The following is a 139329-nucleotide window of genomic DNA, read 5'->3' on the forward strand; positions in this document are numbered from 1 at the left end:
GAGCGTGTATAGCACACTTCTGTGTAATCGCTGACAGGCTGGGTACCATGCCCTTTTATTAACCTTGCCCAATATTTCCTATTTAAGACTCTAGTTGTCATTGTTTATAGCTTTTTGTAACTTTAAAGACATAAAATGAAACTATCCATGCCAGATGTCTTTCGTCTAAATTTTAGCTGAAGCAACCCATACATTTCCAAGAATGAGGCTAAAGAAAAACAGGCAGTTTTCTTTGGTTAAATAAAATCTGCATCCTCAATGTTTTAGAGCAGTAAGGTATACTTTGAAAAGTGCAGAGCTTAGGGGAAGAGAAAGAAGGTGAAAGAGGGATGTATTTGCTGTAGTTCTTATGCAAATTTATTGAATTTCGGCCTAACTGTAAGCCTTTGAAAAAGGTAATCTGCACCCACCCGTTAAACAATTGAACTGGAACAGGGAAAAGAACTCAGAAAGAGAGAAGCTAGAGGGACCAAATGCAAAAAGCCCTGAACATGAAGGTGATAGCCAGAGTCTGTCCTCGGTGGACCATATTCCTCTGTTGAGCTTGGAATCAGACTACATTTTTCCCAACCTTTTTCATCCCTCTCTAGGGACAGTTCACATAAATGATAACAATCCGGTCTTGCTATCTTTTACTACCTTAGCTCAAGAGGTGATGCCTGGGTGGAAGATTTCAAAACTCACCTGAGAATAAGATCTGATCTTAACGAAGTCAGTGTTTTCTCTGGTAATTACAGCTCTAGTATTAGCCATTCCTTCTGAAATACAAACTTTTTTCTTCTGAAGAAGATATGTTGCTAAGACCTGTAGGGAGAATACCTCCTGTATTCTTTGACAAAATGTCTGCAAGTGATTCCATAAAATACACAAATACATTATGCAATAAAACACTTATTGTAGTTGGTTTAAAGAGTCTGAGTGTTGGAGAATACTACCTTATCTCTGTTATCCGTTACAGTAATTATTCCTTCTTCAAAATGTGTATTCCATATTCTGCCAAAAAATGTCCAGTTTCCATTTCCAGCCACAGGCCCTTATAATGTCTTTATTTGCAAGACTAGAAAGCCCTCCAGTGCCAGGTATTTGCTCCGTTGATAGGTAACAGTTGACAGAATAGATCAGGATATTTATTTTTTTTTTCACACAGAAAACATCAAAAATTGTTTAATTTGTTTTGCTTGCTTCCTGAAGAATTTCAACTTCAGTTAACAAGCCACTGTTAATATTTCAGAGGAATGTTACATCAGTTGTCACCTGCCCTCTTCTGACTACATAAGTGAACCCCCAGCGCACTTGCACGTCTTGTTATTCAGCACTGTCTACTCCACATTGGTGAGAGAAATTTTAGTTGCAGCAACCAGTTCTGCAGATGACAAACAAATCTCAACAATGTCACCAGGTGGAACAGAAATATTATTTCAATGGCACACAATCAGAGAAAGCAAAACTACTCCATACAAAAATTAAAATTTTATTCAGGAAGACATTCAAGACTCACACCAGAAAAAGTTTTAACACCATTTCTTATCAGCCCCACTCATCGGTCATAGCCAACTCTGTCACCGCTTGCAGAAGTACTGGATTTATTGCTCACGCACATGAGAGAATCTGTATTTGCCACTTCGCCAATAGTGAGGCACTCAGAAAAATCAGAAGCCAGGAGCGCTACTGCTACCAGAGAACTTGTGTGTCACACCCCACCTCCCCCATGGGAGGGGCTCTGCAGAGCCATTTAGAAGTCAAAGAAGCAAGAGCAGGTTTCAAAACAGATGCAATTTTCTCAGCTTTTGCCATCTCAGTTGACACCTGTCACATTTTTCAATGTAAATAATACTGCTCTGTGTTCCTACTTACGTGTAAACTTCCACTAATGTGTAAAAATTGCTATCGTTACCACAGTTAGCCCTTTTTCCATGTGCCCTTGGCATGCTTACTGGCACTAACCTTTCAGTGATGACAGGCACTGAACGAGGTTACATCAAGCACAAAGAATATCTCAAGAAATAACACTAGGCGGGTGACAAGTGACCCTTCCCCCGCTCTGTCACCGGTTCGCGGGGTGACCTGGGTTCCTTCAGCCCTACCAATTCTTGTCTCTTTGATTAAAAAAAAACCCAGCTTTTCAACGTCGCTCACGCCTCACGCCCCACCCTCCAGCCCAGCCCAGCCCAGCCCAGCCCGGGGCCTCACACCGCCCAGAGCCCCTGTGTGGCCCTCGCAACCCTTCCCGCTCCCACCGTTGCCTCCGGCAGCGCCCAGGGCAGCGCGGCCCCACAGCGCAGGCGCCGCCCGTGACGCCACCACACCCCAACAGCCGCCGCGGCATGAAGTGGGGTGGGCTCTCACCGACTAATGAAAGAAGCGCGGCCCGAGACCGGAAGTGAGCGCGGGGCTGCGTCCGGCGGAAGACACTCGGCGTGCGCTGACGCGCGCCTTACCTGCCGCCCCGCGCGCCGGAAGCGCAGTAGCTTTTCTTTGCCCGCGCGCCGGAAGCGCCACGGTTTGTCCCTTCCCCGCAACCGGAAGCCCTCGTGCGCCTCCCGCTCTTCCTCTTCAGGCGGCGGGGCCGGCTGGCGGTAGGTCGCCGCCCCTCCCCCGCCCTTCTCCCTCCCCCTCCTCCGCCGGCGGCGGTGTCGGAGGGCCCCGCGGGGTGGGTGAGCAGCTGCCGCGGCCGGTGGAGGGGGGGTGGGTTGGCGGCTGCCCGCGCTCCGGTCTGTTCCCATCGCCGGGGTGTCCCGGTGGGCCTCGGCGGCCTCCGCGGCTCCTGCGTCGCGCTGTCCCTGGGTGGGGAGCAGCGAAGCGGGCCGGGGTGCGGCCAGGGGGCCCTGCCCCCCTCTCCCCGGAGCGCGTAGGAGCCGGGCTGGGGGATAACCAGCAGGCAGACGAAGGAGGCCCGGGAGAAGTAAATAACGCTCCCGTTTCATGCTTCCCAGTCTTGTATGTCCCTTCTTCAATTATAGATATGATCTATGGGGTCTTTTTCTTTCTATGACGGCACAGATAATGGTTCTGAGCATACAGTTGTTAAAAACAGGTATTGGCAGGTATGTAAACCGACGTATGCTGCTAGGTCAAATAGAAATGAAGGCATGGTAATGTTGGGGCAGAAGGTGTGATTAGGAGCAGTAGAATAAGATGAGAAGTGGAAAGTTGTATTTCTGTAGAAATCTTCAAAGATGGCAGGCCTTTCTGGGCAATGGAACAGACCTCAAGCAGACTCTAATTTTTGTCAATTAGTGCACTTCAGTTAGGTGGAGAAATTTTCTTCTACATGCTACATGTTTTAGGAGGTGGCTCTTTACTAGGAGCACACCCACATACCATGCCATATCACATCGCACTTAATGCTTTCTTCCCTAATACTGGTGTGGATTTGTAAACATGGCAAATCCTGTTGACAGTTTGTAGGTGGCTATGTTGGTCTTGTCTCTGTAGGAGACAAAGCAAAAATAAAGTGTACTGTGGGGACAGTGATCTAATGCAGAGAATGCTTAAGGTCTTGGCCTGAAATGTATGTGTTAAACCCTTGGGCTAAAAGTCATTCAGAACCATGTTTTTGTTTGTTTAAAAATGAACTCTGTTTACAAAGGAATTTGGGTTTTGATAACATTCCTTCAAATTATTTTCTCAACAGTTTCCATATGCATGGATATCACCTGACTCTTGCAAGAGCTTAAATTGTGTGTAAACTTCCCCTAAACATGAGTGGCTCCAAACCTGATATTCTGTGGGCCCCACACCATGTTGACAGATTTGTTGTCTGCGATTCAGAATTGAGCCTTTATCACATTGACTCTGCTGTAAGTTCAGAACTCAAGGCAGGGTCCTTGCGGTTATCGGAAGAAACTACAGCTACGTTATTGTCAATAAATTCAGATACACCGTATATGAAATGTGTGGCTTGGTATCCCAAGTATGATCCTGAATGTCTCCTTGCTGTTGGACAGGCCAATGGTCGAGTGGTACTTACTAGCCTCGGTCAAGATCACAACTCAAAATCTAAAGATTTGATAGGCAAAGAGTTTGTTCCCAAACATGCACGGCAATGCAATACCCTTGCGTGGAACCCACTAGATAGCAATTGGCTTGCTGCCGGGTTAGATAAACATCGGGCTGACTTTTCAGTATTAATCTGGGATATCAGTAGCAAATATGCCCCAGAGACTGCAGTTGCTACAGAGAAAGTAAGACTTTCAGCAGGAGATCCAGAAGCAGGACTGGTAGTAACAAAGCCACTGTATGAATTAGGACAGAACGATGCTTGTCTCTCTCTCTGTTGGCTTCCACGGGATCAGAAGCTTCTTTTAGCTGGAATGCATCGAAATCTGGCTATCTTTGATCTGAGGAACACCAGCCAAAAAATATTTGTAAACACCAAGGCTGTCCAAGGAGTGACTGTTGATCCCTATTTCCATGATCGTGTAGCTTCCTTCTATGAAGGTCAGGTTGCCATATGGGATTTAAGAAAGTTTGAAAAGCCAGTTTTGACCTTGACGGAGCAACCAAAACCCTTAACAAAAGTTGCATGGTGTCCAACAAGAACCGGACTGTTAGCTACTTTAACAAGGGATAGTAATATCATTAGACTGTATGACATGCAGCATACTCCCACCCCTATTGGAGATGAAACTGAGCCAACGATAATTGAAAGAAGTGTCCAACCGTGTGAAAACTACATTGCTTCATTTGCCTGGCATCCCACAAGTCAAAATCGAATGGTAGTAGTGACTCCCAATAGGACTATGTCTGACTTCACAGTTTTTGAAAGAATTTCTCTTGCATGGAGCCCAGTGACATCCTTAATGTGGGCTTGTGGACGACATTTATATGAGTGTACAGAAGAGGGAAAAGCTAGTTCCTTGGAAAAAGACATAGCAACCAAAATGCGGCTTAGAGCTTTGTCAAGGTATGGTCTTGATACTGAACAGGTTTGGAGAAATCACCTCCTAGCTGGAAATGAAGATCCTCAGCTGAAATCGCTTTGGTACACTCTGCATTATATCCTTTATTTTACTGTAGTTTATATCCTAAAGAAGTAGTGTGCCTTTATATGTTAACCAGTTACATGAAATGCATGAATGTCTTTAAATATAATGCAACATCCTGTAAATACTTTGCACATGTTAATAGGATATGACTTTTAAATTAAAAAAAAAAGTTTTTCCAACACTTGGGAAAAATTAAGCTTCCTATACATGAAAATACTTATGAAGCAGTATACTGAAGATATGGATCAAAAACTTACAGGAAACAAAGGTCCCTTAGTTTATGCTGGCATTAAATCAATTGTGAAGTCATCTTTGGGTAAGAGTGTTCCAACTTTGATAAGTTCTATTGTATGTTTACAGAATGATGCACACATGGGTCTGTCTTTAAAAAATATTGAAGGAGACTATTTAAAAATACAGAAACACAGTATTTCTGTTTGTGTTTTAATATATGTAAGTTAACAGCTTATATTACAGTAATTTTGAGAATTTTCATTGCTCATTGTTGTCATTGTGGAAAGTCAGTAATCATAAAAACAAAATATCCTCAGAGGTAAAGATTTAACTGAACTATTTCAAACATTTGGGTTTTGACTATGGTGCTGAAAATTCTTGCTCCCCACATAACTTTTCTATTTTTTGAAGTTCCAAATAGAGGTGTAGTTCTAGGAAGCTGACTTTACTGTAGTAAATGTACTAAGTACATTTATATAACTATGTTTAAATATACTGTCTTGTTCTGAAGTGGTAAACACCCCTGGTGCATCTCATTATGCCTCTCATGCGCAGTGAAGTTTTTATTAGTATAATCTATTATTTGAATCTTTCTTTCTCTATTCATTATGTGTCTTACTAATATTTATGCTTCTTGGAGCAAAAAATCTCTTCAGTGTTGGGAAAGTTTCTGGCACGTTGATGCTTGCTGAGAAGAAGAGAACTGATAGAGCAGGTCCTTGACTGTGTATTATGCATTTTCAAATTGAACATACCGATCAATCCTGTCAACTGTAACAAAACCCTCCAAAATCTTAGGAGGCAGAGGAAAGAAAAAAAGACTTAGTGGGGAATATGTGTCAAGTTAGATGCGTGATTTTTAGCTGATAAAAATAATTTTGTGTATGTTGCTCCTTACCATGGAGTTTTTAGTGATGTTGATTTAAAGCACTAAAATATGCTACTCTGCTTTTGTACTCTGTTTTATGTTTGAAATCAAAGCGTTGCGATTGCAATTCAAGTTGTAATTTAAGTATAATTTAACTTATTTCCCATTTCTAGGAACAACAGAGAACCTCAGGCACAGCAGGAGTGGATCTGATAGACAGGCAGATATTATTCAGTATCTGAGTGAGGAAAGATCTTTGGCTTTGCAGCTCTGTGGGTGGATAAAAAAGGGAACTGACTTAGACGTGGAACCTTTTTTAAATTCATTGGAACAGGAAGGAGACTGGGAGCGAGCTGCTGCTGTAGCACTTTTCAACTTGGACATACGGCGAGCAATACAAATTCTAAATAAAGGTGCTTCCTCGGGAAAAGGTGCGTATTGTGTTTAGCATCTTTTATTTTTGGTGTTATATCACCTTAGTAGATTTTGTCTGTAAACAGAATTATGGAAGATAGTCTGGAAAAGATGCCTGTTGTCTTTTAAAATAGTTACTTGAAGTGGTTGTATTGGAGCCTGAGAATCTGACAAATCCTGATCTTTCACTCCTCAGACTATCATATGCCTTACTGTCTTGTTAAAATAGATTGTATGTTTCAGAATTTCCTATTGATACACTCACGACTAGTGTGATCCTTTTATTTTAATGGAATGGCATCTTGGCTAGCTGTCTGCTTCTGTCAGGCTGTATGCAGGTTTCCACCACTGCGATGGCTGTGGAGTAAATGAAATGTAATGTTCAGGGTCTGCAGAAAGCATTTTTTTTTTGAGTAATATTTGGTAAGAGTTGCAGTATATGAGAGGAAAGTTAAGATACCGGAGCCAGGAAGTTGTTTTGTTCTGTTTTCCTGCCGATATTTCTCCTACAACTCTGATTTGCATCTGTGTTCTCTTATTAAATTTAAAATGCTCTCTTGCCAATAAAGTGGGTGGGTAAGACATGAAGGGAACTGTTAAGGTTCTTTTCTATTTTATATTGTCCCTTTTTGGTGGGGGGAAGTGTGTGAGTGCTTTCCATAGAGAAGGCTCAGAGTGGAGACTCGCTATCTTCAAATTAAAAAATAAAATCAAACTTTCTGACAGAATAAATATTTAGATGAAATAGATTTAATGTTTTTAGGAAACTTGCTAACTTGAAGCTGCTATATGCAATGGTCATCCTCCAACTAGGTCCATTAAGTGATGGCTATATATACAGTCCTATCTTTTCATTCCTTGTGGATATGAATTATGGTAATGACAATCTTTTATGATAGCGATAGGAATATATTTAGCAGTTCAAAACTACTTCAAAATACTTGAACCAGTGTGATGTTGCCTAAAGTGTAACTGAGACTGTCACGCATGTGGGCTTGTGACTTTTAGAGCTGTTAGCTTACCTGGATGGAGGGATTTAAAGTATAAACTAAAAAATGCTGGTGTACGCACATTTATTTTAGCTAGTGTTAATTCATTTTGTCTTGCATCCTGACAAAACGTTCTGTTTTAAACTGACGCTTTCAATTATAGTTTTAATAGGATTTTTTTTTTAAGTACTTAACTTGAATATTGTTTCACTTATTATTTTTAATAAATCAGGTGATCTGAACCTTAATGTAGTAGCAATGGCTCTATCCGGCTACACAGATGAGAAGAACTCACTTTGGAGAGAAATGTGCAGTACTCTAAGACTGCAGTTGAACAATCCCTACTTGTGTGCAATGTTTGCCTTCCTGACAAGTGAGTCTGGTTCATATGATGGTGTTTTGGTGAGTAAATTTCTCTTACGTTAAAATTCTTTTAAGTAATAGGTGCGTATATACATACACACACCTATGTAGGGGAAGTGCTATATACCCCATGAATTAACTGAATTAGAATGTATTATTTTCTTCTGATGCTGGCAGATAACATTTTTTTCTGCTAAACAGACATCTCACAGTAGTGAATGTTACTTTAGTGAACAAAATATGCATAAGCAGCCAAAATATCCAATGTAGTTCACGCATTTTTTCGAGGAAATTTTTTTTAGCATGGAGTTATTAAACCACTAGAAATACATTATCAAAATAATTTAAGCAGGGGGAAGAAAAGGGGAGAGAGGTTAATAATGGAAATGCACAAAACGGAATAAATGCAGGGAAGTTTGCAGAACTTTCATCAAGCTATATTTGCATTCAATTGTATTTTAATTTTTCCTGTTTACTTGTTACAATAATTTCACCGTGTTGAAACATTAAACAGAACAGTTTCACATCTTCTGAAATTGGTATAAAATTGCCTTGTGAAGAGCAAACTAAATCTAGAATTATGAGATACTTTGAGCCTTTGGAGAAGTAACATACTTGATCCTTGGTTAGAGAAAAACAGAAATACTTGATTCAGTAGAAATTATTTAGCTGAAGGGAGGACTGCTGTAATGCAACAGGGTAATTTGCCTAAACCTGTTGAAAACAAAGTTGTCATAATATGATGCTTTTAGGGTATTAAAAAAATAAGAATCCCAGAGGAGAGAAACCTGAGTCTTTTTTTTTCCTTTCTTCAAGAGAGAATGTTCTTGTTCTGTGGATGTTAGGTAATAATTTTATAGTTGTTTTTTATTGATGAATTGGAAACTGACAGATCGTAAGTTTTTTTTTTAATTTTTACTTCAGTGAGACCTGTTGAAGTTTGCATAGCTTTCTTCAGATGTGATGTTTTCTTTGTACACAATCAATATAGTATTAGTTATACGGTAGTGCAAATGTTGTGACTTTTACAAACAACGTATTGAAAAAGTGGAAACTTGCATGTGATGGTAGTATTCCCATTTTTCTCTCCAAAGTATGAAAATAATGTAGCTGTACGAGACAGAGTGGCATTTGCCTGCAAGTTTCTCAATGATGCTCAGGTAAGTTTGTGGCTGCACATTTAAACAAACTGTTAACTGGGCTTTATTTAGAAGTGGAAGAAACTCGGGGGTGGAGTGGTGAACAGTGCAAACAATGAATCATGAATGATTTGTTTTTTCTGATCACAGTAGGATATAAGGTATGGTATAATCTGGTCTTCAGTTTGTACCTTCAGCTTGATTTTTGTTTATTTTTCTTGTTTGTGTGTTTTCTTGATTAGTACTCATGACATGCTAGTTTATTAAAGCTACTGCATTACCTGTATGTCTGTTTTAGTGGGGAGTATTTGTACTTATTCAGTATTTATTTCCAGATATTTATGTTCTCTTGAATCGAGGCTTGGTTTTACTGCATTAATGTTTTCTTTTAAATTCACTGAAGTATTTAAAGAATACATAACCTCCATCTTTGCACTTCCTGTCAAGAGGCTTAAAGTTTGCCGATAAATATTTGAATTCTTGCAATATAGCGGATATAGCCGTATAACTTTTTCTGCGTAACATCCGGCACATGGCATATTCAGTTAGCAGCAGACAGTCTTAAAGAAAGCTATTCAAATTGTGAAAAGTTTTGTCATATGCCAACATAAATGAGTTAGGAAGGGATGAACAGATTGTAAAAGTTGAGTAGGTAAGTAACTTTTTTTTTTTTTTAATAGCTGAACAGGTTTATTGAAAAGCTAACGAATGAAATGAAAGATGCTGGGAATTTGGAGGGAATACTGTTAACAGGGCTGACAAAAGATGGAGTTGACTTGATGGAAAGTTATGTTGACAGAACCGGAGATGTCCAAACAGCAAGCTATTGCATGCTACAGGTTAGTGTTTCACTCGAAAATAAATCTTTATAGAAGAGAACTAAACATAGTTTCTTTAGCAATATAATACTGAATGTTGTGAACTAAAATGTATTTTCTATAATAAATTGGGACAATATATAGCATGCCTGTTTTGCGGAATCATTTGAAACACTCAATGTTAACTGTAAACATGTATCTTCAGTCCCTCTGGTTGAGATAGCTTGAGGAGATAGTAGGGGAAAGAGGCAAAAAGAAAATATAGTCCTTGTCACTAGCTGAACTGGGAATACCCGTTCCCCTGCTTATTGCTGGTGTGTTTCCTGAGAGGGTCAGTATTTTTTTTGCTTCCACAATTTTGAGAAAACTGAGGTGAGGTTTTTTGTTTGTCTGTAGGCTTGGGGTTTGTTTTTATGATGGATTTGTCTGGGCCTTTACACAGTTGCAGCTGTTGCCAGCACTGTGTTTAACTGCATGTGTAATCATAACGATACAGACTGTGATCTGAGGCAGAATTTTATAATCCTTGATATGACAGACACAATTTTTTAGGAGGATATGGCAGCACAAGTATTTTCAACCAGAGAGGCAGACAGAGGAAAAATTTTATCAAATTTGCATTACAGTTTAACAGAAAATTAATCTTTTTCTAGACAAATGACACTGTATTATTTCTCATATCTTCTAGTATGCTTTGTAAAGCCTTTTGAAAAAGTGAATAGTATGTATTGTGTATCTTCAGCGTGTGTGACATTTTTTCCTGCCTGCTTTAGGGTTCCCCATCAGACGTACTTAAGGATGAGAGGGTTCAGTACTGGATTGAGAACTACAGGAATCTTTTAGACGCTTGGAGATTTTGGCATAAACGTGCAGAATTTGATATCCATAGGAGTAAGCTGGATCCCAGTTCAAAACCTTTAGCCCAGGTAAAAGTAATTCTGATAGGAAGTATGACCAGTCCAGAAAGGAAGGTGGCATGGTACTTCTATAGAAAAAAGCTGCTGGCTGCACCCTGGCTTTTATGAGGTTTCACGTGCAAAAGAAAGATTTCAACTAAGGCTGCCCTTAAAAAAGTAGCTGTGTTTTTTTCAAAATACTTTTTTAGAAAGGACTTGATAACTGTTTGGATGAGAGAGTGCAGAAATATGGTTAACAAATCTACATTCCTTCATATCTAATCTAGGAAATAAGTTCCCTAACATTTAATTCATGGGTTGTTTTTTTTTTTTTTTTCTTTTCTTAAAGCTCTCTCTTTCAAATAACAGGTTCTCTTTCAGAAACTGTAACTTTTCAACACTTTTTCTGGGGAAACTGTTTTTTTTTCCTCCTATGTTGAAAAACAAAATCAGAGATGTATCATCCAGCTGAATTCAGCATCAGGGTGAGGATGATGCTGAAACCAGGGAATTAAATCAAGAACCAGTTCAAACTGGCTCTGTTTTAATTGAAGTGAACCTCAAAAGCTGTTTTGAAGCCCTTGAACCTTAAACTAAAAGTGAACAGCAGCAACTTTTATTATCAGTTCTTGAACATAAGCTAAACCAAAAACTAATGCCCTGTCCAAATGCTACCTAGGTAACATCTGGTGGCATTTTCAGCCAACGTGGCCTTACCACAGCACCTTCCACTCTCTCATGTCTGCCAAGTATGTGAATTATGAGCCTTAGGGCCCAAGGGGTTCTGAGGAAAGCTATTTTTTAATTTGTGTGTCTGTCACAGATGTTTAAAGAGAGTTGCATCTGTACTGCTCCGAGTGGGAGGGAGCTGAGTTTACTGCTTATTTCTTATGTGACCAACGTAAATAGCCCCAAAAGAGTTTAAAATATGTGCTCCTTGGTATCAAGTCACAACTTATGGCATAAGGTATGCAGATAAAGATTGTTAGGAAGATCCTCCTGTTGGGGACTCTAGAGTGGGTCACCTGACTATAAGGAGGGAGAGACCAGATTTAATTATACAGTAAGTAGAATAAACTTAATTTATTTCATTACTGCAGATACAGCTTTTTATTATCTTAAATAATACCATTCCGAGTTTTAGCAATTGTGCATGTTTTTATGTGCTTTTGAGGTAAGTGAGCATCATTAAGGTGTACTTCTTAGGACTGTGTGCCACATCTATAAAGCCAAGATGTTAGCAACTCCTTCACAAGTAGCCTTGGCTTTCCAGGGCACTCTCTAGAATATATAGTAAATAAGTGCTAGCTTGAATGAATTCACTTACAGGTGTAGCAAAAGCAGACCCAAACAAAAAAAATAATGGGCTTTTGTTCTCTTTAGGTGTTTGTGAGTTGCAATTTCTGTGGAAAATCAATATCCTACAGCTGTTCAGCTATTCCTCATCAGGGGCGAGGTTTTAGCCAATATGGCGTAAGTGGCTCACCAACTAAGTCAAAAGTTACAAGCTGTCCCGGTTGCCGTAAACCCCTTCCTCGCTGTGCACTTTGCTTGATAAATATGGGAACACCAGTTTCCAGCTGTCCAGGTATGACATAGTGGGTTTTAGTTATTCAGCTAGAGTACTAGTGAGAGGCCCAATTAGCGGTTCCTGTTGGAAGATCTTCTATTGCACCTTTTTCCTTCTCTTTGTACTCATACTGTAAATATTCATACTCATAGTTTTGAGGGAGGAAGACCATAATTGAAAACTTGTTTACATCCCATCTGATTTTATGATGAAACCTATGCCTCAGTTCTTTGGTGTCAGACAGTATGCACAGTTACTTAGTTCTGACAGTTTTCCCAGTGAGATTGTCAGTGAAATTCCATGGTTAGACAGATGAAAAGATTCAAGTATTGTGGTGGTCAATATTGTGAGCTTTAAAACTGTAAAAATGGGAAGTGTGTTTTCTTAGGATGAATTGTAGGGACACTACGGAATTCTTGGAAAGTAAATTAATTGATTTTTAGCTGGAAGAGGAAGGGAGAAATTTAATGTGGTATACTGTCTGTCACTAAGCGTGAAAGAATGTGGGGGTCATGCTGTCACAGCTAAGAAATGTTATGACTAGAATCTTTTGGTTCTAAATGTCTTGGCCTCAGCATTATACAAGGTCTAAATGAAACTGATTTTGTCCATATTTTTAGGTCAGTCTTGCTATAAAGCCACGAGCAGGTGTGCAGTTGTCATCTACTTACGTATCTCTTCTCATTCTTTCACTGATCTGTGTTATGACTTCTGTATTGTAATTGTTCCAATTCCTAACTTAGATTTTGTTGATTTTTCTAAAGCAGAACATTTCATGTGCAGTAAAACAGGCCCATAATTCACTGGAACATAAATCAATCACTGAAACATAAATCACCGTTGAAAGAGATTATGTCTGTAAAATTTGCTTAATAGGCAAGTTTAGCATGTCCGTAAGATATGAAACGACAGCTCAGCAATAGAATTCTTGTTCTGGCATTTCACCAGTTCTTGTAATAATTTTATTGACTTCTCTTTTAAAATCAGGCCACTTCTTCACATAGTGTTCTTAATTTCAGATTTATTCTAATACTGTTACTGGGACTGAAATATAAATGAAGCATAATGATTTACAAGCATATTTGTGGGGTTGGGTTTGCCTCTGCACAGGAGGATCCAAGTCAGACGAAAAAGTGGATCTTAGCAAAGACAAGAAGTTAGCCCAGTTCAACAACTGGTTTACTTGGTGTCACAACTGTAGGCACGGCGGACATGCTGGGCACATGCTTAGCTGGTTCAGGTAAGTTGATGTTAAAATCTTTCTTATTTTGCTTGTGTATTCTGCACCGAGTAGGACATGCCTCCTTTGCTGTATCTATCATTATAATGTTTTGTTGGCTTAGAACATATGCAAAACTTTACTATGACATTGAGTTTTTCTGAGATACTATGTCCCTTCACATACTTAAATGTATATATCACAAAAATCTTGCTAGTTTTATTTTACCTGTTTTTTCTTTTTTTCTGCTATTGCTATCTAGGGACCATACTGAGTGCCCAGTTTCTGCCTGCTCTTGTAAGTGTATGCAGCTGGATACAACAGGGAATCTCATTCCAGCAGAGACTGTCCAGGCATAAATATCCTTTGAAAATGTGGGGCTCTCTTAATGGATGTCCATCATAGTCCAAGCATATATTTTAGACAAAGGTCATTTGTGACTTACTGACTGTGAAAAAATAAATTGCTATCAGATTAGTAAAATGACGTGTGTATGACTGTGCTTGGTAGAAACAGGTATTCCTGAAATGAGCCTCTGGGTATAGTATGTGGTCCTTGTTCAGAGGATTGAAGCACTTTCATTCACAAGCACTCCTCGAACTGTGGACTCTTTGGATTGGCTAAAATTCAAAGAACTTTATTAAAAAGTTTTCAGGGTAATGTTGATCAGCCCTTGTATTTGTTTTCTAAAGAAAGCAGTGTTTATATGCTGTGAAAGTGAGCCTTCAAAATAAACACCTGGAAAGTGTTCTTCAGAAGATCACAAAATGATGCTGTGGATTCCTCTGTTCATTGTTTGATCACACCTTCTTGTATGCAAATGACCGTTTCCTTCTAAGTTCATTCAAAGTGCCACTGTTAATTGTGTTCTAAAAATTTTTATTTTAAAGAAAAATCCATTTCTTTTTGTTCCCAGGTTTTGTTAATAGTAAAGCAATATCTTTGCAATTCAAGGTCTTATTTAATTTACCTACATACCTAGCTGATGTGAATTTTAATGCTAAAGAATTTGGGGGTTTTGCCTCCTAGCGACGTCTATATTCTAGAGAAGATCTCCCTGACAAGTCATATGTCTGTTTCAGTGCAGAGTGCAGGCGAACTATAGGAGGCTTCATTTGATAGATTAATTTCTAACATAGTACTGTGAGGATCTGAAATCTCAAGGACCGGAGACTTGTAAATATTTAAGTTTTTAAACTACATGCTGAGTTTTGACTACAAAAATATTTGAAGACTTTTGGATAATCGGCATTTCCCTCTATGTCTGAAGTATGCTGGGAGGTGTGAAAACCTATGTTAAGTCCTGCTTCTGGTCACTAGTGGACACCAGCCTGCTCCCAAAAAGCTCCACAATGTTAGGTCATTGACTAGAAGTAGTTCTGGGTATGTTATCAGCTGGAATTAAGATTATTTATTAACTTAAGAGAGAGTCAATGATATTTTGCTAGTACTGTGCTAGGAGCTAATCAGTATTGTTGTCCTTGATTTTGTAGGCAACAAAATTCACTCAAATTAGGGAAAAAAACCCAAACCTGTTTTAAGGTATTTGATAATAACATCAGTTTACTTGGTGTGTGTTTATTTACAAGTAGAAACAGTATATGAGTTACTTAACACTTGTGTGCTATGAAATACTAAATGGAATGCTAGCAATAAACTGGTACCGTATTGCCAGGACTGTGAAAATCGGTGTTTTAAAAGAGAATATATTGTAATACACCACTAGTTCAAAGTGCTCCAGTGTAGTTGCAACAAGATAAAATGTAGAAACATTTTCTGTAGATGTACATGATTACAATTCAGGACTTTCGGTTATATTTTCTGATTTAGCATTAGTGTTATTATTACATCTGCTACATTTGTTCTGATCTAAAATTCTTGCCTAATTGACAAAGATCTTTTTTAAAGTTAAAAATCCAAGAGGTACTTGATATTTGTAGGCATGGGAGAGTGGTTACTTTTTTTTCTTGCTAGAATATTTATTTCTCTTTCCAGTATTTTTGCACACTTTATGTTGCTGTTGAAGAGTTCTTCAAAATTTATAAACTGGGGTTTAATGTATGATACTCTATTTATATAAATACAGGCAATAAAACTTCTGCTTTATGGAAATGAGGATTTGTAAGTGTCAAGGATATGTTTTTATTCCTCTGTAGTAACAATGTTTAGTAAATTTTCCTGATAAATTCCATGTCCAGGTGAATGCAACTACTAACTTGCAATGTCTCATTTTCTTATGTAAAGAAAACTCAATTTATAACATTTTTGACTTGACTATACATGTTTGTGTCAAATTTTATCACTTCATTAAATTAGATGCTTTCTTTGATACTCAGCATGTCTTTGAAATGTTTTGTATTATGAATGTGTGCATATTCTGGGAACAGTATAACTACCAGTTTTGGGTGTTGTGATTGCTGATCAAGCTTTCACGCCAGTAATTACACTATTTGCAAAAAAGAGGTGTATGTTTTTTAATGATCAGATTTTTTCCTTGTTTTGCTTTTAAATTAATAAAGCTGTGGTTTTGGGGGTGATCTGTTGTCGTCTAACAAAAAGTATAGCTACAGGTACTTTATTAGCTGCAGTTACTTTTACATTTACTGTCCTCTGATATCTGCTCGACCCTGATAGTGTTAACTAGATGAAGGTGGCCTTGCATGCGAAAATGTTTTGACCCTATGGTTCATGCTGATTACATTTCATTATCGTAATTTCATTATATGCTCCAGCCTTGCCTCCCTTCCCTGATTAAGCACAAGCACTTTCTCATTGTATGCACAGGCTGCTTGCACACGAGCACATAAGTTGTGCATGAGTCCATGCCCGAGCAAGGACAGCAGAGCACGTCTGATGCAGCCCAAGCATCCTGCACGGTACTTCACTGCACAGCTGCATTCTGGTGGCCTCCCTCATGATCCCCACCAGAACTGAGAATTCCCCAAGAGAATTTGCCTTGTGACTCCACACAAGGGCTGGTGGGATGCAGCTCTGCCATTGCCCTCCCAGAGTGCAGATTCGTCCAACCCATGCGTAGGTTCCCTAAATAAAACTCTCCATCACCTCTGTTTCCTAATTTTTATTTGCAGTTTAGCATGCTGGACAGCTAAAACAGACTGATGGCTTAAGAATTATTTTTCAAAACATAGCTCTCCAAAACTTATTTAATGAAGACTGGACCACCTAGCAGGCAGGCAGCCTAAAGCTGCCTCTTGTTTTTGAAGCAATTAGTAACCAGCTTTTGCTAAAGCCTAACCTCCACTGCAGCCAAGGGAGCCCAGTTTGAGACCTGCTCAATCTCCTCTCTTTTCCAACAGCTGTCTTGCCCAATCTGTGCTTCCCTGTGTCTCTGGCAGACACCCCTTCTATACAAGATTCATTTTTTTCCAGTTATGCTTACTTACATCAGGATCCTGCCAACTATGCCAGATGTTACAGGAGAAGGCAACATGATGGTTTCCCCCATGTTGATGTTAGGAGGGGTGCTCCAAACGTTCCCTTAACAAGGGCAGGGAAAAAGGTGCCAGGTCCCAGAAGTCAGTCACAAGTGTTGTGGGAGCAGTAGGCTTGTTGTCCTGCTCCAAGAGACAGGAACCTCTCCCAGTCAGCTGCAATTACATTATTCACTTCATACCCCCCTTTTCTCTTCCAGGGTCCCACCCTTTACTGCCCTCGTGTCCTCCCAAAGAAGCCACCAGCTCCTACTCACACCTTCCATTACTCGCCCTGGTTTTGGTATAGTTGCGCTGGTGACTCTCCTTCTGCCAGCCATCCACAAAGCCACTATTTCCCATTTTATTCCCTACAAGGTCTAGCAGTTTCTGACACCTTCATCTGTTAGCACAGTCCTGAGGGTTAGCAGTCCCCTGGTTATTCCTTTCCCTTTGGTATCTGGAATGGCCAGCAGTTTTCCACATTGCTATCCTGATAAATGCGTATATGACCCAAGTCTTGCTTTAACATCAAGAATATCAAGTTCCTCACATCGCTGTCTCATTAGTATAGCCAGGGCACGCCCTTTATTCACAAACCTTGATACTGTCTAGAGGAGCAGACGAATGAAAAGCATGTAGCAGAAACTTTTAGCTGTGTCCTGCTTGCCCAGCTCTGTATCATTGCTGCGGGACTAAATGAACAAGAAGAGTCTTCACTAAAAAAAGGGAAACTCTAGTTTTTACCACTCAGGTGATGTGTTCAAATATTTACACACAAGACCACATATCCAAGGATAGTCTCTGTATGCGGGTAAAGTGCTATAGCCATCTAGTGGTAGACTATTTTAGGCTGGGTAGTCTTGGTAACCAAGAACTATTTGCAAGTAACATTTTACATAATACATATACATGCATAAAATACCAATTTCCCAAAGTGCAATAATGCAAGACTTTTAAATGCTAGGAAAACAAGCATGTCATTATTAACAATGCCATTTAATTTACCATTTACTGAATACCGTTAAGCACAAAAATACAGCAGTGATAGCACTACAGGACAAAGCATGGTATGCCATGTTGACATCATGTTCTTGTTTGCTGTATGAGATTGACTCATACTTCAGAAGTCCTCCCCCTTCCCAGTGACAGTAACTGTGTCACTGTGTCTTCTAAGTAGAGGGGGAAAAAAATAGATCACCTGTTAACTTGTTCGTTCACTCACTTTGTAGTAACTTTGAGCAATAAGAAGTCTTTAAAACAAAGAAATTCCTTGACTTAAAATGGAGATGCCTATAAGTATGCACAAAGCTAGCAATCCTAATAAGGCCCTAAATCTAGCTATTAAACCTGAAACCTGTTTGTATGAAACACATACGTAACTAAGGTTTATTTAAAGTGCTTAAATATTTTATTTATTAATTCACAAAGAATACTTTCAAAGTTAAGATTTTACTTTGATTGTGTTACCTTAAGAGATATAAGAATTCTGCTACGTGCTGTAAGTAGCCTGGGTAGTAACAAAATTGGGAATTGTGCAGAACTTTATACAGTTGAAGTCATGACATGCTGGCTGTATCCTGGTACTTCTGCATAGACTCCCACCAAGAATGAAGGTGGTGGGAACTCAACAGTGGCTGAAATCCCCGAGCCTAACTAGACGTCCTCCAAGTGTTTAATATCAGAGCAAAAGTCAAGTACCTTGTACTCCACTTTGTTAAAATTACATCATTGCTGGTAAAACAGAACAGGAGTCACCATATATCACTGAAAACAGCAGTGTAACATACAATACTGACACACATAGTTAAATGTAGTCAGGTATTTTTTATTTGAGAAAAGAACATTTTCAAGATGCAAAATACCCTCCCCATGTTCAATACATTTGTATTAAAGCAAATTAAATTAAAAAAAATATATATTTACATTAAAACCCCACCAAATGTCTTCAATACGTATTTCCTGTGAAGTATCCTAGAACCTCTACCAAAACCAGTAAAAAATATACCTACAAAACTTCAGTTTCTAGCAAGTCCAATCCTGTAACTGAACACTCCTCGTGGATGCAAAACGGCTGCATATATACAGCGAGATACCCACAGAAGTGTTCTCCTTGCTGCATAAATTAATTTTCAAAGAAAACATTCTTCACTGGCCATACATGGCACGTGTAACAGCATCTTTTCAGTGTATTTGTTAGAAATAAATGCACTGTAAACATGCTGTCAGGCAAGAAAGCTATGGTACTGTTGTCCCCTCTGAAACTCTATACGCTAAGAAAAATCAGTTGTTCCTCCCAGTATCAAACGGGAAGTATTCAGGGAATTCATGAATAATTTTTAGTGCTTCGTTGTAGATTTCCAGATCTGAAACAGGGCAAAGAAAATGGTTATGATGCATAAGCTAAATTCCCCACAAGCAAATGACAGCATTAAAGCACTGCTTATTTTAAAGCAGTATAGCTGAGCATTCCCAGTCCCTCTCATTCTCCCCAGTTTTCCCAAGGCAGTCATGCTCTCATTGCTTCCTTTCTGGAGGGTTATTTTTAGGCCTGCTAGGTGCACAATCACACTAGGGCCACTGCATGGCAAGAACCACGCAGTCAGGAGTGGGAGAATGATCAGACCGTGGCAGTGATCTAGACTAGCTCCAGCTTCAAGTCAGTCCCTACAGTTTGACAGTAAACCAGTATATTTTGTACATAATTTTTGCCATGACACTCTCTTTTTCTACGTTCTACTCCATATCTGGCAGCTTGAAGACCTTATCTGGCTCTCCCTTCTTACTTATCAAAGAAGAGTTTAGAACACAAAATTAATTTGTCATAATGTATATTCTTACTTACCAAATGGACTTTTATCTTCTCTGAACTGGACGTATGACACACACATGATGGTTGCCTGATTTGTTACTCTTCCCACTACTTCAACAACTCCTGAGATCTCTTCCTCTAGCTAGAACACATACCAAAAATGAAATCAGTATTACCAAATTAGCTGCTATCTCTACTGCAGGGCACTTGAGCTAGGAACTCTTCACAATCGAAGGTTAAGGTTTGTTCATGACAACAGATTTTGTTCCATGTCAAACAATACAGTACTACTGAACACCTTCAACCCCTCCCCCAAAAAAACCACAAAAGCCTCGAGCCACTTACATATCTACAGTTTTTGCAACAGGCAATTCAGTACCAACTCAAAAAAACTAGGAAAAAGCATGAGATGGAAAATACTACTTTGTAAGTATATAAAACTGTGTCATTAAATCACTGAACAGAGACTAATCTAGGACAGAGAGCAGAAGAATCTGTACTTTAATGCACTGCATTCAAACCTGAGTTAATTATTGAACTCTGTAAGAGCTAAGGAGGTTATCACGCATGCCAGAGAGCAGTTCCAGTATTCCAGATTCAGGAGGTATAATCGGAAATGATTTTGTAAGTAACCAGTCAGTAAGTGTTCAGAATACAAAGACATTGACAGTAACAAGCCTTTGACTGAATAAGAAAGAAAAAAAAAAAAAAAGGCTAAAAATAGTATCTTACTCCAAAATCATATAGCTTGAATATGTTTTCTGTCCTTTTTAAGATACCCGTTTTAAGACTGTGGTACTATTTCAGTAACGTTCTTCCAATATCTAACTCTTACTTTTAAATTTCTAGTAAGTTTCCTGGAACACACCAATAGATTCCCTCCCCATAATTCTGGGGTTCCTTGTTGAAAGAAGGAACTAAACACACACAAACAAAAGAATCTATTAAAGAGGGGAAAAAAGTGAGAAAGCATTTTGATTAGTAAATTCTGAAGTTCCTCCATGTATATCAGGCAAACCAGAGAGATGAACCCTGCGTGTTTATTCTGCACACAGCACTTTCTCGTCCTTTACATACTGACACAGCAGTGGAACGCAGACTGTGATGTGCCCAAAACTGCAGTTATGCATTTATGAAATTCGCTCATTTACTCTGTCATGGCGAGTTGTGGAATCACTGGTCAGATTCTGACATCTGAAGTTTTGACTGCCCAAGGCAAGAAACCTTTTCACGAGCATAAGAAAAGAGTTAAGAACTTGTAAAAAATAAGTTTTCTTGCAGATGAAGTTAGCAAGCTTCATATATATAAGACAAAACTCTTTGCCAGATCAAACTGCATTTTTCATTAACAAGGAGAGACTCCTGTCTTGAAAGTTAGACTACCACATGCACTTACTTCACATGGAAATGGCGGGATTTCTCATTGTTTAACAATTTGTCCAGAGAAAAAGATGTAGACTACACACGTGCTCTGATAAGCTAGAGCGTTTGCCATCACAAAGAAAATAATCCTTTAATTACAACATTTGCTAGAGAAAAAAAAATACTTAAAGACAGAAGAGAATGCCAAGTTGTTATTCCTTTAGTGATACATGATAACAAAGGAAGCAATATTTTTGTGCAGTATTTAGAAGCATATATTACTGCGTTAATTGCTTGATTTTTTATTTTTTTAAGAATGAATGCTTAAAGCCAACTGAAGTTTACTGGAATGCTATGACAAGAGCTCTAAGAGAACATAGAGACATCAACTCAAAGCACTCTTGAGAATACCATATTCTTGGGTTTTTTTAATTATCTTCACAAAATATTCCGTTTGGCACATGAAGATAAAGGCAGTAAGAAAAAGGCAGAAAAAAGTAGAATCAAAATAAAGCTAATACCTGTGGTGGAATATATTACACTGTAAACAACAAACACCTAAGACAAAGTAGCTAGACGGGGATGTGTCCGACAGGGAATGAGTTCTCTCTCTTAACACCAGTTGAAAAATGATGAAGACCGAGGCAGTTCATTAATACGAAGACTGCAAATTAGCTGGAAGGTGTAAGAAGCAGAGGCAATGAAACACAGGCCGAAAAGGGAGAAACCAGGGATTTTTTTTTTTTTTTTTTTTTCCTTGACTGAAAACTCAATACATGCCGAGGCACGCACAGGTTTCAGAAGGGACAAAACCTCCGGTATCCACAAGAGGCAACATCAAGTATTTCCAAAGCATTCCTGAACTTACGGGTTCGCTCAGCTCCACAGTCGTATGTTTTCCTTCTCCATCCGAAAGCACGAAAAACTTCCCAGTGGGATGAATCTACAACAGACATTAAGCCTGCGGGCTCAAAAGGCGGCCGTAAGCGTTACAGCTTTAACCGCCCCAACCACAACAGCGCAACGGGCCTTTCCCCCTAAGATACGACCGTTACGGCCTGACTGGAGCCGCCGGCCTCCTTTCAGGCCAGGCCGCGACGAGCCGCGCCAGGTAAGGCGACAGCCACCCCACACAGGCTGTCCCCTCTCCTCCCCACAGGGCCCCAGCCCGGGGCAAGGCCCTACCCAGGGTGACAGGACAGCCATAATTCTCCATAATCCCCCCCTCCCCCCGCCAAAAGGACAGCAGCCGACCGCGCTGAGATCACGAACCTTCTCGACGCGGCCCACGAAGCAGACGGGCCGCCCGATGTGCTGCGCCAGGTGGCCGGTAGCGATGCGCGGCCGCGGCACCTCATGGAGGTCCCCCATCTCGGCGCGATTTCCCGCCCTTGGCGGAGGGGAGGGGCGCCGTTACCCGTGGCAACAGAGGGGAGAGCGAGCGGGCGGGCGGGAGAGGAAGCGTCGGGGCGGGACTTCCCTTTCGCTTGACGCGACCCGGAAGCGGAGGCGGCGGTTGGTGAGCGGCAGCGGTGGCGGCGGTAGCGGGCGGTCGGGCCGGTGGGTGACAGCGGGGCGGGTGTCGCCGCGGCGGGGAGGCCGGCGGGGGGGCTGAGCCGGCCTCCCCGCCGCGGCCCCTTCCAGCCCTATCCCATGTATATTTTGCCATTTAATCCTTTTTTCCTAAACTACCCCTTATTTTCCCTCCCCTACCGGCGCCGTTTTGCCTCACCTTTTAGCTACTCGCTCTCCTCAGGTCGCCGCTGTCCAAGCCAAGCACTGGCATCACCGGTGTCTGTTAACCGTCGCTTGTTTTACAGGCCGGAGTTGACATTCAGTACGTTGCGCGTTACGGCTGCGATACTCAGGCGTTTCCACAGACGCCAGTATAAACTGGGAGAGGAGTGGCCGGAGAGCAGGCCTGCAGGAAGGGGCCTGGGGGTGCAGGTTGCTCAATGTAAGTCCCCAGTGTGTCCTAGTAGCCAAGAGGGCAAACGGCATCCTGGGTATAACCAGCTGGTCAACAGCAGTGGTTGTCCCGCTGTATTTAGTGTTGGTGTTGTCTGAGCTTGAGTATTGCGTGTAGCTCTGTGCACTGCAATTTAAGAAGGATGTTTATGTCCTTGAATGTGTCCAGAGGAGGGCAACAAAGCTGGTGAAAGGGCTGGAAGGAATGTCCTGTGCGGAGCAGCTGAGGACTTTGGGTTTATCTTGTTTGGAGAGAAGGAGGCTGAGGGGTGACTTTGTTGCTCTCTACAGCTTCCTGAGGAGGGGACGTCGAGAGGGAGGTGCTGATCTCTGCTCCCTGGTATCCAGTGACAGGGCGCCCGGGAATGGTTCAAAGCTATACCAGGGGAAGTTTAGACTGGACATTAGGAAGCATTTCTTTACAAAGAGGGTGGTCAAACACTATAACAGGCATCCTAGGGAGGTGGTCAATGCCCCAAGCCTGTCAGTATTTAAGAGGTATTTGGACAATGCCCTTACTAACATGCATTAGCTTTTGGTCAGCCCTGAAGTAGTCAGGCAGTTGGACTAGGTGATTGTTGTAGGTCCCTTCCAACTGAACTATTCTGTTCCATTCTATTCTATTCTACTAATTATATTTAATTTCACTATTAAAGAGCTTATACTTGATCCCCATGGTCAGAGAGACTGATGGACTTAAGGCAGAGCTAGCATCTGGATGTGGCACTCTCACCATGCATCTTGCCTTTTTCCATGTGTTTTCCGTGACTGCCCCTTGCATGGAGAGGTTCCTCCCAATTTCCCTTGTGGCAAAGGCGGCTAATGGTATCCTGGGCTGCATTACATGTAGTGTTGCCAGTGGCTTGGGGGAGGTGATCCTTCCCCTTTGCTCAGCACTGGCGAGGCCACATCTGGAGTGCTGGGTCCAAGTTCTGGGTATGAGAGAGACATGGACATACTGAAGAGAGTCCAGTGAAGGGCCACAACAATGATTACGGGACTGGAGCATCTTACATATGAGGAAAAGCTGAAGGAGCTGGGACTGTTTAGCCTAGAGAAGGCTCAGGGGATCTTATTAATGCATATAAATACCTGAAAAGGATGGTGCAAAGAGGACAGAGCTAGGCTTTATTCAGTGGTGCCCAGTAACAGGACCAGAGGCGATGGGCACAAACTGAAACACAGGAAGTTCCCTCTGAACATCAGGGAACACTTTTTTTTTTGTTGTGAGAGTGACTGAGTACTGGCACAGGTTGCCCAGGGAGCTTGTGGAGTCTCCATCCTTGGAGATACTCAAAAGCTGTCTGGAAACGGTCCTGGGCAACCAGCTCCAGGAGGCCCTGTTTAAGCAGGGGATGGGACAAGACAACCTCCGGAGGTCCCTTCCAACCTAGGCCATTCTGTGGTTTTGTGATTTCCTTTCCGTTTCCAGGACTGGTGTTTCAGGAAATACTGGAGAAAATCTAACTCTGCCCTGGCTTAAAAGGGTGATCTCAACACCGTCAATGTGCTGGCTGTCTCTTCTAATCAGCCGTGGGTTAGTTCAGCTTGCTAACCAGAAAAAGGTGTTTTTTGTTGCTTGGCTGGGTTAGTGTTGTGATGGCTCAGCAAGCTGAACCAGCTTGCCATGGGAGCAAGCTACTGCCAGAAGCTGTGCAGAACAAGTATGTGGCTGGGAAAGGGTGTGCTGTAGGGTTATGTCTTCAGTGGGGTGTAGCTGGTTGTCATTATGGTGTCACTAGGCCATTCACACTTTCAGTAGTTTATTTGGAAGAGAACATCCTCATGTCCTTAGCATATCTTCAGAGATTTTAAAGGACAGATCTCATAAATGTAACAGCTGGAGCGGGATGCAGCAGACTGCTGCAAAGTAGCTCTTCTAAGGCTATTTGTCTGCAATGTTTGAAGGGTCAGATGTTAGAAAAACACGTGGAAGTTCTTACAAAAATGTTTCTGTATCGTGCTTAGCAGCTGTTGAAGGTCTGCAGTCAAAAGAGAATTGTTTGCAGGGAAACAAGTAGGTTTCACCCTATTGGATATTGTATATAATAAACACCTAGCTTCCTATTTTAGCATTTTCTTTCTTCTTCAGGATTTTGAATGTTGATATCAGTTTGAGTACTCCTATTTCACTCCTGGCTTTGCCTTTGTCACCTGTGCTTTTAATGTCTGACTTGATTGTGGTTGATTTTTTATGATTCAGCATCTTTGAGTGTTTTTATACTATGGTAATGTGGTTTGCATAGTTCTTGGTATTTCTGCTTCCCTTAAATTTTGTGAAAACTTTAAATATTCCCATCTTCTGTAAGTAAAAACGTCTTTGTTAGTGTTTTGTTATATCTATATCCCTTTTTTGTATTTGTGTTTCTCTTGACACTTTCTGTTCTGTTTTCAAGAAGCACAAACTAAAAGAATATGACTAATGTTAATGCTAGATAAAAGAAACAATATGTCGTATTTTTTCCTTCACATAGTAACTTACACTAGGCCAAAAGCTTTTAAACTGTTCTTTTGGTGTCACTGAGAAATCTTTTCGACATGCATATTCTTTACTCTTAAATTGGTTGTTTTCGTGTCATAAGCAGGCTTGTACAGGGCTGTAAACATCTTGCTCTCTTTCTGATTGCTACTTTATTCGTGAATCACAGCAGATGCTAATATGGTCTCTGTTTCTCCTTCCATAGATTATATAGCTTATACTGCTAGATGTGAAATTATTCTGGTTCTTTCTTTAAGGTCAGTTATGTATCTTGTTTTGACCTCATTGCATCATTTACATAATTACTGGCAGTGCCACTGCAGTTCTGCTTTGCTGTACTCCTGGGCATCCTCTCTTTATCTTAGTCTGCATCTTCGGTGTTTTTAATATTAAATTACCTTTCTCCTCCTGTCACTTGTGAACATGCAGGAAAAAAGCTTAAAAGTAATGCTAAATAAGCTAGTATCTTCATTGTACAGAAAAATTTTATGGGATTTAAGGTATTGGTTTGGCTCAAAGGTCACCCATACTTCTTGTCAAAGGAAACTGACAAAATGCAGGAGGAATAAATTAACCCCTTTGTGTAGCTCTGTAACTCATCTTTGTCCAATCCCAAGTATGTTCTCAGAGCCTCACAGAAAGACAAAGTATTTTTTGCAGCCTTACAGTTCACAGTTTGTTACTTGCTAATGACTGAAGTGGTGCCAAAAACATTATTCTTAACTATCAGCAATTGAGATTGGAGAAAGAAAAAATTGTGTTCACTTTTTGGTGAGGGGGGAAACATGAGGAGAAGGGAATTGCATATTCCTACCAAGGGAGATTTTTATCTTTAGGCAGTGAATTCAATTTCAGGTCTCCTATAGAAATAAAATTAATCCCATCTGGAAGGGAAAAGTGCTGTGCTATATGGGAGAAATTACTGGAGGAACGTGGTACTATCTCTGAATGGTGGGTGTATTTTCTGTGATTTTGTGCTGACAGCTTTAAAAAAAAAAACAAACCAACCAACCACAACTAAGTGCTTTTTTCTCTAGTCTGTGTGACCATGCATCCAGGTCCACAAACTTCAAATTTAATTTTTACTCTGAAATTAAAATTGGGTGGAAACCATTTTTTCTCAGCTTTTGTTAAATGAAACCTCATCTTATCTACAAGTAGTAAAACTCCAGCCTGATTCTGCAAGTGCTTAAACTGTGTTCTTATCTTCAAGAGCACGAGTGTTTCCATTCAACTCTGCGTTTCTTTGTTGGACAGGGGCTTTGTTCTGTTTTTAACATGTAATTCAAGAAATTTAGTGGTTGCATTTCCCGTTGCTGGAGAGATTTATGTTCACTTTTGAAGTAGCACAGTTGATAAAATTCTTCAGAGCAAATATCACAAATGTCCCAGAATTGCTTGTCTACAGCTTTTCCTTCACCTGTGCCATACTGTATACAGCTCTACTTTTTATTTGTGCCTCCTTTCTATTTTGTTAGTTGTTCTTTTTTCTTTACCTTAAACTTAATATTGTGTTCCGCAAATGTACTGAAATACTGCACGTAGTAGTTGGCAAGCTCCTTCTTCCATGTTGGTTACACAGACCTGTGAGATCTACAACCACAAGTTTTGTTTTTAAGTAGTGAAAACCTAGAGAAGGAAACAGCCTCACTAAAGATGTTAGTCTTTTTAATATGTGGATTCCTTATGACCTCCAAAACATTCACGATCACAAAATACAACAAATACTATTTTCTTACTGCTGGACCAGTGGTTTTAACAGTGTAAGAACTTGAGGCTTGAGCTTAGGGGATACTTTTGTTTGCTTTGTTTGTTTTTCTGCTTCAAGCAAAAGGATGTGTGGGGTTTTTTGGTTTGTTTTCTGTTTGAGAAATACTGCTGGCAGTTGAATTAAGCTAAAGCTACTTCAACTGAAAACTATGAAGTAAAGATCAAGCCTCGTGCATGTAGATAAAATGAATTTTGTGGGTTTTAGAAAAAAATGGGACACTCAGGCTGCCTTCTGTCAACAAAAGGAAAAAATCTAGTATGTGAAAGTGCTTGTAACATGAATTTGGCTAGGTCAAATTGTACTGATTGTTAATATTCTGAATTGAAATGTCTGTTGTCCTTTAAGCAGTGAAGTTTAGGTATGTTAAATATGCAGGATTTAAAAGGTGACATATGTGGTTTCCTGTACAACTCTTTTGTGCCATGTATATACTGATTAAGATGCTTTTCTTTGTGCGAGAAAAGGAAGGGGGACGCTATGTGATAGAGCTGAAGACTGTACAATAAGGCGTATCTCAAAGAGAAAAAACCGTGATTGGAGCAACTGCAGTTCTGGCACCTGAAGTGGCTAACTGGAACCTGAGCCTTTACCAAAGCTATCTGTAAGATTTTACACATCAAGTTGATTTTGCTTCTTGTTGTTGCACACTTAGGATGAAGGTTAAATTGCATTTTAAACTGTTCCACAACTGCCTCTCCTTCATACATCATCGGAGCAGAAACCTGACTCTTGAGCATTACAGCACAGTTTTTTACCACTTGAGCTATGGGACTGACAACCCTAATTGGTAGCAGGAGAAGACTTATTCCCTGAGGGCTGAAAAAGGAACATGCTGCTGGCGCCATGTGTTGAGCCTGGGTGTGGGGGAAGGTAACGAATAAATGTGGTAATTAGGAGTTTCTACTGTGTGATCTCCACAGAACTGGAAATATCAGTATTTCACGTGGTAAGGTAGGAAAACAAGCAAAAAGGAATAAGGTGCAGATAAGTAACATTTTTTTAATTACTGCATACCTGGGAACTGGATGGTTTGTTCTATTCTTGTGTACATGAGTGTAGTTTATTTGATTGCTAGATAAGGCACTTCGTCAGGGTAAGCAAGCAGTAGCAGGCCAGCCTGCAGGGTATTCAGTCTAAGTCTCAGGTATCAGGCCACAGTTTGATCATTGCTGCTTTTGCCATGTTCTATTTATATGCTGTTTCTGAAAGCCAGTGCTTACACTTCATACTGGACTTTCTGTGATCTGGAGTATGGAAGTGGTTGCTATCCCTTGTAACAGCAGAGTATGAGGCCGTTCATATCTAGTGAATAGTCAGTGTTCATTGTGCAGTTAGTTGCTATGTGTCACTGGTTAGGGCAAAAAAAGTCTTGCTTATGGTACCATGAATATTTGGGTGGGAAGTGAGGAATTATGGCAAAGAATTAATCCAAGATTTTTATCTTTCTTTCTCTATAATTTTTTTTTTTTAATCCAAACACTATATGGTAACACTCCTCTCTTTCCCACCTTCTAAAGATTCTTCTTTCTTAAATTTAGTGTGAAATAATGTTATTGAAACTTGACACGGTACCCCCCTTTTCATTAGACTGGATTCCTTTTGGAATCCAGTTGGGGGTGTATATTAAACATTTCTATTGGTTTGTCAGTCCCTTCTCCTTTAAATGTTGATGCCTGCAAAGTAAATCAGGATTCTGCTCCTCAAACTCTACTTCAAACTTGAGATTACATTATTCCACTTTTCCCAATTTTATATGGGTATTTTAGTAGCGAAGAGCTTCACATACTTTTCTTTAAAACTTCCTCCCTGCATTTGGCACACAGTGTGTTGCAGCCAGCCCACAGGCTGCTCCATAGGTTGGCCTTGTCCAGTGGTTCGAGTTCAGCCCTCGGGGGCTGGAGCAAAGCCTACCTTCACGGGGTGACTGCTGCTGCAGTGCCTCTTTCCTTTTCTCATTGTCCCAGTGCTATGGATGGAGCTGCTGTTGCGGGTGGAGGCTGGGGAGACTCTCAGTTGCTGCCAGTGGTGCCAGTTAGGTAGAAAATAGGAAGAAGGTGGTGGTACATCAGTAGCCCTCTTAATAAGCTGAATCCGTGAATACGTGCTTTTTATAGTTCTGTTATTTGTTTTTCACAAGACCTTCCTTATAATGCTTTTCTTGTAACTTTTCATAGAATCATAGGACGGTTTGGGTTGGAAGGGACCTTAAAGATCATCTAGTTCCAACCCCCCTGCCATGGGCAGGGGCACCTCCCACTAGAACAGGTTGCTCAAAGCCCCATCCAGTCTGGCCAACACTTCCAGGGATGGGGCCTCCACAACTTCCCTGGGCAATTTATTCCAGTGCCTGACCACCATCAGAGTGAAATCTTTTTTTCTAGTATTTAATCTAAATCTACTGTCTTCCAGTATTTAGTAGCGAAGAGCTTCACATACTTTTCTTTAAACCTTCCTCCCTGCGTTTGGCACACAGTGTGTTGCAGCCAGCCCACAGGCTGCTCCATAGGTTGGCCTTGTCCAGTGGTTCGAGTTCAGCCCTCGGGGGCTGGAGCAAAGCCTACCTTCACGGGGTGACTGCTGCTGCAGTCCCCCCTCATCCTATCACTACATGCACTTGTAAAAAGTCCCTCTCCAACTTTCTTGTAGGCACCTTTCAGATACTGTAAAGCTGCTATAAGGTCTTCCCAGAGCCTTCTCTTCTCCAGGCTGAATAACCCCAATTCTCTCAGCCTGTCTTCACTGGAGAGATGCTACAGCCCTCTGATCATCTTTGTGGCCCTCCTCTGGACCTGCTGTTTTCTTGGAAGAAGAGAAACTTTCTTGAATCTACACCTTAAAGTTCAGAATAATCAGAGAATTGGCTTAGAAGAATGTTTCATGATGTGTCCATGTTTATGGACTGGCTCATAGGACTTAATTTTGTAAAAGCTGGCCCAACTGCCTATTTTTTGGCTAATGTTCATGGGGTTTTTAATATGAATTTGTCCCTTTTAAGCTATTCAGTATTGTTTCTATGTAATCTTCCAGTCTTGAGAGAGAAGAGATTATGAGCATAATCTCTTGCAGTTAATGTTTTTATCCCACTGGTTTCCTTGTTGTGTTCTAGCTGTTGTGAGCTCAGAGTTCTTAGCTGCTCTGGAAGATTCTTTTAATGAATTATCATTATGAAAAATTTGCAACATATGATTTTGTTGCAGTTTCTTTTAAGGCAATCCCTGGTAACAAGGCAATCTGTCTGACATACAAATGCCTGATATTTCAAATCTGGTAATAAAGATTAATCTGTAATATCATAGAATCATAGCTCATAGAATCATAGAATTGTCTAGGTTGGAAGAGACCCTTGGGATCATCGAGTCCAACCATCTACCCTACTCTACAAAGTGCTCCCCTATACCATATCCCCCAACACCACATCTAAATATCTCTTAAACACATCCAGGGATGGTGACTCAGCCACCTCCCTGGGCAGTCTATTCCAATGTCTGACCACTCTTTCTGTGAAAGATTCTTTCCTAATGTTCAGTCTAAATCTACCCTGTTGGAGCTTGAAGCCATTCCCTCTTGTTCTGTCATTAATTACCTGTGAGAAGAGACCAGCACCAACCTCTCTACAGTGTCCTTTCAAATAGTTGTAGGGAGTGATGGGGTCTCCCCTCAGCCTCCTCCTCCTCAAACTAAACTGTCCCAGTTCCTTCAACTGCTCTTCATATGATTTGTCTGCTAGGCCCTTCACCAGCTTTGTTGCCCTCCTCTGCACTCCCTCCAGCACCTCGATATCTCTCTTGTATTGAGGTGCCCAAAACTGGACACAATACTCGAGGTGTGACCTCACCAGTGCTGAGTACAGGGGCACAATCACCTCCCTACTTCTGCTGGCCACGCTATTTCGAATACAAGCCAGGATGCTGATCATGTGTGTGGCCTTTGGCATGGTGTCAACTTCTTATGGTAAATTCCGTTATCTTATATTTACTTTACATGTTTTGTCTTCATTTTAGATAACGACTTAGAAGAAAAAAAAAAAAAAGGCTATGTTCAGCTTCTTCCGAAAAAGTCAAGATTCAAAGAAGGTTACAGTGCCAGAGAGAGAAGCAGATGGATTTGTTATTGTGGGTAAGTGGTACTTCTTTATAAAGTGATTCTTACCGTCTTTGAAATGTAAAAATTTCTTTGAGATGCTTAGATCAAATGAAATATTAAGACAAGCCATGATAAAAATTGATCAGAATTCTTACTTTTCCTGAAGGAGTTCATAGTCCTAGTCCCATCCTTTGGACTAAATAGCTGAAGTTTTATTTACATAGGTATAAACTCTTATTCAAGAGCATTGAAAATGTAGTTTCTTGGTTTTCTCTCATATTGTGAGCAAAGAGAAGTTACGTCCTTGCAAAACAAGAAAGCTTAAAGCTGAGGCTTCTAGCTTTATGATAAGAGTTGTGGAAAGGGAGTATCTTATTGCAGTCGTTAGAGGACTGATTTTTTTTCAGGTTCCTTCCTTTTAGTGTTTCCCCCAAAGTCTTTTTATATTAGAAGCCAAGAAGCATCTGTGTATTTCTAGTCACATGGCAAACGTAGATTTTCTGTCTCAGAACCTGACTCTTGCTTAGTTTGATGAAAATTAAGCAGTATAGGGTTTTCAAAGTCTTTTTGTTATTCAAAAACTAATCTGAAGTGTACTCACCTGTGAACTGGCTAAATTTGCAGCTTTAATCAAGCTCTTTCACAGTCTTATAGGATGGCTGAAGCATGCAGAAGATAAAGAATTTATCGCTGTCCTGCTGTAACTCGTCCTTTTCTTTTTCCTCTTTTGAAAATTTGTGTTTTCCTCCGTGTAAATCTGTCATCATCAATATTCAGCTTCTACTGCTCTGGTGTACTGACTTGTTCTTAGCAGGAATCTTACAGTGGTTTTGTATTTAAGTGTTACTCCTTCTTGAGCATTTTCGAGTCATGAAAGCCTCTATGTTATCAAAATCTAACAATATGGGAGACTATTGGAACTCTTTCTGAGGAGAACTCACTTATATTCTTTGCAATAGTTCTCCATTAAAACAAATCTGGTTTCACATCTGTGACTCTGTGTTGTCATGTTTAATGGTTGTGTTCCACTAGATTTTGTTCATCTGCATTGGCTTTGATGGCTACATAAAATCACTCTAGCACTTGCATTGTGGAAGGCTCAAAGGAGACACATTGTCATCCCAGAAAAGTCTGGAGACATTTAGAGTTTCAAATTTTGTAACAGGCAGACAGAACTATGCCCAAACACTTCTTATGTTCCACAATTGCTCGTTCTGATTCTGCACTCAATTTAGCTTCATTCCTTTTTCCTGAAATGCTGTCAGTAACTATTTAAACTTTGTTCATATAAATTCACATTAAATTAATCTGTTAAATATAAACTTAAGGACTATGAATTTTTGCTTGAATCTTCCCTTATTTTATTTCTATTTATTATTATTTTTTGCTCAGACAGAAGTTAATTTAGCAACTTGCAACAAAATGGACTGTAATTTCATCATAACTAACTTCTACTAGGCAAAGGAATTGCTGTCAACCTTGTCAGCAGAGCATATCACTGTCCTGCTAGATGGATGTAGTTGCAAAATTATAGTTCATCACTTATGCAGATACTTATCTAGAAGTTTTATTTGTCTAGGAATAGTGGCAGTCCAAAAAAAAACCCCAAACCCACAATGCCTAGCAATTCTGCTAGTTACTTTTTCATTAGTCAGATGGGAGGTTCTGAAGCTTTCTTAAACTGAGGTGTAAAATATTCTAGAATACCAGCACTTTAGCAAATCTCAGTAGGATTATAGGACCATTAGTGTCAATACTGCTGTAGGCGGTGAACACTCTTAAAGGGAGTGAGAATTTAATTTCTTATATTTTGAGTTGGTTCCTAAACCCAGTCTTTCATTCAAAGCATATAAGAACCTAAAGCCTAGTTCGCTGATATTCTGTGGACATGGGAGGAAGTGCTTTGCTCTCCTTTCCTTTCCTGGAGAAAGAAGAGGAAAAATACATCCTTAAGGGACGCTTGCTCCTGATTTCCAGTGTTGTGGTCAGGTGAGCTTGTCTGTCACAAATCCCTTGCAAGATTGTTCACACCATGCACCACTGATGAGGGCAGCCAGGAGTCTTACTGGAAGTCTGAATGAGACTCATAAAGAAAGAATCAAATGCCATGTCCATTGAAGTATGAAAGATATCTATTCAGTAATGTAGTAAGAGTATTGAGCATCACAGTTAAATGTAGATGATTTTCCTAACAATACTGAATTATTTTAATATCTTTCTGTATCATCTGATATTTGAAAAAGAGAGAAGGTGGTTCAACACTTTTGAGAAAGACCCACCAGAGCTATCACCCTGTCAGATCTTGAGGATAATTTTTTTTTGTTTTCTGTTGTTTTTCTTAACTCCTCCAAGTCCTGTTATATATTGTGATACTTTAAATTTAATCTTTGCTTGTAGAATATCAACGTGTTTGGAATTTCAATATCTGAATATCTATTCTTTGGCTATTAAGATGATTCTTAAAAACACCAGAGGCAACAAAAAAAAAACTTTGCAGCATAGTAGCTGAAAGAAATGCTCTGTTTTACCTTTTGGGGCAAATACTGCATCTGTGGGAGTCAAGGAAAAAAAGTTCCGTAATTCACTTACTACAAAATAAGTATAAAATGTAATTTTATATCAGGGACTAAAGCATTTTTATGTCTAACTACCAGTTCACTTATTTTCCAGATACTGGTCATTCATGAAGCTGTAAAAGTGCTGCTTGTTCTGTAACAAGCAGAACTATTATTCTGAAAAGGAAAAAGAGGCTTATAAAATACGTGCAACACATGCAATTGGTTTTGATGACTGAATCAGTTGCAGAAATATGAAAAATGTTTCAGAGGTTTGCCTGATCATCACAAATTGTTTTTAAAGTTGACATTTGGAATACCAGAATTCAGAAAACAAGTAAGTTTTCAGTTAGCTTGGGGATTTTGAAGAGTAGTAGTTTTTAAGGAACTTCTCACGTTTTGTGGCTTTTATTAATAGAAAATAAATTCCAGGCTACCATCCATTCCTACTGTTGCTAGCCAGAGAAGACCACAGGTTAGTGCCAGCATTTTGGTTTGGCGCACAGCTCCTATCAGATCTCAAAGATGCATGCAACTGGTAGTCCTAATCTCGGTCTAAGATTAGGAATTGAAAAACTGAAACAGCAATGCTGCTTCCCATGCGTGTTTTGCAAGAAGGTCAGAAACTCTGCAAACATCCGCATGGTGCTGATGGTTTCACTGGGGAGGGTGGTGAATCTTTTTTGCTTGAAGACAACTGAAATACAGAATCACAGAATGGTTTGGGTTGGAAAGCACTTTTAACAATCATCCAGTCCAAACTCCTGCCATGGGCAGGGACGTCTTTCACTAGATCGTGTTGTTCAAAGCCCCATCCAAGCTGAGTTTGAGCACTTCCACTGATGGGGCATCCACGACTTCTCTGGGCAACCAGTTCCATTGTAACTTTGCCCTCCTTGTAAAGAAAAAAAAAAAATTTAAAAAATCACTTATCACAGAATATTGTTCTGTGTGCTGTCTTTAAAAAATACTGCTGAATGTTAGTTTTGTTTTCAGGTTTAGTTTATAATGCTGGTGTGCAGGGTCTTAGTTACTTTTGCTGAAGTTAGCTAATGTGAGGGAGCAGCAAGTGCCAGTGGGTCCGTCAGGCAGGTGAGCCTGCTGCCGAGCGAGGGTGCTGGGGGGCCAGGGGCCTGGGCAGAGACCTCGCCGACGAGGGTTGCAGTCCCATGGTGCCTAAGCAAGGACAGCAGAGCAGGTCTGGTAATGGTGATCAGGGTCAGCCAAGAGTCCAGCGATTGCCAGACAAGTCCTCAGGGATAAGGCAGATCTGAGGCCAGGCTAGGAAGTCAAGTCAGGGGGTTGGGGTCACCGAGGTGCATGGACAGGCCAGGCATCCCTGCGGGGTGGCTTGGACAAGGACCAAGGACCTGAGATGAGGCTTCTCCTGCAGCTCTTTGCCCAGATCCTGATGCAGGCTGCACCACATCACTGCTGGTTGTGAGCACGGACAGCCAAACCCCCAGGGCTGTGGAAGGGGATGCTGAGCCCGGTGGTACACTCGGGGCTGGACAACCAGTATGGTTGTGTTGTCTCTCACTAGTGTCTGGGAGGCAGCACGGTTCTCTGAGGAGCTCTTGATCTGAGCCTTTGACCCTGCCTGAGTTCAAGTCTACTTTGTGTATTTTTAAATTGTGTTTGAAAGACCAGTCTGTTTCACGGATTTAAGAGTTGTTGGGTTTTGTTTTGTTTTCTCTCAGGGATCTTTTTACATGGTAAATTGGAATGGAGTAAATGGCTTAGAGAAGCAGCTCAGTTGCTGGTGCTGATAAGCCTGATTTGTAACTTCTGTTTCTTCCTTGAACTTTGGACAGCTTCCCGTTTCATTTTTTTTTTAGATGTAAATTAACATGTATTTTCAATACTGACCAATGGCTGTTATGTGAGAGCTCTGCTCCTAGCCTCAGGTGCAGATCTCTAACAGGTGGTAGGGAGTGTTGTTATTAACTTAAGGTGAACATTTGACTGTCACCTGAAGGCTGTTTACTGAGATTCAGCAATTTTGGTGCAGAGTTTTTCAAGGTTTCAAGGGTGAGTACCCAAGGAAAAATGGACGGGCATGGGATTCTTGTCAGAGTGGAGTGACTGTCACAGATGCGGGGAGGCTATGGCCATGGTGAGAGGTGTTGACAGGAATTTTATAATGAAGATATACTCCTGCTCTGTAAACCTCCCTTTTTTTTCCTACTGTGCTTTCCTAGATGCTTGGAGGCCATCTAGAACTAGTAAGCAAATTTTGGATTAACACTTTCTTGTTATGCTTCTCATTATTGGAGCAAGCATGATTTTTGCCCATTATGTTTCCTCTCAAGAGAACATAAATAGTCACAGACATAAGAAATAAAGTGGTTTGAAATATCTTCTCAATAAGGAGGAGGACTTGTGGCATTTAAGTGATTTAAGATCCAGGGATCTGTCGAATTAACCAACGTGTACTTTCTGTTTCAATGCTGATGTCTGAAGAGAAGGAGCTCTACAGAACAAATGTGGTCAGACTTACACCAACATCTAAAACCTGATAGAAAAGGAGGTGGGAACTACTGTTTTTCATCTTGCGAGATGAAATACAGTATAAGGCAAATGTTTCTTCATTATTAAGAAAGTAGAAGAGAACTGATATTAGGTGAAAGGTGGAAAGTTCAGGAATTTTTTTGCAAGAAGCAAGATGTAGAAGTCATCAATACTACATGCCGAGACAAAGTCAGGAACATAACAGGATGCAAAAAGAGTACCTGAGTTTGATAAATTATGATGGATGATAGCAGGTATTCTTATCTCAGAATTTTGGTGGTCAGGTATGACAGTGTTTTGAGCTAATCTCTGCAAGGCACTTGAACTCTGGCTTTATCTGAAATGAGGTACATGAACCTTACTCTGCTGTATTCAGTATATGTATTACTAAATTAATTCAGTATTATAATTCCTTCATACAGGATCATCCTCATCTGTAGTCAGGAGCATCCTCACTCAGCTGTGAGGCTGTGAAAAGTATGATTTAAAGCCAACTGAATGTTTCCCTTTGTTAACTGCATTTATATTGCAAAATAAAATCCTTAACAAATCAGGAAGTCTTCTGTGCTGGAGATGTAAAAAAGTGAAATGACCAACAGTAGTCAGTCTTTAGTTCTGGAAATCTTGAATCTGTTTTCTGAAGAGCAATTTTACATATATTTGTTCCCCTTCAACTCCCTATTTCTGTTTTGGTATGAATTTATTCTTCATGCAATCCAAATAGTCTTTGGGGTACGTTTTATTGTAGAAGGAAGAACTGGATAAATTGCATATTTGAATTAAGGGACACCCCCACTGTCATACAACATGTAATAAAGACCTATTTGTTTACATATTGACCTTAGTAATACGGATCTCTACACACGTTGTTAAGGACTTAAATGTTTACTTCTGAGAGAAATGTGTGGCTTTAATATCTTCAAGAGTGAGTATGCTATGAAAGGAATATCCCAAATCAAAGGACTACCCCATACTAGATTTTTACTGCAATTCAAATAGCTTTTTGGTTTCTCCACTCTGCATACACACTTCAGAAATTAAATGCATCAAGACATTTATGAAACCTTAGTGTTGCTGCTGCTGTTTATTTTCTAGGAGCCAGTAGTAATGTGTAGTAGATTCCTGTGAATTTCTACGTTGTTTTTTCATTAATATTTAAGGAGCTTTTAGTGGTGCTAGGAAGAAAGGCTGGGCTGCTGCAGTGTTTTAAAATATACTATTACATTAAAGAAACGCATAAGGCTTTGTGCCAGTTGGAAAAATGCAGTGACTCAATGTCCTTTCACTTTCTGCATCAGTCGGCTTATATTATGTATTTTTTTATATAACAGTAAGTGCTTGTGTAGATATTTCCAACCTTGCCGTTTTCCACTAACTAAGCTACTATTTCATTATGTTGTTTAAGTTAAAAAATATTTAATACAAACTTTATAATAATATGAGATTTGGAGAAATCTTTGAATATTTTTTATCTACAGAATACTTTAGCTGTGTCAGCCTATCCACTGTAAGTGAACACTTTTGATGCATACCAAGACATTACTGTATTTAGTGACCTGTTTCTAGAAGGGCTGCTTTCTGGGTTTTATACTTAAAAATCATTAGTAGCTCATTTGGGTGTTGAATTTTAGAGTTGACTGAAAAGGGAGGAAGAGGAATTCAGACAAAAAAGTCCTCTCCTGTTACCGATCCTTAGTTGCATAAGGAGGTAATGGCTACCCTTCATTCAGTAATGAAGTCAAACTAATCCTCTTGGGTACTAATTTTGCACAAAAACAAACTGCGTTTTTCAGTAGTACCGCTAGATGGGGATTTCTCTTGTATTCAAGAGTTGAAGGGCTTTTCTCTCTCTCTCTCTCTCTCTCTCTCTCTTTCATGCACACACACAAAGTGGAGTAGTAGTAATTATCAGTACACCATTTTATTAGACTGTAGGTTTTCGGCAGATTTATAAAAAGCTTTTTAAATCCTAATATCAAATCTATAATGGCATTCCAACCTAATAAAAATAATGAAGCTTGAAATGTTGACAGCATGTATCTAGATGTTGGCTTGTAATTCCTTCCAAACAGATCTGTTGAGGCCCATGTGGGACCTAAATAACACAAAGAAGTAAATTTGCATATTTTACAGCAGGGGGAAAAACAGAATGCAAAAACATGAATAATTAGGAGCACAAGCTTCATGCTATATTAATACTGTTGAAAAGCATGTGTTGATTGTATTCTGAAAGCCAGTAGTGATTTGGTTGAGTGAACTCAGTCAGCATCTCTTATGCAGATTAAAGGAACTGGGTTACAGAACAACTGAAATTCATTGTTTTACTGTATAAGGAGGTATATTTCTTAAAGGAAATATTTTTTTCCTGGATTCTGTAGAGCACAGGGAATCTTTTTAATGCCTCATCAAAGCATGTTTTTGTTGATAAAAGACTGTTTAAGTCTTAATTTACTTGTACACCTCTAGATTTTAAAAATAGTTCTCTCGGCCACAAATCAGATGTTAGTATTTTTAGCACCTTAGTATACATGACCTACTTATTTTTCAGTTCATTACGTTTCTTTTTTTTACATTCTAAGGCTTGAGCCCCTGAAACACGTTCATGATGTTTCTTTGCTATGTATTTGATTCTGTTTTAATCTGCAAAAATGCCCTTTTTTTAAATGCTAGCATGCAGGCTATTTTTTAGTCTGAATATGAATCATTGTGTTGGCTTCTATTGATTGCAACATAAGATGTATGACATCATTTTTATGGAAAAAAAGTTACTTACTTAAAAATGGTAAATAGTATTAAAAGTGATTTATTGATTCTTTTGGCTGAATATTGTCTCGGCCCCTTAACTCACAGCTATCTCAAAAAGTTACCTGGTTTTGAACACTGACTCAAAGGACAAGAAAAGAAAGATGAAGACTTCTTGTTAAACTTCTATAGCAGTTTTAATTTGGGGGAGAAAAAAGAAATGAAAGAATGTGCTGCTGTATTAGAGAGCTTTATTTAAAACAGACAAAAATGCACAGAACCAAACATTTTCAATCTGTCTTTTAAGCACATCTTCTTAATTTGCATAACCAAAGGAGGAAAATGGTAAAATGTACCAGTCTTTTTGGAAGTTGATGTAATTGTAAGAGGTTAAAGAGGCATCTGGCAAAAGGTTGTTTTGAGGTCACACGTGCATCTGACAGTTTGCTGCCAGCCCTCTAAGAAAATATTGGTTGGAGTTGCATTCCTGTTTTTTGTATTAACTGCTTTCTGACTTGATGTATAATAGTCTCTTTCTACATGTCCAGGTCTCCAAACTGCTCCTGAGAGGTTTGGTCCTACTGATTTTAACTCTTGCAAATAGTGATGGAAGTAGGATATGCTGAAGTAAGAAAATTATTTTTTTTTTTCTAGAAATTTATCCTCAGAAAAGATGAAGACATTTCTTGAACATGACTATTCTGCAGTGATGTATTTACATAGTCGACATAGTATTCTTTAACCTTTACTTATAGTATGGTTATTACTTTGGATACCTGGATTCTGACAATTTTACTCCCATACATAGTAGTTTACTCTCTAGTAGCAGTGTCTTAGTCTAGCGGTCCATATAGCATTCTTAAAGTGATTTGCAGTTGGAATATAAGAAAGGAAAATACTGATTGCTTATTGTAAAACAGTAAAAATAGCAAAATGTAGTGTAAAAGTAGTAATTTTCAAGTGCTGTTTGTAAACTTTGTTTCCCAGAATATGCTGGTCATTATATGTCTTTTAGAATTAAAAGCTTTTTTGTTTTACCATGCAAAAAAATAGTTCAAGGTAGGATAATATATTTTTAGCCCAAGTCTGATTTTCCTATATAAGGTGAATTTACAGCTAGGGCTAACTGAAAAACAAGAGGTGGAAAATGTGTTGCAGGAGTGCAAGCTGCTATTCTGGCAAATGATAAATTCAGGTTGAAGTCCCTCTTGCAGCAATTTACAGCACAGTTAGAAGATCATTCTTTGCAAAGAAAGCCCTAGTCATTAGCCCATGCAATCACTGCCTGTCTGGTTGGAGTCCTTCAGACTTCTACAGATGTTAATTTTCTCTGAAGGAAAACTTATTTCGATTTTACACTCACCCCTCTCTATCTCTGGAAAAGAAATGTTTTTGTGCATTTTTTTCCAGTGGAAGAAGAAAAATTACTTTGCCAAAGCTACATTGTCTTGTTCATTTTTAATTAGGTAGTATAAAGAAACTCAAGAAGGTTATGCTCTGTGTTTCACAAGTGTTTCAAGTCAGTCTTGTCAGACCTCAATATGAACTAGTAATGTAAGTGTAAAGCTTTTCTTTATAAAATGAAAGATGGCTTGTCACCTTGTGCATAAAGGTGTTTTTTCTTTAACTGCTCTTACTTGATATACTAGGTTAAGTACTTTTCAGTAAGGGCCAAAGAAATTAAAGGATATAGGTGATTTATCCAGTCAATTGTTTGGAACTTCAGTGCTATTTCATCTGTTTCTGCCATAACACATCTTTGGTGGTTGCCAGAAATGTAATGTGCTTTCTGATCTCTGCTCACACAGCTGAATGATCTTCAGCTTTTTCATGCTGCTTTTCCCCCATAAATGAGGGCTGCATGGAGTCAGTTCTGAAATTATTCTCTCTTCCTTCAGTCAAAAAAAAAAAAAGCATTTGCTCAGAGCATTGACCATGGCTTGCTGGGGAAATTATACAGTAATCATTTTTTGTGACCATGATCACTTGACTTTGTAGTTTTTATATCTTCTAGTAAATTATTCTAGTGCTATTCCCATTGTCATGAGGATCTCTTTCTACGTGATAGTAAAAAATAAAGAGGAATGCAAAGACCTCCTAGAAGTAGTGGGCTGCTTTGTTTGTGCAGTTTGTTTCTTTAACAATTAGCACACTTTGCTGTTATTACAGTTAACCGTGTACATCACAGGATGTAATCACAGTCTTAATTCTGTATATTGTTTCCTCAATTTACATGGGTATTTGCTACAAAAACTGTGTATGGGGCAAAAAGGCTAATAGAAAATAATTCAGAAGCTTAAGTGAGTTTAACTCAGGAATATTCATACAGTGTGAGTGTTTCTGTCTTTCCCCCTCCCAGGGGTTCAGATAAATGTGGACTTCAAATACACACAGCAGATGCAGTCAGTCTCTTAATTTCCTTCTTGTTTTTGTCATGGTGTCTAGGTGAAGTTAGGGGAATATGGATTAGGTGAACATGGATTTTGTATTTTGTCTGTAACAATGCAGGTACAAACTGTAGAGAGAGCTCTCAAAATTGGTAGTATTAAGTTGTCAGTGGTGAAGTTTATTTGTTTTGGTGTTTTTTTTTTTTGTTTTTTTCTCTTTCAGTTACCCCCAGATTAATGATGAGGTCTTTGAGCATGTGACCACCATTAAACATGTACAATATACTCAATTTTCAGTTAAAATTGGTAAGCTTCCTTCAAATGATCCAAAGTCCGGAAAATATTTTTGCTGTTATACCGTATCATTCTAAATCTCTTTCTGCTGTGACCTGTCTAGACCAGCAATATACTGCAGTTGTTCAGGAATTTAAGCTCATAGTTTTCCTATTCCAGGGTGAATAAGGGAGAGTAACAACTTAAAACCCATAAGATTAATTTTATCCTTCTTTGAGTTTGTATGAAACTTCATTTTTTTGAGGCGGAGGGAATGAGACTTGATGGCTATTTCTTTGCCATTGTATTTTTTCATTGGGAACTTGCCTACATAATTTCTTCTGAATTATATCATCCTTAGTTCTTGCAGAAGGGGAAGGCTATGACTAAGGTAGATTTTATTTACAAAAGCATTAGCAAAGATATTATAGCAGAAAGCATCCAACATTATCTTTAAAACGTGGATATTAAATATGCACACTAATGAACATTTTATTACAAGACAAAAATAGGGGGGAGATTATTCTTTTTTTTTCTAGAACTGTTTTCTTTTCCTAACCCACAAATTATGTCAACACTGTTACAAAGACATGCACAAAGAGCTTTCCTTGGATTTAAACAAAATTTAATATACTGACCCCAGATGAATATAAACTTCAGTTGGATATACTGAAATATCAGTATATCCATATCAATATACCAACTCTTATGAAAATTTACTCCTGCTTTACCACTGAGTGAACCAGAGGTGAGACCCAGGAAAGGATCAGTAGTAGTTTCCAACTTATGTGCTGTGTTTTAAAAACGTAGGAAAGAATGAACCAAGAAGTAGAATTAAACATCTCTGAAATTCAGTTTTATGAAATGTGTTTTAAGCGTATTTGCCTAAAATGACCCACTGGCAAAAGCAGAGACCGGCAGTAAGCTTGAATTCTTGGTATGCTCTGGAGCTGAAGTGTCTGAATCAAGGTGCCGTACATCAAACACATCTGTCCACTCAATTCAAAACCAAAATCTGAAGTTACAGCATGTTCTTCTTAAAATATGTTTGGTGTGTACTTGTGCTTATTCAAGCATTCATCCGAGAAGCTGGAGACCTCAAGCCTAGTTCTGCATAGGCTTAGGGCAGTCAGATCTTCTAGCATCGAAGTAAAAAATAGTCCAGTTGGGAGGACCTTCACTCTATGTATTGGCTGTGCAGTGGTTCTACTTCAATAATGCAAGATGTAGGAGCTTCTGATACTGCATTAATCATTGAGCTGCAGTGATCTGGGAGTAAGGAGACTGGAATACTGGTCTCTACTCCCCAGTCTGTGTGTGTTGCGAGTTAGCACGTTTTTTTCTTAACCTTAAATGACTAAAGGTTGAAAAAATATCAACCAAAACCCAAAAAGCAGCGTGAAGAGACAAGAGTGTGTTGTCAACTCTTAGGCATCAGGCTCAGACGCTTTCTGATTTGTTTTACCTCTGTCCCAGGTGACCTTTCCTTTTTGGGTGAACCAGGTCCAGCTTCAAATGGAAGGGGAGAAAGGTGCCCCAGGCAAATTAAAGTGCAGCTGACCTCCCTGTGGGAGGCAGGAGCTTGAATACCTTCAGCCTACACCGCCCAGATCTCAGGTCCATTGCGTCTTGAGTGGGCCATTTAGAGGGTGAGGGGAAAAGCGGAATCTGCTTTGGTTCCCCCTGTTTTAATTTCCAGGGGAATGGTGCCTGTTATGCCTGGAGCATGCTGTGGGGGAGGCGGGAGTTAAGCTGCTTCCCGATCAGATCCAGGACGCTTGTGTTCATGTGCAGAAGCGACAGCTAATGAATTTAGATCCCTAATGCATTTTGTGGCTTCTGAGACAGCTGCTTTTTTAGATTATTGTTTCGAGTATGCCTTTCCAGGCATCATACCCATTCTAATCTTGTTGATAGCAAAATACACGTACTGTGTGAAGATAATGAGTCGTGGTTTGTTATAATATGCTTTTCATTTTAAATAGCATTAAACAGCAGTCAAATTCTATACTTGTGAGTCTTTGCTATTAGGCTAAATTACCTTTTTAGGAGTATTAAGAAACTATTAGAAGAAAGCAGGGGGAGAACTCAAAGAAAAATAATTGAGGATCATACTTTTGGTGATATTCAGCTCATCACAACCACGAACGCGTTCATTATCCATCAAAAGTTGATTAAAATAAGCCCTACTTTGTTGCTGGGAGGTGTGTTGCAAGCGCAGCTGGTGGGCGGAAGAGGGTGCGTTTTGTTTGTTCCTTGCTGCTTCTGCCGGCTTAGCCATCCGGGGGGGCACGGCCCCCGACCCCTGGGAGGTTTAGGGCTGACGACGTTGGCTGGTAAAAGAAATGGGATCTTCTTCTAGGTAAAATAATAGTAAAAGCTATCTGCTACATTCTGATATCAGGTTTGATTATAAGAAGTTATTGAGAACTTCAGGTTATAAAATGTTGTATAAATTTTATTTGCCTGCATATTGCTTTTTTAAACCTGAAGCACACAGTACAGCTGTGGAAGTTGGTTTAAGGTTGATCAGGACCATAGTGCAATAGCGTTGATCCACTCTTTAGCCTTATATCCCAAGCTAATTTATCTTGCAGTGTTTGAGGTTTTTTGCAGTCTTCTGTTTTAAAACAAAAAGGTGAAGCATTTTTTTTCTTCTTTTCTAAAGACACTTCCTCCCCCCTCCCCCCATCAATATTCTCATGGTATCTTTTACTGGGTAAGCAATACAGGCTCATACCTGCTTAATATCAGCAGGTACCTTTCAGCTGCAGATCTCACACTGACCTTCTTAACAGCTACTCTTGAGCAAGAAATGCTTGCTTTTCTAACCTCTATGTGATGAATCGGATGGGAAGCTAAGGATGTCTGTGTTGCTCTTTTGTGTTCTTATTTCAGAAGGTGCGATATGTGTAAGTGGTCTTGTCTACTACTTCCCTTCTCTCTTTTTTTCTACCCTCTCCCTTGGGGCCAGTGAAACTTCTGAATCTTCTGGGTTTATATTCCTTTAAGTCTTCGGCACATTCCTGGCAGTATAAGCCATCTGTTTGCTTACATTCTGTACCTAAAGTCAATGAACTTCTTGTGCAGGGAATGAATTATGAAGTTAAAACATTTCTGGTGAGAACATGTCTAGGCACTTTTGATCTTGACTCTGGAGGTCAGGCTTAACATGAGGTGCAAGTGAACACATTCTCAGAGGCTTTTGCTTGAAAACTTCTCTTTCCATTCTACTATTGATGACTTTCCTCATGTATACCCTCCACTACCTTTGCCACCTGGAGAGCAACCAACAATTTTATGCTACTTTAAGTGACACAGACGGACAATAAGTGCCCCGATGTGATATCTGGAGTGTTAAGGACCAGTCTATTGATGTAGTGTTTCAGGAGTCCAGTGTATTCTTACCCTTCTGTGAGGATTGAACCATGTTCTATGCTGACAGACTGCAAGCAGAAGATGATAGCTAGTTTACTCTGGGAGTGTTGTTTGACTTTTGCTTTTAGTTTTACTCTGCAAGTATGTCTGGGATGCTTTTTATTACTGTCAAACCACCCAAAAGAACAGAACTGGTGTTGAAATGAAAAGAGCAGATAGTTTTTGAGAGGTCGGGATTTTGAGTGTGTTCTTTAGGATAACTGAATAGATAAATGCCATATAAACTGCCTCCAGAAATAATTTGAAGGTCAGAACATAATGTAACATAGTCCTTGTCCTTCTTTCTACTCTCCAAAACAACAACACTTCTAACTGGGAACTCATATTCTGAATTATAAATTGAATGATGTGTATGAAACCTGGTTGTGAAGTACAATGTGCAGGTAATCAGGGTAAGTAATGTGACCCTCACTGCTTTAGAAACATGCTGAAATGCCAGTCAAGCAGAGGCAGAAATATCCTGAAGTGCATTTACTACTGCCAGTTGTTAAATCCTGTCTACTTTTACATATTCCTAGCTTCTGATGTATTTATTAACAAAAGACAAATAGAAGAGTCTCAGCTTGTACCCTTACAGACAAAAAGATATCCCAAGGAAGAGCTTTCTACATTCTTAAGCTCTTGATGTTCTGTTGGGGTGCTAACTAATACAAAGTAATTTTTTCTTCTTAAATGGAAACATCTCATTTGTACATACTACTATACACCCTGAAACTAAGCACAATGGGCTCTTCTAAGAGACGTGATGAAGAAGCTCAGGAACAGTTTGTAGATTCCCATGAAACCTTAGGGACGTGTTTGTTTGGGGTCATGCCTATGGCCTTCCTAATTTCCCAAAATGGATTTATGTACAATTATTTTTGTTGGTAAAACTGTTGAGGTTCTCTTGCCAGTGAGCATAATCCATGCTATGGTCATGGTGGAAGTGTTTGGATTTTTTAGATCTTGATGTAAACTTTGATGTAGATAGATCAAATAAATACAGTTTGAATAAACAGCATTGTGGAATGGGGAGGGGTTGTTACACTTAGTTTATTGTAAACTGAGTGTCTGGTTACCTTTTATCCCTGTTAAGTTCTGTCCCTATTTTAGTGTGGGAGGGTCAATTGTTGCCTCTTTTTTCCCCTGCTTACACAATGTAAAGGAAATACTAGACTATGGACTTGATCCTTATGGAACACTACTAAAACTTTGCTGTATGTGCACCACCTGCTTCTGAACAAAATATTTCTAGCAAGCCATATGTATATGCTTTTTTATTGCCAATGAATTCTTTTCTGAACAGGGAATTGAAGAAATAGTGTTGATAAGTGTGTGCACTGGGGATAAATTCAATATAGTATTAAAGTTGAAAAGATTCAAAGCTAAACATCAAGTTAATCAAGTGAAGCAGAGCTACATGGTTCTTGACTTGTTCCTGTGAGATCTTTCAGTGGAGATCCTCAAACAGCCAAATAACAGGTAGGCAGAGTAGCAAAAGGCTGGAAAAGGTTGAATATCTGGTCCAGTCTCGTAACACCATTTAATTCTCGTCTCCTGGTATTCTCTTCACTTCAGGTGTTTTAGTATCTTCCATGATCGCGCCCTCTTGACAAAGGGGAATTTCAGGACATTGAAGATTGTGTATGATGGAACCACTGCAACTAAATCCTCTTTTAATGCCTTAGAACATGAGAGGAAATGCGAGAGGGACCAAATATGTCTTTCATTTACCTTTGAACTAACTGATTTCAGGTGGCCTGTGCAGTAGGTTCATTTTTCCATGCAAATTAGAGTGCCCTTTTGACCCCAAAGCTAACATATTTTAAAATTAAGAGGTAAACAGATAGAAAAAGCATAACTTATCAATGACACGATGCAAAGTATTAGCTATGCCTGTTCAGAATTCAGCTTCTGTTGTTCATAAGACTTAGATCTTACAGAAACCAATAGCTCTTGGCCAGTCTCCAGACACTTGGGGGAAACTTTAGGTTATAATTACCCTGTACAGCTTCTTTTAATTAAAAAAATAAAAAACAACTTCATGTTGCCAACAATTTACTTGGGTCTAAGTGCTTTCATTAAAATAAATATTGTACCAATGTGAAAATTTAGTTCTTAAGAAAATGAGCCTAATCTTTAGCTGTTCTTATATGTGAATATATTTCACAGGGATATTTGATTATCTATACAAATTGTTGGTTTCAAGATTCGGCCACAGTAAGGTTTTATTTCCCTGTGTAAACTGAAAGCAATGTTACTCTACTTACGAGTGTGTTTACCTATTATTTTTTGCATTGGATGTAAGTTGAAAGTTGATGACATCTATTTTGTATGCAGCTGTCTGTGCGTTTGCAATATAGGAGGAAATACAATCAGTTCAGCATGACTGAATTACTATAAATAGTTCTAGAAAATACCTTCATTTCCTCTCCACATACATTTTTGTCATATGCCTTCCCGACTCTTTAAAAATCTCTATGATGTAATCAAAGTTGAGTGTTACATTTCTATTTTAAAAATCCAAAGTTATGACACAGAATGGTGCCCATACTCAAGAAAAACAATAACAAAACAGAGCCCATCTTATGCAAAATATTTAGGCATGTTTTGCTCATTGTATTTTAGGGAGGTGAAGTATTTAATTATTGCAGATAATGGTGATGAAAGCAAGAATGCAATATATTCTTGTGCTAAAAACATAAAAAGTTATTTTGGGAACTAAATAGTACATTTCTGCATTAAAAGGAAAAAAGTAGCAATTTCAATCCTCTTTTTTTTTCTTCTAGTGGAAGCTGATTAGATAAAAATAATTTTACAGTATTTCTAACTTAATATTCATTTCTAGGGGAAAAAAGTTGAAATTTTAAATAGGGTAGTTATGCTGTCTAAGTGTATCATCATCTGCTAAACTAGTGTGACTTGCCCGCTTCTAACTAGTTACAAAAATCTTGCATTTTGTGAGTCAGGTAAGTGCAGACTGCAATAATATGCAATACATAACGCAACTGAAAGGAAAAGTACCTTTCAAAAGAACTCATTGTTCCATTACGAGCAAACCGCATGCAGCCGGCTCTCCTATGGCTTAACTGCTCACTAGCCTTAGTCCTCCTCTCTTATCCTCCTTCAGTCCCATCCCTTCTCCTACAAATTTCTCCTTTAATGGCTTGGCAAGGAATGGCACTTCTGAAGCTAGCTGGCATGTTGGTCCAAAGTCATGTAGCCAGCACACAGGATGGTAGCCACCCGCAGATAAGCCAAATAGAGTACTTGGCTTTGGGCTGCTGGTGGGTAACAACTGACTCGAGAGGCTGCCCACAGCCGTGTAACTTGGTTCCGCTGGTTTAGCAGCTCTGTTTTAGGGACTTGGTTGAAGCTTAATTGACACAGGCCAATGATCACAAAAGTTGTTAATGAATAACAAAGGAAAACACACAGGCCATCCAACTGCAAAAGCCTTTTCTTTTTTTAAGAAATTGTAGCTGCTTGAAGCTTTAAAAACACTAGCGTTTTTTTGTACCCCTTACCTGTGAAAGGGTATGTGTTGTTATTCTAAACTAACTTTTTCTCTTAGAAATGTTATTCAGCCTTTAAAAAAATTTCCTTTGTTGTAACCATTACATAAAACTTTATTAAAAGCGGGAAAAGTCTTAGATTTTCATGCCAAGTCACTGTTGTTTTTGCTTTCAAAATTGGGTGGTTCAGCATTGTATTCTTTTATTGGTATAACAGTATTGTTTATGTACACAAGAGCTGGTAGATTAGTTTTACATTTACAAAAATTCAAGTAGCTGTAGCTTAGCTTGTTCAACAAACGCAATTGAGGTATTGTGATACTGGATTGATTCTAATTCTTTTGCATTTTTGATTGATAGTATTTTTAATCTTTGTTTGTAATTATTTCACATAACTGCCTAAACTCTGAGTTTTTGCCCAAAACTTAGCTTGTTGGATTTTGTGTTTTTTGGTTTTTGTTTTTGTTTTTTTTTTTTTTTTAAATAAAAGGTAGTCAAGTCTATATTTGACTTACCTCACCAAGAAATTAACTTTCAGGAAAGCTGCAAAAAGGTCATATGTTGTTCCAATTGAGAAAAACATTAGCACTGATTGTTCCCAGGGACTTGATTCTCACTGTTTGACAAAGCAAGTAAGTTTTCCATCATTTGTGCCCATGCCAAGGGAAGATGACAAGCCATCTAGCCATGTAAAAGCTGGATGTTAAGACATATGCCTTCCTGTTACGAAACTAGCTGCAATCCCCAAATTCGAAGTGGATGAGAATGTGTGCAAGACATCAAGAACAATGGAACACGGGAGTGTGTAATGAAATAAATGTGCTGGAATGTAGGTTGATCAGAGTGACTCTCCGCAGAAACAAAACTATGAACTTTACTGTCCCTAAAAGGATCTTATTAGGTGAGTTCAAAGGCTGTCACTGGTGAGCTCACTTGTTTGAGTAGAAACAACTATAGGCAACCTGTCTGAGAGCAACCATATGCCAGAAGCTGAATTAAGAGTATGATAAGCCAATGATGTTTCACGGATGCATCTTTCCATAAAAGAAAGTTGCTTGCTTTTGCAAATCTTTATGCTAGCTAGATACCTGGATGGTTTGATATCTCAAATGGGAGTCCTTTAAAAGGGAGGAAAGGAAAATATTATATAAAAGTTATATAAAAAAGTTATATAAAATTATATAAAAGAAATATTAAAAAAAAAAACAAAAAACAACCAACCACCACATGGGTTTTTAGAAGTCTCATAAATTGGGAGCAGGATGCCACTGCTTTGTTCCTGAGAACACAGGTTGCCACCCGTAATTGTAGTGAAGGTGATTGAGAATATGTGGGTGAAGTGTGACACATAGTGGAAGAAAGAAATCAAGTCTACAGAGGTATTGCTTAATAGCTTCAGAGCCACCTAACTACTAAAGCCAAGTGTCATCCAAAGAAAGTAGATTCCTAAATCGATTGATATTGTTGGAGAAAATATTGACATAATGCCTGTATGTATACAGATGCGCCTGCATAGCCATTGCAAATATGTTGTTAAGCTCCTAGATTCCAGGTTTTTTTCAACTGTAGTTCAGGTAGTTTTACTGGTATGGCTAAGGTGCTTACTATAGTACCTTGATACATTTAAGAAAACATGTTTTTTAAATTAGAACGTTTTCACAAGTGGAGTGAAAGCAGTTTTTTCCACAATTAATTCAGTGTATGTGCTATGTCCCACTGTGAATTCAGGTTGAAAAACTTATTCCAGTGCTAGTACGAAAGGTGGCTGATTATCAGCAAACTCAGGTAAAGTTAGAACATTTTATGAGGCTGCAAAAAATCCATAATTCTCAAAAAAAAGTAGTCACAATCTGTGTTTCTGTTCTGTGTGCACTTGTCTTTTGTCTCTTTCCTTCATGATGACCACAGTAGCTTTCACTAAGAATTGCAAAGTCTCGATATGATTAAGTGAAATTTTTAGAAAGTTAAATAGTTTTGTATACTTGACACATTGAGATAAGCTGTTTAATGTTGCCTATAGGTAGTACCTTCAAGTTTATTTTTAGTAAAATGTAAGTACTTACGAATTCCCAAGTGCTGAATAGAGCAGTTGTCACCCTGAAAGTTTACAGTGGCAAGTTTTAGCTTGTACTAACTCAGACTGGATAGGAGACATGTCTTTTAGTTTATCTGTTCACAATGGTGATTTGTGAGAATGAAACATAGTAGTTGGTAGAGCTGGTTTGACACTGAAGGAGTTCATCCATCTACATTGCTATATGTCCTGGTGTGTAAACATTGCTAAATTTTGGGGGCCTAGAAAATACAGCATAGAAGCATGTAGCTATTTCTGCTGTAAATTAAAATGTACCTGTCGTTGAGACTTACTCTCAAGTGTGCCACCCACACTTTGAAAGTAGATGTTTGGAAATAGCTGAGTAAGGGCAGAGCAAATGCCAAACAATTGCATATTTCCTGAAATCTTTGGATAGAATTTGGAGGCAAAGTAATATAAAGAAATGCTCAGTATAAAAGTGAGGGAGCTGCAACAATTCATGAGATGGATTGTGTTGAGTATCTCTAGAAGTTTAGTGTAGGTCTGGCATAGAGGTCTTCTGTTGGCTCTGCTTAATACTAGTATCAGCCAAGAAAGGTTCACTGACTTACCTTTCACTGTCATTTCACACTTCAGTTGATGAAGTGTTCTGTTGCATTTGGACAATGGTAGTAGGATGGTATTTTGCCATCTTTCAAAGAATGTAAGAAAGGCTGTTAGGAATTCTGGGTCTGTATACTTTCATGCGTTATTGATCCAGATTTCGTCTGATATGTCTACCGATGTTCTTTCGTACCTTGTTCCCTTCCATCCGGTCCAAGTACAATCTGAACTCTAGTTTCAGTGCCACAGCAGGCAAGTGCAGAGAAATCTGTGTCTATGTATTAAAATAATTGGTTTTTCTAAGTGTTCAGTACAGTGGGTTCCAGAGCAAGAGAGCTACACCTGCCCATTTGGTCACATGCTGGCCACCCTGGTGTCTCAGAACCCACTTACTCTAGATGGGCTTGGTTTTGCCTGTCGGTGTATCTGAGGTGAGGATTTCCTAATAACTGGAAGATGAATGGAGTGGTGTTGATTCTAGAGGCAGACTTTCTAGGTGAAGCAAAGTTCTTTCTAGGTGGAGCTGTTCTAGGTGTAGCAAAGATTCCCTCTCTACATAATCCACCAGGGGGAGATGAACACCAGAATTTGCAAGAAGAGCATACTAGCAGAGGGTTTGGCTAGGCCAGCCTTTTTGAGTTTGAGAGTACAATACCTTGTTGCCACCCCCTTGTCTGTCAAAATCAAGATGTGGAGTGGTTTCTTTTACTCTTGAACAAAGAGCAAGGCCATCACTGTATCTTTAACTTTTTGTTGCTATACCTCTGCCCTGGTAAAACCATATAGGAAATAGAATAGTAATGATACTGCGGTGAATTTTCTTAAATCTTTCTGCCTGGAGGGCCTGTGGCTTTTGTGATTGATTTAATTTTAAGTTATATCTTCAGCGTGTCTGGGCTTGTCTGTATGGATGAGTCCAGACAGATTCCACTTAATTTTGCCTGACACTCAGCAGGTTTTCTGGACATGGGACATGCAACAGTGTTGAACTGTGCCTGAGCTGAGGGGACAGTTTTGATTACCTTGATGGTGGTGACACAGTAATGGAGCTACATTGTCTGGGCTAGAGCTGCCTTCAGTCCTGCCAACGCAGAAGGGTTGGCAAAGGAGTTTGTCTGTCAGCATATAGCTATATAGGCACATCCTCGGTCTCAAGGGCAAGTGTGTTACTCATTCCTGCCTGGAAACTGATTGGTTTAAAAGACTATTGAGATGAAGTGGTTCTTTAGGTGCAAGAGAACAACAGAACTTAAAAAACCTTAATTTGTGACTAGTGGCTGCTACAGAATTTATACTATAACTTTCTTTACAGTGTTAGTCCCGTAAAATGTAACACAGGGAGGCTGTATTTGAACTAAAGGTCATAGGTCTTATAATCTTTCGAACGTGTTCAAGAAAAGGAAGTCCCATTAAATGCCTTTTTTGGGCATCAGTCTTGTTCCAAACCTGTTAGTTTAATACTAAGGTCACTTAAATCTCTTGTCTACAGGTATCATTTTCCTAGGAGTGATTATTTTTAGTTAAGCATTTTAGTTGAAATTGGGACCTTTCCTTAAAACTCAGTATTTAACTCAAACAATTTTAACAGTTTGTCATTCTTAAAGAGCATGTAATGATAAACTTTCTTCCTTCAGTTATGCGTCCTGTCTTTAGAAACTGAAAGCAAAGTTGTGCTTTTTGAGGTTTTTTATTTTATATTGCATCTTATCATTGATTAAGTGATCAGAACAGATCATTTGATTTTTAGCATGTACCATTTCTTTTTGTATGCATCAATAAGCAAAGAAATGGGAAAAAAATACTTCTATGTAGATTCTACCTCATTTTAGATCTCTGTTTTTAGTGGTAGATCCCGTACATTATCCAGGCACACTATAGTATCTTACACAGCAGTGTATCTGTGTGTCTTTTCCTGTTCTTCATATTTGCGTACCTGAAATCTGCTGGATTTAAAGTAATGATGTCAACATTTCTGGCTTACTCTTCAGATAAATAGATTGTCCAGAATAGAATGGAAATGAACATCTGAGGATGTTCAGACTTGCCAATAAAATAAATTGTTGACTTCTCCTCAAGGATATGTTTAGCACTTCCTTAAAAAAAAAAAAAAAAAAAAAAGAAAAAGTCAGATGTTTTATAGCTGAATATACTGGATATGGAAACTTTCTTGACTGAGAGAAGTTGAAAAGACTGGACTTCTCCTGCTGTGTGATTCTGATACCAGGGTACAACTGTGCTCTGTTTTTACAGATGTCTCTATGATGTTCAAAATACAAGTTGATGGCGGATACCTAGGGATATTTCACCATAGGTGCTGTCATATTCTTTAGAGAATTATTTTTAGCGCTGTTAACATTAAGACTACAGTAATTTCCATTTTATCTTGGTCTAAAAGTGTTTTATATGAGTAGCTATCAACAACAAAACCAAATTCAAGTTGGAGGGAGGACAGTGGTTTTTTCCCCCATTGTGTTTAACATAGCATAGCAAAATTAGCCAGGTTGCCAGGGCTTGATGTAGAAGCCTTTTCTATTAACTGGAAAGTCCTGTAGATGTCAACTTTAAAGGTAAAATAGTTAAAGTTGTATACAACATGTTGTAAATAGTTGTCAGGTATATTTACATTTGATTTTTGCTGTGGTATTTCTGGCCAGCTGCTGATTTTAGGAGAGCCACTAAAATTGCAGATGTGGAATATTTTGAAAGAATTGGGGGGGGGGGGTTGAATTTTTTTTTGTTTGCTCAATATTATGTTCTCTGACAAATAGCACAAATCTGCTCTAGTGAATGGTTGTACAGTTTATCTATAATAGTTAAATCTGCGTTTGCTAAAGATCTTGTCTGGTTCTTTACTGTTTGTTTGATATCAAGGACCACATTTATCAGCTTGGAAGGTATGGGGGAATCCAGGCCCTTACCACTAATTGTTTCCCTCTTAGGCTTTTATCCTGATTTTATCCTGATTAGTGAGTTTTATGCTATGTTGGGTTTTATTTTATTGTAAACTTGTATGGTAACCACTACATCCTGTGATAAGCACGTTTAGCTAGCAAAGAACCTCATCCTTGATCTTTTTCTTTCACTTTTGTGTTCAGCTGCTCCTGAATAACATACTAAAAATAAACTAACTTTACTGAGCTCTCTTGTTGACATTTCTGTTCAGTGAGTCATTGTAGTGTGTTGCTATATGATTAATATCTATTTTGGCTTTTAATCATACATCCTTGTGGTGTACTCTTGAAAACAAGTAATTGAATGTTGAAAATTCTGATTTCTGTCTTACCAATTTATTGAAGTCTAAATCTCTGTATAATATTAAACTTAGTAGCTGTCCTGTCTGAATATATCAGGACTCAGCTACAGTGCATTGTTTTTGCAGTAAAAGCTCAGCACTTATATCAGCAATAACATGGATAGTTTCAGTGACCCAGTACAGACTCTGTAATAGACTAAACAGGAATTTTCATTGAAGTGTGCCAATTAAGGACACTTTGGGTATTTTACAGGAAGAGGACTTCTAGAATCTAGACTTCAGCTAATTAATTTCAAATGAAGCAAACGAGAGAGACCTGTCGTAAGACCTATGGGTTTTTTAAGTAAGATTTTTGTGCATGCGATGTTAAACTTTCTGTAAAAGGATTGTAGGGCTGATATAGAGGATATATAAAGAAAATCTATATATCATATATCTACAACATTTGCCATCTTGCATGCTATTTTGAGATGAGCTGGCAGATAGTTTTTGTTAGTCCATGGTTGCTTTTTGCACGCCTATATGTGTATCCCCTGAAAAGTGGCAGCAACATACCTTTCATGTGCCAACATTGCTGGTGTGGCTGCACGCACGTTGGATCAGAGAACGGATCAACTAATCAGGTACACGTGGAGAGTCTGGCCTGAGGGCGATGGTGCAGTCTGGCTGGGATGGGGATGCGGGTGGAGAGAGAGGGCTTTCGGCTGCAGCTTGCACTTAATGTTGGTTAAATTGATTGTGAAACCAGCCCTCAAGGTAGACCTATTGAGCATATGTGTGCTTACTACATTTTTGTAAATAAACATACAATGAGGAAAGTCTAGTGCTTCTTACAAAATCATTTATTACAGTTGTCTGAATTTTCATAGGAAACGTTGCTGTTTTTCACAAGTGTGAATCAGAAAATAGGCGTAGGCAATGCAGGGGAGGCTTGTTTTCAATAGTAGTTCTTTTTCTGAAAACTGGTCACTTTTAAAACTCAGCGTAGAAAAAAGTAATTAGAAATATAGCTTAGAATTAAGTGGACAATGTATTTAACATAAATGAAAAATCAGTTTAAGTTAGTGTATCGTGACTGTATTGATTCCAGTAACAGTTATTCAGTAGTTAGCTCTGTTAATGGTCTGGCTTGCTGCTCATACTGAATTTCCTTGCTTTTGTATTACCCAGCTAGATACATCAGGTTAAATCAGCGAGGAGGTAAAGACCGTGATACATCTGTGTGCACATCTCTCGGGGGTTTCTGAGTCCTGTCGGAGGCTTCGTCAGAATTTTCTGTACATGCAGAATTCTGTCCTGGCACTGTTTAAGGCAAATGTGAACCTTCATGTCTTAGTAAGGAATATATTTTAAGCAGCTGCAAGATTCTTGGTATGAAACCAGGACATTTTCTTCCATAAAAAAATCATACCAGCTGAAAAGTCCTGAGTCATTCATTTGTGGTTCACTTTGTCAATTTGCTTATGACTAAGTAACAGTGTTTTTCATGCAGTATCTTTTTTTTTTTCCTTCTTGTTTTATTGTTGCAGTAGAGTATCACCAAACTGGTTTAAGATTAGTACATTCTTAACCTTCAGAACACTTTTTCTCCTAAGCTGGTTTGCTGTAAAGATTTCAAGCAGTTACACTTAACAGATTAAAATCAGGACATACTGCTTTATATAAAGTCTTGCAAAATTAGGGAGCTATATGTAGGAAAGCTCTAGTAAAACTGCTTCCTTACACCATGCTTCAGTGGTGTACAACATATTTCAAGGTAACCAATGTTAGCACAGATGTAAGATTTATGTATATATGTCCTCCCCATCTCGACTATAAGAGTTCCTGTTCTATTTTACTAGTGGAGTTACTTAATTACCATTTTAATTTTCTACTTACAAAACTTAATGGAACGGAATCAGCTTTGTGCATGTTTCTTCAAAATGTTTTTTAAATCATATATTTGTACTTTGCAGATTTGCTTAAAATCAGAGCAAATTCTTAAATGTCAATAAAGATGTATGTATTCATACACTTTTCATACACATGCTATTATCCCTCTGTTTACAGTGATAGTAGGGATGTTTTGAAGGATATAAAAATCAATATTTTGGGATATTTTCTGATTTGTCTAGTTAGTTGATTGCAACTTTCTGTTAAATGACAGATTGTTTCAAAATCTGTTTTTACCAAAAGGTTCTGTTAAACACAGAGCAAAAATAATTTATTCCTTAAAACTGAAAAAGCAGATTTCTAAAAAAACATGTTTGACACATACAGAATGTACAGTTTTAATTGACCAATATAAAGCTTTGAGCTTCGATCTAGTCCTATATATGAAGTTCCATTTACACAGCTCTTATCACAGAGCGTGGGACTAGGTGCATGGCAGATAGAATTTCTCATCTATCGTTGCTGCTCAATAACTTAAAGAAACTGTGCAGTTACTGACACCATCGTTTCAATGTTGATCAGACATGCTTTAAAAGACTGCATTAGTTTGTCAAGAATTACATCTCCCTTTGGAAATACATGTACATTAAAAATCTGTAACCAGTCAACTTTCAAACAGTGTGCAAGTAGCAAATGGAGGAAACTATAGAACGAAAGAAAAATCACCTCCACTTTACTGTATAAACAATGTTCTCATAGAGCATTGCTCAAGTAATACATCTTCATATTTACAAAACTTTCATGTAATAGAAATAGATGTCCAGCCGATAAGAGTTTGTTTTTTATGGCTTCATTTATGGCCCTATCACTATCCACAGAACTCGGAATGTAATAAATGACTCCCAGAAGTAGAACAACTAAATTATAGTTTAATGCAATAGTGCTGGAGGAGTGATTACACTGTGCCTGAACACTCCTGCTGGCTAGTCATTAGAGGAAGGGACATTGGATTATTTTCTGAGCATCTAGTTCTGAAGTCCTTGCTGAAGCAAAACACGCTTTTTTTTGGGGGGGGGGGGGGGGGGGGGAATTTTGTTTTTTTAGTATAGGGACTGTAGCTTGAAAAGAAACAGTCCATTAGAGGGAAATACAATGTAATAAACTGGCTTAATTTCTCCATTGGACATGGACATGTTAAATGCCAAAGCAAGACATTTTTCACTGTAGGGGTGGAATAAAGAAGGTTGTACATAGCTTTCAGAAAATTGCAGTTGCGGTTACTTATTCTCTTTTTCATCCCATCCCTTTAGTCTTTGTAATAAAAGCTACATTTCACCTCTGATTTAAATGAAATCGTTGCATAGTAGTAATTCCTGTTTGGTAATAACTTTGTTTTGTCTAGTAGCCAATTTTATGATGCAGTGTTACGTAAAGTGCGTGCATCTCACAAAAAGTCCCTGTCCAAGAATTTGTCATCTGAAAGATAGATAAGAGTTGCATAAATGAGGAAAAATATGAAAGATTGTGGAGGTTTTTTTCTTTTTTTAAAAATAAAGTTGAGATGGTTGTTGCTAAATGGCAACCTGTGTATGTGTTCTGGGAAGCAAAATTTTGGGAATTGTCTTGAAAACTCTTTAAGAATTTTGTTTTATAATTTTTCCCACGCGTGGCTGATAGCATCTGGGAATTCATCAGAGAAACCAGCTGATGTTATCTTCAGGGATACACTGTAAAAGAAAAATAGCAGCAATACATATGGTGAAGGCTTATTCAGAATACGAAGCTGACGTGGAAAGGGTGGCAGTGAGATGTAGTCAGAAAAGTCGCTCAGAATGATTTTGGCATCAGCAATAATTTGCTTTTTGAGTTGTCTGGAGCAAATCTTCATGGTTGTAGCTAAAATGATGCCCACGCCATGCATAGGGACAACTTGTAGACACTAGTGGTGACTACAGATTTTTGTGCACTACATAGAGACTTTTTAATTATAGAGTTACTGTATTAACTGATGCAGTGAGCTGCCAGCCATCGCAGATTTAAAATCAATTTTCTCAACCTGACTGTCACCTCAGCAGAAGGTTTGAGACCTGTCCATTGCATGGGCTTTGGTTTGTCATGCCTTAGACTAGCATATACTTGAGCTTCGAATACAGGCTTTTCAGACTGAATTGTTACCTGTGAATGTTTTTTCTAATCAGCCATTATATTAAGGTCATTACTACCTTTTAAAGTACAGGAAACTCAATTAGTTACACTAATTGTTGTTTGTTTGTTTGTTTTCCCAAGTCATAGTCAGCGTATGTTCTAGGGCAAATAGGCCAAAGAGTTTGCTTTGAAAAGAGATGAAGAGAATCAGTATGGTCTCTTCTGTTGGCTGCTCTGCCAGGTTGGTGACCCGCAGCTGTGGGCATGGGAACTGCTTGAGCTGCTCCACCTGGTGTCCGATATCCTTACCGCGATAACGTGCAAGACTGTACCTGAGATTTTGGCCAGATGGTGTCAGTTATGGAACCGAGAACCAAACTCAGGAAATGCAGAAGTTAAGGCTTGATTACACTGTGTTAACTGTTTATCCGTACACATCATATTAACGGCTCTAATTAATGACAACAGGCTATTTTAAAATAGAAATGTTTAAGATGTGACTGTACTGTGCTTTCTGTGCTTAAAAATTATCTTTGCTCGAATGTTTTTGAACTTAAAATTGCAGAAATTTAATTGAATTTGCCTTGTGTTTCAAAAGCAGATTAGTCTTTGAATTTTTAGTTCAGATTTTCTCTCCCTAAACCACAGTATATCGGAACATACTTACATGTTATATTGAAAGCTTCTGTATTTCTCCTCTGCTTCTCAAAGGAAATGTTGAACAGTTGTAACTCTGAGGTAACCTGATCTCTTGGTAATTGGCATAGCGTTTGCCTTTCAGAATTATTTTTTGATTCATTTAGGTTTTATTTTATATACTTCAGATGTTTGTTTGGTAAAATGCCCTTAGGCAGGACAACTTACATAGGCAGAGTTAGTATCTCCTATTAACCATTATATCATTAGAAAAACTAGACTAGCTTTTTGGAGATACCAGCCGCTCTTCAGGTGTGAAAATGAAAGCTGCTGCTGCTGCTGCTCCTCAGCCAGGTAGCATCCAGGACAGTTGCTCAAAATGTAGGTAAACTAAACCATCCTGGGAAGAAAAGAGAGCTGATGCTTTTGAAAGCAGAGGAAGAGCTAGTGGGGGTGGGAGGGAAAGGCGATAGGTACCCAGACTTTTATGGGAGGGAGAGGTTAGTGGGGAATGGGGATTTAGAATTGCTGTAAAACAAAGATCTTTCCTGAGGCTACAATTATTAATGTCCATCAGAGAAAGTAACAGATACTACTTACAAACTATATGCAAACCCGTAGTCAACTCCAGGCAGTCATTTTGCACTCATAATCCATTTGAAAAAGCTTAATAGCTTCTGGTTTTAGGCTTAAAGGACTTTTGTGACCCAAACCCTAATATTTCTGTCTACTCTAGTTGATCTAAGGAGATATATTACCTTTGCTTATAGACTTTGTCCTGCCTGAGTTCTTAGACCTTTACAACTACATCAAACCATAACTGCAGTTATTTTTTAAAGTCTCTTGTTATTTGTCTGTACTCTGTCAGAGATTTATTTTATTCTGGTAGTTGTCTGAGAGCACGTGTGGAAATACTAAGAGGTCGTCTTGGATATTTCCCCTGTCGCTCTTTCTTGACCACCATTTTACATTTAACACAATGTACTATTTGGGATCTCCAGCAGGTTAGGCTTGTTTTTCAGTGAGGTAAGTAGACATAATCGTTATTGTCCCAAAGACAGGTCCATTATATTGTTACTGGGTCCAAAGCAAAACATGCACTTAAACTGGCAAGTTGAGCTTATTTAAAGTGCCAGCCCAATTTAACTTTTCTTGTGTTCATACTAAATGCAACACTTGTGTTTGTGTGTTGTTTCTAAGCCAATTACTCGCATATGTTTAAAAAGCAATCAGATCTGGTCTGTTAGGTCAAGATAATATGAACATAAATGCACATTCTTACAAATAAGCTGCCCTAAAATATAAAGCAGAAAAACAAATGTAGTGTGAAATGCTATGTAAAATGCAGGCATGGCATAATTAGCAAAGGACAGTAGAAATGGTGTTTGTTAGGACTTGAATAGTAACAGTCAATTAATTTCTCACAACGGGAAACAGCAAAGCATTTAACAAAGAAACATCATCTGTCTCTACGGCATAAAGACTGTACAAAGAATCACAAAACTGAAACAATTAGTAGATTATAAGTCATGAATTAAAAAAAAACAGAAGGGACTGACTTTATATTTCTTTGCAATGAAATCTGTCTCTGTTCATTTTAATAACTGATAGATTTTAATGATTATAAATAGTATGTGAATGATGCTATTTTATACAAAACAAGCACATACACAAAGCACACCTGGGTATGTATGTTGTGGTAAATAACATGTAAAATGTAATCGTAAGCTTGATAACCTAGGCATAGCCATCATTATTCAAACTAATTGTAAGAAACTCAGATTATCAGTTCAAAGTTAGCTAGTAAGGATATGATTAATGTTTCTTCCCTTCCTTTTCCTCAGTACCAGAATGGAAGTGATCTAAGTTGGATAAACAGAGAAGCAAAGCAGCATTGTGTTAGATGCAGAAAGAAAGCAGTTATAAACAAATCAGGAACTCAAGCTTGTGTAATACAGTCAAATCTTATGATAAAGCATTTAGCACTTCTCCTTAAATACCTTGAATTGCTTCGGTGACCATGTAAACTCACTAGGCTCCAGTTTAGGTATCTTCATTGAATTCCTTGTATTGGATCATGTGGATATCTGTGACGAGCTTATTTTCAGTATATAGACAGTAGAATCTTTCTCTTTGCATAGTAGGCTTCATCTTGCATCACTAAAGTTAATTACTTTTCATAGGATCAGGGTGAAACGCCATGTGAGGATACAAGGATATTTTAAGGGTAACACAATTAAGGGAAGAAATAAGGTTATCTGGAAACGTTCTATTATCTAGAATTTCTGGCTTACTTCTCCACAGCTTTTCCAAACATCACATGTCAGGGCTGTTGGGAAAGGTGCAGCTTTCCTTTTAGTTCCCCACAGCATGTGGGGATCTGCTTAGCAAGTTTTTTGCATTGGACTTATTTTGAGAAAGGTTGATGCCAAATAGATATTCAGTAGATTTTTAATATATGTGCTGAGTTGGCTAGTAATACCATGCGTTTTGATGGTGCTGCTTTTTGCTCTTGTTTACTTAGTATTTTGAAAGCCCTGTTACAAAGCTTATGTAACTTGGTATTACTCCTCTGGTTATGTGAAAAAGAAGAAAAACAAAAACAAAACCAAAAAACAAACGCAAATCCTTCCCTCTTCTCTTTACCCACCCAACCAAAAAAAAATAATATTGAGCCTCATTTAAAATAGAGAGATGAAGGCTAATGTAAATCGATTCCAGAAACAGTGGATAAGGAGGGAGCAGGGAGAAGGGGGAGAACAACTTGACTCTGCATTGCCTCTTTTACCCACAGAGGAATGTTGCCAACAAGAATATGGACTTGCTGGAAATTAAGTAAAGTGATCCTTCTCGGAGCACAAAAAAAGCAAAATAAATATGTCTGAGTTGCTGGATTTTTTCAATGTTTTTTATATCTGCTTCTGGGCCACTGCAGCAATAGTGTTCATTAGTCACGGCAATCTAGTCCAACAGTCATCCACAGAGTAATATGCTTGATCTACTGGTGCTGCAGTCAGATATGTGCATACAAACCTTGTCCAAGAGTTAATGTTTAACTTTACTGGTTTGCCTTTGGTTTGTATGTTTACAACTGTTTTTTTCTTTTGCGATGTTTTAAGACATTTGTCCACTGTAGAAGTACTGTAAGTGTAGTATTGGGAAGCAGTGGCAACATCTTGGAAATTGTGAATGCCCCAAAACACTTGGCAATAAAAGGTTGAAATGTACTGATATCTTGAGGAATTATTGAGTCAGATGCAAATGAAATTTAGGTTATGCACAACGTGACATTTCATAGTAAATCCCTGGCTGCAATTTAAAAAAGTAATTTGGATTCTATTGGACATGCATAAAGTGATATTTTTTTTTTTTTTTCAAATTCCCCTACTTCATTTTCAGCAGAGTTCTAATAGTCTTTTTTCTCTGTAGGGATACTACTCTGCCATTGCAACTTTAAAATGCCAGCAGCTTCTGCTGCAAAGAATTTGAAAGAAATGTTCTACTTAGGGATAATTTCAAAGCAAGAGGAAGAATTTGAAAACAACCCTTCATACATGCCCCTAGAGATACCCATCACAAATATTTCATATAATATGGCTGACTTCCACTGCCAAACACATGGCGCTTTTTGATTGGTATATTTGCATATTAAAACTCTGTGCAATAAACGGTGTTGCGTTATATGTGGTAAGTGATGGAATTTTAGAGCGCAGTGAATTGCTGATTTTTAATTGATCTGCAATAAATCAGTGTTCATATACACCCCCTTTCTGAGGCACAGCCTAGTGCTATCTTCAAGTGCCATTCTTATAACATCCTTCTGTTTAAAAAAAAGGGAGAGAATTTGTGAATAATGAGAGAATAATCTCTCGGTGCTTTGCTCAAGAGACTTCCACTTAAGGTGCAGATAGGACTGATGAGTTCATTTGACAGATCACTGTCACCAAAAGGGGCTGCTGCCTTCTCTCCTGCACCTGAGTCAGTCTAGCCGCTTGTCTGATTTCTTGGTGATTTGATTCATTTCACTAAGCTGGTGAAAAACAAGTCACCCCCCCCACACACACGCATGCTTTGGGGTTTCCTGCCTGCCTAATAAACTGAACTGTCTCACCAAAGCGTCGGATGAACAGCAGAGAGAGTTTGAAAAACCAGCTCCTTTAGTGAGGTCTTACCTTGGCTTAGCTGACTTAAAACCACAGGCTAGGAATGGCTGCATGGTACATAATTTGTAAGAAACAGAATTGTGTTACTTCAGGTAAATACTGCGTAAAACCAGCTTGAGATACCATTCAGAGGTCATGTGTTTTAAGTTGCAGTAGAAACGCAAAGATGTTCTGATGTTATTGAACAAGTATTTGAGCAAAGATGGAGAGTAGTAACGAGAGCATAGAAAGGAAGTGGCATAACTGGGACATAAAAATGCATAAAAGAGTTTCATTAAGAGCAGAAGAGGACAGAAGGTATGGAACAAAAGGGTGACTTTTTTGTTCTACTAACAATAGCCCTCGAAGGCAAATATTGCCATCAAGAGAAACCAATTTAAGCTGTGGCTGATGGTCCAAAGGAACATGGTCTTCCCAAATGCTGATTGCCATTTGCCTTAACTTTTACGTGGGTCCAAGCAGCAATATTTTATGTTTTCATGCTGTACTATAAAATACATTTTTTTAAAAAATTTTTGGCACTTTCAAATCCAGTTTTTTGTTTGCATTGCTTCATTAGACTGACCAGACTTAAAACATAAATTGATCACTGAACAAATGTTTTATTAGTTAAATGGGAGCTTGCAGGCAGTACTTTGCTGATTCTGTGTACTAGTTACTTAACTTCTCTAATCTCTTTAAACGTGTATGTGGTAAAATCAGCCCTTGCCAGTTCTCTGAAATGCTGCAAATTTAGAGAGAAGTAGGAATGACAGTGTGCAGAAGCCACTTGGCCGCCAATCTAATGCTGGAGAAAGGAGGTCACTGTGCAAACTGGGTGATGAATGCCTTTGTGACATGTGAAAGTGGAAACCTGTCCGGGATGGTGACTTGCATAACGTAGGCCAAAGTCTTCACACGCAAGATGTGTTATACAGGCACTGTGCTTTTGCCGCCTTCTACTGCCCCGCATGTCAGAGAGGTCAACCTCTCAGTCTTGTCTTCCAGCTCTTTAGCTTGCCACTTGCAGTGCCTATTTGTAGATTTACTTACCTTTTCAGAACAAACTTGTATCATTAAATGCTGTGTGGAAAAAAAGAAAAACTCTGTCACCTTACCGTTATCAATAAAAAATGCAAGTTATAAAACACATACTGACTTTATACACAGCCGTTGCTCTGAGTTGTTTCCCATGCCCTGAATGTTGCAATCCCGGGTAGGAGATCAATAATAAGGGAAGGAGAGGGTAAACATTATACAATGTGGAAAATGTTTCATTGCAACAAGAAGAAAGTGGTGTTGCTTTGCCATATTTATCCATTCATTGATAATATTAGTTTGGTAGTACTGAACCTAATCTATTGCCTCTTGAAATTATTTCTTTATTTTAGTTGTCCACCCTGAAAAGGAATTTTATAAGGGGTTTTTGTAATGGAAAACATGTAGCTTTTGCATCTGGTGGTATTATACTCTTTCAGATATCAGTATCAGCACTGCCACTTTCAAATTAATGGAAGTGCAGATGATTGAGAAAAAAGGGTTCATGTGATTGAAATGGTTTTAATCCTGGATTATTTCGGTCAGAACTCAACCTTAAAATATAGTAATACTAAGCGGGAGGGAAAGGCTTGGGATTTTACTGCTTTTCAAAGTAAATGACAATGTATCTAGCTTGTTTCAAACATTTATCAAGATTTACTTCCTAACAAAGGTTATGATAGTATCCCATTGGTTCCATTACTGCCAGGATATTTTATCAAAGGGGGAATTGAATCCAAACACTCCCTCTCGCCCCTTGAAATACTGTTAAGTCTGCTTATTTCTGATTCTGATCTTATTTTTGATCTAGACTTTGCAGGTCGTACCTTGCACTTTGTCACAAAATCCCTGTCAATCTTAAATACTTGGGATTTCAGAAAAGGTACTTTATAGCCTTGTGATACCCAGTACAAACTTTCAGACCTGCTAAATTACTAATGCAATGACTGCTGTATATGCATAGTGCATTTTGGTGTTTGTGAAAGTATATTGATTGTGGTTAGTTTTTATTTTACATATCTAAATGTCTAACTTTAGCTTCCTTTTGAAGCAGCTGTGTATGAAGCATATATATTTGAAAATGTTGCTTCAAAAAGTTTTGAGGTCTTACTTAGATTTTTGACCTTCGTTTTCTTGCTAGGTTTCTTTGAGCCCTTAAGGAATGTCACCTGATTTATCTTACTAACATTGCTGTAGTAGCAGGTGTCTTCCATGTGAGTGCATTGGAAAGTATTACCAAAAGTAAAAACTACAAAAGGGGTTTCATAATACTCTGTTATGCTTAAAACAACTTTGTTTAACTTGCATCCTAAAGCTGATTCTGCATTTCTTTGAATTGAAAACCTCCAGACTAGATAATGTACCTGATGAAACATTTTTTAGATTATTAAAGGTTAGACTTTCTTTTAAGTTTCTTATTTTCCTCATCTAGAAATATTCAGTTGTCGTAAGAAAATGTTGACATGTGATATGCACCCATAGTAAACATCAAATGTGTTTTTCATTAAAAACTTTTAATGGTTTTCTCCTCTGCACCCTCTCGCCTGATGAATTCAAGTGAGTCATTTTCCTGCTGGTACAAGGCCTAGGCCCAGCCCTGACTGAAAATAAGTCATAAGATTCAAAACGGAGGAACAGACAGCAGATAAGCAACTTTACCTCTTTATAAAAACACTGGAGAGCTTGGAGGAGACAAGGATCTTAGAACTTTTTCAAGTAGGTATTATTAGGAGATCTACTGCAATGGGAAATGACTTTTTGAAGAAACTAAGAAACAAAAAGTGAATATAGGCTCAATATGTAGGTCCACTTGTTCCTTCCTTCTTTTTTCCCCTGCTCCTTGTGTGTTGGTTATCTGGAAAACACACACAAAAAAGTTTCTGGGAGGGCTGGAATTATTGTAGTCCTGACTCCTAGGGATTTTTCTCAGGATTTATTGAAAAATCTGGCTGAAGGTTTTTCTACAGTTGGAAGCTTAATTTCTGTCTGCACAGCTGCCTTCTTCACGAAAGTTGTGAAGATGTAACAGTTTTTGAGGCTTATATGCTTTTGTCATTTGTTTGAAGCGAGTTTCTTGTTCCTCCTAGAAGAGCAGACTGAAAGAGGCGCTGTTGCGTGCATTGTGTTGAACATAGTTTGGTTTGCTTTTCTCATTCTTAATCTGGCCTGAAAATTGCTGGAAACTGTACTTTGGGGAAAAAATTAAACGGTATATCTTGACTGGGTTACAACGCTACCTGAATATCTGAAACATTTGCCTATTAGAGGAAGGGCTGGGGAACATCGGTGTGTTGGGTCCATTGACCTGGATTCGGTGGGTACCATAATGAGTTGAAGTCTCTTCCTTGGCACTTTGTGTGGCCTCCAAACAGCCTGCATCTTCCCTGTCTTCTCAAGTAACAGAATCGAAAAGGGGAAGTAGGGCAGGATTCTTCCTTTGGATACATGTATATATTAGAGTAAAAATCAAATGTAGCTACAAATCGTTAACTTTTGCTCCTAGAAGTACTTACGCTATTTTATATGCAATCTTACCAAAGCCAACAGTTACTAAGGACTAACTTCTAAAATGAAACTAGTAGTTTTGCTTCAAGAAGTTCAAAAGTTGTGCTGAATTTAAGTGTCTTAAAGACTTTAAAAAAAAACCCAGCCTGGAAGTGGCACAGTAACTTTGTAGCAGGACCTGTGGGAAGACCATTATAAATCCTTATTTTTCTTAGGGTCAGAACTTGTCTATAGAACAACCAAAAAACCAAAAAAAAAGTCCCAAACAAATCGGTTCTGTACTATGAAATGTAAGGTTTTCAAAGTGAAAGTAGTGTTTCCATTGAAATTGGAAATTATCATTTGCAGATAAACATTCACTGTCTCTTCATCTTTCAGTGTCTTTTTGTTTACAGTACAGACTAAAAAAACCTTTAAAAACAATATACAAATCTGTTAAACTTTTTATATGGAGTGTGTTGACTTCTGAAGCCAAATCCACCAGCTAGTTCTTAAAATACTGAGATTTTTTTAAAGAAATACTCAAAATATATTTAGTGTTGTTAGTTTCTTACCCTGAGTTATTACTTTCAGACTACATAAAAAAGGAACAAATATGTAAAATTTGCTTGTAATCATTCTAAAATGCTGCAATGATACATGTAGCCTAAAAGCAATCCTCATTAATTGGCAACAAAAAATCAAACTTTTTCCAACTCCTAGAGGCAGAATGAAAAGTATGTTACACTAAGTTTTTGGCTTTTCCTCTTTTTTGTATGCTAAATATTATGATGTTCTGAAGCCTTGTGTAATGTCTAGTGTATACTTAACCTGGTGTTTCTAATCTAGCTCAAGTGCAATAGGGATAAAGGCAAAGTAAATAAAATGGTGATAGTGAAGCTACAGACAGTATTTTAAAGAAAAATCCTTAATGCAGCTCAGCTTTTTTTTTCATTACTGGGAAATGAGTAAATTAAACACCTTGAAGGAGTTGGTTCTCATTTTTGCATCAGTCAACATTAGCTTAGGGAAATCTCCTGAATATTTTCATTTGAATGAAATGGAAATTGTTCTCAGCTACATCCAATTTATTTCTGGCTAAGATATCAAATAAATTTAATGTAGCCAAATAACTAAAAAACAACAATCTGACTAGCCATTCACTGTTTTTGAAGTATAGAAGTTAACTTAGCTGTAAAGTATTTCCTGGACACATGCAAGCCTGACCACTAAGAAAGAGTTATTAGGATATTGTAGGAAACATAAGTAATAGTTTTGGTTCTATTTCAGCATTTTTGTGGGTGTGTTATGTTTTTTATTATTGTGAACGCCTACCTTTTGTTGTGGTTATCTAAAAAAATGAGGTAGACACATACTGAAGTCGTGCATTGCAAGTTGTACTAAACATTACTTTCATCCAGATTACATATTATGACTTAATTTGCTGTACATTGACTGTAATGAAATTGTTTTATTTCATATGTTGTAGAGAAATGTATGGTCTTGGAGTTGATTAATTGATTAGGAGTTGATTGATATTTTGTCTCAATGAAGGAAATTACAATTTTTTTATCATTGTGTTCATGAATATCAATAAAAACAAAAATAATAATTTCCATGAGTTATCCTGTCGCTGAATATGATATTTAATTGCTTCAGTAGTGATCAGCTGATTAGCCGTATGCTGGTTTGTTGGTTTTTTGAAGTTAAGAATTGCAGTTCCTATTTAATACATGTGCAGACTTGCTGTAGATGGTCATTAAAAGTATCTACAGGAACCCATGTGGTGTGTGTATGCTTGGGGGAGGGGTTGGTTTTGGTTTTGTTTTTTATTCATAGAGGAACACTGACGTAGAAATCAAAAGCTCGGAGTAAAAAGAAAACACTTGTTTCCAGAATAGTGAAGACTTTTTTTTTTTTTTAAGTCTTTGAAAATTTGGAAGTAGCGTGGTTTGTTTTTATTGTGAAAACTCTCAGGAAGAACAATTCAGAGTCGGTGCCATTCTTCCCAGCTGAATGGCGCTTGGTTTGTGAAATGGAGCAGCTGCGGTAGTTTTAGCTTGGCTCACAAAACCATTTGCTTTTTAATCAAGAACTTCAGATTCTGCGGTGGTTGTTCATGATGGAGATGGCCAGCTATGCCCTGTGAGACAGCTGTAGTATAATTGAGACAGACTATGTGAAACAAATATAAATGCTGGATGGATCTTAAAAGCAGAATATTCACTAAACTGTAGCTGAATTTTTAAAAGGATGAGAAGCACTTATACAGGCAAGAATTTACTACACACTGAAACATTTTAGGTATAGAGGTGTTCTTACATATATTGCATAAAACAGGGTTTAAGTCTTCAACATTAGCATTCAAGTTATTCAGTGCAATATTCCAGGTTTTGGTAAAGTGTGTATATTAACTGCATAAAGAGAAATACTCCACTTTTCCTAAAACGTTATTGCAAATATAGTTGAGGTCTCTTTCTTAAATTGTCTGGGATGCATTGTTTGTCTGATTGTAGGTATATATGTCACACGTTCATACATATGCCTATTTTAAGAAGTAAACATGCCTGTATTTTATCAAATGGAATAGAAGGTTACCAGAGGCACCAAGAGGAGTCATTAATCTTTGGTGTCAGTTATGGCAGTTACACATTTAGAAAAACTTTTTAAGGCAGGTAAGTATTGGGGAAATAAGTGCTCCATCTTGTATAATGTAAAACCTCAGACTGACAGTTTGTTTTAGAAGGGATTTTTCTAAATAGCAGTGTTTGACTAAACCAAAAATATCTTGTTTCGCATCACAAATCAGAAAGTGCTGACCATATGTTAAAAAAAAAAGGGTTGAGTTTTAACATTTTGTAGTAATTTTATAGTCACAGTTAATAATGATTTTGAACTTGGAGTGGTTAGCTGTATGTTTCATGCTGAACTATACCTTCTTTATGTACATGACAAGTTTTCTATGAATTAATTATACAGATCAGAATGTTTCACTCTCTCCAGACAGGCTATTCCATTCTCTTGCTGCCTCTTACATAAAGTTTAGCTTAACTTTAAAAAAAATACTATTCCCAAGTAATATGAAGATAACAGTCCTTATGGCAGAATATGATGCTGCTCCTAGATGTTCTCCTTTGTTTTCAAACACTTTGTCCCATTTTATGTTTCCGATGTGTGCAGTCTCAAACCTCTTTGATGCTGACTAATTGGGGGGGGAGTTAGAGACAATGTAAAAGGGTTAATCCGTTACACTGCTATTAATGAGTCAGCTGGATCCCTGCCACTCTCTCGTTTCTGGTTCACTTAGCACCGATTAGCACAAATGACATTTAGTTTTGTGGGAAGCAATCTGGGAGGACAGTAGGTAGGTAATGCAGACCTCAGATGAGAACAGCCTGGTATCAGGTTAATACAGGTAAATAAATCCATGCCATGTGGGTTGAGATAAGAAAATAATCCTGTTTTCCTGCTGGACCGCTGGGAACACTGAGAATGTTGGTAGGGCTGGGATATTTTAAGTTCACACGTGGTAGATCAAAAGGTGGTCAGGTTGTTTTCTGAACTCCATTCTCTGATGTGGTGCTGGGGATTCGAGCTTTGGATGTGCTCGCCTGACACCCATGCATTAGAAGCAAGATGGTGAAAGAAAGTAATTATTTGCATGTCTGTGCAACTGAGAGCCCCTTTCTTAAATCCGAGACCTCTTGTGAAAAAGTTTTGAAAATGTGTGATTGGGTATTAATGCAGCGGTAACATTTCTGTGGTCTGTCCTGAGCTTTTAAGTTGAGATTCTGGGACGGTAACAGAGAGACACTAATTCTAAGATGTGTTGTATTTTCATTACTTTTGATTGCAACTATAACTGTAAATTGATTAAAGCAGCAGATGGGGAGAAGGAAATCATGCTTAAGAACACACTTGTAGTCCAGTTACTTTTTACAATGTTTTTTATTAATTTAGAAACAAATTCGAGCAAAGAGACTCAGTATCCCTCTCTTACAACTTCATTCAACATGTACACTGAAGTCCAGGGGACTCCTGTCCTCTGGTACTTCTGGCTTGGATCTTGCCATAATTAAGGCAAAGACCCCTCTTCCCACCTCATTCCTTCACTGCAGGCGTTATTTCACCTTCACAGATGCCTAAAAAAACCCACGTGCAGGGTGGGTGCAATATGGTATGGACCTCAGTTAACTAAAGGGGGGGGGTGGAGTGTCTCTTGTGCCAGAGCATTTTCTTCCTGCCCAAATCTATTCAGTTGCTGGGATGCTCTTAGAGGCACTCTCACATCCCATATCTGAAACTCTTCTTGCTGTAGCAGAGCTTTTCTTCTGATGGCAACCTTTCAGAGCAGCTGCCTAGGTTCAGTCTACCCTTCGTATTGGAGAATGGTGTAGAAATCATGGATTAGGTCACTTATAGGAGCGTTGGACTCCAGATGTCTTCATTTGGGAGCAATTCTTCCAATTTAGTCAGTGGATGGAAAGATGCTTCCCTGCATACGGAGCGGGTGTTTAACATAGGTGCCTCCTGGTCACCTTTTGGGGAAGCCTGTTAGCCATGGCTGCATGGGGAGCCTGATCTCTGAACTTAGGGGTCTGTGTTACAGCTGTTCCCCTTTCCCAATAAATTAGCCCCAAAACACTCTGTTCATTTGTACACCATACCTACATTTTAACAAACTCAAAACAGGCACAGTCTTCTAACCTCCAAGTTGCTTAGAAAGTTTGAGACTGGTTGGTTTTGAGGCCTTCATTCCTAATTAATCCCGTTGGGGCAGGACGGTAAAGCAAAGCAATTTTTTTTAACCACAAAAGCTTTAAAGTTAAGTAGTGTGGGATATCTCAAAGGCAAAATCCTGTATGCTGACTTCTCCCGTGTCTGATCTTAATCATCTAAGAGTTGTTTGGCCAGTAGCGGTTTTACGAGAGAAGATAATCTGATTTTATCAGCTTGCTGCCACCCAAAAGCAAAGGTGCTACTTTCCTTCAATTCAGTGAATCTTATTTTGCGCTAGCTCCAGTGTTTACTGGACTTTGTGAATCAGCTGAATTCCCAGAAAAAAAGGATGGGTTAATGAGCAAAAAGTCTGACGTGTGTCAGAGTCTGCGCAAGGGTAGGGCCTTCGAGTGAGGGGAAGAGGTATTCCCCTCCTCAGTGGCAGTGAACGATTATATCAGCTCACGTGGTCTCACACAACATCACCTTTATCCAGGCAATGATTAAAGATGATGGATCATATTGCACGCAGAAATAGTTGCTCTTTTGAGAAAATCACCCCATCTTAGGCTAACTCCATATGCAGCTGGGCTAATCTTTGGCCCCCTGAGGGAGGGCCAGTTCCTTCATCCTGCTTCAGACTCTACACTCCTGCCATTTAATTTTCTGCAATTTTGTGAATTTCCTTTGGGTTCATGTTCTGCTGTTCTGATAAGGTGAATTGGTTGGAAGCGGTTGAGTGATGGAGCCAGGTAAGGTAAGAGGGAAGACAGAAACGGGAGGTGTGAATCAAAATACATCCTTGGGCAGTTTGGTGAGCTGCTCAATTGCTCCCAGTGTCTTATCATTCAGTACTATTCAGATACCTGATAGGGAGCCAGGTCTGCTCACTAAGATGAGAGAACATTCAGCCAGTTGAAACAGTTCTTCTGGATTAGAGAGCTGAGTGAACTCCCTAAGGAGCCAGGCTAGCCTCAGGACGGATGAGGAGAATAGCAGGAGCAGGCAGCTCAGAGCAGAGAGGAAAGATGAGTCCACCCATTTTGGCAGCACTGAGTTGGTCTGATAGCAACTGTGTACAGTATCTCTCCCGCTGCAGTGCTTGCGTGTGTAAAGCTCTAGGCACTAAGCCTGTGGTCCTCCGCTCTTCTCAAAGGAGATATGACCTCTGTCCCTGGGAAGGTAATGGAGCGACTCATTCTGGATGTCATCTCCAAACACGTTGAGGAACAGGAAGTTATTGGAAGCGGTCAACATGGATTTTCCAAGGGTAAATCATGCTTGACCAATCTGATAGCTTTCTATGATGTTATAACTGGTTGGCTGGATGAGGGGAGAGTCGCAGATGTCATCTACCTTGACTTTAGCAAGGCTTTTGACACTGTCTCCCATAACGTCCTCATTAGGAAGCTGAGGAAGTATGGGCTAGATGAGGTGACAGTGAGGTGGATTGAGAGTTGGCTGCGGGACAGAACTCAGAGGGTTGTGATCAGCGGCACAGAGTCTAGTTGGAGGCCTGTAACCAGTGGTGTCCTCCAGGGGTCAATACTTGATCCAATTTTGTTTAATATATTCATTAATGACCTGGATGAGGGGACAGAGTGTCTCCTCAGCAAGTTTGGTGATGATACCAAAGTGGGTGGGGTGGCTGACACCCCAGAAGGCTGTGCTGCCATCCAGCGTGACCTGGACAGGCTGGAGAGCTGGGCAGAGAAGAACCTAATGAGGTTCAACAAAAGCAAGTGCAAGGTCCTGCACCTGGGGAGGAAGAATGCTAGGCACCAGTATAGGTTAGGGGTGGACCTGCTGGGAAGTATCTCTGAGGAGAAGGATCTGGGGGTTGTGGTAGGCAGTAAATTATCCATGGCCCAGCAATGTGCCCTTGTTGCCAAAAAGGCCAATGGATTCCTGGGCTGCATAGGGAAGAGTGTGGCCAGTAGGTCGAGGGAGGTCATTCTCCCCCTCTACTCTGCACTGGTGAGGCCACAACTGGAATACTGTGTCCAGTTTCGGGTTCCCCAGTTCAAGAGGGACAGGGAACTGCTGGAGCGAGTCCAGTGAAGGGCAACTAAGATGATTAAGGGCTTGGAGCATCTCCCTTATGAGGAATGCAGTCCTGAGTAATGTGCTCTGGGCAATCCTGCTTTAGCAGGGGAGTTGGACTAGATGATCTCTAGAGGTCCCTTCCAACTCTGAAACTCCATGATTTTGTGAAATCAGTTGTCTTCCAGACAGAAGCAGTGTCTTTGGGGAAGAAAGGGGTGTCATTTCGTGTTCATGGCCCCGGATTTTTTTTCCTTCTAATTTTTCTGCACATCGGACTGCATAATGATTGTGGGCAGATCACAGCATGAGGATTTCAGGTTCTGAATATAGGAAACATTCCCGAGTAGAGCACATATAAAGCAGTAACTGCATCATGGAAACTGAATTCTCACTTGTTTTGTGAAAATAGTTAATCTACCATAGCGGCTGCCTATCAGATAGAGGAGTTAGGTCTTTGTGACCTAGAATTTCAGCTGCCAATTTTCAACCATTTGAATAGGTATCTGGTGACACAGCCCTTTGTGCATGGGATGGGTGGGTTCATTGGCTTGTTTCAGAGGGAGACAGCAGGGTGACATTGTTGGTCTGTACTTTGAGTACTGAGTTCAGAATGGAGATAGTAAGGAGTATGGCTAGAAATGGGTAAGAATATCAGTATGATTGTTTCAGGTCTCATCTTCGCAAAATAACTCATGTTCAGAGTTCGTGTAAGTGCATCGTAAACAGAATTTATAAAAATTGTGTGACCTTACCTACTTTTTTACTGCTATACCCTCAAGAAATTAAATACTTGGATGGGTTCTTTGCATTGACGACATAAGATCTCAGATTTTTCGTAAAATTACTTTGCCTGGAAGCAGAATTGCTTTCCATCATCCTTGTGCTGGCTCTGGGGCTGATTTGACGTCTCTGATTTAGCTCACTCAACTGGCAGAAAACTAACCCAGCAAGAAAGGGAGTATGTATCTTTTTTTAACCAGTTCAGTGAGCTCAGGTGGCTCGGAAGACCTCGGGAGACTCTGGGACCCACGACAAAGGGAACAGCAGGAGCACCGGGGCTAGGGGAGAGGCAGGACTGCTCCTTTTGGCAGCACCAAGCTGTTAGCCTGACTCAGCCCTGTTGTGAAAATTCACCCTTAGGTAATAGTGTTTGCACTACAGGTTGACTGACAGTTCTTCAAATAGTAGCCAGAAGGGAGTTACCAGATGTACGTAGTTTGTTTTTGTAGGGTGGCCTCCTCTGTTTTCAGTGTGTTGTGTTTTGAAACTGATACTTATTCTATTCTAATCGTGTTATTGCATGAAAACCTTCTGCAGAAAAATTACATGTGCAGGGTGGGTCTGTCTGGTATCTTCACGTTGAGCAAGTGGGTAAGGAGCCATAGAACCTGGAAAAATTGGTACTGCAGCGTCTGGGACAATCTGCCTGTTGGATTTCGGGAATTTGGAAACCTTTGTACTTCTGGTGTGCTGAATGTTGCAAGCTTGAAAGCCTGAGACAGAGGGGTCCTTCATGTTTGAACATCAAGTTTTTCTTGGAAGATCCGGTAGCCCCTTTTAATGTAGCTGATGTATCACCATGGATCTTGAGCGCCCATAAACCTGGAGTTCCTTTGAAACCCTGGCTCCGGAGCTTGAAACCCACCACAGCTCACCGTGCCGGCTCCCCAGGGCCTCTGGGAAAGTGGGTGGTTGCCATCTCAGGAAACAAGAAATGCTCTTTTTTCAAAAACTGCCTGTCTGCCTTTGTGTTCTTGAAGCTGGTGTGATCCTACGTGGGTGTTTTGTTCTTGGGGTTTTTTTTTTGACAAATTTAAACTTACTGGTTTCAGCTTGAAAATGCCATTTCTGTGCAGAGTTTAGGGAAGGGACTGAGGTACAGTGGAGGCATAACTTAGCATAAGTGATCGTGGCCCCCAGACAGTTCCACGCCATTAACAGCTGATGATAAAAGTTAGAGCTGGCTGTAACCTTTCTTCATTTTCCCTACGTATGATAAGAATGTGGTCCTGGCGGAATTTTCTTTAACTAATTATTCAGGTACTGCACAATTATTTTTTCTTCTCTTTGCTTTGTGGGCAGTGTTAATGTCACTTTTCGGTGTACATGCAAACGTTTGGACATTTCATTGAAAGACACAGCCAAAAACATATCAATTGGACTTCTACATCCATTGCCCTTGTATCTTTGTAAATAGATATTTTAACATGGTGGGGCTTTTTTAGACTTTGTAAACTAAATACTTTTGGTCAGAAATTCTCATTCATCTTTTTTTCCCCTCAAAATAACTTCTGCCCCCTTCTTTGGATATTTTTAAAGAATTCTGCTAGTGCTCTTTTGTGCTGATGCTTCAATTTTTTTTCCTAACAGATCTCCACTACCACGTTTGTGTAATATGAAAATGCAATTGAAAGTCCAAATAATGGTTAGAAAGGTTTTAATGTACTGAAGCCAGAAATACTAAAAATCTATGAATATTTAATGCTGTTTATCTCATGGCCTTTAAAATCAAACAGTCTAACAATAATATGTTGAAGTGAACATTTCCATGTTGTTTACATACAAGTCAAAAGTAAACAAGAAGTTCTATAGTGTAGTTTCTTCTACAAAGCTGGCTTTAAAATAAAGTTCCTAGAACTACTAAACCAGCTTAAAGCACAAAAGTAATCGGAAAATAACACTTTAATCCTAGTTAATCCACATTATTGACCTGTGTGCTCTAAAAAGTAAATAAATAAATAAAATTATGTAGTTCTTTAATCATCTGTGTGGAGCTGGTTATTCATGAGAGAGGTCTGATCCAAAGATTACCTACTGTACTGATTTTTGCCACTTCTGAGGACAGGTTAAATGGATTTATATTTTATTTTTTGAGGAGACTACCTACTTCTTAAACTGTTTTGTTTGGTTGGGTTTGGGTTTTAGATCCCCTTCCTAAGGCTGAGGTAGATTAGAAGATGGTAGTAATACAACGGAATTAACAGTGTAAACCAAAAATAATATTTCAAGGAGTTCTGGAGGCAGAGATATTTTGTTTGGTTTATTGAATAGTTTATTGAAATTGCTTTGGGATGTAGGTTTTCCTTTTTTTAATATTCAGAACCTTTGTGTAACAATTTTAGTTATGTTTATAAACTTGTACTTTTTACTACACAAAATCCAAACAGAGAGTTTGTACTTCTTTTTAGAGGAAAACAAAATATGCTGTATTCAGAAATACCCTGTGAGCACGTGTCACAATTGCAAAAGCAGCAGTGGATCTAACATGAGGTTTTCTGCTCAGAAATGACATTATATAAATTGTCACGGTGACATAAGATTGCCAGGCTGCCATCTAGAAAATAACCTTCAGAAAAATGCGTGGAGGGAAGCTTTTCGAGCCACAGTATTTCTAAACCTTCTGCCGAAAGCTTAGATACTGTGATTTAACTTTCTGCATCAGCTGTATTGGCGCCTATGTGTCACACAGACACATATAACCTGTGTATCAGTGTATCTATATAACTTTGTGTGTGGTGTTTATGCTTTAAATTAGTTCTGCTTAACTTTGTTTCAGAATTGAGTGGGGGCTTCCCACGCCTCTGAGAGGATGGTAGCACTTTACGTATGAAATTGTTAATACTTTGGAGAAGATTCGTATAATTATGTTGTATAAAAGTTACCTTAAACGAGTGTTCTGTCCTATGTGTTAATTGTTCTCCCACAAAGTATTAACTTTCTGGTACATTCAGAGTTTCTAGAAGATGTGACCAAAAGGTTTTTAATAACTAACGTGAATGTTGTAGGCAGCTGCTCACACGTGAAGGCCAATTACTGGGATGAGGTTGTATATGATCATCTACTCATCACAGTGCATTCAACAGCAGCTAGTCGGACAAAGACGTAAGTGGCCGTAACATGGGTAGACTGAATTATTGATTTACAAATTTTTCTGTGGGATTTTCCCCTCTTCTTCATTATACAAAACTTATTTCTTGATAGCATTTCACGTATGTTTAAACAAGGTAGAATAAAGCATGGCATTCCCTGGAATAGGAGAAATGATGTTCAGTTTCTTGAGGACCTCCTTGAGGATCTCCTAGTCATTTTACCCCAGCAGAATAGCCCTGGCTATGACGCTGCATTATTATGGTGGCCTCCTTTACCTTCATTCCCAGTGGCCAACCGCAGCAATATTTGCCGATTAACCTGCTAGCAGGCCAAGAAGAATGGAGCACAATGGAATTTTCCTTCAGCAGGGTCATTACTCCTGGTCTCTTTTTACTACCCAGCTGCAGATGATTATATTCTGTAAGCATCTTTGAGTCTTCTATCCCTGTGCCAGTTTCAACCACATTTGACAATGTTTTCCTGCATTATCAGGGACCGAAGATTGGTCATGTAAATCTAATTCCTTAGGAAACCAGCTTCAATTTGCATTATTTGTTTTCTAACATGATTTGCATTTATGTAGCAAGCTTCATATGCAAATATTAGGCTAGCAGCACCTCAGTTTTTGACAGGCAAATAATTTTAATGCATGCTGGACCTACTGACATGCAAGTTACACGGTGTAACCAAGAGACTGAGCAGGCAAACCACGTTGCAGATTTTTAAGTGCTAGGAAAATCTCTGTCCTCGTCAAAGCGGGCTTCAATGTGCTGTTTTCGTTCTGGCCAGGATTGCCTCCACATCATGAATAAAACAGGAGGAGGGGAGTCCTGATTGCGTAGTTAAATGAGGATAGTGAAATAATCTTCATTTCATAGTGAGAATTTCAATGTTATAATACATATTTACTTTTTGAACAACACCCGAGCCTGTGATGTGAGGTAGGTTTTATAGGTTGGTTTAACTAGTGACAAGAAAATGAGTACTGCTAAAATGTGTTGAAGGGGAGGTTGCTTGCCAGCAGTACTCTGTGTAAGCTGCACTATTGTCTTCAACTGAGTTTGTTGTTATTACTAATGTTTCCCCAAAGCCTTTTACCACTTCTCAGGAACTGAAGAGGTAAAGACTTTTATTGTTTTGAGATTAAACTTTTTATCATCCTTCCAAGCAAAATGAGAAAATGCAGGAAGGATTGTGAAGGTCATGACTGTCATATTCTCATCAAAGGTAAAGAAGACAAAGTTAGGCAAGAGAAAGAGAACAAATAGAGGCAAATAATACTGTCTTTATCTCCCTCCCTTGGAAAAGCAAAAAGGATCTAGTGGGAGACTGTAACCATGGAATAAAATCTAGCTTTCACACTGGTGCTTCTTTTGTAATTTTTGCATACCAGCCCATCCATATGGCAAAGTTGGATTATGCCAAGTGTAGACGTCTTTCACTACCCAGGAAGCAGATTTGAGAGTGAAGTGGAAAGGAAAGCGATTATATAAATTAACACTAAACTTCTCCATATGTCTAAAAATTTAAGGGACTTCTTGTTTTATTCTTAACCTTAAAACAATATACTTATTCTATGGGATGATGGAGCTGGTCTAGATGACCATGACAATAAACTAACACGCAGTGATTATGTAAACAATAAATCTAAAAAAAAGAGGTAATCATCTTATAAAACTTTTCTTTTTCAAAAAAGTAGAGGAAATGTTTTACTTCCCCGGAAAAGTATGATTCACTTAGGCTTAGAAGGTTGCATTTGTTTTCGTATGAAGAGGAGGGGCTTAATTGGCAGATAAAGTGAATGACAGGAAGATTTAAAGGTTCTATGGGAATTTCAACAACTGTGTCTTAATGCGTGCAGAGACTGGCCTATGGCATCTAATCTATGCCTTTCAGGCAGTTTTGCAGCTTTTTTTTTTTTAGGGACAGTGTTCATGATAAATGCTAACCTATAATAGATATGCTGGGGGCTTATCCGCAGAACAGTGTCAGTTGAACAAAGGAAGAGGAGTGAAGAAGTTTGAGGGTCTCCCTGAGGCAGGGGCACACACAGCCAGATAAGCACGATTGTTGGGTCAGAAGACTTAGAGGACGTACACTTCTCTTATGTAACTTTTGTTTTCAACTTCTTTCTTAGAAAATGATTGAACATGTCATGAGCCCTTACTCGGATCTGTACTATGTTGGTTGCTTCAGTACTGAGAATATATTGAGTAGCTGGTAAGTCACATCGCCTGCTCGTTCCAACAGCAAAACTAGAAGGGAAAGGTGCGGCAGCGTCTAGGTTAATGAACTCTAGAATGGGATTTCCAAATAGCAAAATGGAAAAGTGAGATCTACTGAAAGATACGCTGTCGTGACGGGGATCAGTGTTTCTGTGAGCTACTTAGAAAAGCTGGTATGTGCATATAATTGAAGAGAAGGTACTTGCATCGATGCGTCACACCAGTAAAACAGAATGAGGTTGATCCTTGGCATTTCCTTGTGCTTGACATGAAAGTATCGTAAGTTAAAACCAAAGTAAAATAACATTTCATCATAGGGGTTCCTGGCTCATGAATGAGGGAATTCTACAGCTTTCTTTGAATGTGCCTGTGGACCTGGAAGTAACAAATAGTAGAGGGGTAGATATAACTGAGACACAAGAGAGGCTGTGGAATCTCCATCTTTGGAGACTCAAAATTCAGCTGGACAAGCACCTCGGGAACATAGTTTCACTTTGAAGTTAGCCCTGCGCTGATCTGGAGGTTGGACTAATGTGACCTCCAGGGATTCCTTCCAACCAAAATTTTGCTATGAAACTTTGGCTTTTGATTCATCAGCTTTCAGAAATAGTTGGGCACCTCTTAAAAGAAAGCCATATAAATGGGTATCGGGGGTGTTGGAATGATTTAGCCTCGGTGAAGTGGTTGGAGATGGAGTTGGATTTAAACTCTAAGGGTCTTTTGTTTTAGGATCCAGGAAAGCTTTGAAAGAAGTCAAACTTTTAAGAAGTTGGAAATACAAAAAAGCACAGAAATAAAAAGCTATTTGCAAACTTTAAAGTATGTAGATCTGGGATACTGAAACTCCACAGGAGCCTCTAATCCTCTCATATTGTTTTTCTATTGCCATCTTCCTAAAAGTTTTTGTTTGGGGAAAAAAAAAGTTTTTGTAGGGGAGTTTTTTATCTGTGGTTTTGCCGTAACCTTGATAGTGGATGCGTGTTGAGAAGACCCTGACAGAATTGTTTAGGAATATGACCATATTAAGACCATATTAAGATCACCTGCAGAAGGATGGGATACCAAAATGAAACTGGGTGGCAATTTGGAGTGCCGCTCCCTTAATCTTCAGTGGCATATGCTGTAGCTGGATTTCATATTCCTCTTAATTGGAAAAGGACTTAACCTTGTTGCTTCATGTCTGTAAATGCAGAAACATTCAGGATGTCTACCGTGTTACAGTTTTCCCCCGCCCTTTTTACAAGTTTGAAGAAATCAGCCTGTCGGGGTTCTCATTCTGCAGGGTTTATATAGATTTTTCTTGTGGTTCGTCGGGATAATTAGAGAAGATACTGGTAAGTTCTACTCCTGATCAAAGATTTGTTTGTAGGACCCCTTAATACCCAGCTTTAAAACCACGGTTGAAACTCAATATAAGGGTGCCAGAGACTTACCATGTGCCTGCTTAGGCTAACACAGACCTCTGCTTTAGCATGGGGTTGCGCAGACTTCCTTCTCATTCACCCTTATGCAGCATAAACTCTTAAACTCTTGTTTTGCTGAAAGTTGCAGCTGTGGAGAATCTTTTTGCTGATATATTAGATTTTTAGGGGGTATTATTAGCTTGTTGAAATGAAACTGCTGTTGATACAAAAAGCGTTAATACGAAACCAGGATGAGGTGACCTGAAACTAGGATGACTTCATTGTTTTGCCAACTGTACGTATTCTTTAAGGCTATTATGTCTTGGCCATGTTCGCTCGGAAGCTAATGAGGATTCATGTGTAGGTTTTATAGCACTAATGCTAGACAGAATGGTAGTCACACCTTTAAGAAGAGAGAACCACCTATCCATCAATGACCCATCTCTCCCATTGAAGAGGACAGCAGCTGGCCAGTGCCTGCTTTGATTCCAATGGATCGTTGAGTGGTCTGTTAATCACCAATGGGAACTGTCAAATTGCTTACAGTTTATTATATTTTGCTATAATTGCATACAATCCATTCAAGGGGGTTGGACTAGATGGTCTTTAAAGATTCTTTCCAACCATTTTGTGATTCTATGCTCATTAGCAAAGATTTCTGAAGTTCTTCCCTCTGTCTTCTCTCGTCTTGATCCCATAAAACCAGCACAATTTTGTGTTCCGGGTACTGCCATCAGTGTTCTCTGGTACCCTCCACTGCAGTCCTCAGCTCGCTCATTGGGTAGGGATTGGCTGATAAATACATTTGACTGATTTTCTGGGTTGGCAGCTCAGCACTCTTCTTTGGTACTAAGTGTAGCTGTGGACTCTTTTTGAAAGGAACCAGGGTGCTAGAGATGAGGCTTGAGGATGGAAATGGCAGTGAGGAGCACAGCAGCCACCACTTGACATCCATTGCTGATTGCCCGTCTGCTTTATGCACAAAGAAAGGAAAAGAACTTTTTACTGGTAAGCTCGCGGTGGTGCTGGAAGTAAATGGAAGCTGTGAGACCCCGGCAGCGGGTGCTGGAGAAACAAGCAGGGCTGGGGAGAGACTGAGCACAAACACGTTTCATCGCTGCTGAAGGAGCTGGGGGCTATTTAAACGAGGCTGAGAGAAGAGCAGGACTCATAAAAGTGATACTATCAAACCCCTTTACATAGAAGTGCGATTGTATGGACTCCTGAGACTCAGATGTTCCGAGGGGAGAGGGAATTACAGTACTTCTTGAATACCTCCCTAGATTGAAAGTGCTGCCACTGGAGATGGACTGAAGCTTGAAGTTGTGTTAGTTTATTCTGGAGCAGGGTGACTTAAAATTGGCCTGTCTTTTTTCCTTATCTCAGGGAGAGAGGGGAAGATTTACAAGTAAGAAAGGGGCATGACACTGCAGTAAAACCTCAATGCTTCTGCAGGTCGGCCTCTCCTGTTTTCAGATCATACTGTATTGGGTTTCCTCTCTTAAAACTTTTTGTCTTTTTGCTTCCAAGTAGAAGCCAATACTCTTTGTTCTTGCCACTTCTATGCAGGATAAAGAAGATAATGACAGGCAACAAAGAGTTAAGCAACTAACTAAAGTATAATACAAAATAACCGTCTTCCTTTGGAAGCTGGAGGTGACATTTGAAGATCCATGTATTTGGTAGCTATTTACTCTTTGCTGTGTTGCATATGCTTCAGTGTCTCACAGGATTCTTGCACAGGCCAGGACAAATGGCAATCTAAGTTACAGAAGACTCTAAAATATATTTACAAGTGGTTCTAAATTTTTAAACTGAAGGTGGGATAAACTTTTAAATGTTGTGTGTTGATCAAGAGACTATACAGCTTGAGGATAACAAAATGCTGGAAGAGGAAAGAGTATAAATAGAAACCCCACTTCCTTGTTGAGTAGAAGCCAAACTTGTGGTTGAACCTTTCTATATAAGAGTTCGCTGAGGTCCAGATAGGCAGCTGAATACAGATTTCTGAAGAAACCAAAAATTCTGAGGTCGGACCGGGGGGATGCACATAGAACATACTGAAGACTGCACTGAGTATTTCTTTCCTGTGCAACACCTGGCTGCAGCTCTTGAAAAAAGAAGATACCAGTGGAACTCGGAGAATGTTGGTGTAAATCCAGCACCAGCTCAGTGAAAAGAGAAATGTGTGTCTGGCCTTTGAGTGCAATGCCATTCATTTGGGCCTGGAAGAGGCTTAATATAACTTAAAAACAGCCTCCCAAGGCTGAGGATTTGAAATATGGGCTTATCTGGACAGTAGGATAAATAGATCTGCTGCTCTCTTTTCAAACTTGAAAATATTATTCAATTGATAAGTAAGGGAATATTTTACAGCAATAAGCATGATTATTTTTCTCCTGATAATTTTTCCCAATAATATCCTGCATATTACAGATTATGCTGCTGATGTTTAAACCATATTACACTGCATGGAGCGCCTTTCATTTCTAATTCGTATATTGTTTAATAGTACATGACATTTTTAGATATATGGCTTAGATTTTTTTAATAGGTATTTTATGACTAAAATTTTGCATTATGCTTTTAAAACAAGGGATATATGAGCCAGAATCTAATTGGTTTGTAAAATGAATCATTTTGTCTGCTCTTAGTTAAAATACAGCTCTAAACTTGCTCTAGTTCAAGCAAATTAATTCAAGAAATCTTATGGCCTGTATTTATACAGAGGGTTAGGCTAGATGATTACGGTGGTCCCTCTGGCCTCATCTATGAACATATTTGCAGTTCAGTTCTGATGAAAGACTTTTTTGTGGTGGTGGTGGTGGGTATTTGGTAGCTCTTCCTACACAGGTCATGTGTTTGTGTTTTTTCAGACCCAGATTTTGGTTGCTTAGCTTGGCAAAATTGTAATTATGTGCCTGTTTACATCAGGATTGTGTAAGGGGAATTGTTTGGGTTTGGGGATATTTTTTTTCAGAGTGTTGGGGTGGGGGTGGTGGTTTGGTTAGTTGGGTTTTTTCCGTGGTCAAAAACTATCAACCAGAAAATGTGATGTGCTCAAAAGAACCTGCTCCCAAAGGTCTGTGCTCTCATGGGATGTCTGTCTATTCAGTGTTTACCTTCATCCACCTTCCTAACATGGGCTGAGGAGATGGGAAAAGGAGACTGCAGGTTTGCAGTGGAGAAGAGGAAAAGCCAGATCAGAGGGAACCATTTGAAAGGCTGAGCGTGAAGAGAGAAGAGAAACTATGACTTCCAGCTAAGAGAAGAGATTAAAATTTAGGTCAATGGTAAACCAAGGCAAGCTGAACAACAACAAAAAAATTTAGGAGTGGCTAAACAAGATGGGTCAGCTATGGCAAGCTTGATATGGTTGGGAACTGGTGGAGCTGGGGAGGTATGTAAGAGTTCATTCATTGGTTGGGCTAGTAGAAATAAGGATGACTAATCTGTTTGGATATTTGAGATAGGAGCTGGTGAAAGTAGTACACTGAAAATACTGATTTCTCTGGAAAACTGTTCCATCCTAGTGGACATCTTGGGCAGCTTGGTGTGCAGCTGCCTATGACTGGTTTAACTTCATTAAGTCAAATAATAACAGTCCGCACAAAGATTCATGATCACGTGCCTGAAAATTTGGCAAGATATTGGGGTTTTCCCATTTGCTTCTTTTTTTTTTATTATTACTTTTTATTTTAAAACAAAAAAAGAGCTCTTCATTAAAGTTCAGCTTACAAAGGCAATTTGAGTTGTGAAATACTATAGATATTGCTACATTTTGGCCTCCTTAAGAACTTATGACCTCTGGGAGTTGGATGTCAAAGTACTAAGTTAAAAAATTTCATTTCTTCCCAAATGAGCTGTTCTTATTCTTCCTTTACTGTGGACACTTTTACATTTTTGACCTTTTGGTCCTGATTTAAAACAAAGATGTCTTTTCATCTTAAGGAAAACTAATCACAGGAAATAGGTATATTCTGGATAGCATTAACACACATGAATTTGGTCTTTTGTTTTTTTGTATATAAAAACTTCCGAGTGCTTTCTCAGGAGTGGTATGTAAAGACACAGAGTAGAAAGTTGGTTCCTGTGTTTCTTAGATCTCCGGTGTAACAATGTTTATGCATACACCCAACTTCACCCAATATGAGTCATCTCGCTGACTTCAATTAGCTGTCCCTTTGCTACTGACTGGCTACGCAGCCCTTCCTTTACACACTTGATGAGTCTTTGTCCAGCTCACTGCGGTCTACTTACATCTTCACAAGTCTCTGTGCAGCCGACATAAGTTTCCTTGAGAAATCCTGATTTTAGGGATGAGTATCCTGTGGAGTCTTTCCTCTTGCGTCCTTCATGAAATGTAGGACTAGAAAGGAACACAAAAGGTCATTCATCTTCCTTGTCTTGGGAGGATCGAAACCATTTATGACACGTGTTTCTTCAACCTACCTTGGAAATCTCTTGGAGATGGACCACTGTTTAGAAAGAGCATTTCCTTTAGTTGTTTCAAGTGCTTAAGTAGCCTTACTCCTGGAGAAACTGATCTAGCTAAACTTGGTACAATTTAAACTTGTCATAATTTATTTTCATGGTAGTTACTCACCTCATTATCTTATAGGTGCTTACAAGTTTTGTTTTTCACAGTATTGTGGGGTGGAATTGAAGATGAACCAACTCCCCATCTCTTTTGGTCTCCCCTCCCCCACTTTTTTAAGAGATGGTGTGAATACAAGTGCTTTGGAGTATTTTATGTAGAGAATTACTAGTTTACTTAGAAGCATTTTTCAACTCCAGAAAAGATCTTGAAAAGTGTAGACACTAATGGAATTAATAGGCATTGATGACCTATAACAACGATAATTTATTGATGATTCTCAAAATACACTGTTAGGTATAACATTTGGGTATTAAAAAGCACACCTGATGCCTAAATATTACTGCTTATTTTCATAAGATACTTTACCAAATACTGCATTGTACCCAGGGGACCTGAGCAGTCGGTCCTTGGGGCCGATGACAGCGTGGAGCAAGCATGTGTGGACCTGGGTGTCGTTGGCTTCCAGGCTAACCGGGCATGGGCAGATGCTGACTGCTGTTCCCAACGGCTTCTGCCAGGTGCACCAGCTCTAACTAAACCTCTGGAGAAAATGGAACAGGAAAACCAAAAGCACAGGCTTGGCAAAGGGGTTAAACTACAGTAACTTGAACCTTTTCATTTAGAATTCTTGCTGCAGGACTCTGTTAAGGATACGGACTTTCAAAATACTCCATTGCAGAAAGCAGTATCGGTTCAAATAAAAATAAAACCAGAATTACGTGACTAAATCTTTCATCTTTCTGAGTTGTGTCCTCTTACAAACTATTTGCTGAGTGGCAGTAACAGCAAAAGGAGATAATCCACAAAATCTTTACAACTTCTTTTACACCCTCCCACTGACAAAGAAGATTGGAAAAGATAGGCTAGGGGGATCCTTGTTTTACAATATCTGAGAAACAAACGCTGCTTTTCATTTTACTACCTCTACCTTTTTAATAAAATTAACAATGTACCTTCTGCCTTCAAAATAAATTTAAATAGTCTTGTCTGTAGTTTGTTGCTGTGATCTGCCCGTCTTAGATTGGTACCAGCTGCAGCTTTTGGGATAAACCGAATCAAGTCTCAGTAAAATCCTGGTCAGAGGTAGGCATGCCTGTGCCATGGGAGGAGGTTAGTGCCCAGCCTGCCAAGTAGGTATTGTCCCGGTCGGTCGAAACCAGGCGTTTTCTCTCAGTATGCTGCGTCTCTCTCTCAGCACTTGTGCACAGATATCCTCTGTAGGGAGACGAGGTTACAAATGAGGAGAAAGTAACCGTGCCCATGTCCTCCTAACCTGACGTGGGATTGGGATGTGACGGATCTGTGTACCTGGCATCGTCTTCGCAGCAGATACTCGTACTGCGGTGTCTTCTTTGTTTGATACTTTGCCAGTATTAGAACTTAACGGTCCTGAAGTGTGTAAAAATAGCGGCCTTGGGTTTTTTCTTACTTTCTTTCTTTTTTTTTTTCCTCTGAATTTTTCCTTTTAACTAACTGACACAGATTTATTCCCAGGTTTTGCAGACCACTTCTCAATGTTTTTCTCTTTCCTCCTGATCAAAATTGTAAAATATAAATGGGGCGACAGCGTTCCCACTTTCCCAGGGAATTGTATAATTTGAAATTAGGAAGACTCAAGAGTTTTTCTTACTCCATATAAAATATGAAGCATTTCAGTGATTTAATAGGCATTTTTTTTACTTTGCTAGGTGACACAATTGATGATCAAAGTAGAGAGTCAAAGGATAAAACTTCATTTCCAGAGACCAGACCGATGTACGACCAACCTCCGCAGGTAGGAGACTATTTCCTTATGCGCACATGATGGAACTTCCATAGGAGCTCATTTAAGAAGCATGAATGTCCTGCAGGAGGCAGTTTCAGCACCTTCACATCTTCCAGTCTACTGAGTGCCTCCTCAGCCTTCATTGTCATCTGTCATGAAAGAAGCATTGCTAGTAATTAGATGGCAATATTATCAAGGCCACTAATATTGATTTGAAAAAGAAAGAGTAAGAAGGCTGGGCTGTATGGTATTGCTGAGTATTTTATTTTTATACTTGAGACGTGCAAGCATGAAACCGTAGCTAGAATGTTAATGAATTGCATAGATGCATTAGCGTGGTGAGTAGTAATGGAAAATGTCAGGCATTTACATAAGTCATTTATTTCCACAGCTACCATTATAAGTAACATGTTGTAAATGTGTGAGTATAATACACTGTCTTTATTGTGTGTTTGCTTTCTGTTTCAGTACTGTGTGGCTATAAATCTGGACTTCTTTTTCTTCATCTGTTTTATTTAATATTTAATCCATGTATACCAAAGAGGGCTTTTCAGGATATTTCTGCATATGATGTACTCATATTTTCTTCTCCACCTCCTCAGAAAATGTTTTTGCAATGAGTATGAGCCTGTTTTACATTGCCGTATAGTTTTAGATATTTGCAAGATAACTGTGAGATTTTTGTGCTTGGACTTTTTGTGCTTTTGTGGTGTTTTTTTTTTTTTTTGTTTAACCTATACTTTCTGTCTCTCTTTCTCATATCTAGCCTTGGAACTAACTGTCTCTCTCTCTCTCTCTCTCTCCTCAATGCCATTTTAGTATTTCTTGTTGCTAAGTCCCTTGGTATATCAGGGTTGTGTGTGATAATGTTGCATCTTTAAGAGTGGTCAACATGTGTGTGATCAGTAGTCTCCTTTCTAATTTCAAATTGAAAACCGTGTCTGATACATAAATCTTTAATGCATTGTAAGTAACGAGTGGTTTGCCTTCTGATAATGTGGGAGTATGAATTAGTTACCATTAATCACAAAGTTTTAGTCTGACTTCTGAGCCAGGGTGTTTTGCAACTGAAGTCCTGCACTTTTGAGGCAGTATAATGCATTGATGTTGTGGTTATCTACTGCACAGACATAGTTTCCCTTAATGTGATGTTCTCGCTAGGTATTGTGAACTGCCAGTTATTGTAGCGTCAGCGGTTTATCCAGTTCCATTGAATTTCAGGAAAATAGGAACTTGTGTAGATTTTAAGGGTTTATGAGTTAGAGGAAAAAAGCAAAGCTTTCAAAATAAACCAGTAGATATTACAGTGAAAATAAAACAAAGATTTATTTTAACTTTTCTATTAAAAGACCTATATGTCTCAATACTTGTATGAACTAGCTTGTGGCAACATCAGTTAAATTAAGATACAGCATTTAGTAGTATTTAAGTTATTCATTCCAGTCTAGATTTTGGAATTTCACGTTTACTCAAAGGAATTCTCAGTTTCTCAAATTAACTAGAGTAACTGAGCATCATGGAAATGAAATGGATAATTCTGGCCATTAGGAAAGCAATATTCCTATTTTCAGTGGTGAGTATATTTTTATAAATTTGTGGGACAACTCTACCAGTTTAGTAAAACTGGAAAAGCATTGTGTTACCTATTCGGTATGTCATTGAGACATAGAACATTAATTGAACTTGTTTTAATGCAAAAAAAAAAAAATAATACTTCATATCCATAGTACGGTGTGTTAAAAGATGTTTGTTAGGCTGCAAAAGTGGTAGCAGATATTTGTCATGCAGAGTTGAACAGAAGAGGGTTTAGTTCTTCAACTGCATCTGTCAATTGCTGGAAACTTGCTTTTATTTTTAAATATCAACTTTTTTACAGCTTATTAGATGTAGACTTTTTGGAACATGGAAAGTACTTTTAGAAATGTGATTTAAAGAAGAATGAAGTAATACTTTGTTCATGAGTCACTTCCTTATTCAAAAGGGAAATGAGGTTGAGATTGATTTTTTGAAGTAAGTATCTTCTGGAGTGTTTTTTGGTAACTGGGTAACTGTCGTCATCTTTGGAATTTCCCATTTACTTAGGTACTATTGGATTTGTTTGCTGTACAATTACTGAATTCTCAAGTACATATTTTTGTATAATCTTGCATAAATTATTTAAACTGATGCACAAATAAAAGTTTACACCAAGATCAGCTTGCTGCAACTAGCAACGCGTAACAGAACCTCTTGTAACAACTGCCATACCTGCAATCTGCGTTATTTTAAGAGGTTTTGATATTGCATGCGTGTTAGAGGAACTGCAGATATTTAGAAACTTGTTGGAGGAAGGGTGTTCTCAAAGGCCAACTTTGTTCCAAACATTTCATCTTCTGCTGCGGAGAGTAGGAACAGAAGCTCCTGCTTTGAACAGTCCCACGCGGAGCATCCTCTCCATCTCAGCGAGTATGGATGGAGGTTTGGGAGGGTCATCTCCCGATGCCGAGTTAGTCCTATGGAGATGCGATGTCCGGCAGGGTAATGAGTGCCCTGGGCCTAATCGGACATGTATGATCCCACTGAAGTTGCTTCAGGCTCATAAACTAAAAAGTCATAGGCACATTTAAGTGCTTTTCTGGATTGGGGCCAAAATACTTAGCACTCTGCAGGGCCAAGAACTTAAATTAGTCTCTTTGTGATGCTGAAATGCAAAGCTGCTAATTTTAACTGCAACACCATCATAATAGAAAGAGATATTACGTTTTATTTTTTCACGCTTGCGAGCTTTCCGTTACTATAGTACAATTTCCAGATAATTCAATCTTTATCTGCTTTCACTGGGAATTTAAGGTTATAGAAAGTAACAGAATGGAAAGGTTAGTTTTGATATATGAAGAGTGCTAGAAACCCTAGTAATGTGGTGGTGTTATTTTTGATAATGAGCTATTCCATTGGTAAAGCAAATTAGTGCAACCATGTATTTTTGTCCTACTGTGAGAGCAATTATGTAGCATATCTATTAGGAGACATAAAAAATATTTTTGACAGATGGTATGGCTGTGAATTAGGATTTATGAAGATTATTGTATGTCTGGTGTCCAGGACACCTGGGATTATTAAATTGATGTAAGAAGCAACAACAACAACAAAATACATTTCTGGTAATAGCTGCAGTGTTTTGTATCTCCCTACTGTCACCTTAAGAAACAGCTCATGTTTATTTGATATTGCGCTTCTTGATAATCTGACATGTGCTTTTTAGCCACCAGATATCAGCAGATTTAATGGGTGAAAACTGTACCAGTAAGCGTATTAAAATAAACTAGCAAAAAATGAGAGCTGTCTTTAGATTGTAAATCAAGATTTTTCTCTTGCTGTGTGTTCTTGTTTTTGTTCTTGTTTTTCTATTTAGTCCTGTTTCTCCCTCAGATACTTAATAGCTATTGCCTTCTATCTAAGGAGCTTGTTACATGTTTTCTAGGGCAGGAGAGAATCCCCCAAGGGATTGCTTAATCCATAATTATCTAATTTATATGTTGTTGTTATAGCCACTCTTAATTATATACCTCGCTGTGATACTTATCATCATAGGACATAGTTTTCTTTATGAATTGCAATAGTTCTGATAAGGTTCTTGTGCCCTTTCTTTTCGTAATTTGCTACTATAAACTGAGAACGCAGCAGATAGATAGAAAGCCCCCGTGTTTCCTGAAGTAAATTTGAAGTCGTCTGTGGTTTTCTCCATATAGATACCGGTGTGCACTGTTTCGGGCAAGTATCTAAATAAATTAGAAAAACATATTTTTGTATCTGAATTGGAAGATAACATCCTCATTAAATTGATCCTTTGTAAAGCTGCTATGTGAGGATTCTGAAGAGAGGTAAATAGCAGTTTCCTAGGCATCTAGTTAGGGGTTATAGTAGTCAATTGGAAAGACAAAAATACTATGAGATATAAAATAGCAAGGAAGAGATAATGGGAGTTGTGAGTGCACAGAGTAGGGGGAAAAATAATTTAATTTTCTTTTTACTCATCTAGAGAAATTAGCAAGTATTGCTGAAGTTGATAGACTTTTAAGATACCCTTCTAGCAAGTCACCTGATATTATCCCAGGGCACGAGCAATGCTTTTTTTTTAAAAAAAGGAAAAAAAGATAACAATAAAATTAATTGGTTCTTCCAGACCTATTATTGCCCAGTTTTTACTAAAGCTCAGCTGACTGGATTATTTTTACAAGTTACTGGAAAAGGAGCTATTGCTGATCATGGCTCTGTTCAGTCACCCAACTCTTAGTTTATGGTTAAGAGGGCCCCATATTTAAAATCTTGAGAAGGGTGTTCTGGGCTAGATTTACTGCATCATTTGCTTTAGAGAAGGTGGTTTATATTTCAAAGTTACTGGCCAATGTTTGTGAGTAGTTTGCTTAATTTTGACAAAATGTAGTGTCTGTAGAAAAATATTGCTGTGTGGGTTGGCTTTTTGTTTTTTTAAGGTACCATAAGCTAGGATTCTAGTCATGGCCTGGTTAGATTAATTGCTTGTCATATGTCATATTAACTCCAAGATCTTCTTTTTCACCTATAAAGCCCTTAAAGCACGTTCTTCCATATTTTCCCTCTTCTTAATTGGGTATGTAAGCAATAATCGCCTAATGAAATTATCCACTCTAAGAAGGGACTGGAATAAGTCTGCAGCAGGTCATCAAGCACGTTCTTTTCTCTGAACGCTGGTACTGTCAGAAGAAAGGTCTTACGTTTTGCTCAACTATTGTGTATGAGCATAATCTGTAGGAAGTGAAATTTTAACATTACCTTTAAAGAAGAATGATTAGCTTTCAGTGTTGGCGGCTGCAACGGATATAGTCTTTATTAGTTCCCCTCATCCTCTGCATGTATAGTAAATAGCTGGCAGTTCTAGGGGGGATCTGTGTGCAGCCACAGATCGAAAGTGCGCACAAAGTAGAGGTGCCATATGATAAGAAGGGCACAGAATATGGTTGTGATCTTACTGAGAACAAAGGTAAATAGCCCGGTCAGCTAAAAAAACCCAAGTATTACATATTACACATTACAACTATCCCTATGCAATAGCATGTTTACTCTATAAAGTTTCATTATCTCACAATGTTCATATTGCTATTTTTGATAATTCACCAAAATATTTTAAAAGGTCTTGTCATGTTCAGAACGCCTCCAGGACGTATGAACCACTAGACTTCTGTCTGCCCTCAACAGTTGGGCAACTTGGGGGGTGGGGTGGGGTGTATTTATATATAAATATATTAGGTATACACACACACACACGCAAACGTAAAATTTAAGTAAACGTGATCATTCATAAGAAAGTCTGCTTCTGCGCATCACAAAGGATAAGTTGCTGTGGCCTCACAAACCACACTTTATAAATTCCGATTTGTCCAATCTGTTGACCCAGGGTCAACCAGTGAGACCTGGGGGTGTATTGTAAGACTGCCACCTTTTAGGATTTTTCACAATTCTAAAAGTGACTAGTTTTTTATCTGTGTAACTTTTTACCTGCGTAACGTGATACACAGCTGGAGTTATTTCAGATACTTAGTAATCTTAGTAACGTCAAGAATGCTATGTCAATTGTCTTTTTCTTAAAGGGAAGTATTACATTTTGAGATATAGAAACTGGAGTGGGAATTGAGAGATGTGAATTAAAGTGGTTGTCACCAGCTTCCTCTCTGAACTTAGAAAACAGTTCATTTTCAAAAAAAGTAATGCAGCTCTCTCTTACAAAGCATTTTTCTGTAGCACTTTGCAGGTGTGAAATATTGTTAAACCCTTTGTTTAACTTCAGTCGAGATTCCATTACGACAAGAACTGACAAAGTTTTACAGTCTTTTAGAATGGGAGTTGAACGTTCCGCTGGCCAGCAAGTACACGTAAATGCAACAAATGGATTGGAGCATCTCTCCCTGTGGAGTCCGGAGTCAGTGCTGTGGTCGGGCTTTAGGATTAGTGAGGTTTGAGTAACAGAAGACAAACCCACCTGCTATAGGGAAAGAATAGCACACAAGTATGGTATATTTTCATTGTTTAGTGCCTATGAATAGCCATGTACATACCTGCAAGTAAAAATATTCATAAAATAGTAAAATTGGCCTGATAGGCAATTCATTTTGAGACTGAGGGTTTAGTAGAGGAACATATTCTCCAAATAGTGACCAAGGCACACGTAACCAGAAGCACATTTTGCGTATCTCCCTATTTAGTTTGGGCAGAGACTCGCTGTACGCTTGACTTAATCGCATGCTTATAGAGTTACATTGGATGGTTATTTGTAGCAGGAGATGCTCAAATTGGGTGCCCAGATGTTCCCATCACATTTTTTAGCCTTTCTCTAATTTGGGGATCTTCTGACTAGCTTAATCCCCAGATAAAACTACTGATTATCCTGTATCTCTTGACGAAACCCCTGAGGTTGGACTGAAAGCCAGTAATGCTGCTTCACTTTGCTGCTGTCAACAAATTGATTGGTCAGTCATCCTGCTTCTGGGAGCAACCCTTCTGGGCTTTCCAAATATTAAAATTGATCTAAAATGAAATGTAGATCATACATCACTTGATGAGACTGAGTGCTAATACAGCCTGATATTTACAACACGATGCATTAGTGGAAAATGGTGGCTGAAAGACTAGCATAGGGCAGCTTCTTAATAATGACTCTCAACACCAAGTAAAGAAAAGAACAATGTCTTTAGGTTAGTTTCACTGCCGCTTTCAGTGGAACCCCCCCCCCCCCCCAAAATACAGACAGCAGTGGGCAGTGCATTTTAATCGAAAGGAAATAGGACATGAAAACTGTCTCATTTCTGTCCAAAGTCCTAATATTGATAAGAAAGGAATATGTTTTTCTGTACTTTGCATCAGTGTAGTTTGAGCCTTTCACCATAATGTGCTACTGCTGTAATTTCTGCCTTAAAAAAATCCCCCAAATTTCACTACTTCTCAGTCCTATCAGACTTGTGAAAGATTCTGCACTGGGTAGCACATTGTCAAATTTTGTTCCAAAGCACTTTTTAAAAATACTAAATAAAATGGAAATTATTTGTTTGCAAATTTATTTTTTTTCCTTCCACAGTACTACAAATTTTAAGAATATTTTTCTAGTGTTGTAATGCGATCAGTAGACCTGCTTGACAAAAACAAATCTATTTTAAAAGCCAATAAAGTACTTTTCTTCCTTTTCATTATGGTCCGATTATCTTCCTTCCATAGAGAACCAGGAGGCTGAAAGAGGCCACCTTGATTGAAGGAGATGACCGATATTTGTTTCCTTTTATTTATTTAATTATTCGGTCCTTTTCTGCTTTAAGAGTCATCATGCTTTTATTCCTGCATCTCAAAAGCCTAAGCAGTAGGTGCTGAGGACAACTCGGTCTTGTTACTGTTTGGAGATTGAAACTTTGGCTCTCTGGCTCCTGGCAAGCTGTCAGCGGAAGGGGCTGTTGACAAGCGCTCCAGCTACACCCTGTGTATGGAGGAACGTGAAAGTCAAATATCCATCCTTGCTTTCTCTTGCTGACTTGAATCTCTATGGAGAGAGCACGTGGGAAGTTGGGTTAGGAGATACTGGCCTAATTCACTTTTTCGCCATTAGAATATTTTAAATTTGTAAATAGGACATATTGCTAGCCTTGCCACATGCTTGGATTTTAAGCAGCACGATAAAAACTTCAGAACAAGGCACTTAGCATAGCAATTTTTATTCACGCATCTCCCCGAGAATCCCTTCATGTTCTTCAAGACTGAGGAGAGAGACCATTAGGAAGATCCAGGGGTTTAGTTACCTAACAAACTTCTGAAAGCGCCACCGAGGACGTTGTTCGCAGGTATCGCTGGAGGATGCTTCACCTGGGTTCAGACTAGTAATTCTTTTCTGCTTGCGGTACTTAATTAGCATTTTTCTGAAAACCAAATGCGAGATCATTTCCTTTTCCTTTCCTCTTATTGTAGATGGAAATTGTTATCCCTCTTTCTTTTTCCTCTCACTGATATTAACATTCCAGGGAGACATTTCACGGATGTTGCTGACTACCGTAATTACTCAAGGAGAGATTTCCTTTTCTTCTCCAAACAGTAACTTCTGACTTATGCAGCTTTTCCCAGTTGTTCCAATTTGCTGAAAAATTTATTGACTTTTTTTTGTGAAACCATGTTTGCTAAATATTTTCTTACTGTTCTTTTATGTTTAATTGTCTAAGTTCTTTCCTTAAGTAGATGGCTTCCTTTCCCGTTCAAGTCCTTGGATTTTCATACACTTAGTAGAATAATGAGAGAATGCAGTGTTATCCCAGTTTTTTAAAGGTTCTGCTCCGTGGACATCCACCATCTCAGAGCAAATGTCATCTTTTTTGGGCCATAGCAGGTTACCATGTTGGAGCTTCTGCAGTCGCAGGGGTTGGGAACAAGAGGTAGAGCCATGGAGGCAGAGACCCAGTTTGTCTAAGCTCCTCCTATTCAGGGCATCGGCTTCCCAAAAAGCCTTCAGGATATTTTTTTCCTCGGAGCAGTAGAGAGAAACTCAAATAGTGTTGTCACTAACTACATTGACCAAATGTAGCTGCTAAATTAAAATGGATTATGTAAATACTGTTTATTTCAATATGCAATTAAAGTTTTATAGAAAATTAATTTCTTAGTGCATTCTTTGGCTATATTGAAAAGTTAAAATATAGCCTTTCCTCCTGATTCCAGCTCTGATAAAAGAGTATTTTCTAGGGGGTTGTGTAACATTTCCATCCTAGTTATTTAAAAATTATTGCCCCACATACAAAGAACTCATTCATGGTTCAAAGTTGCTTCAACAGATAACTGAATTTTAACAGTTACTATCTGAATTTTGTATGACATCATGAATGAAGGTAGCAGCAAAATAAATGCGAGTACTTTGCGCTTTTGGATGACACCGAAGTTACAGAACAAATCCATTATCAGCGTTTATCAGATGTCTCTGTCCATTTTGCAATATATTGACTTGCCCTTCACTTGTGATTTGAGGCTGTGGAATGCATTGCTGAGTGTCTAGAGCTGCCTGCGTTTTCAATTACAGTTCCTTTGGCCGACCGTTTACTTACTGTAGTAACTTTCATGAACTTTTTTAATCTTTCAACATACATGCTACAGAAAAAGAAAAAAAAAGAAAACCGAAACAACTGGCGTAGTCAGTAACATTTCCTGGCGCTGGCAGAAGCACAGCGTGCTGCATATTGTTCATGTTGCTTCTTCATATAATGTACGAGGTCTTCGCTATGCATAGCTTGCAGAGTACTTCGAAGGAACAGAGGAACTAGATAAACTGTTCCTTACCGAACTCGCATCTCTCTCTTTCTTCTAAGATAATGCTTATCACAATATTCACGTTGCAGAGGAGAATGTTGTCCAAAATTCTCCTCTTAGGACAGTGCCCTAAGCTCGGGGGCCTCCCTCCAGAGAGGCACGGGGAGGCAGCGAGAACAGGAACCTGCTACTGAGGGGGCAGCAGTGCTGATACAGCTCTTCCGTTATCAGATTCTGAAGTGCTAAAATTGGGTGGGAAAGAACCAAGGATAAGAAAATCATTGTTTTCGTTATGGTGGGAAATCAAGATTTAGCATTTGCAATAAAGATTTAGAATCCTTTCCTGCTTCCTTCTTATTTCTGCTTTCTCGTAGTTCTGCAGTCTTTCTTCGTGTTGCATCTTATCCCTGTTTGTTCACAGTTTTATAGCTTCTCATTATAGATGCCCACGTTTGAGATGTTATGGTTCTCTGTCTTTAAACAATTATTGAATGAAATAATTAAATAATAGGAATTGGGAATAAAGGAATAAAAGTAGGAATTAGGAATAAAAATATCATTATACACAGTCAATAAGGATGTACAAATAGACATCGTTATTGACACTGAAAGCGTGGTTTAGCAAAGATTCCCCGACTGTTCTTTGCAGGCCAGGGTACTCTGTGGGGAGCTTTGCTACAATAATGAACAACTGTAGAATGTCACAGGTACTTTTCACTGTTTCTTTACATTTTTTTTTATTTAAGATTTCAGCAACGTTAACCTGACCTTGATTCGATTCTAGTCTAAGGCATGGCTGAAAAGCATGCTTTAAAGTGGAAAATGAAAAAGAAAAATAACTAAAATATATGTCACAAATCGGTAAAAATATACTTAAATGCTTATTTTAAAATCTGGTTCTGTTTTACTCTGAACAGCAATCGTGATAAATGGAGAAAAGACATGCGGCCTACTAGTCACACAAAATTTCTACAGGTAGCAGGAGCTCTTTAAGAAAGACAAATCACTGCTGTGTTACAGAATGAGAGCCCTAAGAAGCTGGGAAACAAGAGCCCAAAGCAAATGGGAAAGCTGATTTCCATTGACAGCCATTGTTGCTTCTAAAAGCCTCTCCAAGGACTTGATCTTAGCCCGAAGCTTTCAGCGTGGAAGTCTGCCCTGTTGCAACCACTGACACCACCAATCTTACAATCCCATTCACTGCATTTCTGTTAAGAAAGAAAGAAAGTGACCAGAAGTCATTTGGATACGGCAGTGAGCCACTGCAAGGTCTCCAGCACTTTTTCTTCCATCTACTTTTGTTCTCCCAGTTCGAAGTAACTTTTTTCTTGAGTCCCTGGAGGGGATGCTGACTGAACTTTTGAGCGAGCCTCAGAAGAATAGCAGCTCTCATGATTCACATGAGGTTTGCTGAACCATCTCAGGGACATCTGTATTGTGCTCGTCCGGGTGGGTTTCTTCCTTTCTTACAGTTCTGTAAGGACACAGCTCACGTACTTATCGGTGTGTTGGATGTGGGGGTGTTTTGTTGCTGATGTTTTGAGTTTGGTTTTTTGTGACATTTAAAAACTACCACGTCATGTACTGATCCTTTTCTCCTAGCTCAAATTTTTGAATACAAAGTGTTAAACATTCAGAGCGCCTTGCGAGTAGTTCTTCTTTTCCCCTCTGTTCCTTTTTGCCCGTTACTGTTCTTACTGAAATGTGAATTGTTTTCATCAATGGAGATGATCACTCTGGAATTCCTACAAATTTTCTGAAAAGTCCCAGTGAATACCCTAAAAAGAAAGCGTCAATTGAAACACAATTGGAAGAACAATCCCCCAAGATAATTTCCATTCCAAGATATGTGAGAAATAACTGCATAATGCTACATAAATTCTGACATACATTATGATACACTATTTGCTGTCATGCCGCAAAATTGCCTGAAATAAAGATAATATTTCTAAATCACCAGTGGTGTTGTAGGTCTCCGTCATAATTATGACGTCGCTGGATATTTAGTAAATATTCTGGAAGAGTGAACATACTGTGTGTTTCTCAAGGCTGTCTTTTTAAAGAAAATGGATCTGCTTCTGGAAAAAAAAAACTTATTTTTTACAGAAAGTACAAATTTCTTAAAATTAATCGCTTCTTGCTTGAAAACCGTGTTCAACAATTTGGATTATAGTAATGCTAGCACCGATCTTTGATTCTGCTTCAGAGCACTGTAAATCCAGCTTCTCGGTACATTATAAACTATGCATTTTTTCTTCCTTACAAGACTCTTGGCAGACTTTATGGTTAGCACAGAGATGCAGCAAATTAGATGGTTTTAAAGGCAGCTGAGAAACTTTTTTTTTTTTTTTAAAAAAAGGAAGGATTTACTTCAGAGGATAATTTTATACTTTGTTAATTTTGCAATAACGTATAACAGCCTTGTCGTCAGAGCGCAATTAGTACCTGGTGGCCAGCTACCATATATATTTGCGTCCTGTTTCTTTTATCCCTGTTCATTTGGATTGCAAACCAAGAATGAAGAAAACACCTTGCTTATTTGAATTACATTTGATTACCATACCTTCGGTAATTTTAACTGATTTTTTGACTCCCTGGTATTTGGTGAAATGTAAATTGTTTGGTGATCGTCTAAGTGCATTCAATTAGTTTTTCTCATAGCAGGATTGTGTGTCATAGCACTTGGCAGTGCTTTGTTTAGCTAATGTCCAGAGAATATGCTCTGAATAGATTGCATTCTGGATAAATAAGTCAGGCATTTAAGTAGAAACCAGTGTGACTAATGTGGGATATCAAATTCTCTAGGACTTGCAGTTCTATATATGCTTGAAGAATGCATACGTGAAAACATATGCCATTTCATAACCTTGACTTTGATTGCATCACATAGCTTTGTGCTGGTGTTTGCATTGTAACCAGCTTGGGCGATCTCAGCATTGATGGGTGATTGAGGGTCCGGTGTCCAGTTCTACATTACCACAGTCGCTCTGAAAGCCTGCTGGTCGGGTTGGCTTCATCAAGGTCTTTTCACTGGTGTGGATTCTCCAGCGTATGAGTGAAATATGTCTTAGCCGATTTAAAGGATGTCTTTATGATTTGGAAGCACAAAAATATGTCTAGCTTGGTAAGATCTTTGCACATGAGGCCATTATCTAAGTATCACTGCAGAAGCGCTCAGAAACAATTCTGCATAGCAAAGGGCAATGATTGCCTATAATGACCGCGCTAGGCAGAACTGAAAAATTACTTCTTGCAACCTAAATTGTTGAGGACAGGAACTTTCTTCTATGTCTGTAGATACCTAGTAGATAATGTGTTATATAGATAATATAATAGATGCCATAGCACAAGATGCACTGACCTGGTAAAAGGATGGACTCCACAGTATTCAAGGATTTAAACCGCAAATGTGACAGAGTTTTCCAGCAGTCTATCGTCAGTTAACCTTCCAGGTTAACTGTGGCCAGCATTTTTCTACCATGTTTGGGTTTTGCATACTGCATTAAAGAATCGTCCTCCCCAGGTTCTGTATTTTTGCCAGTGCATGATTTGTTGGGACGTCAGTCCAATAATAGCAACATAAAATGTGACTTGCTATAAATGAAAAAGTGAACGCGAACATTTTAAGATAGTGAGAAATAGCCATTTTCAGGGGAGAGACAGTAGTGGTTTATGTGTGAAGCTCCAACAGGAAATCTCGAATGCTTTTCTCATTTCTGACGTAAACTGATCTTGTCACATTGGACCCAAGACCTTCTCACGAGGGGCTGGATAGACTGGGACCCAAAGATTGGATCTGAGATCAGAACATGGCATTTGTTATACTGACTTGACACTTTTCTTTGTTCCTGACTTATCTGTACTATGTTGCTCCCAGCTATTTCGGGCTTTATTTATGATACTGTTTTGACTATTCAAATAGTATCAGCATCTATAGACTATCAAGAACCTCCCTGACAGTATGCAGAGATTGAGTATGGTAAAAGGATGTTTAACAGTAAAATAATTCTAATGTAATGCATCCTTCCTTACTGCAGTATTGCTTTGAAATGTGGAGCGGGACTTGAGAGTGAAGAGAGCTGGTTCTCGCTCTGTCCTTGTCAGTACGTAGTATCTGCTGTGTGCAGAAAGGGTTGTCGTTTCTGGGGCTGCCCATTTGGCACCCTTCTAAGAAAGGTAAGGTTTCTTCTGGAGGAAAAAAAGAAGATCCAAGACGCTTTGTGGTCTCCGATTTTTTTTCCTCTTTGAAGTTAGTTTTGCCACGTGATAATCGAATTTGCATTGTAAATTAAGTTCATCCAGCTTGTGGGACAATTAAGATATAAACAGGTGTTCATAAAAGTATAATTTGCCAAACAAAATAAACATTAGATTCTAGGGATTTCAGATTATCATCTGAGCTATGGGAATAGGACAGCGAGCGAGGGATCATTTTTCCCTGGAATGTGGGAGTGGGGGAAGGCAGAAGGGTCTTTGAAGATCTTGTTTAATTGATTCCTAGATGTAACCTTTTCCTGTTTTTCATGTGGGGCTTTCTGGCTCCGTTCTCCCCTTCAGAATATGGGACTGATGGAATACAAGCAAATACCGGCACCTCAGTAAATGCTCCACAGGTTATTTCTTTCAAGAGGGAATGTAACAAATTTGTGCAGAGTAGAAATTAATAGAAGTTTTTAAGTTTACAGTGGCTACCAATTTAAGTACTTATTTGAAGTATTGGGGGGGGGGGGTGTTCAGATAAATATCATTAACAGAAATAAATGTTCTTTGTGCTTGGCAGTGTTCTTAGCAAGAGAATCCCAGCAGCTCAGTAGGGAGGTGCTTTCCTCACTTGCCTCCTTTGGAGCTCATTCGCTCCTCTTTTGTATTGGATCGTAACCAGTAAGTTTAGTAGTTCTATCTAGCAGTCATTCCTTTTAATAAATCTTCTTAACCTTAGGAAATTTTACATTATCCTGTGACATAATAGTAATGGATCTTGGGAAGCTGATCTTAAGCTTTAGGCTTCTAATCGTCGTGAGTGTAAACAACAGTTTCCGAAAGAGGGTCCATTTCAGCGTGTGCCGCACCACTAACCCCTTCTGTCCCAGTAGCTTAGGGAGGAGCGAGCTTCCTCCATCACCTAAGACAAGTACTGACTCTGAACTGACTTAGATTGGCAAGATTATCTATCTCATTGTTGATAGTTTAATAGAAGGTTTAATGTTTGTTTATCTGTCCTACTAGATGAAATGTTGGGCTGTGGAAGGAATGACTAGTGCTCAGGTTGTGTTCAAATCAAATCCAGTCCTTGCTTTGAGAAGGAGATGGAGTGCTAAATGCTGAGCTGCGTTACGTACTCCCAGGCTGGGAAACAACCCCCCCACCACCCAAACTGTCCTTCTGTAAAGCAGCCACAACCTCAGGTTCTCTGTGACAACCACGATATGTAACATTCAACGCCAGCACAGGTCAGATCTTGAGCGGCACGACTCCCATAAAAATCATGGAACAATTTAGGATGAAAGCAATCCTCCATACAGCTAGATCCGTTTAACTCTCATGATGGGTTCAACACCAAACCAGCATTTAAGGCTTTCAGTGCTCTCCCTTCCCTAATAACAGTGTAAGCTTTGGATTTTTCTGGCTGTGTGCTGAGTATGAAGGTTGAAAGGAAGAAGTCAGGACTGCAATCAGAAGTTCACATCTCATGTTCTTGGCTCTGACATGACTTCTTAAGTACTTTTGAACAAATTACTGAACATTTCTTTATGTGTGTTTATACAAAAGAGAAATCCATATAACAAACATCTTCTAGAGATGACGTGAGAGCTACCAGTTTGCATAGCATTTTATCACTATAAATAGTAAAACAAATCAGATCTGATTTCTAGAGGCGGAGTAAATAGTCTTTTAGTTGTTTTTAAAACAGTAGAAGTTTTAGGATAGACACTTAATAAGGTCATAGTGGTAGGCCAATATCAAAGCTTGCAAGTCTATTGAGTCCAGCATCCTACCTGCTGGCATTTTCTGTAAATTATATTGACTTTTCTGTATGCCAGGGTGTTTTTTTTCTATTTCATTGTTGGTTTTGGTTCAGGGGGTTTTGCTGTTTGGGTTTTTTTTTAAAGTTTCATTAACTGTGTTTTTCCTATAAAGCACATATTTGTCAGTGCATATATTGCCATACAATAGATCTCACCATCCAGTCATGCGATTCCATTTTAAATTGGAAAGCAACATCAGTAATACTATGAAATAACTGGGATAGGAGTGTTTTTTAATCATCAAAGCCATGCCTTTGTTGGACAACTTCTGAAAAGGCACAGGGGGAACAAAAGATGGAGCTTCATCAGTTTATGAAAGGAATTATATGAAGCAATTTCCCCTAAACAAGACTGGACATAATGACAAAAAGTCCCACTAGCCTTATGGGTTTCATAAATACAGAGTAACATTAGGTGGAGAAATCCCACTAATCATTAAAAAAAAAAAAATATCTGTTGTTGCTTTAGCCTTAATTCAGGTTAAGCTGAGCCAAAGAATTATATCAACATGTATTAAGAATTGCTATTTTAGATCTACCTGAACCAAAATCTGCAACTGATTTTATTATTTTTTTTTATTTTTTATTTTCATTTATTAATAGGTCATGATGGTTCTAAGTAGAAAGCCTCAACCGCCTGATCTGTAGTGTCTAAATTTCTGTTCTTCTGTTCTCTTTAGATAAATACAGGGCACCGATCGCAGTTGACTGTATCAAGTGCAGAGGTGGGAAACGAAAGGAGTCAAAATTTGGAAAGCAGCCCTTTCATGTCAGATCTTCTGAGTGACGTACCCTTTGCCCTAGCACCACATGTGTTAGCAGTACAGGGCACCCATAATGATGTTCCTGACCGATTGCTCACCTACGACATCAATGACAATTTATCAAGATTTTGGTATGACTTTACGCTTGAAAATTCAGTGCTTTGTGATCCGTAATGTTTTTTATTATTATTATTTTATTTCTTCTGTTTGTGTCAAGGAACGAGTCTTAAGGTGAAGATAAAGACTTATTTCAGTCGACTTATTTCAGTCGACCAGTGGGGCCTGCCACTGGTATATCAGCTGCATTGGATCAAAAAGATTGTTATTCACACCTGTGTTACATTTCTCAGCTTTAAGTGAATTGTAACTTACTATGTTAAATACTCTGTTTATTTCCAAAGAAATCAAGCAAAACTGTTTCAGCCTGAGTAGGAGAGTGGCTGTTGGTACCTACTTCCAGTAGGTAGGCTGCAGACACAAACATTTCATAACTTTAAAATGAAGTCTACGCACATGTGCACTGTTTTGTTATTTCACTCAGATACTAAACACATAGATCCTGTTACGTGTGCTTCTTGAAAATCACCTCTGATTTTCCACAGATAGAAACCAGTATTAATGCTAAAGCAATGCTGCTTCGCACTGCTGGACAGACAGCTTTCCAGCTAAACCAAGTTTTAAAACTCAGAGTTAATTATGAGTACTTAGATAATTATGAAGACTTAATAGAGTTGGTTAAACTGACCAATTCAGAGTGAAAATCAGTTGCTCCGCTCCCTTTCCAGTAGATGGTCTTTTTGTCCATCTCATTTAGTGCCTGGAGAAGTCCTCCCCGCCTGCCTGCTGGCTGCTGTTTGTTCTCAGTACCACATGTGTTCCTGATTTATACACAGATCAGCTTTTCCATTTTAACCTCTTTGCCCCCTGAAGGAGGAAATCTCAGGACACGTACTTTTAATGGTCACACCCTTCTTTTTTCAATTTGTGTGCCAGAGATACAGATGGCAATGTTTAACAACAGGAAAACATTACATTGTTTCTTATCCAGCTAAATTAAATGGCTAAGTACCTAAACATGCATTCTCACAGACCACTGTGTCCCCTGCTCACAACCTTTGAGTATGTTTTGCCCGACTAAAACCAGAGCTGCTGTTGCGTGAGCAACACGCTCTCTGGTGTTACGTCGCGATTTGTGATGAATAATGATCTGCGTGACACAAAAGACTACACTTGTTTTCTCTCCTGGGGTAGAATATTTATATTGTGCCAAATGTTAGTGGATATTTTCATAAATTTTCTATGCTCTGTGATAGCTTAAAATAGATATATTTTCAGACTTGTATTCTCTTACAGTATTTGAGATAAATACTGTAGACGATGGAGAAATTACGTTGTGAATACATCTTAGGTTGTTAAATATTCATGGTTTGGATTTTTTTACATGTATGTATTTAATATTTTTGAAAGCTGTGTTCATAAATGTTTTGAAGTTACTGTTTCGGGGAAAGTATCTGTGCTGCACTCCAATAAAAAAACCATGCTAATTAACAATGAGTTATTTTTCATGTGTGAGAGTAATTGCTTGCCTTCACCTGTATTGTTTACTATAGCTGTGACCATTCAGACTTCATGGGAACTTGAATGTGGAAGTTAAATTTGGAAATCTTTTCCGTGTCATTGAAAAATCGAGGTCCTTCTAATCAAATGTATCACACTTCCATCTGATGTTGTCTGTGTGCTACGTTGGGGACGTGGCAGTGGTTTAGGTGACATCTATGACGCTGCTCTGAGGATAGTATGGCTGTGAGCTGGGAAGTACTCAGACCTTTTAAAAGGAAGAATTAATTTGACGAAGTTGTTTAGAACAGTTCTGTGTGCTGTTTTCTAGTTAACACGTACCTGGAGCACTAAATTTAATTTTTACGATTGTTTTGTATTTAATGACTAAAAAATTAACCATTCTGCAAATAACATGTTTCCATTCAAGTTGTCCATTTCAAGTCTGAAATGTTTTTGCAGCTCAGCTGGTTGTTCTAGAAGCAGAACTGCAAAACACTGTTGAAGACCGAACAAACTCACAATACTTGTTCTTTCCTCGTTAGCTGCCTTGGCATACAGTTCTTTGCATTCATTTTTTGCTTAAAGTTAGATAATTTATCTAAAATAATTACGTCTTGTCAAAATTGTGCTCTGTTACACTCACAAGCATCCTTTCAAAAGGAAAGGAGAGGCAAAGGAGCGTAGGGAGGAGGTTGTATTCACCCATGATGGGGAATGCAGACGGCAGGTTACACGTTTGGCCTTCGTCCTTAATTGTGTTCATAAAGGGTAAAAATTTGCACCTAGCGAGAGTACTAGTAGTGAGCAAGGGTACTGGGAATGTGTCTCCTGACTGCCCTCTCCTTAGCAAGGGCTGGGCCTCAAACCTCTCCCTTGCTTGAGATCATCCATAAAAAGTGAGTTGAAGCCTAATGGTATCCAGACAGCAAAGGTGAATTTCTTCCCACCGGCATAAGAAAAAAATACACTTAAACTGTGATAAATTAGTAAGATTTATGTACGTTACTATTAGCCCACAAATAACATGAAGATGGTACAAAATCTTTGGAAAATTAAAGATTTCAAAGAGTCGTAGTTCATATAAAAATATGAATCGCTTGTGTAAGATATGTTTAACATGCTACACTAAGCGATTATTGCACAGAATGTATAGGTATCTATCACTGTCAACAAATACTGGATGGTTCCATATATTGTCATTCAAACATTTGACCGCTGATGAAGGAATATAGTTAATTTTGAAAAATGTAAAAACTATTAAAATATAACCAATATTGGTATCAAGATGGTAAACGTCCCTGGCTGTTCTTTCTGTATATTCTGTATATAAAAATGAGAACTTGAATAGAATTCTTTGCTTTGTGTTATGAATATGTATGTAAATTGTTTAAACAGAACTGAAACGTATTTCATAGCCGATGTCATTAACATGAGAATTAAGACAGGTTGTCAACTCCAGAACTAAGAATGAAAGGCCGAGGTGCGATCCCGTGCCAGTGAAGTGCTGTAAATGGGAGCTTTGTCACTGCCATTAGCGGACACATTAGTAGGGCTGCACTCCTTTATTAAGTAGTTTGTTTAGAGTTACTTTGGTTCACGGGAGATCCTGAGTTTCCTTTGCAGTTCTCTACGTTTTCCTTGCGAGAGATGTACTCTGCGTTGTGTGATAGCTTCCTTATGGAACTTCCTAATAAATCAAACGTAACAAGACACTTCTTATTTCCTCTGGAAATGTTGTAAATACAGGCTCTGGAAAAGTCTAATTTTGAATGTGGAAAAAGGGGAGCGAAGCCCACATGTTCAAAAGTAAATCAAAGAATAATTGCATCCAGAGCAACCCGACAGAGGGCTGATCGGGAGCTGGTCCCTACAGACAACTCCCCGGTGACAAAGGCAGAAGTGGAACCAGACAATGCCGTGTCCGGCAGGCCGGTCGAGGAGGTGGTGGTTACAGATCCAGTTTCTGATGTTTTCTGTAAAGTATGGTCCAAACCCTGATCCTACAATACTGCAGCTGGCAAATGTACGCTTGTGTGGTCACAGATGAGAGGTTTTGACCCCAGAGCAAATAAAGGAAAAAGGCAAAGAGCATATTCACTGCGCTAATTACAGTATCTCAAAATAACACACAGTTTATCGCATTTTTAGCTGGAGAACCTGTTAGGTTCACAAAAGCACCGGAACAGCCTCCTGGGCAAGACGAGTAGGTTGTTGTGAACAATAGCGTAAAACTTGCGTGTGAGAAACCGCTCTCCTCTCCTCCCCACCACCACCACCCCGCCTCGTTATGACATGTTAATTCATCTTGCTTTGGGTTTTCTCTGCTCAGCCTAGTAAGTACGGGGAGGAACCAGAAGTGCAGCTCATAGGGGTAAGTCATTCCCTTCTTAAGTAACTGCAACTCTTCTACCGATGACGGGGCAATTCCAGATTAACCAGATTTTTTTTCGATTTTCGATTTCAATTTTTTCGAAGCCAGAGAATGTCTGTTACAGCAACAAAGAGGCACAAAATCCTCCTTAAATTCCAAAGGTAGGCTCCTGTTTAGTGCCGTAGGAAGAAGAAGATTTAATAAGCCAAGCTGAGTTCATTCAGCCCCGCTGCTGCGCTGCAGCTCTTCATCAGCATTAAGCTTGGCATTCTGTAGCGAGCTTGTAAAGTTAGAAATAGGTACATTAGGCCCTATTTCTTCCCATAAATATGCCAAATTCCTTAAACTAAGGCAAATTATTGATCTCCCTGTATCCTCCATTGAGACCATGTCCTTTCTTTACCAGTTAGATATTTATGTCCTTTGAGTCTCCTAGAGAGCTACCTCTTTCTTTTCAACATCTTTCACAGAAATGAGTTGGGCTTCATTCTGCAAAAGGCATCTGTTCCCATAGACACTTTCTCAACCTTCCTTCTGTCTGAATCACAGCCGTCCAAAAGGAGAAACGTACTTATTCACGCTTACTGGAAGGGGAGAAAAGTCACTACGTTGTTCCTGTTGTGTTGATAGTTAAGTTGGAAGCATTACTGCCCATGGAATGAAACTGAGTTTTTTGTCAGTTCAGAGTTTCATCATTTTCAGATGCCAGGAGTGTAAGGAGTAAACTTGATCTTCTAGGCATGGCATCCCACTGTCTGTTTAGTTCTGGAGCACAAATTTTAAGTTCTATGTACAGGTAGATGACGTTTCTTTTTGCGCTATATGATGCTAGTAAGTAAGACTTTTAATTCTCCTGGGCATGCTGCCAGAATGATCTAAAAAGCAGTAAGATCCAAAGCACTTTTTGACCTCCGTGTGTGCAGTCTACAAGAAAGAAAACTCTGTGTGCAGATTTTTTTTTATTTCCTTCATGTATAAACGTATTTAAGCATTCCGTAGAGTTCCTAGAAAATAACATTTTAAACTTTATTTTCTGAAACATATGAATGGAAATGTTTTCTGCCTTTACGGTGAATGCTGTAAGTCTTGACTAAGCCTGGCTATTCTACATGCAATTACTTTGAGGCCATTAAAAATTACTGGTTTTTTACAGATATCTACCTACTAGGCAATGGCAGAGTTCTCATCTGTTTGTTATTTCTTGTATAGAAGGAAAAATACATAGTAGAATTACATCAAACTAAAGGGGAGGGGACACACATGTAAAGCAGTTTTGATTGAACATTATTTCTGTAGCAGCTAACGTTGGGTGTAATGAAAATGCGGAAATTAAATGAAGTGCAGGTGGTAAGAATATGACGACCCCATCATATTGGTGATCTGAATCAGGCAGTAAATAGGTACTGTGCTCCGTAGTGTCTTTTTTTTTGTGTACACGTAGTAGACAGCACAACAGTCCCTAATGCTGATGCCTCTATACATTAATGGGAGAGTAGTGATGGGTCACAAACTCCTTTCCACATCTCAGAGCAGATACTTCTTTTCAGTCTGCAGCCTTCCAGGTAGTAGTCTCTCGAGACTGTTTTACTCCAGAAAAAGTCGGTGAATATTCTGTTAACTTTTACTTTCTGATGAGGCATCAGGGTGGCTCAAAGAGCTTTGCTGTATCGCAGCTCAGCCCTTCGTCAAATACGTCCCTCCTGCAGAAGCAAAACAGTCTGAGCCCGCTGCATGGTGCGTATAATAAACCAGGAGCCATAAAGCTTTCAGTGTTGTGCAGCAGGGTTATGATGAGATGTTGGAGAAGCCCTTTTTTATTTCTGAGGCAAAAGAGAGTATCTAGCGGTGGAAGTGGAAGTTATGGTGACCCCAGAAGGTTGCAGCAGCTGTAGAACAGAGACGAGAGAGGGCTTAGTTCTGCCAGCCAAGTCGATTCACTTTTCCTTGCTGCAAAGATAAAATAAACTCTTGAGATCAAAGATCTCATTTACAAGGCTGTCCTCTTAAGTCAGTCGACACATGCACTTCAATAACAGAACATAAAAGAAACTGCTCACAAGCAAACAAAAAAAAGATGAGCCTCAATTACAAACATCCCTCATCCAACTGTTTGTGGCTATCAGCGTTGCGGTTAGAGTAGCCACTCGCGTCCAAATGTTCGTGTAGCTGTTCCCAGAGGTCAGCTTTGGGCATCCGTCTAAATCTCACTGGAAAAGAAGTCTGAAGCAGACGGGTTCCGGAAACACTCAGGTGAAATGGACCATCACGGTGAGAAGGGAATTACTTGTTTAAAGCAAATGCTACTTGTTAGAACGGAAAAAGACTTTGGGACTTCAGTCTGACCACTGTGTCACCCTTTTTGTGAAGAGATCTGCTATTTGTCTGTTTTCCTTAAGAAAATTAAGCAATGTGTGATGGTTTTGGAAACAGTACTGTAATTTCCTTTTTCAGCTGTTTTTAGAAACTACTGGTGCATCTGCTCGGCTTATTCTGCTCTTAAAGACATTTTTAGATTCCTGTAACTCTGATTTTTGTCCATTATATGTTTAGGAAGGGGTTTTGTCAAAGACTTAATATTTATCTTACCAATTGATTCAAAGGATCTTTTTGTTGTTATTTGACTTTTATGTCTTTTGCAGTTTGGTTAGTTCTCCTTCAGTTGTCTCTCAAATAAAATATGTTTGCACTTCTCCCTCTGCTTGATAGGGTGGAATAGAACATATGCATTAAATTTATCCCAGAAAGGAGTGCCAAATTTTATTTCAAGTAGTAATACAGCATATTCAGATAATACATATCAATCTTAGTATAATTATGGCTAAAATTGGACATACAGGGTTAACATATCCTCTATCTTTTTATGCAGTTCAACTCATGTAATTTAACTTACGTTTTGGGAGTAGGCAAAGTGGGAAGGTGTCATATTGGCAATTGATATTGGATTAATACAGGGATTTATACTTTATATATGCTTTTTATACCTTTACTGCATGTAGTGGGCAGTATATGCATCCACTCAATGATACAGTTAAAATAACTGCTTCGAAGCTGGAAGTTGCCATCAAGTTTTTAAATAGCGCCAAATAAGAGGCTGATTGAGAAATGGAAGTGTAGTGCTTTGCTGCAGATCTCTAGAACGCTTTACAGGAGAAATCAGTATTAAGATTCATCTTGAATCTTAATATCATCAATTAAATTGAAGACAAGTTTTCAATCTTAGGACAGCTGTAGAAAATAGAGTGAACGAACAAAGATCGCTGATGTATTTTTGTTTCCTTAGAGGCTAGCTCACAAAATTATTCATGTTGCAGTTGTTTCCATAAAAAAATCTGTATGGCAGACTGCTGTTCTAGCTATTGATTTGTACAAATTTAAGAGAATCTCTGCAAATAAAGCCATTTTCCAGGATGATTGGTTTTGTCTAAACATGTTCACCTTCATATTTAAGACCTCTAAGTCTTCTCAAACTAATGCTCTTCACCGCCACCTCCACTGGCTGTCTCTCCTTCAAAAGGAAGTTGCTCCCTATTTTAGAAACGTCAGTCCGATGCTTCCTGGGGGATACTCTGCTCCATCCAGTTGGGTCTTGACAGATGCTTTGCTTCTGGGATGGGGCATATCCTGGTAGCCAGGCATCTCAAGAGTGATAGTCCTTAAATAAAGGGATGTTGCACATCGATACCCGGTGGGTAAAAGCAACGCAGGCTTGACCAACTTCCATTCCTACCTCCTGCCTAACTAGCCACGCAATGACAGAGACCTGACACAACTGCTCTAAGCATGCAAGGTGGTGCTCAAGTCCCACTCTGTCTTTTGGAAAACAACTTGCCTTTAAAAGCTTTGAACTGAGCAAGATCATCTTCCGGTGATCCGCCAGTCTCAGCAGATTGCCTAGGCCGTTTCACCCCGCTTACACCAAAACGGGAGGTTTAGACCAAGACGCTAAAGGCTATCTCCTAGAAGAGGAAGTCATCCCAGGACTGATCTGCTCACCATAGACATCAAAATGAAGTCAGAAAGAACTTGCTCTGTGAGGATCTCCTGTAGCAATGGAAGTCTCTGCCTATTTATGACAATATGTGCACAGTGACTAACAAATTACTTTTTGGTATTAGATTGGTTTGCATAGCCTTGTCTTCATAGCACGGAGTAGGAAAATGGTTCCTAAGTGTGTCGATCGCAACAGCAAAGCTGTACAAAGATTATTTTCTCCAAAATAAAAATAATTGTTAGTTAGAGAGAATTAAAGCCACCTAGTACACCCTTCTTAAACAGATGAGGTAATTGAAGCGAAGGATAAAATCTTACTCGGAAATTTGCAAATAGATTATTGTGTTTTTAGATAAATCGCAATTAACTGCACAAGGCCTTCCCGGCACTTACTGTCTCCTTTTGCTTCAAAGAGTTATTTTGGCTCATACACAAACTAATATTCTGCTTCCCCAAAGAAACAAACTATGAAGATAATGCTGAAAAAGTTCTCCTTTGAAACAGCATCCGTTTCTGGTATATCACTTTAGTCTGGAAATCACGACCCGGTAATTTGCCGGTCTCCAAGAGAGTAGTCCACTCTCTCTTAGGACATATTCTGAATCTGCTATCAGAACAGGTAATCTGTGCAAAACCGTCTCAGCAAACTGGATCAGCGTAGGCATTGCCAGGGCATTAGAAGACGAGAGAAGTAAGTCATCCCCACAATGGGATTTAATGTAGAGCACTGGTGACATCAGAAATTAGAATATCCTACACTTTTAATATGGGGGGAAAAGGGATAAAAAAGAGAGGTGGCAGCTCGGCACTTTGCTTATATTTTTAAAAATACTGAGAGTCTACTTTGCAATAGCTGACAGAGATGCTGTTGAGAACACAGTAACTCGGCAACATTTGGCTTACTCTGTCTCCCTTTCCCCCCCGTACATATCTATTGATCTTAAACTCCTCTGACCTAGAGAGAGCCTCTTCTACAGTGTTTATTACATTATTAAGATGATGAAATTTGGGGTAAACAGAGAAGAGGGGCGATTCTTATCTGAGAATTTCCTCCCTTGAACCTTTTGTCCCAGATATATCCAACCTGGACCTGTAGGCGCCTTTCGCAAGTGCCTGATGGTATGCTGGCTCAGGCCAGGCCAGAAGGTCCGAGCGGGGAATTTCTCAGATACAGATCTTCTCCCTTCTCTGCTTCCTCCATGCTGATGTGCTTAATTACAATCCCAGTCACCCCAGTTTCTGTCTACTCGCGGGAGAGGAGGGAAAGAGGAGCTCTTCGGCCAACGTTAAGATGATGATCACCTTCTGGCTCGTCCTCTCTTCCTTTGGCTGTCTATGCAGGGAGCCAAGCCTGACTGCTGCTGCCAGAGATGGCTCCAGCAAAGTGCCTGGAAACAGGATGAATTTCTCCATCTCGGCCTTTTTTGTCCTACTTCTCTCCCCATGAATTATTGCTGCAGAGATCAGACCTGTCGTTAGCAGTGGAAGGCTGTTTTACAAATGGGAATTCATCTACTTTTAAATAATTATTTTGATTTGTTCAAAGTGTTTAAGTCCTGACAATGTGGTCTGGGAAAGGTTCAGTGGGCTGTTTCTTTGCTGCAAATATAATGAAAGGGCTGGTCTGTTGCCAGCCACGGAGGGAGGAGGAGGAAATTAGGATACGCAGCATTTAAGGGAAAAGTCAGATAAAAATAAAACTTCAGTCTGTAGATACAGTTTTAGTTATGAAGCGGACAGCAGTTCAAAGTAGAGGGTTACAGAGGAAGTTAATTTACAATGACTACTTTCTAAAATGGATTTGAGTGGAACTCGGAATATACTGCTCAGTTGTAGGCCAGCAACCAGCGGTTTTCAACCTGCTGCCTTCTCCAAATGTGTGAGGAAAATGGCCCTGTGAGTTCACATGACTTTCACGAAGCTCAGTTGCCAGCTGGTGCCTACATCTTGTCCTCAGCATAGAGATATTTTACACACACACAAAACCCAGCAGTTCTGAAAGGAAAAGGAGGTTTTTTCACAAGCTTGGGTTTCAGCAAAGTTATTATAATTTACATCATCATAACTGAGAAGAGGATTTGTCCTAAAGATTATAGCGAAATTAATGTAAAAACTTTGGGCAACAGAAATGTGTCATAAACTCAGGTACGTACAGAGAGAATGTAGATATCTATTATGTATCTGTGTATATATGTAGGTATAGATAGATATTCAAGTTTATTATTCATACATTGTGTGAAACTGGTCTTCAGTTTCTCCAGAATAATTTTCTCATGTCCTTTAATTCAGATGTCAGCTGCTTCATTTGACTCTACTGGCTGGAAACCTGTGTCGTTTTGCCATACCTGCTGTTAATAACACAGTTACAACATGAAGGAAAAAAAATACACTTTCTTAATGCCCCATAAAAAATAGTACTTGAAATTTTCCCAATTGTAACTTATGTGAAGGAGTGAAGTAGCTATATACATAGAGGAGGTTGCAGTTTCTAGACCTGAATCTTTGCTGGTTTCATGTGAACCGTGTGCCTTTAAGAACGACTCTCTATCCTCGTAATTCCTTATTATAGGAAATTGCAGTTGGCAGCAATCAGGTTAAGTATTTAAATATTTTACATTTAATTGAGGGGATTAAACTCACATTTCCAATTTAAAATGTTTTCCCATCTTAACTGCAAAACCTGGTTGCATGTTTTAAAGCTTTTTTAAAATGTTAATACTGACTTAGTGTGAAAATACTTGATTTCATGAACACAGAAGAAAACACATTATTATCTCTTTCTTAAAGAAGGACACATTCTCTAGCAGGAACCAAATTGTTTATTATTTTGATTGCTGCCTTCCCTTCTATCCCTCTCCCAGCAACTGATTTTAAGTGTCAAATGTGGAGAAAACCCTCATAAGGAAAGAGCTGGCAGAATATGGTCAAAAACAGTGATTCCTCTTGGTAGGGGATCCAGCTCATTTTTTGTAGTCTACTTTTTTTTTTTTTTTTTAATCTAAGTGACTTAGATATTTCCAAGAATGAGGCTCGGGGCAAAGGAATTGTGGTGACCTCTTCTTTGATGTAAGATTAAAAAAAGGACGGGGAGAAAGTCTATTAAAGAGTGGCTGCCTTCCATGCTTTTTAAAAACGTGCTGTTTGCGTGTGCGATGCCGGCCAAGGAGCTCGTCTGCATCTTGTGTGTTCCAGTCAACAGCCCTCACCCGGCAATTGCACCTCACCTCCATTTTTAGGCAACTCTGTCTCACCTTTTCTCTGCTTTTGGCGAATACCTGAGAAAATCACCGGTACGGTCTTCGGTACTTTTTTCCTGATGTTTTCAACTCCCAGTGTGGTGAGACAGTTGGACCCCAGTGCTGTCGATAGCCCGGGTGGGGCGGCAGTTCGAGCCAACGTGATGGATTTGGGGGCAAGAGCTGGGTTCATGTTGTCCTGGGGTTATTTTTCTTTTTTTTTTTTTTTAATCTAGACAATTTCAGACATATAAATTCTAGCCCAGAAAAGCATTAAGATTTCAAAGCTAAGCATGGGAATTCTGCTGCTTTGGGGGGGAACAGGCTGCATCTGGAGCATTTCCAGAAACTCGGCAAAGTGGCTGTTACCGCAGGGTTCCTAAAAGGCGGCCAAAGTGGGAGCTGTGCTTTGTAGGCCAGCACGTTCAGCTAATTGCCTGTCTCGCTGACACAGATTGGAGCCTGCGGCCCCTTGCTGGGTTCACCTGCTGTTCCTGGAGACAGAGTGATCATTGATCTCAGTGGAAGCAAGGAGATCAATTGGGAGCCAGGAGCTTTTTTTTTTTTTTTCTTACGAAGGCAAAATTTTGCTCCTGTGACTGGTTGTTGCTCCCATTTCCAAGCTCCCGCTGGATCTGAACCCTTCTTCTCACAGACACAGACTCCTACTTCACAGTTGCCAGTAATTATACACCTAATTCAAGGGTCAGAAGGACTTACTTCTTGCCTCAGATACACACCCAAACTGTAACCTGGGTGCACATCTAGATGAGGCCGTGGCATCTGCTGTTTTTTCCCCACATTGCCTTCATTCAGAAAGAATGTGTGTGGGTAGAGGAGGAGCTGTGCTGCATTTCAGCATATCCCTATCTGGACCATCAGACATCCAGGGCTGCAGGACACAGCAACCCGCATCCCAGAGCATCCCTTCCCAAAGCTCACATTCAGCAGCAGTCTGATGGCTTTCATGAGGAGCTCTTGACCTTTGGGGTTCTACCTTTAGAGACTAGCTATAATGAACAGGTTTTAAGAAAAACAATCCGAGAAAAACCATCTGAGTACAGTCTGATCATAGCCGAAATAAAATACCATTGGAAAACAAATGTTTCCAGATGTCGCTCAGAGTGAAGGATGAACTAAGCCTGATGTCACAGGCAAACAAGTTCTACACACTTGAGTACACCACAGCAACACTGGGGCTCTCTCCATGCCTCAGGTGGACCAGGGCGATCTCTGAACACTGTGGAAGCATCACTCCTCGGCAGGAGAAGCTTGAGCAAACATTCCCATCCCGCTAGGACCAACTCCATCAGGCACTTCAAAAGCCAGCAGAGCCAACTTAAAATCAACCTGCCGCTTACTGGGGCAACTTGTAAGGGTGTAACCGCAGTTTCTTAACCTGCTGGGCGAGGATGCAGTGGGAGCAGCGAGTAATGGAAGAGCTGGGTTTGAAATGCATACAGGATGGTCGCGTCTGTGCAGGATGAGAGCTTTTCAGAAAATCCTGAGCCCTGTCCATTCTCTTAAACAGACATTGGGTTAGGATGATACTCTGGGTACTCTGAATATTAACACTTCTTTTTAGCCTTGCCCATACTACAGCGAGTAGTGCAGCCCAAGGGGAGTGGATCTGTGAAGTAAAAAAACCCCAAGGCTGAGGGTTTAACACCCGCTCTGACAAGCATTTCTGGTTTAGACTACTGTCGCTCTCATCCCACGGGCCGAATGTCCCCTGGACTCCGAAGCACATCTCCTGGTTTAGAAGGAAACCAGCTGGCTCTGAGATGGCTCTGTGATTCAAATGGGAACACGGTAAGTTGGGATGATCCAGAGAAGGACTCCCAAGATGAAATGCTAAGATATATACACTCCTCGTGCTTAAATAGGACTTCACTGCAAGAGCTCCGCAAGCACAGGATCGAGCTGAAGAGATGCTGAATGTTCTTGTGAAGTCAAAAACCAGAGATTTGGTATGGCAATTATATAATTCTTACGTAATTGCTAGAAAAGTGGGATTTGTCATAAAAGCAGTTATCTTCTTATCCTCTCGATGCAGATCAGATAACAATATTTTGATTCCAGAATATCATCCAGTTTCCTATTTCTATTCACTCTCTGGATATACTAAAATACTACAATAAATTGTTCTGAAACGACTCTTAATTCTTCACACTTTGCCTTTTATACATGTAACTGTTGGGGAGACAGATTTTGTATTTTTTGGAAAATTTTTTAAAAACTACTATTCCCAATTTAAAGACAACAAATTCATCATGGAGTGAGACATAAAAGAGGTCACTTCTGGGTTTGCATTACTTAAAACTGTAAAATAATGTAAAAAAACCTGTTCCATTTTTAATATTCACTTTTGGCAAAGTAATTTTCAAAGCAAACTAGAACAAAATGTTGAAATAGATATTAATGAAAAACTCTTCTTTTCCTTCCAAGTAGAATGTTGCTAGAATAGTAAAGCATGTGAAGAGTTTAAATTTTGATGACTATTGACTTTCCAGTGGAAAATATTCTCAGTAAAACAGATTAGTTGCTTCTTTAAAAGTAAGGAGGAAGATAAACAACGCTTAGTCGGAAAATGTCTTAATCTATCCAAAAGCTAAAGCAACTGTAAGATTTTGAAACCTCCTCCAGGTTCTTCATCATCATTATCCGAGACAGCCTTCAAATTATGATTGCCACCGTTAGTGAGCTTCGTGATGAGGATTTTTGAACTGGAAAAAGAAACAGGCGTGTGAATTGTGTTTAGTGTACGGTGCACATGCTTTCATAACTCTTTCCTAATCACACCATGAGATGTAACATGGTAGCGCCTACTAAGAGCTTTGGTTGAAAGAAGCAGCACTTACCACTATACAGCCTGCAGGTGTAGCTCTATATGACTCCTGCATGGATATATGTAGCTTTATACGACTGCTATATTGAGGAGCTTCGTATTTCTCCTCCAAACACAGTCACCTCCCCTAATCCATACTGTATCGAACAATTTGAAAATAACATTATTAATGGGGAGGTAGTCACCCACAGAAAGCATAATCACATTTGATTTTAGAAAATAATAATGAATTGAACTCGCTGCCTGGATCTCGCTTGCCTATTTGCCTCTTACAAAAGGATATATGGGCTATGGATAATTTATAAACAAATAGTATTATATTATTGATCACTGATCTCCATGGTTACTGGGCTCCTCCAGTTTCATCTTGGCTTCTATGTAATTAAACCTTGTTGCACATGTACAGCAGTGCAAGCTAGATAAGGCTGGAAACACAGGAATCGTTACAAAAGACAAAGAAAGAAAGAAATTTCCTTTATTTTGCACCATGGTATAACTGGCGGAGCTCTTTTGTCTCTACATCTGGAATTGGTGAAGAAAAAGCTCAAACACCAGAAACCGCGTGCTTGTGAGTAACAGTGCGCTGAAGTTAATGGTGTGCTCATCAGATTTAGGTCCTGATCTTTGTCCGTGGTATTGTTATAGACCTTTTTGGCACTTCCTGCCTGTTGTCACACTGGGATCTGTAAGAATACCCTCACCTTGAGAGTTTGTCTGTTCTGATGTGACTATAAAGGACGGGTAAGTACTCAGGCTTGTAGAATTAATTTTTTAAACATTTCTTTTCTTTCCTTGTTGCTGTATGAAAGACCCAGACAATCAATGGGTGCGTTTTTATTAAAAAAAAAAAGTAAAAAAAAAAAAAAGCAACATGAATAGACCTATACATAGACTATTAAGTACTGTAAAATTGACCTTTCTCCCCCCCTCTATTTTCTCGGAGTTACAGTAATCTCTGAGAGTTCTTGGAGCAACAGTATGGGAAAGTTTACTTTAAACTTCAGTGAAGTTTCTTTTTTTAACAAACATGTTTTGAATACTCTTCTGTGTCACCTTTGAACTGACCTGAAGCAGGTTAGTCCTCTTCTATGTACCCTGAGTCCAAGATATCTAACTATTTTAAAATGCAAATAGGAACGAGTGGAGGAAGCTTTTGCATCTTGAAATAACTTTAAAAAAAATCTCTCTTTTAGTCTCCATGCACTGATTTTTCTTTCACTTTTCCTTATCAGACTGTTTCCCATTTAATTTTAGTTTCCCCGTTTCTGGATTCAATTTCCCCTAGCTTCATCTTTGTGGCATATTTATCCTGCCGCAAGCTATTCCCCGAGGCTGTGGATATCTGCTTTCCAATCTAACTGCTCTGAAGGGCACGGTCACCTTTACCATGGCAGCTACCAAAGGGCTCACTGGCTGCTCCTTCTCTTCGCATTTCTGCATATTTTCGAAGTGTAAGGTACTGCCTGTTAGCCTCGTCAATATTTTCGTGCTCTGCGGCCTCTCTCCTCCCTTTCTGTTTCTTAAAGGCCACAGATTCCTTCCCAAGTAAAGCACGTTCATGATTTTTCTTTCTTGTTCCACTGTAGGTTCACTCCCAAATACGGTAGTTTTGGCATCTATCCTGTCTCTTGGGGCTCCCAATGGAGTGGATACACACAACTGGTAGCAGACATTAAAAAAAAAAAAACAAAAAACAAAACGAACAAAAATGGGATTTACAAAGAAGTTTTACAGAACGTTCTTCCACATAATCCATTTCAGAAAAAGTAGCAGAAATGAAAGGGTTCATAGTCTGAGAAGGACCATAAGAAAGACAAAAGTCCACTTTAAAAATTCAAAGTATATACAAGACTATAGAAAACAAAACATTCAGCGTACGGAAAGAGGATTTGCGGTTGGCTTTGGCTAGATCAAATCCCCAAAGCTGACAACAGGAGTCATTCCAGAACTGCATTTAGAAGACATTTTCATAAAAAAACAGTGAAGCAACAATATAATTCTATCTAGGTTTCTGCACAATTGCATCATTCCCCGCCCCTCACTGTTTCATTCCCTGAAACTTTTCTGACTTCAAAAGGAAAACAGTGGCCAAGAAGTGAGCCCAAATGAGCCCGCTAGTGAGGACTGAAAATAGGGGTTTGCAAAGTGGAGTCTATGGAAAATTACCATGAGATGCATATATTAAAAATGATAAAAGATGGCTTCAGAAATCAGAGACTAGTTTGGTCTCCACTTCTTTCTAAGTAAGAATAATAAATTACAAAATATGCTGGATCACATTAGAGAATTCTCATAAATTATATATTACATAGTTGGACATTAAACTGTTAATACAGGAAAGCTTCAGAGTACGGGTTTCCAATTTCCACTTTATGAATTTTTGTCAGCACAGCTTCCTGTGGTCAGATGACGTATCCTATCAGTGGCCGTTTTTTTTTTTTCCCAAAAATACTTAATTGAATTTTAATGTTGTGCCGAAACTCTCACACTGGTGTTCGGTTGAAAGGCAGTGCTGGAGGCCATTCTGATTTTTTGCTCCTGATTGTACCTCTGTGATTTCTTACTATATTAACTCTTATAACCACGTCAAATTTTTCTCACCAAAGACTTAGCCGCGTGAGCCTTAATTAAACACATCAGTAGTCATGGAACAATTAAAGTAAGTCTTCATCAGAAAGAATTGGTCTGCAGGGAAGAGCAGCCGTACAGTAAGTGTACTGTGTACCAGCACTTTATTTACAGGGGCCACGCTGAGAAAACCCAAGATCGAATCAATAACAGTTTGCCTTAAGAAGAAACTATCATGCCTCATGGATTGAGACACTAAAGTCTTCTTCTTGCCTATTATTCTTAATACACAGCCACCGTCATGGAGCTTAATCAGAATTCATGAAGCTGCTAAAACCGAGAAAGATTATTGATCTTATTAAAGATGTAACAGCACCAGGCTGAGAAGACGGGGCCTCCAGAGGAAGGAGAAGACGGGAGCCTCCGGGAGAAGCCGAAGCAGCTATACTTCACTCTGCCTTTAGCTGGCAGGTTCACCGCCGCGAGAAACCAGAGGCATTTTTCTTCCATAGATCAGGAGCTTGAAAGCCAGGGCACAAGTACCCCACGCTGAGCATCTAAATCTCTTTACCTATAGCTTCTAAGTGCGCCTTCCTGGTCATCATCAACAACGTTTTAACTAACTTTGAAGACTCGATTCCTTCTTCAATTAATCCTACCTAATGCTACTGAAAACAGAGGAGTGGCATAGGTGTAGCTGGATGGGAATTTAAAAATTGTACATTACAAGGATGTTACAGATGGCCTAATTTGACTGACACAGCTGGTACTAACACAGAGAGAAATCATCAAGGTGTACTTTTGTATCCTAGGGTTTATTTTTTCTGTACTAACTCTTTTTAGAGTGCAAATTAATGGCTATATTTATAGAAACTGTTGAGTGATAACAGGGGAACTAGAACCGTGCAAATGATTTTTTTTGGATCAGTTGCCAAACTGAAAAATTATGTACAATTTGTTTAGACTGACCCAAAATAATTTTTTTTCCATTTTTCATGATTAAAAGAAAAACTGAAAAAGTCCAAATTTGAATAAGTTATTCCCTTTGACAGGAAAGTAGCTGTTTTATTTAGAGGTAGCTAGAACAAGAGGAATCAAAGGGCTCGGTTTACAGAAATTTGGAGTTGGGGGGTTCCCCCTGCTGAACAGCTGCGTGGCGATGTCGCTGCACTCACTGAGGTGCGAGAACCTGGGTCAAATTTGGAGGGATCTTCCAGCCTCGGGAGACAGGATCTTTGGAGGCAGTTCTCCCTCAGTCTCTCCTGATGCAACTCTTCCATCCTACTTCTGTATAAAATGCATAATAATTATCAGGTCAGTCTGAGAGTGTCTCCGTCCCCATATAAGACACCAACTCCTTCCTTCTGGCCCTCACATTTTTGTTCTCTGCAAAAGGAGCAAAGGGACAGAAAGAGGGATGGCAGAGAAGGAGAGGCACCGGCTCTTGCCTCCCTTCCCCAGCCGAGGAGGGCAGAAAAGCCTTCGGCTGGACACCTTTAGGGTGATGACCTGGAGCTCCTCCTAACCTCCCCCCTGCCCTGCTTGCCGAGGTGCTGCTCCACTCTGGATGTTTAATTACATACACAAAATACACCAGTATCAGGAGCAGGGACTGGCGACCCCATCCAGGAAAAGCTAATAACATGATAATTAGAGGACTAATTTAGGTAGGAAATTAAAAATCTGAATTCAAATAATCTCATGAAGAGGAAAGCCTTGAATACACAGCTCCCATATTTTGCATCGTTCCAGTGCCAGGTACTGCATCAAAGAAGGCACGAGGCTTTCCTTTTCCTCCTCCAGCTTTATTCATCTAGGGAAAAAAAAAGTCAGCTGAAACTATTTGGGAAATCTGATCCAGATTAAAGTCGGGGAGGGGGGGGGAACTAAAACCAGTACTTTTGATAATTACTGTCGTCATCTAAAACATTCACCCATCTAAAACATTCACCCTTCCGAACACCACGGTGGTATTCTGACAGCACACCTGTGCAGGCAGGACCGTCAAGCTAAACTGGAATTTATTTTATCTCTCCACAGCAGGTGAAAATTAAAACTTTAAACCAGAAGCAAGTAATACAGGTCTCTTGGCCAGCAACCACCCTCTTGATAACAGGTGACATGCAGCTGCTCTTATCGGGGTAAAAGCTGCTGCCAGAGAGGAAGGAAAGAATTTTTGGGTTCATTCCCATCGCAGAAGGTGGCAGGTCGGCGCTGCGTTGGCTGGGTGAGCCGTGCTGCTGGGAGGAATCCTTTCTGGCTCCCTACTCTTTCCAGAAATGGTCCTTTGTGTTGCGGTGCACCCTTACGTGCTGGGTCAGACAGTTCCTTGCTTGGGTAGGGGGGAACCCATGTCCTCCAGTGGGAAGAGAGGGGCCCAAGCACTTGTTCCCCTTGTTGGTCCTCCAGGAATCCACCACTGCAGCCAAGTAGTACCACGGCTGCGCCTGTGCTTACGTGCCGTGCAAAGAGCTCATGCTGTGCTTGAATTGCATACCGGTGACGTATTCCCCAGAAACCATGGATCAGGTTAGTCTTTCAGTTTCACTGTGCTATTCTGGTAGCGTCATAGATTATTTTTTTCATCTACAATTTATATATTCTGTATATATGATCTATCCAACCTGTTTGAGAGACTTTCGGTTGTGAAAAGCTTCAAAAAGAGATTAGAAAGGTGCCACCTCAATCTTATCAATCTAGGTAAAGCATTTATGGAGCATGCCCCACTGCAAAGATGAATTTTGTTCTGACTTTCATACATTAGAAAAGCAAGCTTTTGTCTCTTACAACAGTCCTCTGAAATCAACCTTGATAGCCTCTGTGGAGCGAGGGCTGATCTCAGCTTGCAGCTGTGGATCCACGTGTGTCAACCCACACATGCCATGTGTGTTTCAAGCAAATAATTTCATGCATAATGTTGTTTACCTTCCATGTCAATCTGAATAGTTAAAAAAAATTACAGTTCTGTGGTATTATGTATTCACTGGGCTGATAAAACAATTTGCAACATGGAATCTACTATAAAAACAGTCAACACAAGACATGAAAACAGAAGAGGCTGCCCAAACGCATGCTATCCTTTTACAGTTTTTCGTGTATCATGTACCTCTTCAAAACATTAAATATGAACAAAACTGAAAGCAGCTGTAGAGTGTTTTATTTCGAGACTGGAACACTGTTCCAGGACAGGTAGTACAGGAGTGAGGCCAGCAGGGTGGACTTCTGAAGGATTTTCTCCTAGGCAAGAAAGGGACTGTGCTAAAGCTCTCTCTGATCAGAAGATGTGATTGTGAAAAGACCAATGAAGAGAGAGACAACTTACTCTGAGGTGCAGCGGACGCCGTATTTCCACTGATAATCTGTTCAAGTCCACTGGGTGTAGAGCAGCATTAGTCTCCCACAGGAAATGAAAGATGATCTCAATATAGACTGAGAGACAGGAAATATCCGTCCTGCAAAATAAACGACAATGGGACAACTACATAGTACGTAATACCAGCAATAAAGATACTCACAAATAAACACTTCTAAAGGGCAGAATTACCTTAGGTAGGGTTTTTTCGCCTTTCCAGAGTGCAACCAGTCCCAAAGACATGTTCTAAGAAATCATATATAATTAGAACCATTTAGGATTGATTTGGTAAAGCAAGAAAAAGCATCTCATAGGAAAACCATTGACATGTTCTACATGTTCTGCAAACAGCTACACATTTTCTCTGTGTATTATCATACCCTCAGTATCTCAGGAGGAAAATAAGATATGTGCATATAAAACTTAACTGGTAATTCTGACTCTCATCATCCAATTAATTTCTCGTAGAAGTTTCTTCCCTACAATAAGCCACGGACTATATCAGGTCACCCTTATTATGTTGCTATTCTATTGATATACCACTATTATTTAGAGATAGAATAACAGTAGATTAAAATCAAGGTTTCTCTCTCTAAACTGCTGAATTTGGCACACCAACTAACTACCTTGGTTTTCTTAAAATTCTGTCATGTAACAACAACAGGCACTTCCTTTTCTCTCTGAATCTATATAAATTCATAATAGTGTACTTTTATAATCCATGTTTTTCTCCTAAAGATTCAGGTTTCCTTGTTATGCAGAATCCTTTTAATTAAAGCACGCCCATAAACGCTGGAATGTTGGAGGATGACGTTTTTTGGAGCTGCTATGGTGTGCTGCTGAGTATGCTGCACATCTTGAAAGAAAATGGTGGTTTCAAGACAAACCAAAATGTCTTATAACAGCTTGTTCTGCACTTTTAATTTATGCTACTTTTTGAACATGATAAATTTTCTTTTATATATAGGCTCAGCCCAGTACTTTTCTACCAAGTGCGTAAAGCTGCTGCGGGGCGTGATGCACTACAAGCTATAATTTAGGGGCAGGTGGGAACTGCCTGAAATACACGTATCTTCACAAGCTATTCCTAAAACGCTATTATTACCTGAACCCTCTCGAGTTTCAGCACTAAACATCCTTTCCTTCTCTCTGCACTGGGGTAGAAAGGCGGTGGGAGGGAAGCAAAGTTATTTTTTATTTCCGTGGCTGTGGAGCTCTTTTCGCTGCCAGCGGCTCCGAGAGCCCACGCTAGCTGAGGGATGGAGCGGGGATGCCGAGGGCTGCACTAGCTCTGGGCAAGGCAGGGATTCCCCAGACACCCCAGAAAGGTGGTCTTGGACTACGAGCACACTTAACAAAGGCGATCCACAAATACAAAAGGCCTACCTGCCTATTATAAGCTTTTAAAGAGTGAGAGGGATGTATTAACACGGTGCTCAGATGTCACAGGGATGTCCATTCGATGCATCCCAGGATCAAAGGATCAAAGTGATGGCGCTACTGTATTTATTACTGTCTCTAAATACATTACTTAAAACACTATCGCAAAAGCTAAACCAGTGGGATCTCTGTTGTCATAAACTTTATAGTTATTCTTTGCATAGTGGCTGGTACATAAGACTCTTGTACAGCTATTCAAATTCTTGAGTGTTTCTATGAAACTAACACCAATTAAAATTCTTCACTTGCACTTAATAAAGTGGGATCTTTTTCGGGTTATTTAGTATAGCTAACACGCATGTACGGAAAATAGCAATAAAATACTGAAATTTAAATTTAATAAACTGTTCAATGGGAATTTGTAAATGAGGACTCTTCTTTGGAAAATTTGCCACTTGAAAGAAGAAAAGCTGTTTTACTTGGGAACTTAAACCTCCACTGGATGGAATATTCCAGCTTTTTGGACTACTAGATGGACAAGCCAAGCTTCTACATCTTTTCTACCCCCATGTGTCTGATCGCTGTCACTGCTAAAATTAAGCAGCGAGAAGCTTAATTTATAGGTATGTAAGAATAATAAGCAGAAACACAAAATGACATTTACACAGCGGTTATGGGCTATTTATCACAGGGCGAGTGGGGAAGCAGGAACACGCCTGGGAGCTGGCAAAACACTAACAGCAAAAGTGGACTTTCAATTGCATAAACCACAGGAATAGGACTTCTATTTTTTTTTTTAAATCGCTGTGTATTAACCAAATGTTAATATATACTAGGGAGTAACATTTTTGAAAATGTCATCTTGTTTTCAGATACACAGGCACAGATTTCCTGAGTGGCAGAAGACACAAATTGGCTCTCTGATAGTCGCTTGAAAAATAATCAGTTCCCACACAAATTCATGACAATATTTAAATTTTTTATCTCAGTCCGAGTATCTTAGTATTTTTACACTTCAGATATGAGACTAGAAAAGGGTTTTTACTTTTTATGTATTTGTCACATTGATTCAAATTAAGTAATGACTTCTCCATATGTATAATCTAAAAATATATTTGCTTTGTAAAATGCAAACAATTAATTTAAATAATGCTCTCCTGAAACCAACTTCACACACCTCTGCCATCTTCTTACCCATGTTATCAGTTCTTTCTTTTTCAAGAGAAGATCTAATCAACAAATCCACATTCCTTCTCCTTTCATCTACTCTCCCACTTTTTCCTCTCTCTCTCCCAATCCCTTACCCTGGCAATTCTTATCAGATTTTCACTTTACCCCTCCTCCTTTACCAGTAATCCTGTAATTTTCTATTTTATTTTTTTTTTTTATTCCTTGTTCTTTGTTTTTCTTAAGTCTTCGTGGTCATCCCAACATACATGGAAGACATACGTGTCTCATCCATATTTTTTGAAATCCTGCATTTAACCTCATTTTGCTCTCGCATTTCTGCTGAGTTTTCCTCCTGACAGTAACTTCTAAAATAAAATAATGCATTGCCTGAAACAATTACCTCGGATGGCTTTCTGCCAACTTCACCTTTTTCCAAGCCAGCTTTAATTTCAGCTGTGTAAACTCCACTCAGCTCTTCTGAGGTCACTATTTATGATATGACTGAATCTCAGGACTCCTTCCCTCTCCACCGCCTGTGACATTATTGATCATACTGTGACTCTGAAATCTTGTCCTCTCTCAACTCTCCATTTTTTCTTGTTTTCTTTTCCAAATCATTGCCAATTTCTTAACTTTTCTTTCAGATGCGGGAGATCTCCATCCCAGCTTTCTCTTTCAAAAGATGTCTCACCAGACTCTATTTTTACCTCTTACTATTCTACTCGTGTGTTTTCTTGGGTGATTTCTTGTGATTGCATCAATGCAACTGTCATCTATCTCTACAATGCAAGTCCTCCATTTTTCAAGGTTTCTGCTTGAGACTAAAACGCTGAAGTCAAGATGACCTTCCTGAATTCTTGCTATGATTTTATCAGCCTGTCTTTGTATCCTTTCCTGCCATTCCCCTTTAACTGCCATTTTGAATACAAGTTGGGGGCATTCACTGAACACTCATCTATAATCTTATCTTGTATCTTAATGTGCAGTTTGTTGCTCCAAGCTGACGATGCCATTTTCAGTTGCCCATACATCTCTTTCTCTCAGAATTTCTTTCACACACATCTTTCAGGCTTTCCTCTAGATAACTATCCCTAAAATAGACCGTAAAAAAACCCTACACAGCCTTCCTTCAGAGTTATCTCAAATGCCACTACTTTCATGATGCATTCAGGAAAGTGAGAATTGGTATCGGTGTGCGGCATTTTCAGTGGGGAGTGCTCTTTTTAACTTAAGTGTAAATTTGTAAATATGTTGTGTGCTACATTTCATAGTATAGATATCTAGTCTATACTAAATACATACTTTAGCTTCACTCTCGCTCTCTTCTTGTTTTTTACTTCTATTTTTCCTGTATACATTAAAAGCTCTTTTGCTTTAAAAACTGCCTTTTTGGGTGTGCACAGAAACCAGTACAATATCCCATGACACCACAAATAATACTAATTTATTTTTTTTAGCTCTACTGACATGACACTGATGAGATTTCCAAAAACACTTCTTCTCCCTGGGCACCTGTAGCAGCATATACACAACAATAAAACTCAGTGCTAAATAATGCGATGGCAAAAAAGTAATTAAGTTCAAAGATGTCAGATGGTTTGAGGCATTAATATTGTGGCACATCAGCCCATTTCACTGCATTAAAATAATGTAAAAACATAGTTTGAAAACCAAACCTATGCAGTATTGCACACTTCAGTCCAATAAAAATCTTTTCACAATCAGGATTTCAGCTCTATTTATAGGATAGCGATGCAGACAGAGATTCCCAGTGCTGCCAGTCAGAGCTGTATATATCAGGAGAAGAAAAGGGGACGGAGAAGTACTTATGTTCTGTGTACATACAATGCCAGCCATAAGGTACATACAATTCCAACCCCCCAGCTATGGCAGCGGGGTTGGAACTCGATGATCTTCAAGGTCCTTTCCAATCTAAACCATTCTATGATTCTATAATAGGATCATGATTAACCACTAGGTCACTCAGGTGCGATGACAGTAAACAGGAAAAGCAGTTCAAGACGGTTAGGGAATATTTTGGATTTAATTTCTTAAAGGTGTGAGAACACCAGGCCATTTCACATCAGCATATTCTAATTTTATACAAGACCAAAAAATATAAAACTCAAGCCCACTGGATTGCATAACTTACAAATCACTTCAAGGGAGTTCAGCATGAAAGGTGATATGAAAGTGCAAGTCGTTAACCACCGTTGCAGCTGACTGAGCGTTTTGTTTATTCTCTAACCAGATTCTGCTTCAGGAGTCTGTACCACAACTAATTAACCGTAATGCTTTATAATTGTATAAACAGAATATATAACAGATCTGTATGATATATAATTAATTCTGCCCTTAAGGAAAGCTTTTCTAAGTCAAACCATGTGCTGTCTGAGAACTGTCTCTTTACGTTCTTGCTTATACGGTAGATGTATTTCCCTGCCAGCAGAGCCTGGGGAACATTCTAGAAAAAAACGTTTGTTAAGGCCAGACAGGTGTTTTCTTGCAGGACTGACTACTGGGAGCCCCATCTCCGAAGCTGAGGTGGTTGCAGCTGCCTCTGCTCCTTCCTTTCTGCAGCCAGCAGTGAGGAAAGGGCCTTCTGTACAGAAATCTGTCTGGTTTAAAAAACATCAAGCTCACCTGCTTTTGTCATGCAGTGGTTATTTGTTTAATCTTGAGTTTCGTGGGCCGCACTTTTCTGTATTTTCGTGTGTATTAAATTCTAGGCTCAATTCCATTATTGCTACTGGACCCGCAAGACCAGAGAAAAGCCCCAAACACACATGAATATTTTGTTTCTGGATTACGAACCATAAATAAGCACAGCCCAATGCGGCTGGAGGATCACCGTTCTCCCGTCTGGTGTTTGAAATGCTTGTCCTTCCTGTGAAAAAAAAAAAAAAGGACATGCAGGAGTTCAGGAAACCTGGGGGATCAGACACCTGATTTCACCAGATGAGGGTCTGCTTCCTTGAAGTGACAGAACAGGCAACATCCATCTTTAAGACCCATTCAAGCAAAGGTGTGGAAGTGCCACATCACCCTTATGTAGAGACTAAAGCTTCGTGAGTCCCAGGCTGTGGCTGGTAGAGAAGTCTTGGAACACCAGGTTTAGGAGAGCTGATTCAGTCCAGTGAAAGAGTCCACTAGACTGTTTTCTGAGAAAACCTACCATTGTAAGATGCTAATCAGAGCCAGCAGCCATCCAAGCACCCCAAGGTGGGAAACTCCCATCTACCTAGTTCTCTGCTGATGGTCTAGTTGGAGATCCATTTCCAAGGACCATTATGCCTTTGGGTGTTGGTTCATGCTTTGGACATCTTAAACATACATGATAAAAGAAGTTAATATGAAGATAAGTTGCTTGATGAAAGAAAGGAAAGAAAAAGAAGAAAAGAAAGAAAGAGTGAGCAAAGAGCAGAAGCCTCCTTGATCTAGCCACGACTCGGCTGAACAGGAGGCACAAGTTCACATTACACTTCTCTGGAATGATAATCACACCCTTCCTCAAGCCTGACACACCACTGGGAGGATTCTCTTTGCGTGGCAGCCTAGATCTTTCTCAGTGATAAAGCTGCTGTGTCTGAGAAGTATTTAGCAGAACTGTCACCATACACACAAACAGAGGAGCTGACTCTCCTGAACTCAGAGGCTTGGTACGGAGAGTAGTCTGTACCAGCTTTTGTGCCCTCCAGATCAACTCTACAGATCACCTATGTAACATGTAAAACAAAACACACAAGTTCCTTGAGGAGCTTTGAGGTGGTTTCATTTGTTGGCATCCAAACCTTTTGAGATAATATTTTTGCGGTAACAAGCTTTTTCTTCCTCCATTGTTTCCCACCCACATCCACTTCTGAATTCACAGCTGTCTTCTGTCCCCTTGTGAGCTAAGACATCACAAAAAATTATTTTTTTCCTCTTCTTTCAAAAATTAAGAGATACAGTTTCGTCTACCCTTACATGATCAACTGCACTTCTTACTCCCTTTCTCTATACTTCTTATGATGAGTTATCTCACTTGCAAGTGCAAGGTCCTGCACCTGGGGAGGAAGAATGCTAGGCACCAGTATAGGTTAGGGGTGGACCTGCTGGGAAGTAGCTCAGAGGAGAAGGATCTGGGGGTTGTGGTAGACAGTAAATTATCCATGGCCCAGCAATGTGCCCTTGTTGCCAAAAAGGCCAATGCAATCCTGGGCTGCATAGGGAAGAGCGTGGCCAGTAGGTCGAGGGAGGTCATTCTCCCCCTCTACTCTGCACTGGTGAGGCCACAACTGGAATACTGTGTCCAGTTTTGGGCTCCCCCGTTCAAGAGGGACAGGGAACTGCTGGAGCGAGTCCAGCGAAGGGCAACTAAGATGATTAAGGGCTTGGAGTATCTCCCTTATGAGGAAAGGCTGAGAGAGCTGGGACTCTTTAGCCTGGAGAAGAGAAGGCTGAGGTTATGGCGTACAAGTATCTAAAGGGTGGTTTGAAGGAGGATGGAGCCAGGCTCTTTTCAATGGTTCCCAGTGACAGGACGAGGGGTAATGGGCACAAGTTAGAACACAGGAAGTTCCATTCAAATACACGGAAAAACTTCTTTACGGTGGGGGTGACAGAGCACTGGCACAGGCTGCCCAGGGAGGTTGTGGAGTCCCCTTCCCTGGAGATTTTCAAGACCCGCCTGGATGCAGTCCTGAGTAACGTGCTCTGGGCAATGCTGCTTTAGCAGGGGAGTTGGACTAGACGATCTCTAGAGGTCCCTTCCAACTCTGAAAATTCTGTGATTCTGTGTGATTCTGTGATATCATCCTTTTTCCAAATACATTTTCTGTTTAACATTCCCTCTTACGTAACAGAGAGAGACCGTCTGCTGGGAGAGCCAAACCTGTAACTTGGTACTATAGAAGAAGGTCTTCCCCTTGAGACATTTCATCCTGGGCTTATAATATCTGAACAATTACATCAAAGAGTTCAATTTCTGCATGACGACACTGATTTCAGCTGTTTATTTGAATGCAGTAGTTATATCTCCAGCAGTAGTGGTTATATCTCAAGCATCAGGGAAATTATGCGTGCTCAGGTCTACCTGGCTGGCCAGTCCAACTTTGCACATGACAAGCTTGGAAAGAATTTCTTCAAGTAATGTGTGGGCTTTTTTGTCATTAAGACTATGAAGAATCTGAAGAAATGATCTAGAAGATGTACTTCGCTGGAACTATCCTGATCTCTCAAATGAAGAAGTCTCTTTCTGGGCAAACAACACATATAGATAGATTTGCCAAATAACACTTTCCTTTCCAAGGATCTCTAAATCTCAGATTACTCTTGAGAGTAATACATGTTGCAATAATGCTGTTCTTGATTACAGGCAAGACTATAACAGCTCTGACTGGTAGTGATTCCATAATTATGTTTGATTACAGACGTGCTCCTACTGTACCGATGCAAAGGGATTATTTGTTGCCTTCTATCAGTCCGCTGGATTCCACTGGAGACCAGGAGCATGCCATGCCAGCATACATGGCTTACTCACCTGCCTTTCTCAGAGCTTTGTCACCAAAGCATAGCATTTAATAGCAGGACCTGTGATAGCTGGGCATGCAAAACCTTTTATGGAACTGTAATTAAAACATTATGTAACTATATCAGTGGTGGCCACTTTCCAAGAGGCTCCCGAATTTCAGCAGTTCTTGAGGGCTTGATCTTGGAAAAAAACTTTTATTTCACAGTGCAGGGGCTAAAGTTACTCATGTCTTTACTATATTACCATTACAGCAAGAACCAAAATGACAATGAGAAATAACCTATAACTATAACGCTGTTCATGCTTTCCACTACTACAGAACTTAAAAAAGGAAAAGCTCCATTAAGTGAAGTAGCCCTCCCTCTGTCAGTGAACAACACCAAATTTTTTTTTGCTTTACAATTGATACTCCAGTGCTTTGTTTATTCAGTATTAAATGACTCATGGAATAAGGTTTCCACCTTTCCCTCTGGGAGATTATCCCAGCTGCTGAGACCTACTACCAGTTCCCTTTCCTTTGTCTCTCTTTTAATGATGACGAAGTTTTGCATTCTATTTTAGTTTGGGATGTAAAAGCTACAAAGGAAATTCGCATCCCCAAACCTGCTTTTAAATGCAATTAAGGCTGTTACTTGAACCCACAAACTCAATGAAACATGCAGTTAAAACAGAAATGCATCATATATGTCACTTAAATACCATGCCACCTCAATGGTACACTTCTAAGCTAACTGCACGCTTTCTTGTTTTTACAGGTTTGTTCCTTAGTGTTATGTAAATGCACTTTTATTGTATGTAAATTAGCAGTAGGCAAACTGTTAAAGGCTGTTTTATAGCTGTCACACCAACAAACCACATTTACAAGTAAATATTTGTTCTACAGGCGAATATATTACCTGCCTGGAAATAATAATTATTTCCAGCATTTCATCTCAGTGCTGTGACTCTGCTCTGGCCCCGAAACCTGCTGTATGCACAGACGCTCTCAAAATGGAACATCCTTATTAAGAGTATGTCGCTTACAGAGTAGCAAACCCTAAAATTCTTTAGATAATGTGATGCTCTCATACATTTTATTCTTATTCTTCTCACCAGGCTGCAAAATGTATTTAACAAGAGGATATTTTCCTGCTTTGAAGATGTAGGGACAGCATGCGTACTTCCCCGTGGTGGTTGTGGAGTCCACTGTGTCACTCAACAGCATCCCATTTGGCTGGTAAAGGAACAGTGGTGACAAGCTCCAAATAAGTTCAGTGCTCTTTGTTGTGCCTAGGAAGAAAGATGGCGGTGAACAAGGCTTTATTTGTGAGAAAAAGTAAAGTAAGATAGACAGGCAGAAGAAATTCAGAGGAGGGCTCTCTGAAATGGAGGTTGGAGTTCCCAAACACTCACATTTTAAATCAGTATTGTCAAAATGTACCTGTATTGATACCAGCACAAATCCGACAGCTAGGGCACCGGTACGGGCACTCATGGCTAACGCAATTTAAAAAGAACAACAAAAAAACCCAGATATAGACTGAATCAAGACATCTTAATGGAAAGATGTCAGGGGCTCTACTATCAAACACTTATAACTGTTTTAATGGATCATAATGGCTTCAAATCTACCTCGTTAAGGCGACACTGCTCATTTTAAAAGTAAAATACCATATAAATCAAAGTTCTATACAGCACATTTGTGCTTTCCCAATATCCTTAGCAAGGTAACTGCTCACATGAAATGGTGCTTTTCCTTTCATTTACTGTATTTGGTATGATTAGTAATAAATATAACAATATAAATCTATTCAAATTGCTACTGGTATCTGCTTACTGTTTCTATCTTTTCCATTCAAGGTACTGTTGCTGTACGTAATTAACATAGAGCACCTAAGCTACCCTGAAAACATAATATGTTTCCTGACAAATGGTTTTATGATGTAGCACAAGTGTTTTATAAATATGAAGAATTATTTTATGATGTCCTTGCAAAATGTAGCGTTGCATTATTTAGCTATTATTATTGTTAGTTTAGAGGTAAGACACTGGCAAGACAAGTTAAGGTGAAAAATATTAGAAGTGTCCCTTACTTTTTGTTACCTCAGGTTATCAGAACACTTAGCATTTAACACTGTCATTAATTTAATGCACCGTATCAATCAGCTTCACTTTGGTGTTCAGCAACCCCACAAATTTGACCTCAAGTGTCCTCATACCGATTGCCTAGAAATGGAATAAAGGGAAAACAAACCTGCAAAAGCCCTCAGCTGCTCCTGTGAAAGGACTTGTGTTTAGTCCCAGCCACACCAATTGTGTTTTTTTTTTTTTTTCCAGATGATGACCTGGGGAAAAGGGATGGAGGTGGTGATTGAGTCAAGTGACTAAACTCGAAGCAGTAATGTAGGGCAGGGTTGCAGGCTGGAGAAAACTCAGCTTCTCACAGAGTACGGTCTGATGCAGTTGGCTTGTTAGCTAAAGGAAAGTGTTGAATGGAATTACCTGTACCAATGGAGAGACAGAAAAACTTCAGATTGAATGAGGAGCCTGGAAAGAAGAAGGATTGGTGATTTTAGCTGTGAGTTGAGTGTTTGCCTTTATGTTAAACCAAATGCCTAAAGAATACATAATTCAAAAGTCCCAAGTCGTTGGCCTATTTTCCTGAAGAAGAGAAGAGGATGTTTCAGCAGGTCTGATTCCAGATGAGATAAGATTTTGTTATAACAAAAGTAATGGTTAATGGGCAGGTTCTGGTTTAAGTGAGTTATTCAGTATCACAAAAAAGCTTCTGGCAGACAGGATAAAAAGACTATTATCCAAAATGGTATTCAGCTTTCTTAGGGGAAAATCTTACAGTTCTTATTCCGTAGTTTTCTGGCTTGTTCATTATGCAGGCCTTACTCATAGCGACAATCCTACTGAAATACAGTAACCAGTAGCATTTGACTAAAAAGACAGCACTATAAACACCTTTTTGCTGAAATTCGATGCTAAACTTAATTCTGAAATTTTCCAGTTTGTAAGTATTCATAAATTCTAATTTGACCTAGCATAGTGTTTGACTCCATAGGTCTAACATTCCTTTACTTAATGCCTTTTCCCCATCTCCAGGGAAACAAAGACATGAGGAAAGGAGATCTAACGCCTGACCACATGTTTGGCCCTAAATTGGATGATCAGCAATAAGAAGATATGTCCTCAGTAGTGGGTTTCCTTTTGTTGTTGGAAGATAACTTGAGTGTGTAGAGACTTGAAAGTCATCATGAGTTGGAAGTGCTGTAAGTGGTACTGAATGGGGAGACAGAAGTTTTGCCTGCCTCCATCTGCTCCGTTTTGGCTCCTGCTCTCCTTTATTCTCTGTGCCTTAATCCTGGACCTCCTATCCCATTCCCAAATACTTTCCTTCTTTTATATGTATATATTATTTTTTTTTAATGTCTTGTCCCAGTTCTCACTCCTCTGCATTTCACCCAGACTTGTCAACTCCCACCTCTTTCCTCTTGAGTGTCAACAAAACCATCGGTGGGGATAATGACTTTGTATATGCTGGAGAACTCAAGGGTACAATTGCAAGGTGAGTCCCAAGAAGCCTGCGGACAGAGAGTGCTCAGCTGACGTCAGGAGATCATATCTGTGCCATCAAACATTTGGGAGCTGTGAGAAGATGATAGAGCGTGGTTGATGAAGCTGTCAAAAAAACCTTGTAGTAAAAATAATTCCACATATTTTGTTTTTCCCATGACTGGCTTTTTCTAGCTAGAACTTTTTTTAAAGGCAAAACAGGCCAAGAAAACTAAACCAACACTCTCACAACTTGAGATAGACATTTTCTAGGAAAATTTGCCACTCCTGCTTTAGCAGAGCTACTCAGCGGCAGAAGGCAGCATTTCACACGGGAGCCCTAATTACAGGTGGTGCTCCTGTTCCTGCCAAGGGATGCTGCAATTGCACAGTGGCAAGCTTAGTTTAGACCCAGTTTTATTATTTGAGAGCTGCACCTTGGGTTCTTTGGGGTTGTTCTCATCTTCAGCTGGAGCTAATGCTTTCTGGTCGTCTCTTCCAGAATATTACTGGGGTGTAAGTACTTCATCTTGTTATTCTTTTCTTCCCAAATGTACTATTCTCAATTGTATATTCAGTACAAATAAGTGAAATACAGGGAATGGATCTGAAGATACGTGGAGATAAATGCATCCTTTCTCGTTACGGTTTTGTGTTAGTGTGCTGTGTGAAAACCTCAGAGACAGTCACAAAGGACTTGTTTCTAAGTGGAATGGGCAAAGGGCAGCAAAGAAAACATAGACAGAGGGAGATAAGAGAGAAATGAAAATAATGAAACAAGGAGGTAGATACACTGGAAGCAGAGTATTGATGGCCTTACACCCAGGTAAGTGCCTAGAAACAAGAGATATGTCCAGATTTGAAGAGTTTTTCCTCTCTAAAACCTTCAAGTAGGAACAAACTAAGGATTAGGATTGCACCATGTCTAGCGACTGCCTAAACCCTCTCAGTTTCCATGGCTCATGGCACTCAAGTAAATCTGTTTCTGCCCTTGAGAGATGAACTCATTAGTAATTGATCATAGCAGGAGAGATGTGTGCATCTTTGCTCCACACATGCCTGTCGTTGCCCCACTCCTTGAGTTCACTCCCTTGCTCCCATGCTCTTGCTGTGATGTATAATTTCCACTGCTTTCAGGACGCCTCTCCCAGAAGCTGTGCTAAGGACACCCATGGCTCCCAAAAGGATTTAAGTTTCAGAAATATGCCTTATTTCCAGTGTAAACTCTCATAAGCACATGCTATCTGACAAGGTAGCTTCTTAAAATGGAAATGAAAAGTAAGAAACGCCTCTTATGTGGCTTTTGAAAAGTTGTCTCAAGGTATTTAAGGCAAACATGGTTTTTTGAAAGATATGAAGCTTCTGATAGGAGCTCAGTTTTTGCTTCACTTTCCCTGTTATAACTTCCCCTGAATGTTACAGAGCAATGGTATTCCCTGAGGGAAGTACTCTGAAACCTAGACCAAAAACATAATGAAAAATTCAGCAGTTGGCAAACCACTTTAAAATAAGGAAGAATACTTTCTTCATCTCTTCTGAAATCACTGTTTCCTGGGCACATGGCACGGTGTTGTTATACTATGTATGCTAATTCTCGTTAAGAAAAGGATGAAGATTGAAATAACTTTTGGGGAGCAAAGTCTCCCCTGTACAGCTGTCGATGTGTCTGGTAACAGTTTGACTGGAAGTGGCCCCAGCGGATCCTTCTTTGCTTGCTTTTGAGGGCTGTGCAGGTGATGTGTCGGTTCAATTAGGACTGTGAGGTTACAGCACGGTCCTCAGTTTGTTTGGCAAGGATGACTTATTACTGATATTTTACACTGCCATGTCCTATGGTTTGAAGGGTTCTTTTTGTATTGAGGCTTGTGGGACTTTTGTGTGTCACACGTTTACCTTGCCTTTATGCATCTATTCTTCTTATTCAAATATCTCCCTTGTTTCAATGAGGAAGAACATGATGGAATTACCTGCAGGGATTGTAGAATAGTGTCTAAACAGCTAAATTCAAGCATTATAATAGTTCATCTTTACTTTAATCTGATGTAACCCTGAATACTGGCAATAACTGCAACGTATCAGTTATTGCCCTGGTCAAAGATGCCCCTTTTCTCTCAGCTGACACCAAATGATTTTTGGTCTGTGAGACATTACTGTAACAGCAATGTTATCTGACAAAGCTACAGATAGAGGAAAACGTGCTTACTGTTTATAACACACTAGTATGGGCAGACTACTTCTTTCCAGCCATTTTGATACCAGTGCAGTGAAGGAGAAAAAACCCACCTAGATAGACTTCATAAGCTGTGATTAAGCACAGCAAAAAATCCTTGGGGGGAAAGTCTCTACACCAGAGTTATACAAAGAAATTTGGCTCATGCTAGCAGAAAAAAAAATAAAAAGACTGGAGCAATGGAAAAATACATGGTTGCTGATTTTTCTTAAAATTAATTTATACAAGTGGCTTTGTTGCCCAAGCACATGTTCATGTGAATGTGAGGTGTATTATTCCAACCCTTTCTGTAACATAACCGCGGCAACTGCATCACATGGTGCTAGTGCAAACAAAGTCTCGTTAACAGCCCATGAATAGATGCATTTTCCTAGAATACAGTTTCTCATTGGGAGTATCGACTGGTTCCTGGGCTACTGGGGGATAAGGATAGGTACGGACAGCTTCGGAAGTACAGAGTAAGTGTGGTCAACCTGAAGTGTGCTACCAGACAGTTATGAGTGTTTATCATATGATCAAAACCAGTATAAGGGATATAATTAATTCTGTGACACTTTTGCTTGATTACTGATTGACTGGCAGGCAGTATCTTACACAGTAGAATATAGCTTGCTAACAACCAGCCATTCTACTTCTATCTATATCTACGTGCTTTATGTTCTCTTAAAGCCTGCACTTTGAATCTGAGAGGCCATCACACTGATCTGGCTTCCTCCACGAAGCAAGACTCACTGTGTTTTTCCTTCACCTCCATTAGCATCCTATTTGCGTCAGATCCAACATAAACACTGCTCTCTTGATGGACTCAGCTCAACTTATCTTTCTGATCTTATAGCCATTTATTTTCTTAGCTATTAAGCTACTCATCTTAATCTTTCTTTCTGTCCCGTTGTCTCATGTTATCAATTCATCTAGTGGGAGCTCTTTCTCCTAGAACAAAAGCACTTTTCTTAGCATCACCGTGAAACTTTTTATTTTCCTCTTGACATTCTCTGCAAAGTGTTTTTTGGACACACTTTAGGAAAAAAATTATATAAATTCCATATACACTTATATGAAATGATGAAACTACACTTAATTTGAATTGGAAGAACATCTTGATCTTTAGGCAAAAGGAAAATTACAGTAAAGGCTTGACAGCCGCACATAATGGATGTGAATAAACTTTGTTGCGGGTGATTTTGGCTCTGAGCCTTCCCTGCATGGATGCGGAGAAATCGGGTTAGAGGTAGAGGTTTTGGGGACTGGGGGTTGCACATGGCTCGGTTCAGAGTACCGGCTCTATAGTATTAAGTCAGCATCTTTGTAAAGTCAACCTGAAACCTAAGAGCACACCCTGGCACCTTACTGAGCTCCCCCCGCAGCTGCTGTCCTCCCTTTCCACCAGTGGCCAGCACAGCCCAGTACTCCCAATATACTCAGCCCCGCAGGCCCGGGCACCCCACCGCAGCGCCTCCTGGAGGCCCCCGCCGGCGGGGAACCAGCGGAGGAGGCCATCTTTATCGGCCGCTTGAGCTGGGCCGCCCGGGCGGGGCGGATGCACCTTGGCGGGGAGAAATCGCCCGTTGCCCTGAGGGAAAAGCTCGATGAGCACAGCGGCCCCAGCCCGGCCCGGCCCGGCCCGGCCCAGCCGCCTCCGAACGCCAACAGCCGGGACCCTCTCCCCCTGCACCGGCGGCCGCAGACCCGGCACCGCCCGGGCCCCACAGCCCTGACCCGCCTTCACCGCCCCGAAGGGTGCGCGCCGCCGACCGCCACCGCCGCCACCGCCACCGGCGGGCAGCACGCGGCGCCCCCCACGCCGCCTCCCCCGGCCCCTCCCGCCGCTGCCACATCCCACTTCCCTCAGCCCGCCTCC

General features: G+C 39.4%; 3 protein-coding genes across 6 annotated transcripts; 2 read left to right on the forward strand and 1 right to left on the reverse strand.

Annotated features, from left to right (window-relative positions):
• The first annotated feature begins 2565 nt into the window (after window positions 1–2565).
• Window positions 2566–15833, forward strand: MIOS (meiosis regulator for oocyte development). The gene is made up of 11 exons (XM_082480105.1): window positions 2566–2576; window positions 3635–4998; window positions 5206–5304; window positions 6264–6521; window positions 7726–7895; window positions 8951–9016; window positions 9676–9834; window positions 10587–10739; window positions 12093–12297; window positions 13390–13519; window positions 13761–15833. Exons 2-11 carry the CDS (start codon window positions 3702–3704, stop codon window positions 13855–13857), a joined length of 2634 nt encoding a protein of 877 aa, XP_082336231.1. The 5' UTR covers window positions 2566–2576; window positions 3635–3701; the 3' UTR covers window positions 13858–15833.
• Window positions 15834–18622: 2789 nt separating this feature from the next.
• RPA3 (replication protein A3) lies at window positions 18623–22477 on the reverse strand. Its single transcript, XM_082499617.1, has 4 exons — window positions 22376–22477; window positions 21972–22046; window positions 19775–19883; window positions 18623–19295 (listed from the first exon to the last, which is right to left on the reverse strand). Exons 1-4 carry the CDS (start codon window positions 22472–22474, stop codon window positions 19213–19215), a joined length of 366 nt encoding a protein of 121 aa, XP_082355743.1. The 5' UTR covers window positions 22475–22477; the 3' UTR covers window positions 18623–19212.
• Window positions 22478–22606: 129 nt separating this feature from the next.
• UMAD1 (UBAP1-MVB12-associated (UMA) domain containing 1) lies at window positions 22607–104419 on the forward strand. Of its 4 annotated transcripts, XM_082499588.1 has the most exons (5): window positions 22627–22663; window positions 22924–23060; window positions 31323–31437; window positions 87564–87649; window positions 103631–104419. In XM_082499588.1, the coding sequence occupies exons 3-5, from the start codon at window positions 31356–31358 to the stop codon at window positions 103886–103888; spliced, it is 426 nt and encodes a 141-aa protein (XP_082355714.1). In that variant the 5' UTR covers window positions 22627–22663; window positions 22924–23060; window positions 31323–31355; the 3' UTR covers window positions 103889–104419. The 4 variants fall into 4 exon arrangements, with proteins under 4 accessions (XP_082355713.1, XP_082355715.1, XP_082355714.1 ...); XM_082499587.1 differs by lacking the exon at window positions 22924–23060 and having other exon boundaries at window positions 22607–22663; XM_082499589.1 differs by lacking the exons at window positions 22627–22663; window positions 22924–23060 and adding an exon at window positions 22607–22622.
• Window positions 104420–139329: the final 34910 nt, after the last annotated feature.

The sequence above is a fragment of the Vanellus vanellus genome (assembly GCF_965231255.1).
Source record: "Vanellus vanellus genome assembly, chromosome: 2".
In the NCBI taxonomy this organism is placed as follows: Eukaryota; Metazoa; Chordata; class Aves; order Charadriiformes; family Charadriidae; genus Vanellus; species Vanellus vanellus.

What these genes read in the sequence shown, in the direction of transcription:
- MIOS (XM_082480105.1), top strand. Translation starts at nt 3,702, where the DNA reads ATGAGTGGCTCCAAACCTGATATTCTGTGGGCCCCACACCATGTTGAC. An exon ending in AATTGTGAAGTCATCTTTGG is followed by an intron (nt 5,305 to 6,263) that starts GTAAGAGTGTTC and finishes TCCCATTTCTAG; the next exon opens with GAACAACAGAGAACCTCAGG. An exon ending in ACCAGTTTCCAGCTGTCCAG is followed by an intron (nt 12,298 to 13,389) that starts GTATGACATAGT and finishes GCCTCTGCACAG; the next exon opens with GAGGATCCAAGTCAGACGAA.
- RPA3 (XM_082499617.1), bottom strand. Translation starts at nt 22,474, where the DNA reads ATGGGGGACCTCCATGAGGTGCCGCGGCCGCGCATCGCTACCGGCCAC. An exon ending in TCGTGGGCCGCGTCGAGAAG is followed by an intron (nt 22,047 to 22,375) that starts GTTCGTGATCTC and finishes TGTCTGTTGTAG; the next exon opens with ATTCATCCCACTGGGAAGTT. An exon ending in CTGTGGAGCTGAGCGAACCC is followed by an intron (nt 19,884 to 21,971) that starts GTAAGTTCAGGA and finishes TATGTGTTCTAG; the next exon opens with CTAGAGGAAGAGATCTCAGG.
- UMAD1 (XM_082499587.1), top strand. Translation starts at nt 31,356, where the DNA reads ATGTTCAGCTTCTTCCGAAAAAGTCAAGATTCAAAGAAGGTTACAGTG. An exon ending in AGATGGATTTGTTATTGTGG is followed by an intron (nt 31,438 to 87,563) that starts GTAAGTGGTACT and finishes TTACTTTGCTAG; the next exon opens with GTGACACAATTGATGATCAA. An exon ending in TGTACGACCAACCTCCGCAG is followed by an intron (nt 87,650 to 103,630) that starts GTAGGAGACTAT and finishes TGTTCTCTTTAG; the next exon opens with ATAAATACAGGGCACCGATC.